The sequence below is a fragment of the Hyperoodon ampullatus genome, assembly GCF_949752795.1.
Source record: "Hyperoodon ampullatus genome assembly, chromosome: 1".
Classification (NCBI taxonomy): domain Eukaryota; kingdom Metazoa; phylum Chordata; class Mammalia; order Artiodactyla; family Ziphiidae; genus Hyperoodon; species Hyperoodon ampullatus.
The window spans coordinates 197018857-197163035 of record NC_136914.1 but is presented as its reverse complement, the minus strand read 5'-3'; the positions used below and the strand labels follow the sequence as shown (position 1 = coordinate 197163035).

General features: G+C 40.8%; 1 protein-coding gene, 1 long non-coding RNA gene and 1 pseudogene across 3 annotated transcripts; 1 reads left to right on the top strand and 2 right to left on the bottom strand.

The window, feature by feature from the left end:
* Positions 1 to 26837: 26837 nt before the first annotated feature.
* ENTPD1 (ectonucleoside triphosphate diphosphohydrolase 1) lies at positions 26838 to 92224 on the bottom strand (the record flags this gene model as incomplete). Its single annotated transcript, XM_079719437.1, has 10 exons — positions 26838 to 27044; positions 29463 to 29600; positions 31424 to 31540; positions 41871 to 42137; positions 43384 to 43623; positions 44302 to 44461; positions 46436 to 46586; positions 49039 to 49156; positions 67318 to 67445; positions 92167 to 92224. The coding sequence occupies 10 exons, from the start codon at positions 92222 to 92224 to the stop codon at positions 26838 to 26840; spliced, it is 1584 nt and encodes a 527-aa protein (XP_079575563.1).
* On the bottom strand, positions 56954 to 60158 carry LOC307052119 (ral guanine nucleotide dissociation stimulator-like 2; annotated as a pseudogene). Its single transcript has one exon. The product of its transcript is annotated as a ral guanine nucleotide dissociation stimulator-like 2 (transcript).
* Positions 92225 to 119629: 27405 nt separating the features above from the next.
* On the top strand, positions 119630 to 120414 carry LOC307063362. The gene is made up of 2 exons (XR_013811242.1): positions 119630 to 119723; positions 120172 to 120414. It is a non-coding gene; the product is annotated as an uncharacterized lncRNA (long non-coding RNA).
* The last annotated feature ends 23765 nt before the right edge of the window (positions 120415 to 144179 follow it).

Below are 144179 nucleotides of genomic sequence, written 5' to 3'. Positions count from 1 at the left end.
GGGTCTGCTATGAGAAGGGCAGTTGTAGCCCTGTATGGTGATGAGGGGGATGAAGTCCCTGAATCCTGAAAATTGGGAACAGAGTACTGTCATACATGATTCTTGCCAAACATTGGGTGAGTTTAAGCTGGGACCTCACTCTCTAATGTAAATATTCAAACTTGATTTATATTTTTAAGCAGTGTTCTATAAACGTACTATCTAGAGTTTAAAATACTGTCTTATGTTCCAAACTACACTCATGCTTCAAGGGGTAACCTTTAGTTCACCTTTGAAATTTACAGTTATCTTGTGTGAGTCTCTGATGAGTTTTTAAGCTTTGATTATATTTTCTAAATGTATATATTAATGACAGAAGAGTATAAACATTATTAATCTTTTCATTTTGAGATTCATTAATTACCTGAGTTTCTTACAGTTTTTATCTTTTAATAGTATAGTCACCAAAACTAATACTGATGTTAACCTTAATAACCAAATAAAGTCCCAGTGTCTTTGGCAGCTCGGCACCGAAACAGTATTATGAAAGTTTCATTTAAGATCCAGAGATCAGTAAATCCTACCCTGCCTCTAGTTTCTGTCATACTTGGTAAACACCCAGAAAACTTCATGTATATCACAGGTTCAGCACCCCAAATTCCCTTAACTGACTGTCTGCAGGAACATAACATCTAAGACTGTTCAATATTAAAAATCCTAAAGTCTAACCTTCTCCTCTCCTTCTTCTTCTCTTCTCCTTCTTCATCTCTCCCTCTCCCTTATTTTTCTATACTTAATCCCTCACCTCATGAAGACCCTGTCTCTTGACTACCATTTTATCATCGGTAGTCTCTGTCAATAGATTAACTTTCTTCCTTGTCTAGCCACATTACTTGGTTTATTATTTATCCACACCAGTGTCTAAACTTTCCTTGCCTTTTGTCTTTCTTCCACTTTTTCCCAGCATACTCTCCACCCTAGTTCAGTTTAGCCATTTGCTTTTTCAACTGATATATATATATATATATATATATATATAAATGTAACTAAATTCTAGTAGTGAAAATCACACAACCAGATTATTGTGGTGATGATATGTCATGGTCTGTAATGTAGCTAGCCATTCTTTCCTTTTCCTACTCACAGCTACTGTTCTTTTATCGTTCCTTAAACTTTCTACCCCACTTTTTTTAAAAAACAAAATTCACATTTTGTTTAGGTTGAAAAAAACTATACAAAATTGATTTTCTTCACCAAAAATTACAGCAATATTTTCTGTGTTCCTAGATAAACCACAAAACACTTATTTTTGTAGGTTTTCTAGGTTTTGCTTGTAAATCAAGATGAGGAAGTAGATACAGTCATGGAAAAGGACAGAAAAAAAAGACAAATCAGTTGTCAGTATCCATGGCCTCTGATCCTGTCTTGACCATGAAACAGAAGTGTTCAACATATACCTGCCGAAAAGCTTATGAAGATGTAGGCTCAATAAAGGAATATAAACAACAACCAGATGTGGAACAACAATGGCAGGCTCTTCCATTCAAACTTTAACTATAACTTGTTACTTTAACTTCACTTGATAAAGACAAAATCTACACTGAAATCCTTGTTTGGCGAGCTCACATGTTTCTCTTACAGTTATTCCATCTAACATTTGTGACACTATTTATACCATCTAAACATAAAACAAGTGCTTGTAGGAGGTCCACTAAGATTTCAAAAGCATCATGCCTGCCTGTCCACTGGAGAATGGCAAATTTCCTTCAGTTCTTTGCCCCTTTCTTCATTGTTCTGAAAGAGGACAGAAATTACATTGTCAAGCTCTAAAAGCAGTTGTGGTGATGGATGGAAAAAAGAACAAACTTCCTCAATTGTTCCTAATGCGACGGATACTCCCATAACAGGCAGTGATTTTGCCAACCACATATTTTAGGCACAGGAAGAGCAGAGTGTGTAGATAGCTTGGGGATATTTCTCTAAAAGTCTAGAAGCAACAACTTTCATTTTGGAAGAAAACCCACTGGACACAATGTAAGCCTGGCCGCAACAGTTCTCCACATTTAATCCCCACTTCTCAGTTATCGTAGTGTGAAATTTCACAGCCAAAATTTCTGCATCAGTTTCATAAGGCAGGAAGCCCACAAATTCCTCTCTCAGGTTGTGAGCTTCGTCAATAAACCTCACCAACACAGGCAGGTACTCTTCCCCTGCTATGTCCACCACATCGTCAGTGATGATGGAAAAGAAGTGAGAGTCTCCCACTTCCCTGAGGGTTTCTTCCCGAATGCAGCTCTCACAGATCTCTAGCATCTGTTTCTGCTATGTTTTCAAACAGAACAATGTGTTAACTGCTGTTGTCTCAAAGCGTTTTCTCAGAACCTCTTCGCCAGAATTGATCCGGCACTCAGGCAGTGCTTGAAAGTTATCAGGAGTAAAGAGACCTTCTGGGATTTCATCAGCTTCATGTCCATCCAGAGGTATGTTCCTTTTTCCCATAAGAATCAAAATTTCAAATGAAGATTTTAAGTATTGTTTTCCTTCTCTTCATGGGTTAAAGGTAAAATGTCTTCATCCTGCTCTTCACCCCCTTCTTCTGCACTGGGGTTCTGAGCATTGCTGTTGTTTATTTCCTTATGTTTTGGTTCCTGTTAAGAGGTTTCACCAATTTTTTTCTGTTTCAGTGTCCTGATTTCATCTTCACTCAATTCTTTTCTTCGTTTTCTGTGTCTACTGTGTGGATTATTCAAATGGCTGGTAAGATCAAATGTTGTTGGTATTGCATTATCTCGAAGAACTGTCCTATAAGGACTCTCCCAATGACTTCACAAGTATCTGCTTCAGTTAATTTTGAGAAATAAAATAACCCAATCATTCTTTAGTTTTCTGATGCCTCTGCAAAATGTATGGTTCTACAGATCATATAAGTCTCAAAGTGTTTGGCACACAATCGATAATATTTAGTTGATCGGATGTTTTCTCTTCTAAGTCTGCTCTCCTACAATTCTCCACCCACTTCTGGCATCTGGCTGGATCCCGCCGGAACGTGAAAAAGGCCAGGTCCGACTGCGTGCTCTTCCACGTGCAGTTGGGGGCCTCGCAGAAGTTCGGCATCGTTATCTGCCCGCCGGCTGGCCCAGCCCTCCCCTCCCCGCCTCCTCAGGGCAGCCAGCACCCCCCACGCTGCCCCGTCGGGGCCGGGAAGGGGAGCCAGCCCTCCTTAGGGCCTGCGTGCCAGGGGGCGGGGCCTCTACCCCACTTTTGACCTTGTACTTTCAGCTGCTGGCTTTGCTTTCTCAGGGGAAGTAGACTCTCAGTCATGAACTGCAGCACTGACTGCCAGGCCAGCTTAACTTCAGCAGATATCCTTCTCTCTCAGATGAAAAGGTACCCTTTTTTTCTACACAGCTGGTCTTACATGTGTCCTAGATTCCATCCATTCTGTCTCCCCTGAGGCCTTGTTTCATCATTTAACCTTTTCTTTTATCTTTAGTATACCCTTTCCCCACTTTCCCGTACCAGCTTCATTTCCCCTTTCCAACAACAACAACAAAACCAGAAATTGGATTTTTTCTGATTGGATTATTTTCTGATTTCTGCTCTCTTTCCTCTCCTTCACAGTCAGACTTGTAGAAAATGGAATCCTCTCCCTACCCCATCACCTATTAACTCCTCCACCCACAATATTCTAGCTTCCATCACCTGTTGTGCTGCCAAGGACTGCACAGCATGCGGGATCTTAGTTCTCCAACCAAGGATCAAACCTGTGCCCCCTGCAGTGGAAGCGCAGTGCCTTAACCACTGGACCACCAGGGAAGTCCCCTGCCAAGGACTTTCTAATTGCCAAAGCCAGTATATCTTGTTAGACCTCTTAAATGCACTTGGCTTTACGGACCACTTCCCAGTCTTGAACTTCTCTTCCTTGGTTTCTTTAACATCAGTTTCTACTGTTCTTCTCCCATCTCTTACACCATTTAAAATTTTCTATACTAATTCTCCTGGGGTCTTGCTCTAATTCCTTTTTCTCGGATTTTTTTAGTTGTTTTCTTCTCTTTGACATATAAATATGTTCAAATTAATCTAAACAAAGCAAAAAACAAAACAGAAAACCAAAACTCCTCCTCTGCTGCCCTTAATTGTTGCTCTACAGGGTTTTGTCCTTGATCCTTTTCTCTTTTCATTTTGTGTTGTTCCCTTGAGTAGTATCATAGCTTCAACTACCATCTGTAGGGTAATGGTTCCCAAATCTATCCTTAGCCCAGATTCTTCACCCAAGCTCTAGATTGCCTGTAACACCCTTAACCCAGTGTCCAAAGCACTCAGTATGTGTGGAGTTCAAAACCAACCTTGCCTCACAAAACTTATTCTCTATATTTCCTATTTTTGAATGAAACCAGTATCAATTCAGTCACCCATGTTAAAACAAAGAGCAACTCTGAAATTACCTTTTTTAAAACATTCCACACACAGCACGTTATTTGATTCTGAATCATAAACAGCTTCCCTTTGAAGCCTGTCTTTGTCCTCATTGCTCTGCTTTAGTAGCCATCATCTCTTGACAGTAGCCTCCTAATTGATTTCCTTGTCTCCAAGCTGCCCTCTTCTGGTTCATTCTTTATACTATCAAATAACATACAAGGGAATCCCCATAAGGTTATTATATTACAAATTGTGTATAAAACATTTTACTGTACTATTTTCATTTTTATTTTTTCATATTGTTTAATGTTTCATTTTATAGATAAACTCATCGGTGTTTGTTGTACTAATGGAATTAACAGAACAGGATAACTTATATGTAGGTATGAATGATATTGGTGCTATATTTTCAAGTCTGTCTTCTTGAGAAGAAAATTTTAAAATTTACCCTTACCTACTCTGTAAAATTGAAATGGTATTTTTATTCAGGTACCTTATTGAAGGCTGGGATCCAAATACAGCAATTCAAGGTATTTTTATAAAGTTCAGCTAAAAGCAAGGACCAATGTTATGAAAATGTCTAGTGTCATGTAAATGAATATGGATGAAAATGTGGATAATAATGCTTTTTTCCTTTTTATTCTGTTATTTGCTTTGCTGTTAGCACCTTTTCAACTTAATACATTTTTAACTAGATTTTTATTTAATTTAGCCATTTACTCAAAAAAAAAAAAAAACCCAAAATAGGAACCTTAAAAATTAAGGTAGTAATGTATTTATATTAAATATTTCTCTGTAAATTTTTAGAATCTCATCACTGCTACCATAATAAATCATTTTTTTTTACATAATCTGTTAGTTGGTTAGAGAAATCAAGGATCTTTTCACATAATCTATCTCATTAATCTTGTTTGATCAACACTAATCCTTCATTGATTATTTTTAGCTTCTGGTGAGGCCCATGGTCATTGAATGTATGGATGTGTATACTTAAAGGATCTCAAAACTCAACCCATGAGAAGGCAAATTTTAAACCCCATTGTGAGTTGTTCAAGGATCTTATTCCTTTAGTAAAGTTCCTTTTTTTTTAAATAAATTTATTTGAAATTTGAAATTTAGTGGTTTTGTTTTCTTTGGATATATACTCTGGAATGGAATTGCTGGATCATATGGTAGTTCTGTTTTTAGTTTTTTGAGGAACCTCTATACTGTTTTCCATAATGGCTGTACCAATTTACATTCCAAACAATGTACTAGGGTTCCCTTTTCTTCACATTCTCACCAACACTTGTTATCTGTGGCCTTTTTGATGATGACCATTCTGACAGGTGTGAGGTGATATCTCATTGTGGTTTTGATTTGCATTTCTCAGTTGATTACTGATGTTGAGCATCTTTTCATGTGCCTGTTGGCCATCTGTATATCTTCTTTGGAAAAATGCCTATTCAGGTGTTCTGCCCATTTTTAAAATCAGGTTGTTTGTTTTTTTGATATTGAGTTGTATGAGCTGTTTATATATTTTGGATATTAACCCCTTATCAGTCATATCATTTGCAAATATTTTCTCCCATTCATTTGGCTGGGTTTTTTTTTAGACAATATTAGGGGTTTTTGTTTTTTAGTTTGGGAGTTTTTTTGTTGTTGTTGTTTTTTAGTGAAACTTTCCTTTTTGTTCTTGTTGCTGGAAAGCAAAGTTCTGACTTTGTGGTCAATTATAATATCTCATCCTGTGTTTTTAATAGTTATCTTTTTGTCATTCTAAATGCTATCTATTCCTCTTTTAAACTCTGTATCAAGTTGGTGTATTTTTATGTTTATGTAGTTCCCTATATGTAGTTCTGTAGTTCCCTATGTAATTATGCAGTTCCCTATAAAACTAAAAATGGATTTAACATCTGACCCAGCAGTTGCAGTCTTGAGCATTTATCCTAGGAAAATGAAAACTTGTGTTTACACAAAAAACTGATATGAATGCTCATAGTGGCTTTATTTATAATAGTTAAAAATTGGAAACAGCCCAAATGTATTTATATTAAATATTTTCTATTATAATCTTTAATAGATCTTAGGAATAATTATATAAAATCAATATATGTTTTTATTATATCTTCTGACATGAAGTCAGTTCAGTAATCCAGCATGTCATCAGCCATATTTTTAAGATTATTTCCTTTATCATATAAATTGTGGTAAAAGTGATCTGGTTATGAAATAGTCCTTTAAATGAAAAGATGTTGTGAAATGTGTTGTTCACCAACTTTCAGAAAAAAAAATATTCTGTTTAATACCAACACACTTTTGTTTGGAAATTTACAAGTTGATAGCTGCAAGAGAGAATTTTGTGCTCATTAGCAGATACAAAGAAGGAAAATTAAAATGTGGCACATCCCAATTTAGGGGACATCACAACAAAATTGTGTCCTGCTGACTTGAATAATGGGAGATTTTGCTAATAACTTAGCATTTATCCTTCACTTACTGTTAGAATACTAAGGACTTATAGCATATTTTCCCCCACAGGCCTGGGAAAAAGTCAAGACTTCTTAATCAGTACCCTCACAGTGATGTATAATCGTTCTCAATGGTGAAAAACTGAAAACATTTCCACTAAGATCAGGAATAAGACAAGGTTGCCCACTCTCACCACTATTATTCAACATAGTTTTGGAAGTTTTAGCCACAGCAATCAGAGAAGAAAAAGAAATAAAGGGAATCCAAATTGGAAAACAAGAAGTAAAACTGTCACTGTTTGCAGATGACATGATACTATACATAGAGAATCCTAAAGATTCTACCAGAAAAGTATTAGAGCTAATCAATGAATTTGGTAAAGTAGCAGGATACATTTTAATGCACATAAATCTCTTGCATCCCTATACACTAATGATGAAAAATCTGAAGGAGAAATTAAGGAAACACTCCCATTTACCATTGCAACAAAAAGAATAAAATACCTAGGAATAAACCTACCTAAGGAGACAAAAGACCTGTATGCAGAAAACCAGAATACACTGATGAAAGAAATTAAAGATGATACAAACAGATGGAGAGATAAACCATGTTCTTGGATTGGAAGAATCAATATATTGAAAATGACTATACTACCCAAAGCAATCTACAGATTCAATGCAATCCCTATCAAACTACCAATGGCATTTTTCACAGAACTAGAACAAAAAAATTCACAATTTGTATGGAAACACAAAAGACCCCAAATAGCCAAAGCAATCTTGAGAAAGAAAAATGGAGCTGAAAGAATCAGGCTCCCTGACCTCAGGCTATACTACAAACTGCAGTAATCAAGACAGTATGGTACTGGCACAAAAACAGAAATATAGATCAGTGGAACAGGATAGAAAAGCCAGAGATAAAACCACGCATATATGGTCACATTTTCTTTGATAAAGGAGGCAAGAATATACAATGGAGAAAAGACAGCCTCTTCAATAAGTGGTGCTTGGAAAACTGGACAGCTACACGCAAGAGAATGAAATTAGAACACTTCCTAACACCATACACAAAAATAAACTGAAAATGGATTAAAGACCTAAATGTAAGGCCAGACACTATAAAACTCTTAGAGGAAAACATAGGCAGAACACGCTATGACATAAATCACAGCAAGATCCTTTGTGACCCACCTCCTAGAGAAATGGAAATAAAAACAAAAACAAATGGGGCCTAGTGAAACTTAAAAGCTTTTGCACAGCAGAGGAAAACATAAGATGAAAAGACAGCCATCAGAATGGGAGAAAATATTTGCAAATGAAGCAACTGACAAAGGATTAATCTCCAAAATATACAAGCAGCTCATGCAGCTCAATGTCAAAGAAACAAACAATCCAATCCAAAAATGGGAAGAAGACCTAAATAGACATTTCTCCAAGGAAGGTATACAGATGGCCAACAAACACATGAAAGGATGCTCAACATCACTAATCATTAGAGAAATGCAAATCAAAACTACAATGAGGTATCACCTCACACTGGTCAGAATGGCCGTCATCCAAAAATCTACAAACAATAAATCTGGAGAGGGTGTGGAGAAAAGGGAACCCTCTTGCACTGTTGGCGGGAATGTAAAATGACACAGCCTCTATGGAGAACAGTATGGAGGTTCCTTAAAAAACTAAAAATAGAGTTACCATATGACCCAGCAATCCCACTACTGGGCACATACCCTGAGAAATCCATAATTCAGAAAGAGTCATGAACCACAATGCTCACTACAGCTCTATTTACAATAGCCAGGACACGGAAGCAACATAAGTGTCCATCAACAGATGAAGATAAAGAAGATGTGGCACATATATACAATGGAATATTACTCAGCCATATAAAGAAACAAAATTGAGTTATTTGTAGTGAGGTGGATGGACCAAGAGTCTGTCATACAGAGTGAAGTAAGTCAGAAAGAGAAAAACAAATATCGTATGCTAACACATAAATATGGAATCTATTAAAAAAAAAGTTCTGAAGAACATAGGGGCAGGACAGGAATAAAGACACAGACGTAGAGAATGGAATTGAGGACACAGGGAGGGGGAAGGGTAAGCTGGGATGAAGTGAGAGAGTGGCATGGACATATATACACTACCAAATGTAAAATAGATAGCTAGTGGGAAGAAGCTGCATAGCACAGGGAGATCAGCTCCGTGCTTTGTGACCATCTAGAGGGGTGGAATAGGGAGGGTGGGAGGGAGATGCAAGAGGGAGGGGATATGGGGATATAGGTATACATATGTCTAACTCACTTTGTTATAAAGCAGAAACTAACAACAATGTAAAGCAATTATACTCCAATAAAGATGCTAAAAAAAAAAAAAAGTGATGTACAGATAGAGGATTATGACCATGTCAAGAGTGGACCTGCCCAGAGGTATAGAGATTTTTATACACACCGGTGTAGTGACAGCACACCAGAAGAGAGACACCATAGAGATTTGGATTTTGGTAACAAAGGACAAGGATCAAGATGTTCATTTTTTGCTAATCACCAGTGTTATGAAGTCTCCCAAGAGGAAATAGATTTCATTAACAGGGTACCTGGAACAAGAAGAAGACCATTTCATGATCACCAACCCTGTTTTTGACTTCCATGAACCGGACATTGAAGATGATTTTGATTTTGTTAGCAAGGTTTGTGACCAAAGGAAATATTCTGTTCAGAACCATCAGGCCTATAGTAACCTTGGGGAACAATATGCAATAAAAAATTTTTATTTTGTTAACAGAAGCTGGAGACAAAAACAAAGACCTTTCCATAACTGTCATGAGGACCCACCTCATGGTGATTTTCAGAACCAGTTAACTGTAAAAGGTTTTAATTACCTCAGTAGAGAGGTGGAGGTGGTTTTCAAAGGCAAAAACCTTTCCACCAGCACTATTCATGATGAAAGGAATTTGGAAGATTTAGATTATACTGATGAAGTATCAAGAGTACACAGTGGGACCTTCTCATGACCATTCCAACAATGATTTCTCAGAGAAAATGCTATTGAAAAAATGTGTTATTAGCGGGCATGGACAAAGACTACCACACTTTCAAACGTTTCAAAAACAAATACACAAATGAGACCTAGAAGGACACATCAAATGGTAAACTGCTTGTGACGATGGATGACTTTGTTTTTTGCTTTTTGTGTCTTTGGTTTCCTATTATGCACATGTTAACTTTTAAGAAATAAATGTTATTTTGAAAACCTTAAAAAAAAAAAAACCAAAACAAATGCAGTTAAGAAATTTTGATTTTAGCAATGGAACTGAACCAAAGCAAATATCTTACTATGACGAGTGATCCACAAGAACAGATGCTATTGTTAGACTTGGACATTGAACAGGAAACATCCTTACAAAGACCAAGATTTTTCAGGACCACCCACTTCCTGATAACATAAATCCTGATTGATATTTAGACAAGTAAATCATTTTGTTTTGTACAATAAGTAATATTACTTGATTCCAACAAAACACTCAGACTTTCAAATTAGAATATTTTTTAAAACATTCAAAAGTGGTATAAATTATCACACAAAACTAAAATTCAGATTCATTCTTGTATAGATTCAGTTACAATCAAGATTTATTTCTGATTGCTATGAATTAAAAATTTACCTTTATTTCTCAGGATTAAAGGAAATATAACAAATTAGATTTAAATGGGTTAATTCTTGACCATGAGCTAGAAGTAAAAGATACCAGAAACAGATTTTTCATAGAAATACAATTTTTTGATAAGGATTTAAAAAAATATTCCTTTCAGATGTGTTACAAAATTATTTTTTAACATATACAACCCAGTAGTCCTTTTTTCTATGATTCAGTAATTTTCATCTGTACCATTAGGCGGGAGCATTGGGAGAGCACTTACCCCAGTGAAATTGATGTGCAAGGCAAGAAGGGGAAAGGTGAAGCATGACATCCTGAAGGGAAAGAACAAGATAAGGAAGAAAGGAAATAAAATGGATAGAATTAAAGAGACAAGACAGGACAAAAGAGCAGTGTGCTGGAATAGAAAATAAGGCCAAAGAAGAGACAGGTTTGAGAAGGGTGATTAGGGGTTCCATAGACAGAAAGTTATATATGCCTTTCCTTCTGGTTTAGAATGTTTTCTCCAGTTATACAACATTATTCTACATATACCTGGATAGATATGAACTCTTGCCCGAACCTAGTATGGGTTATCTTGGTTTTCTTTAGAAACTATCATTTTTCCTCTCATAGCTTTCATACCAACAGCTCATCTATCTTCCTCACTTTCTTCACAGGAACTTTGGCACTGATAAACTTCAGAGACAGAAGTAAGAGGTAAATATTGATTTAACTGTGAAACCATCTTTTTCAAGCCAATCCTTAATTGCTACCATTAGAAAACAAGTGTTTCACGAATTCACAGGTATTCAGGGTTTAGCTACAACCTCTGCAGGTCCTGGCCACGACCTTGTGAAATGACCATCACTTCTTTGTGGTTTGGGGTTGCAAAACCAATTAATCAGTTCCTCTGAGCTTGGGTTTCTAGTGGCTAACAGTTGGTACCAGTTAAGACAGAAATTTAAGTTTCATTTCCTTTATGATACCTTGGCTGTATTCCATGATTATAAGTCTACATCCTAACCCCAGTCCACTGTTTTCAATTGGACAAGATAAAAGACAAGGTTGGTAAATAAAAATCTCTCACTTCCGTTAGGACAACTTCACTGTTACTGACGACGGTCTGGGTTAGGAGGATTATAATATTCAACAGAGGGCATATAAAATAAAAGGCATTTTTTTGGCTTGCTTTTTCTCCCATCCTGTCACTCAGTACAAAATATGGGGTCAGGGTTACAAGCATACTAGGTGAAAGAGTGTAAGTTTCATATAAAAAGATATTCCATACTGATATATATTAAACTATTCAGTAGAAATCATATTGGACTTTTTGTTTCAAATTACCTAGTTTTTCTTATTTCCCTAACTTCTTCAGATACTGGAGACAGGATTAAAATGGCTCAAAGAGGGGGGTCCTTCAAGATGGTGGAGGAGTAAGACATGGAGATCACCTTCCTCCCCACAAATACATTAAAAATACATCTACATGTGGAACAGCTCCTACAGAACACCTACTGAACGCTGGCAGAAGACCTCAGACTTCCCAAAAGGAAAGAAAATCCCCACGTACCTGGGTAGGGTAAAAAAGAAAAGAAAAAACAGGAACAAAAGAATAGGGATGGGACCTGCACCAGTGGGAGGGAGATGTGAAGGAGGAAAAGTTTCCACACACTAGGAAGCCCCTTCACTGGCGGGGATGGGGGATCGGCGGGGGGAAGCTTCAGAGCCACAGAGGAGAGCACAGCAACAGGGGTGCAGAGGGCAAGGCGGAGAGATTCCCACAGAGAGGATCAGTGCCGACCAGCTCTCACCAGCCTGAGAGGCTTGTCTGCTCACCTACCAGGGTGGGTGTGGGCTGGGAGCTGAGGCTCGGGCTTCAGAGGTCAGATCCCAGGGAGAGGACTGGGGTTGGCTGCAGGAAGACAGCCTGAGGGGGCTAGTACGCCACAGCTAGCCGGGATGGAGTCTGGGAAAAAGTCTGGAACTGCCTAAGAAGCAAGAGACCATTGTTTTGGGGTGCACGAGGAGAGGGGATTCCTTCCCCATGTGCCCACAGAAGGCAGAGCACTGCCTAAGTGAGCTGTAGAGATGGCGCGAGCCGCGGCTATCAGCTCAGACCCCAGAGAAGGGAATAAAATGCTAATGCTGCTGCTGCTGCCACCAAGAATCCTGTGTGCAAGCACAGGTCACTATCCACAACACCCCCCCACCCTGGGAGGCTGTGCAGCCGACCACTGCTAGGGTCCCGTGATCCAGGGACAACTTCCCCGGGAGAGCACATGGCATGCCTCAGGCTATTGCAACATCACAGTGGCCTCTGCCACCACAGGCTCACCCTACATTCCAATTATGACTACTGTACCCCTCCCTCTCCCTGGCCTGAGTGAGCAAGAGGCCCTAATCAGCTGCTGTTTTAAACCCCTCCTGTCTGGGTGGGGAACAGATGCCCTCAGGCGACCTATATGCAGAGGTGGGGCCAAATCCAAAGCTGAACCCCAGGAGCTGTGCGAACAAAGAAGAGAAAGGGAAATCTCTCCCAGCAGCCTCAGGAGCAGCGGATTAAAACCCCACAATCAACTTGATGTACCCTGCATCTGTGGAATACCTGAATAGACAGCGAATCATCCCAAAATTGAGGCAGTGGAATTTGGGAGCAACTGTACACTTGGGGTTTGCTGTCTGTGAATGATTTCTGATTTTTATGTTTATCTTAGTTTAGTTTTTAGCACTTGTTATCATTGGTGGATTTGTTTATTGGTTTGGTTGCTCCCTTCTTTTTTTTAATTATTATTTTTTTTAAATAATTTTTTTGTCTTTCTTTTTTTCTCCCTTTTCTTCTGAGCTGTGTGGCTGACAGGATCTCCGTGCTCTGGCATGATGTCAGGCCTGAACCTCTGAGGTGGGAGAGCAGAGTTCAGGACATTGGATCACCAGATACCTCCCAGCCCCATGTAGTATCAGTTGGCGAGAGCTCTCCCAGAGATCTCTGTCCCAACGCTAAGACCCAGCTCCACCCAATGGCCAGCAAGCTCCAGTGCTGGATGCCCCCATGCCAAACAGCTAGCAAGACAGGAACACAAACCCACCCATTAGCAGAGAGGCTGCCTAAAATCATAATAAGGTCACACATACCCCAAAACACACCATCAGATGCAGTCCTGCCCACCAGAAAGACAAGAGCCAGCCTCATCCACCAGAACACAGGCACCAGTCCCCTCCACCAGGAAGCCTACACAACCCACTGAACCAACCTTAGCCACTGGGGACAGACACCAAAAACAAGAGGAACTACAAACCTGCAGCCTGCAAAAAGGAGACCCCAAACACAGTAAGTTAAACAAAATAAGAAGACAGAGAAATATGCAGTAGATGAAGGAGCAAGGTAAAAACCCACCAGACCAAACAAATGAAGAGGAAATAGGCAGTCTACCTGAAAAAGAATTCAGAGTAACGATAGTAAAGATGATCCAAAATCTTGGAAATAGAATGGAGAAAATACAAGAAACGTTTAACAAGGACCTAGAAGAACTAAAGAGCAAACAAACGATGAAAAACACAATAAATGAAATTAAAAACTCTCTAGGAGGAATCAGTAGCAGAATAACTGAGGCAGAAGAACAGATAAGTGACCTGGAACATAAAATAGTGGAAATAACTAACACAGAGCAGAATAAAGAAAAAAGAATGAAAAGAATGGAGGACAGTCTCAGAGACCTCTGGGACAACATTAAATGTACCAATATTTGAATTATAGAGGTCTCAGAAGCAAAAGAGTAAAAGAAAGGGTCTAAGAAAATATTTGAAGAGATGGTTGAAAACTTCCCTAACATGGGAAAAGAAATAGTCAATCAAATTCAGGAAGTGCAGAGAGTCCCATACAGGATAAATCCAAGGAGAAACACACCAAGACACATATTAATCAAACTATCAAAAATTAAATACACAGAAAAAATATTAAAAACAGCAAGGGAAAAGCAACAAATAACATACAAGGGAATCCCCATAAGGTTAACAGCTGATCTTTCAGCAGAAAGTCTGTAAGCCAGAAGGGAGGGGCAGGACATATTTGAAGTGATGAAAGGGAAAAACCTACAAACAAGATTACTCTACCCAGCAAGGATCTCATTCACATTCGACGGAGAAATTAAAACCTTTACAGACAAGCAAAAGGTAACAGAATTCAGCACCACCAAACCAGCTTTACAACAAATGCTAAAGGAACTTCTCTAGGCAGGAAACACAAGAGAAGGAAAAGACCTATAATAACAAACCCAAAACAATTCAGAAAGTGGTAATAGGACCATACATATCAGTAATTACCTTAAATGTAAATGGATTAAATGCCCCAACCAAAAGACATAGACTGGCTGAATGGATGGAAAAATAAGACCTGTATATATGCTGTCTACAAGAGACCCACTTCAGACCTAGAGACACATACAGACTGAAAGTGAGGGGATGGACAAGGATATTCGATGCCAATGGAAATCAAAAGAAAGCTGGAATAGCAATACTCATATCAGACAGAATAGACTTTAAAATAAAGACTATTACAAGAGACAGAGAAGGACACTACATAATGATCATGGGATCAATCCAAGAAGAAGATATAACAATTGTAAATATTTATGTACCCAACATAGGAGTACCTCAATACAAAAGGCAAATGCTAACAGCCATAAAAGGGGAAATCGACAGTAACAAAATCATAGTAGGGGACTTTAACACCCCACTTTCACCAATGGACAGATCATCCAAAATGAAAATAAGGAAACACAAGCTTTAAATGACACATTAGACAAGATGGACTTAATTAATATTTATAGGACATTCCATCCAAAAAAAAACAGAATACACTTTCTTCTCAACTGCTCATGGAATATTCTCCAGTACAGATCATATCTTGGGTCACAGATCAAGCCTTGGGAAATTCAAGAAAATTGAAATCGTATGAAGTATCTTTTCTGACCACCACGCTATGAGACTAGATATAAATTACAAGAAAAAAACTGTAAAAAATACAAATACATGGAGGCTAAACAATATGCTACTAAACAACGAAGAGATCACTGAAAAAAACAAAGAGGAAATCAAAAAATACCTAGAGACAAAAGACAATGAAAACACGATGACCCAAAACCTATGAGATGCAGCAAAAGTAGTTCTAAGAGGGAAGCTTATAGCAATACAATCCTACCTGAAAAAACAAGAAAAATCTCAACTAAACATCCTAACTTTACATCTAAAGCAATTAGAGAAAGAAGAACAAAACAAACCCCCAAAGTTAGCAGAAGAAATCATAAAGATCAAATCAAAAAAAATGAAAAAGAAATGAAGGAAATGATAGCAAAGATCAATAAAACTAAAAGCTGGTTCTTTGAGAAGATAAACAAAATCGATGAACCTTTAGCCAGACTAATGAAGAAAAAAGGGAGAAGACACAAATCAACAGAATTAGAAATGAAAAAGGAGAGGTAACAACTGACACTGCAGACGTACAAAGGATCATGAGAGATTACTACAAGCAACTCTATGCCAATAAAATGGACAACCTGGAAGAAATGGACAAATTCTTAGAAAAACTCAACCTTCCAAGACGGAACAAGGAAGAAAGACAAAATATAAACAGCCAAATCACAAGCACTGAAATTGAAACTGTGATTAAAAATCTTCCAACAAACAAAAGCCCAGGACCAGATGGCTTCACAGGCAAATTCTATCAAACATTTAAAGAAGAGCTAACACCTATCGTTCTCAAACTCTTCCAAAATATAGCAGAGGGAGGAACACTCCCAAACTCATTCTACAAGGCTACCATCACCCTGATACCAAAACCAGACAAAGATGTCACAAAGAAAGAAAACTACAGGTCAATATCACTGATGAACATAGATGCAAAAATCCTCAACAAAATACTAGCAAACAGAATCCCACAGCACATTAAAAGGATCACACACCACGATCAAGTGGGGTTTATCCCAGGAATGCAAGCATTCTTCAATATATGCAAATCAATCAATATGATACACCATATTAACAAATTGAAGGATAAAAAGCATATGATCATCTCAGTAGATGCAGAAAAAGCTTCTGACAAAATTCAACACCCATTTATGAAAAAAACTCTCCAGAAAATGGGCATAGAGGAAACCTACCTCAACATAATAAAGGCCATATATGACAAATCCACAGCCAACATCGTTCTCAAAGGTGAAAAACTGAAAGCATTTCCTCTAAGGTCAGGAACAAGACAAGGCTGCCCACTCTCACAACTGTTATTCAACATAGTTTTGGAAGTTTTAGCCACAGCAATCAGAGAAGGAAAAGAAATAAAAGGAATCCAAATCGGAAAAGAAGAAGTAAAACTGTCACTGTATGGAGATGACATGACACTATACATAGAGAATCCTAAAGATTCTACCAGAAAAGTATTAGAGCTAATCAATGAATTTGGTAAAGTAGCAGGATACAAAATTAATGCACATAAATCTCTTGCATTCCTATACACTAATGATGAAAAATCTGAAGGAGAAATTAAGGAAACACTCCCATTTACCACTGCAACAAAAAGAATAAAATATCTAAGAATAAACCTACCTAAGGAGACAAAAGATCTGTATGCAGAAAACTATAAGACACTGATGAAAGAAATTAAAGACGATACAAATAGATGGAGAGATAGACCATGTTCTTGGATTGGAAGAATCAATATTGTGAAAATGACTATACTACCCAAAGCAATCTACAGATTCCGTGTAATCCCTATCAAACTACCAAGGGCATTTTTCAGAAAACTAGAACAAAAAATTTCACAATTTGTATGGAAACATAAAAGACCCCAAATAGCCAAAGCAATCTTGAGAAAGAAAAATGGAGCTGGAGGAATCAGGCTCCCTGACCTCAGGCTATACTACAAAGCTATAGTAATCAAGACAGTATGGTACTGGCACAAAAACAGAAATATAGAACAATGGAACAGGATAGAAAGCCCAGAGATAAACCCACACACCTATGGTCACCTTATCTTTGATAAAGGAGGCAAGAATACACAAGGGAGAAAAGACAGCCTCTTCAATAATTGGTGCTTGGAAAACTGGACAGCTACATGCAAAAGAATGAAATTAGAACACTTCCTAACACCATACACAAAAATAAAGTCAAAATGGATTAAAGACCTAAATGTAAGGCCAGACACTATCAAACTCTTAGAGGAAAACATAGGCAGAACACTCTATGACATAAATCACAGCAAGATCCTTTTTGACCCACCTCTTGAAAAATGGAAATAAACACAAAAATGAACAAATGGGACCTAATGAAACTTCAAAGCTTTTGCACAGCAAAGGACACCATAAACAAGACAAGAAGACAACCTTCAGAATGGGAGAAAATATTTGCAAACGAAGCAACTGACAAAGGATTAATCTCCAAAATATACAAGCAGTTCATGCAGCTCCATATCTAAAAAACACACAACCCAATCTAAAAGTGGGCAAAAGAAGATATGGCACATATATACAATGGAACATTACTCATCCATAAAAAGAAATGAAATTGCGTTATTTGTAGTGAGGTGTATGGACCTAGAGTCTGTCACACAGAGTGAAGAAAGTCAGAAATAGAAAAATACCATATGCTAATACATTTACATGGAATCTAAAAAAAAAAAAAAATTCTGAAGAACCTAGGGGCAGGACAGGAACAAAGATGCGGACGTAGAGAATGGACTTGAGGACCTGGGGAGGGGAAAGGGTAAGCTGGGATGAAGTCAGACATATATACACTACCAAATGTAAAATAGATAGCTAGTGGGAAGCAGCCGCATAGCACAGGGAGATCAGCTCGGTGCTTTGTGGCCATCTAGAGGGGTGGGATAGGGAGGGTGGGAGAGAGATGCAAGAGGGAGGAGATATGGGGATATATGCATATGTATAGCTAATTCACTTTGTTATAAAGCAGAAACTAACACACCACTGTAAAGCAATTATACTCCAATAAAGATGTTAAAAAAATAAAAGTGGGCAGAAAACCTAAATAGATATTTCTCCAGAGATGATATACAGATTGCCAACAAACACATGAAAGGATGCTCAACATCACTAATCATTAGAGAAATGCAAATCAAAACTACAATGAGCTATCACCTCACACCAGTCAGAATGGCCATCATCAAAAAATCTACAAACAATAAATGCTGGAGAGGGTGTGGAGAAAAGGGAACACTCTTGCACTGTTGGTGGGAATGTAAATTGATACAGCCACTATGGAGAACAGTATGGAGGTTCCTTAAAAAACTAAAAATAGAGTTACCATATGACCCAGCAATCCCACTACCTGGCATATACCCTGAGAAAACCATAATTCAAAAAGAGACATGTACGACAATGTTCATTGCAGCACTGTTTACAATAGCCAGGACATGGAAGCAACCTAATGTCCATTGACAGATGAATGGATAATGAAGATGTGGCACATATATTCAATGGAATATTAGTCATAAAAAGAAACGAAATTATTTGTAGTGAGGTGGATGGACCTATAATCTGCCAAACAGAACGAAGTAATTCACAAAGAGAAAAACTAATACTGTATGCTAACACATATATATGGAATCTAAAAAAAAAAAAAAGGTTCTGATGAACCTAGGGGCAGGACAGGAATAAAGACGCAGATGTAGTGAATGGACTTGAGGACACGGGGAAGGGGAAGGGTAAGCTGGGACGAAGTGAGAGAGTGGCATTGACATATATACACTACCAAATGTAAAAAGATAGCTAGTGGGAAGCAGCTGCATAGCACAGGGAGAACAGCTCGGTGCTTTGTGGCCAATTAGAGGGGTGGAATAGGGAGGTGGGGAGGGAGACACAAGAGCAAGGGGATATGGGGATATATGTATACATATAGCTGATTCACTTTGTTATACAGCAGAAACTAACACAGCATTGTAAAGCAATTATACTCCAATAAAGTTGTTTTTTAAAAAATGGCTGAAAGATATTCTGATTAGGTGGAAAAAACCTAAAGGAAAATTTTAGATAGATTAAAAGAGACCTTGTTTTGAAGGGGGAGAAAAGCCAGATGACAGCAAAGACAGAATTCTTCCTGCCCTCTTCCTTTTAACTTACCCAGCACTGGCAGGCCTAAGTAACACAGCATATTAGCAATCTGGATAAAAAGGGATTGTACCAGGGAGAAAAACAGGCTTCTTTATAGAAACTATTGAATATTTACATTAAAAATGTGCTAGACTTATCCCACAAAGGTATATTTCAGTCGTACTAAGAGAGGTTTTAGGTTTAAACATACATGAAAAGCAAAAATTACAATTTAAAATAGGTGATTCATTAGCCTTCTTCAGCTTCTCAGTGTAAAAGGAATATTTTAGAAGAGACTGTCTATAAGTAACGTAATCCATTGATTTGCTGCTACACCAGAATGATTCTGTTATTCTCTTTAACTTCATAATATAAAAAATAAATAGGCAAGTGTAGCTGTGGTCCTGATTCTTCCTGCAGCTTGAAGAGGGGCCTATAAAATATGTCCCACCTCCTTTCATGCAAGATGCATCCTTCTATTAAGGACCTTAACCCTCTATGTACTTTACCATGTTGCACCATGCAATGATTCTGCCCACCTTCACCATTTGAGTGTTGGTAAAAAAGTATATTTTACTCTTTTCCACGAAGTTTGAATCCTGTTTTATCTCTGATTATAATTAACACTTGTTTCTGCAAGTTTAGCAAAATGATGACAATTGATGAATTCTGTAATGGACACATGGATGTGTATTGTATTATTCTACTTTGTGTTTGAAAATTCTCATAATAAAAAGTTAAAAATAACTTGTTTCTGTTTAGACCTCTCTGTCCAGGTGATAATCGAAGAATATATCCTTCAAATGGATTTAACTGCAGGAGACAAAGCAGATTCACACCATATTCTTCACAGGGACTTCCATCTTCATGCGTATTCCTAAAAGATGGTTCGGTTGACTAATGTAGAGGTAAAAATCCAAGAGGTACGGAATAGCACAAAAAGTCATATTTTTAAGCTACTGATTATAAATATGTATGCCTGTATATTGACGAGCTTTAGAGAGAGCATTATGATTTACCATCAGAAAAAAGTTCAATTGGTATTGAGCAGTTCACTTTACAAACAGCCCATCATTTACCTATCTTTGCCCCTTTTTCATTGTTACTCGGCCAAAAATCATTTCATAATAGAAAACTTAAGTTGTATGTCAACAGGCAACTTGTGTTATTACAAAATGAGCCACCTACATTTTTAAAAACATTTAAGAGTATTTATAAATATAAGGAAACTAACAGTGTGGAGTATATATAATTGTTGCTTTTTCAAAATTAGAAATCTAATTTATTGAGGCTGTACTTTTAGTTACATATGCTAATGAAATGCATTTCTGGCTGTAAACTTTGTATTATGATTCATTTTTTTTCATTTTACAAATAATTCCTGTGTGCATATGGCAAGAGATTGTAGCTTCTACCCAGCTGGCTAGACTACAAAATCACAGTATTTTAAAACCCATCAGAACTCTTTCATCCTTGGTAGAGTGACAGCAAAGGAAAAAGCTATCAGAGACAAAAATAATAAGAAACCAGCAGAAATTTTAAAGAATCTTTAAAGGTTGCATGTAGGCGTGCATTATGGATCACCTTCCAGCTCTTTCTCACAGGGTTCTACCAAGAGCACAGAGGCAGTAACTGAAGGCTAGGGGCAGGGTGAAGAGCTGGGAGAAATCCCTCTGAGGCACACCAGTTCTTCACTTGAGTGCCAGGCAGTGGCTCCCCAAAAGCAGAGGGCAGCACAGACAGAAAACTCCTGAGGCACAGAAAACTGTCAAAGGAAGAAACACTTGGGGATGGTTGTGTAGCAGAGGGAGTAAGCTTTGTAAGTGGCAGTCGAGCTGGCCCACTGTGGAACAGGCTGCCAAATGAAGTATGGCAGTCAGGTAGTAGATGGCCACTTATCTGAGAGCCATTAGAAGGAACTCCATGGAAAGGTAAAGTAATCTAGATCTTTGATACCCAAAGTTTGGTCCCCATACAGCTGTAGTGGCATTACCAGGCAGCTCATTAGAAATGTAGAACACCTCAGCCTCACCCCAGACCTACTGAATCATTTTTTATTAATTAAAATTAAGTAATTTTTACTTCAACAAGACCACTGGGTGAGTCATATACACATTAAATTTTGATAAACATTACCTTTTAAGGTGCATTCTAATCCTTAAAATTCTACTTTAATAATATGTACAATCAATTCCCATGTAGTGAGCTATATTGAAACTAAATGCATGGTCCAGAAGGAAAAGTTCAATGTGGGTAATCAAAGAAGTCTTCATTGAGGAATCAGGAGTTGAGCTGGTCCTTAAAAGCTGGAGGAAGAGGATGGTCATGTCAAGAGATAACATAAATAAGTATACTAATGCAGAAATAGTGGTATGGACCAGCCCACCTGGCAATGGACAGAGCGATTAACTAGGACTGTTACCTTAGTTCCTGCTAAAATACCCGAGCCCAACTTTTCAAAAAAGAGATAGGTCACATATCTTGTCCCCAAGAAGCTTAACCCAAATACTGAATAGAATGGTCTGAATGTTCTAATGGAGGCCCAGGTAAAGGGCTGTGATAGCACAGGGAAGAAGCAGTTTATTCTGACTTAGAGATTTGGAGAAGACTTCACTGAAGAAGGGTCATTTGAGCTAAGCCTTAAACGCAGAGTGGGGCAAAGGTGCTCCAAGTTGAGCAAATAACCTGAACAGCTCTGGGTAAAGAATCAGTCTACCTTTGCTAGAGGGTAAGGAACATCAGAGGGTAAAGTGGGAGAGCTTATAGGCATGGATCAAGGGGCCTGAATGTCTGTTGGAGAGTTTGACCTTATTTCATAGGCAATAGAAAGTCACCAACAGTTTTAGTTGGGGAGCAATGTGATTAAGCCCACTTTTTTTTTTTTTTTTTTTGCGGTACGCGGGCCTCTCACTGTTGTGGCCTCTCCCGTTGCGGAGCACAGGCTCCGGATGCACAGGCTCAGCGGCCATGGCTCACAGGCCCAGCCGCTCCGCGGCACGTGGGATCTTCCCAGACCGGGGCACGAACCCATGTCCCCTGCATCAGCAGGCGGACTCAACCACTGCGCCACCAGGGAAGCCCCAAGCCCACTTTTTATAAAGATTAATCTGGAAGTAATAGTTTGGAGACAAGATCATTGTTCCTGATAGCAGGTCTCTACTGGGGTGATAACAACAAGATTGTAAAGGGGAATCAAAATGAAAAATGCTGCAAAAGCAGAATGGGCAGGTCTTGGCCAGGACAGGCCCCTGTCACTTCAACATCGATAAAGTTGATTCTGATCTTGGTTACTAGAGGCAGTGGTGGCATTAATCCTGACAAAATGCAGGAGGAGGAGCAGGTTTAGGAGGAAGGGCAGAGTTCAGTTTAAGTCATCCTAAATACATACTGTTCCCTATCTGGCTCACATGACTTTCCTCCCCTCTCTTCTTAGAACTTCATTATAAGAAATGATGTTGTTTCTTAGGTGACTGTATCTCACTTCTCATTGACTAATCCATGTTCTCTGCTATTCATCATGCAAAAGGGATATAAAAATAAAAAGTCAACTCAGATGCTGATTAGAGTGGTGCCATCATTATATCATCAATTTAAATTTAGAAATTAAATTACTTAAAATAGAGAAATGCAAAAAGTACAACAATGCTTTTACCACATGCACAGTCCTAAATACCACTTTTGAAAGAGAAGGCTTTTGGAGACATTGCTTCCCCCTTTATTAAAAAATCCATTATACCTGTGATAAAACCAATTATGTATGTTCAGTTGTATTAGGTTCTTATGCAAATAAAAACTTGGGTAGTTAACTATACACTGTCCTAAACATATAAGGAAAATAAATAGATGGACTCTTAGGAAATCTATCATTTTAGAATGTGAGACTAATTTAGGAGCTGCCAGAGCACCCTGATTAAGGCTGTGAAAAAAAGTTGTAATTGATGATGTCACAGAAGAAATGACATTTTTTAAGAAGAATATTCTTTGGCAAGATAAGTAGATTTTAATTTGAAGAAAACGTACTTTATGTTTTAGTTAATGAGACGCTGTGGTAGATTGAATTGTTGTGCCCAAGTTTCACGAATTTCCTGTGTTAGAATTAGTTATTCATGTCCTTTGTCACATGACTCTGCCATTCCTCCCAGTGTTTCTCCAGCTTCCTAATGTTGGGCTTAGTCATATGACTTATTTTGGTCAGTAGAATGTGGATGGAAGTGACAGGGGCCTGTCCTGGCCAAGGCCTGAAGAGGCATCCTATATTTTCTCTCCCTTTCTTGTGCCCCTACCACTCATCGTGGGAACATGGCTCAGGAAGCCACCAGACAAGGAGAGTGGGAGATATATGGAGCAGGTCTGAACCAGACCTACCACCACAAGTAGATATACTAGCTGACTTGCAGACCCATGAACATGAAAAATCAATGTTTATTGTGGTAAGCCACTGAAATTTTGAGGTTATAAGAAATTTTAAAAAATAATAAAACTAGCACAAACTGAAATACCTAGCTAGTACAGGCTAACTATGAGCAACTCATGTTCTAATAAGATAGCAACGATCAGACTCTGAATCAGAGAGGAATGAGACCAATTTCAGTGAAATTCAGCTCATCTTTCAAACTGACAATAAATGAGAATATATTTTAATAGTAATGTTACTATTATATGGTAAACTTTGCTCTGTGAGCTATTAAGAGTCTAATCTTTATTTTAATATTCAAATTTACATTGTGACCATAGAATATAAGCATCCAATTATCTTGTATTATCTTTGAATCCAGATTAAATTTCCCAAAGGTCTTTCATCAGGCATCTTGGCCTGAATAATAGGCATCTGTGTCTTCACAAAAAAGGCAATAAACCTGAGGAGTAATGTGAAATTCTGAGCTGGGATGTTAAAAGCTTGTTAAGAATAATGTTAAACTTCATATATAATAAATAATAGCAAGAATGTTATAGCATCTATAGCTGTTTAAAGAAAATTCCCCCCCTCAAGAGAAAGACAAAGTGTTATTGCCTGTGTCTTTTTAGCTTTGAATGTACTTTTAGACATGTGCTATTCAATATGGTAGCCAGTAGCCACACGTGGCTATTGAGCACTTGAAATGGAGTCCTGATTAGGATGTGCTGTAAGTGTAATATATGCAACAGATTTCAAAAACAATATTAAAAAACAAAAATCTCATTAATAACATATATTAATTACATGTTGAAATGGGTTCTAGGTACCTTCACCATAAGCATCTTTGCCATTGACATCTCTGCCACAAGCACTTCTGCAACAAACATTTTCGTCGAATAACTAATTGGCTGTAAGGCAAATTCCCTGTGAAAGATAAAATAACTGGTTGACAGTTTTTGGTTTGACAGTTCGGTTTCAACTGGTTGAAATATGTTAGCATTTCTTCCAGTTGGCGACATTATTGATGGCTTTATCGAGCTGGCATATGAGAGTGATTTGCCCCAAAAGTTGGTTTCTTATTTTGAAACACATTGCAGTGGAGGAGAAAGAGGCCAAAGTCCTGGAAGGTGCAGAGGTGAACCCACACTTCCCACACAACTTTGGAACATCTATCAATGGACACGTGACAATATGCCAAGAACAAACAACAACCGTGTAGAAGCTTTCAAAACACAACACAAAGCTCAGTTACAAAGATGTCTCTAAGTATTTGGAAACTTACATCGCTCTTTACGAAGGAAGAAATTTTAGCAAAAAAGAAAAAGTACAATGCACAATGAGGAGACAAATCAATGAGCGAAAAAAAAAAAAAGTATAAAATGCTATGAATGAAAGACTTGGAAGACAAGTGCTTAGATACAACCCACAAAATAAAATCAGTTATGTGCACAGTATTGCCATTAATCAACACACACTTTAAATGTACTCAAATATTTTATATTTCACAATAAGTCTTGAATTTTGTTATTCGTTTCATTATGTCCTTTTAATTATCCCTCTTTGATTTTCCATTATTTTATCTTTTATGGCAAAATTGCTTTACAGCCAATTATTTGCAGTGAAATGTTTGTGGCAAAAATGTCTATGGCAAAGATGCTTAAAGCAAAAGTACCTAGAACCGGCAGCAAAACTTGCAGATGTGGTTCCTGGCACATTTTGTTGTGTAAATACCATGACAGCAAAAAAGGCATGCCACTCTGCACTAATGCAACTCTTTCACTAAATTAAACCCTGGGACAGTACGATATGGCACGGCTTTAAAACTCAGTGAGCATTTGTGGTGCAACTGGTTAGCATGCTTGGCTAAATGGAAAGGTTGATGGTTCAAGCCTACCACAGGATGGTCTTATCCCTAGCCAATAATTTCTTAGTGATGAAAATATTCTGGAATTAGATGTTGGTGACAGTTGCACAACATTGTGAACGTACTAAATTTCACTAAATTGTATATGTCATAATGGTGAATTTTAGGTTATATGCGTTTTACTGCAATAAAAACGAAACCCCAATAGATGTGTTGGAGGATGCACTTTCCTGATCTTGTGTTGTAACTGTATTTTTCTTCCTGACATGTGTACACCTACCAGATAATACACCCTGATATTTGAATGCCCATGTATATGTACAGCAGCTTTTAAAATAATCTCTGGTCTGGGTGTCCCACTCTAGCATTTTGGCATCACCCAGGAATATGTGACTTACCCACATCCCTTTTTTGTCTTAGATTAACTGCACATCCCATAAATTCCTTTGTAGGACTCTTTCGCCCTAGCACATACTTGCCTAGACTAGAAAATTGTCCCATGCAAAGGGCAGGCTGGGCACGGGATATGTGTCTGTCTTCTCCAAAGGCATTGGATGGCTTTCTTAATAAATGGGAAACAGGAGAGAGAAAGGGTCTGTAAGGCCACAACTGAATCAGTTCCCAAGTTTCTTCTTTTAGCCAGGGCAACTTCCCAGCACGGGACTCAGGATTCTCAGTTCTTCTGGATAAAGTCAATACTGTTCTTTTATAAAGCAACTATCATGAAAGGAGGCAGGTCTTCAAGAGCTACACAAGCACAGAGTACAAAAGAGAAAGTGGGGGGGGGGGGAGTTTGGAGAGACTCACAAAAGAGACAATGTCTGCCAGGAAGTTCTTGAGGCAGTGGGTGGTAAATACCTCCCATGGAAAGGCTTCAGCAAAAGCCAAGGAAGCTTCATGCTGGTCAAGACTGGCCTTGTACACCACTGTGGAGGAAAGTGCTCCCTGGGCAAGTTTTCTTCTCACTCCAGCCAGCAGATTTCAGCTGTTCCTGCTATACCATGTCTTTCCAGAAATACGAAGGCTTGTGAAAGATAAATATGCCTATTATGACCACTATGACCAGGATCAGGGAGAAGAGGACCATGAGGATGACATATGTGGAGTGGGAGAGAGGTGTGGACAATGGCTCTTCAGATGGGATCATGTTGGTCAGGTTCAGCATGTAGCCCAAAGTCCACCCGACGCTGGTGCTCCGGACCTGCAAACAGTGGGGAAAGTCTGTTGTTTCTGCTCCGAGGATTAAATGAGCTTTCATGCAACCCGATCCATAACACTGAGCAACCAGGAAGTGAGAGCACCACGTTCAATTCTCTAAATGGATTACTTTTATATTCTGAATTGGGAATATGGCTGTGGGGAAAATGGAGCAGAAGCAAGTGATTAAGAAGGAGAGTGTGGGGCCTCACTCCTAAATTCCCCAAATTCAGAAGAGTGTGGGGCCTCACTCCTAAATTCCCCAAATTCAGAAGAGTGTGGGGCCTCACTACTAAATTCCCCAAATTCAGAAGAGTGTGGGGCCTCACTACTAAATTCCCCAAATTCAGAAGAGTGTGGGGCCTCACTACTAAATTCCCCAAATTCAGAAGAGTGTGGGGCCTCACTACTAAATTCCCCAAATTCAGAAGAGTGTGGGGTCTCATTACTAAATTCCCAAAATTCAGAGAGGAATTTGGGGAATGACGGCTCAGTTCTCCTGACTAGAAGAACTTAATTCAAATTAGGCCTTTGGAAATTTGCATTCTTCTTTTGCTGTTTGTGTGAATGTGGGTGGCTGGGGTGGGGAAGGGGGGGTGGATGACAGGAAGCGGGCAAAGAGTGAGAGAATAATGACTGTCCCTGGCCTTGTGCATCAATGTCAGGCCCAGGAATCTCCTCCATATGAAACCAGGACTTCTTTTATGATTCAACTAGGGAAAAATTGGGGAATAATCCCAGCAAATCAGTCTTACTTGACATAAGATGAAAGACCACATATGCATGAGAAAGGATTATTCTTAAATGAAAAAACATTCTCCAACCTTGCCATCTTCCTAGGAATATTTTCAAGTCACCTCAAAATGTATTGAAATACAGGTAGTCTATGAATAACAAAGAACTGTGGAAATGTTTCTATTATGTGAGCTGTATGTCATCATGGTAGGAAAATCATGAAGTATAGATAATCCTAAAAAAGAAAATAAAAACCACCTCTACTTCATCACTCAGAACTTGCTGCTATTATCATTTTGTGACATATCCTACCAGTCCTCTCTGTGCATGTTTTTCACATAAAAAATGGAATTAAATTGTATGTAGAATTATTCACTTAACAATTCCTTGTAAACATCATCCCATGTCTCTTAAGGGATTTCTGCAACATCATCACTGACATGAACTGCCTTATATGTTCATTTTTACTCACTTTGTTCAATTATTTATAAATCCTAGAAATGGAGCAATTGGACAAAATGATGTACATGTTTTAAGGCTCCTAGCACATGTTGCCAAAACAGTCTTCCCAAAGGCTATGCCAGTTTACATTCCAACCAATACCATGTGGAATGCTCCTCTCCCCTAAACCTTTACCAGTACTGGGAATTAATAATTTGTAAAAAGGCCCGTGTCCCTTTATGGGGAATGGAACCGTATCTGACTGCCTGTGTCAAGGAAGCCTCCAAAGTTAGAGGAGTTATCACTTAAGGTTTAGAAACAATGGATCATAGATTGGAGTTCAAAGAATATAAATCACTAGGTAAATTTGACATAGACATATCTCTCAAAGAGACAAACTGTGATGGAATGGAAGGAAGACTGGGATGTTAAAACAAGGAAAAGATTTTAATTAGCAAAGTCAATATTGACAAGAGTGTGATGAAACTAGTATCTTTAAGGCTACTACAGCTCTCTGCTGCCTCAATGCTTTGTTTTACTTGAAGTCACCATATTTAATAAAGGGATAAATTGTTTTTGCCATTAGTGGGTATGGGTTTAAAAGGTAGAGAAACACTGTTTTTGATATTTTTCATCAAGCATGAGTGTGCCCATGAGTCTTGCTGCCGATGTAAATGTTGCGCTATGCCTGGATACCTTCAGGTAATGCTATGGTAATGCAAAGCTATGGGCTTGCTTCTTTAAGGCTCATGCTAAGCCTGGCTTCTAAGCAAAGGCCCCCATTCACAGCCACTCATCTCATTCTTCACAGCGAGCTTTCAGATTGGTCAGTCTTGAAGCTACAACCAACAAGGCCTTCACTCCTTATGACAAACCATGATCATCCCTTCTGGATTCACGAAGGGGCCTTTGAGATGCATGTTGAAGTCAGCACGCAGAATCACTGTGGCTGTTGAAATACTGTTATATTACTTTACTATCTCATGTTTTGTTTTATAAGGGGTTAGTCACTGTTATGTGAGCAGAAAGGTGAGGCTGAGAATGCAAGTAGCCCTCCTTAGATAGGATACCCACAATTGGCTGGTCAACATTATCAGGAGAGCTGGACACAAAATGCCATCTTGGGTTAGAGGTGAAGTGGTAGGACAGGACATCAGGCCAAAATTAAATCAGGTTGACTCCTACCTCTTTTAAGCCCAAAGCTGCTTCAGTCACTACAACCCAACCTCCCCCCAACCTAACAAACCTTGCCCATGAAGTGAATATTCTTCCAGGACTCAGCTGTAAAATGATAGCCATTCAGAAGAAGAGCGAGGATGTAGGTGCCAGAAAAGCAGTATTCACTCAGGTACTTCTCCTTCACTTCACCAAAATACATCTGCAGCTGGAAGTGAAGTGAAGAAAACATCATACTTGTACAACAACAGGCACTTCTCCATAGCCCTCAAGTTCGCGATTAGAGCTGATCAAGAGAGGAAAAAGCCCCAGCTCACATGGGCCTGAGAGTTGGCCCCTGCAGAGAGCTTTGGGAGTGGTGCTGCACTCCTTCAGTGGGTGCAGGGGTTCACAGTTTAGGGTCTGTTAAGTAATCTTTTCCTCCACAGGGTTCTATGAGACATTGATAAGTGTTCTAGGAAAAAAGTAGTTTCTGTGGTCTGATAGGTTCAACAACACTGAATTTTACTACAGTTTGCCATCCCTTGTGAAACTTGAGTTTCACAATCACATTAGCATATTAAAAACTGTGAAAAATCTTGCATGAAAGAAATCTATTAATCTTTGTTTAACCAGAGTTTTCTGTATGCTCTTGACCAAAGTCTTTGGTTTAGAGCCTCTATAAGCATCTTGAGGAAACAGTTTCATAAAAAGCCTTGCCACTCAGTTAGGTCTCTGGACTAGCATCAGCAGCATCCCCTGAGAACTTGTTAATCCTCACCCCTGATCTGCCAGTGCAGAATGTGCTTTTTAATATGATCCCTGTATGATCACATACATAGTAACATTTGACAAACACTGCTCTGGAACCCAGTTTAGGAAGCATTTTGCTCAAGAACCTGAGACGCTCGTCTTTCTCCACAGATCACCACTAGCTGCAAAAAGCCTCCCCTAAATGTTTTGTAAAGTACTGAGGCATATTTGAGCTGCTCTTTCCAAAAGCCCTGAATACCCTTCCTTCATGTTCTAACTCAGACAAAATACTTAGAGAAAATTTCAGATGTCCAGGCTCTTGCACAACCTTCCTTCCTCTGTTGTCAGTGCCCACGAGAACAGCCTTCATTTTTAATTAATTGCATATCTTCAGAATGAAAGCACTGGTCACTTTTGCGATCACTTTTGCAATCTCTCTTAAAATCACTCATTTTAAGTCACTTTTGTCAATTTAAAACAGCTGCTGTTTTGAGCCACTCCTAGGTGATCTGTTCTTTTAAATCAGAGTAGACTCCATATTTTTCTCTCACGTCCCTGGAAACTTTCATCAGGTAGCACTGGATCTTGAATGACTCAGTGCCTCAGACAAGAAAAATTTTGTGCTTCAAATTTATGAATAAGTAGGAGATACCTTGGACCTGTTTGATGAAAAAAGGGTCTTACCACAATGGTGTCTGTGGCAGATTCTGTGAATTGCCTGTCTTCCCTGGGTGTTGGGGGAAGGAGTGGGCGACAATGCGCTCAGCTCCAGGAAGTAGCTCATGATGGATCTAGGGCTCTAAGCCAGTCATAAAATCCTGCATCCTGCTTTCCCAGCCAGTCCTGGCCAATGAGATGTAAGAGAAAAGACTACTAGGAGCTTCTGGGATAGCTTCTGCTTTCCTATAAAAAGGAACAGATGTATCTGGTGCTATTCTTCTTCTGACCTTGAACACAGCTGTGATCCCTGAAGCTACACCTTGCTTCCATGAGGAAACAGGCCTAACAACAACTGAAGAATGGCTGAGATAGTCAAGCTGCCCACCCCATGCCAGCAACTGACTACTTCCGGCCTTTGAATTAGGTGAAAACAATAAGACCTTTTTTGTTTAAGCCATTGTATGCCAAGTTATCAAGGAATGCCAGTGAACTTACTCTTAATAGGGTGCACCATCTAGGCTTCTCTAACATGTGTGCTGGACCTTGGTCACATTACCATGACTTGAAGAGCAGACTCACATCCTCCATGCTGTCAAGGGCAGAGAGCAATGGTAACAGATGCTGTTTCTAGTCACTTACCTCTTCCCAAGGCTGAGAGCAGAACTTTTCCAACGTGTTAATCATCTTTTTATGAGTTGACTGTTCCTCTGATGTAAGGTTTAAAAACTCCATCACATAGTAAAAAGCTGAAAATGCCTGCAAGAGAAAAATGCTGAGTTTGGTGCAGTGTCCAACACAGAGGGACACTGATTCACTCTCCAGAAGGCCTAATGGAAGTTCCTGGAAATCTCTGATGAGTAAATTATGGATCAGGTGATATTCCATCCCCAACAGTTGCTTCCTTCCTGGAAGGGGGTCACTTTGCTGCTGACATGCATTTCTGAGTCATCTGGTAGCTAATTTTCTTGATAATTTTAATGGGAGAGTCAGGGAGAAAGAAAGATGGGGAAAAAAGAAGATAAGAGGAAAAGTTACAAAACTCCCATCTTTAAAAAAAAATGTATTATGTATGAATTTTTAAAAATAAAACCTGGAAAATTCTATACAAAGGTAAATAACAGGAGTGATCTCTGGCAAAATTATAAGGTTTTTTTTTCCTTTTTATTTATGCCCCTTTTTTGCCTATTTTTATAATATACATGTACTGCTTTCTTTAAATAGCCAGTATTTCTTTAACAAATATTTATTGCAGGCCTATCATGAGCTGGGCACAACTTAAAAGTTTTTAAAAATCATCAACATCATACATGAGAACTATGTAAAAAGTTAAATAAACAAAGGAGTAAAAAAGAAAACATTCTAGAGAAATGAAAATAAAAATAAAAATAACCAAATGGGACTTAATCAAACTTAAAAGCTTTTGCACAACACAGGAAACCATAAACAAAACAAAAAGACAACCTATAGACTGGGAAAAAATATTTGCAAATGATGTGACCAACAAGGGATTAATTTCCAAAATATACAAAGAGCTCCTACAGCTTATTAAAAAGACAAAGAACAAAAAACAGCCCAATCAAAAAATGGGTAGAAGACCTAAACAGACATTTCTCCAAAGAAGACATACAGATGGCCGACAGGCACATTAAAGGATGCTCAATATCACTAATTATTAGAGAAATGTAAATCAAAACTAAATGAAGTATCACCTCACACCAGTCAGAATGGCCATCTTACAAAAATCTACAAACAATAAACGCTGGTGAGGGTGTGGAGAAGAGGGAACCCTCCTACACTGTTGGTGGGAATGTAAATTGGTGCAGCCACTATGGAGAACAGTATCGAGGTTCCTTAAAAAAACTAAAAATAGTGTTACTATATGATCCAGCAATCCCACTCCTGGGCATATATCCAGAGAAAACTCTAACTCGAAAAGGTACATACCCCCGAGTGTTCATACCAGCACTATTTACAATAGTCAAGACCTGGAAGCAACCTAAATGTCCATCAACAGATGAATAGATAAAGAATATGTGGTATACATACACAATGGAATACTACTCAGCCATAAAAAGAATGAAATAATGCTGTTTGCAGCAACATGGATGGATCTAGAGATTATCATACTAGATGAAGTAAGTCACAAAGAGAAGACAAATATCATATGATATCACTTATACATGGAATCCAAAAAAGTGATACAAAAGAACTTATTTACAAAACAGAAAGAGACTCAAAGACATAGAAAACAAACTTATGGTTACCAAAAGGGAAAGCTGGGGGAGGGGGAGGGATAAATTAGGAGTTTGGGATTAACATATACACACTACTATATACAAAATAGATAGACCCAGCTCTACCCACCACCAGTCCCTCCCATCAGGAAGCTTGCACAAGCCTCCTAGATAGCCTCATCCACCAGAGGGCAGACAGCAGAAGCAAGAAGAACGACAATCCTGCAGTCTTTGGAACAAAAACCATGGTCACAGAAAGACAGACAAAATGAAAAGGCAAAGGACTATGTACCAGATGAAGGAAAAAGATAAAACCCCAGAAAAACAACTAAATGAAGTGGAGATAGTCAACCTTCCAGAAAAAGAATTCAGAATAACGATAGTGAAGATGATCCAGGACCTTGGAAAAAGAATGGAGGCAAAGACCAAGAAGATGCAAGAAATGTTCAACAAAGACCTAGAAGAATTAAAGAATAAACAAACAGAGACGAACAATACAATAACTGAAATGAAAAATACACTAGAAGGAATCAATACCAGAATAACTGAGGCAGAAGAATGGATAAGTGACCTGGAAGATAGAATGGTGGAATTTACTGCCACAGGACAGAAGAAAGAAAAAAGAATGAAAAGAAATGAAGACAGACTAAGAGACTTCTGCAACAACATTAAACACACCAACATTCGCATTATAGGGGTCCCAGAAGGAGAAGAGAGAGAGAAAGGACCCGAGAAAATATCTGCAGAAATTATAGTTGAAAACTTCCGTAACATGGGAAAGGAAATAACCACCCAAGTCCAGGAAGTGCAGAGTCCCAGGCAGGACAAACCCAAGGAGAAACAGGCTGAGACACATAGTAATTAAATTGACAAGGTTTAAAGACAAAGAAAAATTATTAAAAGCAACAAGGGAAAACGACAAATAACACACAAGGGAACTCCCCTAAGGTTCACAGCTGATGTCTCAGCAGAAACTCTACAAGCCAGAAGGGAGTGGCACAATACATTTAAAATGATGAAAGGGAAGAACCTACAACCAATATTACTCTACCCAGCAAGGATCTCATTCAGATTTGACAGAGAAATCAAAGCTTTAAAAACAAGCAAAAGCTAAGAAAATTCAGCACCACTAAACCAGCTCTATAATGAATGCTAAAGGAACTTCTTTAAGTGGGAAACACAAGACAAGCAAAGGACCTACAAAAAAAAAACCCCAAAACAATTAAGAAAATGGTAATAGGAATATACATATCGTTAATTACCTTAAATGTGAATGGATTAAATGCTCCAACCAAAAGACACAGGCTCGCTGAATGGATACAAAAACAAGACCCATATATTTGCTGTCTACAAGAGACCCACTTCAGACCTAGGGACACATACAGACTGAAAGTGAGGGGATGGACAAAGATATTGCATGCAAATGGAAATCGAAAGATGGAGTAGCAATACTCATATCAGATAAAATGGACTTTAAAATAAAGAATGTTACAAGAGACAAGGAAGGACACTACCTAATGATCAAGGGATCAATCCAAGAGGAAGATATAAAAATTATAAATATATATGCACCCAACATAGGAGCACCTCAATACATAAGGCAAATGCTAACAGCTATAAAAGAGGAAATCGACAGTAACACAATAATAGCGGGGGATTTAACACCCCACTTTCACCAATGGAGAGATCATCCAGATAGAAAATTAATAAGGAAACACAAGCTCTAAAAAACACAATAGACCAGATAGATTTAACTGATATTTATAGGACATTCCATCTGAAAACAGCAGATTACACTTTCTTCTCAAAGGCACATGGAACATTCTCTAGGATAGATCACATCTTGGGTCACAAATCAAGTCTCGGCAAATTTAAGAAAATTGAAATCATATCAAGCATCTTTTCCAACCACAACGCTATGAGACTAGGTATCAATTACAGGGAAAAAAAACATAAAAAACACAAACACATGGAGGCTAAACAATACATTACAAAATAACCAAGAGATCACTGAAGAAATCAAAGAGGAAATCAAAAAATACCTAGAGACAAATGACAACGAAAACACAACAATCCAAAACCTACAGGATGCAGCAAAAGCAGTTCTAAAGGAAAGTTTATAGCAATACAATCCTACCTCAAGAAACAAGAAAAATCTCAAATAAACAATCTAACCTTACACCTAAAGGAACTAGAGAAAGAACAAACAAAACCCAAAGTTAGTAGAAGGAAAGAAATCGTAAACATCAGAGCAGAAATAAATGAAATAGAAGCAAAGAAATAGCAAAGATCAATAAAACTAAAAGCTGGTTCCTGGAAAAGATAAACAAAATTGACAAACCTTTAGCCAGACTCATCAAGGAAAAAGAGGGAGAAGACTCAAATCAATAAAATTAGAAATGAAAAAGGAGAAGTTACAACGGACACCACAGAAATACAAAGCATCTTAAGAGACTACTACAAGCAACTCTATGCCAATAAAATGGACAACCTGGAAGAAATGGACAAATTCTTAGAAAGGTATAACTTTCCAAGACTGAAACAGGAAGAAACAGAAAATAAGAACAGACCAATTACAAGTAATAAATTGAAACTGTGATTAAAAATCTTCCCACAAACAAAAGTCCAGGACCAGATGGCTTCACAGGCAAATTCTATCAAACATTTAGAGAAGAGCTAACACCCATCCTACTCAAACTCTTCGAAAAAATTGCAGAGGAAGGAACGCTCCCAAACTCATTCTATGAGGCCACCATCACCCTGACACCAAGAACAAAGATTCCACAAAAAAAGAAAACTACAGACCAATACCACTCATAAATGTAGATGCAAAAATCCTCAACAAAATACTAGCAAACAGAACCCAACAACACATTTAAAGGATCATACACCATGATCAAGTGGGGTTTATCCCAGAGACACCAAGGATTCTTCAATATATGCAAACCAATCAATGTGATACACCATATTAACAAATTGAAGACGAAAAACCATATGATCATCTCAATAGATGCAGGAAAAGCTTTTGACAAAATTCAACACCCATTTATAAAACGTCTCAGAAAGTGGGCATAGAGGGAACCTACCTCAACATAATAAGGCCATATATGACAAACCCACAGCAAACATCATTCTCAATGGTGAAAAACTGAAAGCATTTCCTCTAAGATCAGGAACAAGACAAGGATGTCCACTCTCACCACTATTATTCAACATAGTCTTGGAACTCCTAGCCATGGCAATAGGAGAAGAAAATGAAATAAAGGGAATACAAATTGGAAAAGAAGAAGTAAAACTGTCACTGTATGCAGATGACATGATACTATACATAGAGAATCCTAAAGATGCCACCAGAAAACTACTAGAGCTAAGCAATGAGTTTGGTAAATCTGCAGAATACAAAATTAAAGCACAGAAATCTCTTGCATTCCTATATACTAACAAGGAAAGATCATAAAGAGAAATTCAGGAAACAATCCCATTCACCATTGCAACAAAAAGAATAAAATACCTAGGAATAAACCTACCTAAGAAGGTAAAAGACCTGTACTCAGGGAACTATAGGACACTGATGAAAGAAATCAAAGATGACACAAACAGATGGAGAGATAGACCATGTTCTTGGATTGGAAGAATCAATATTGTGAAAATGACTATACTACCCAAAGCAATCTACAGATTCAATGCAATCCCTATCAAAGTACCAATGGCATTTTTTACAGAACTAGAACAAAAAGTCTTAAAATTTGTATGGAGACACAAAAGACCCCGAATAGCCAAAGCAATCTTGAGGGAAAAAAATGGAGCTGAAGGAATCAGACTCCCTGACTTTAGACTATACTACAAAGCTACAGTAATCACAACAATATGGTACTGGCACAAAAACAGAAATATAGATCAATGGAACAGGATAGAAAGCCCAGAAGTAAACCCACACACATACGGTCAACTCATCTCTGACAAAGGAGGCAAGAATATACAATGGAGAAAAGACAGACTCTTCAATAAGTGATGCTGGGAAAACTGGACAGCTACATGTAAAAGAATGAAATTAGAACACTTCCTAACACCATACACAAAAATAAACTCAAAATGGATTAAAGACCTAAATGTAAGACCAGACACTATAAAACTCTTAGAGGAAAACAAAGGAAGAACACTCTTTGACATAAATCACAGCAAGATCTTTTTTGACCCACCTCCTAGAATAATGGAAATAAAAACAAAAATAAACAATTGGGATCTAATGAAACTTAAAAACTATTGCACAGCAAAGGAAACTATCAACAAGATGAAAAGACAACCCTCAGAATGGGAGAAAATATTTGCAAATGAAGCAACTGACAAAGGATTAACCTCCAAAATATACAAGCAGCTCATGCAGCTCAATATCAAAAAGCAAACAACCCAATCAAAAAATGGGCAGAAGACCTAAATAGACATTTCTCCAAAGAAGACATACAGATGGCCAAGAGGCACATGGAAAGCTGCTCAATATCACTAGTCATTAGAGAAATGCAAATCAAAACTACAATGAGGTATCACCTCACACTGGTCAGAATGGGCATCGTCAGAAAATCTACAAACAACAAATGCTGGAGAGGGTGTGGAGAAAAGGTAACCCTCTTGCACTGTTGGTGGGAATGTAAATTGATACAGCCACTATGGAGAACAGTATGGAGGTTCCTTAAAAAACTAAAAATAGAATTACCATATGACCCAGCAATACCACTACTGGGCATATACCCAGAGAAAACCATAATTCAAAAAGACACATGCACCCCAGTGTTCATTGCAGCACTATTTACAATAGCCAGGTCATGGAAGCAACCTAAATGCTCATCGACAGACGAATGGATAAAGAAGTTGTGGTACATATATACAATGGAATATTACTCAGCCATAAAAAGGAATGAAATTGGGTCATTTGTAGAGATGTGGATGGACCTAGAGACTGTCACACAGAGTGAAATAAGTCAGAAAGAGAAAAACAAATATCGTATATTAACGCATATATGTGGAATCTAGAAAAAATGGTACAGATGAACTGGTTTGCAAGGCAGAAATAGAGACACAGATGTACAGACCAAACGTATGGACACCAAGGGGGGAAAGCAGGGTTGGGGGTATGGGGGTGGTGGTGGGATGAACTGGGAGATTGGGATTGACCTATATACAACTAATACGTATAAACTAGATAACTAATAAGAACCTGCTGTATAAAAAAATAAAATAAAATTCAAAAAAAAATTAAAAAATCCATTCATCTGTCAACATCCATCAGTAGAACTTTAGGTTGTATCCACACGTTGGCCACTGAGAATAGTGCTGTAATGGTCATTAGTGTGCTAATATCACTTCCAGATCCTGATTTCAATTCTTTTGGATAAACACCCAAAAGTAGGATCACTTGATCATATGATAAATATATTTTTAATTTTTTGAGGAACCTCCATACTGTTTTACATACTGGCTGCACCCACACTATACAAGCGTTCTTTTTTCTCCACATCTTCATCACACTTGTCTTTGGCCTTTTTTTTTTTTTTGCGGTACGCGGGTCTCTCACTGTTGTGGCCTCTCCTGTTGCGGAGCACAGGCTCCGGACGCACAGGCTCAGCGGCCATGGCTCACGGGCCCAGCCTCGCCGCGGCATGTGGGATCTTCCCGGACTGGGGCATGAACCCACGTCCCCTGAATCGGCAGGCGGACTCTCAACCACTGCGCCACCAGGGAAGCCCCTGGCTTTTTTGATAATAGCCATCCTAACAGGTATGAGGTGATACCTCACTGTGGTTTTGATTTTCATTACCCAGATTATTAGTGATGTTGAGCACCTTTAATATACCTGTTAGCCATTTGTATGTTGTCTTTGGAGAAGTGTCTATTCAACTCTCTAGCCCATTTTTTAACTGGGTTATTGTTTTTCTTGCTATTGAGTTGTTGGAGTTCCTTATGTATTTTGGAAATCAACCTCTTATCTGATACATGGTTTTCAAATATTTTCTCCCATTTTGTAGGTTGCCTTTTCACTCTGCTGATTGTTTCCTTTGCTGTGCAAAAACTTTTTAGTCTGATGTAGTCCCAGTTGTCTATTTTTGCTTTTGGTGCCTGAGCTTTTGCTGTCATATCTGTGAAGTCATTGCTAAGACCAATGTCATGAACCTTTTCACTTACGTTTTCTTGGAATTTTATAGTTTCAGGTCTTGTGTTCAAGTCTTCAATCCATTTTGAGTTGATTTTTGTGGATGGTCTAATCATATATTTCATTCTTTTGCATGTGGATATACACAGTTTTCCCAATACCATTTATTGAAGAGACTGTCCTTTCCCCATTGTGTATTCTTGGCACCCTTGTCAAAGATCAGTTGATCATATATGTGTGGATTTTTTTCTGGACTCTATTTTGTTCCATTGGTCTATATGTCTGTCTTTATGCCAGTACCATACTGTTTTAATTATACTAATTTTAATTAAATGTAATGTAATATATTTTAAAATCAGCAAGTGTGACACCTCTAGCTTTGTTGTTCTTTCTCAAGACTGTTTTGGCTATTTAGGGTCTTTTGTAATTGCAAATGAATTTTATAATTTTTTCTTCTATTTCAGCAAAAAACACCACTGGGATTTTGATGGGGATTGCATTGAATTTGTAGATCACTTTTGGTATAATAGTATGGGCATTTTAACAATGTTAAGCCTTTCATGAACAGAGGATGTCTTTCCATTGTGTCTTCTTTAATTTCCTTCATCAGTGTTTTGTGGTTTTCAGTGTACAAGTCTTTCTCTGAGGGACTAAGTGACCAAACAGAAAAGCTACCAGGAGGAGCTCCTCCATGCTTTTCCAACTCTGTATCCCTACCTTGATTGGGGGAGGCACATTCAAAGGCAAGAAATTCCACCCCCAACCCCAAACCCCCAACCCTGCGAAGTCAGAAGCGTTTGTCAAGCTTGAAGGTGAGAACTGGGCCATGTTCTCCCAGGAGGCAAAGGTTTCAAAAAAGTTAAAAGGTCAACACAAAATAATATATTCTTTTTCCTTCAGATGTACTGCAATACTTCCTAGCAATGTCTGGAATGGAAAGGGCCCTTGGCTGTTCCCAGCATTCCTGGCCACCTTCCTCCCTTCTGTGGCACCCTCCTTTCTCTTCCAGCAGCTAGATCCAAGGCAAGGGACTTGGCTCAAAAAAGTCCAGGATGGGCAGCCAGTGCCAGTTCAGCTATAGGGCATCCAGGTGAGAGTCTAGTTTGTTCTGAATTTGGGGTTGGAGCCAACAAATGACCAAGTATTACTCTGCCATCATTGTGCAGTCATGTATTTCCCTCAGGAAACTGGAGGGGCAGGGAAACTGCAGTCTGGGCCATGGTTAAGGTAAGCCAGGATCCTTGATTCTACCCACTGCTGTTTTCCAGAGACCAAGGGAATGAAGAGCTCCATATAGTTCACAAATGGCAAAGCCAGAATTTAAGCCAGATATGATTACTACAGGGCCTGTGCTCTCTCCAGGAAGTTCTTTCTGTGACATTGGGTTGGGCCAGGAGACCTTGGGAGAAACTCTTCTGCTGGGGTTTGAGAGGGGAGTAGAATCTCCTTCCTTACATGTGGATCTATTTTTCTGAAAAAGGGAGAAAGAGTGTGAAGGTAGACAAAAGCTCACTGTTTCTTTGAATGATATCTTAAAGTGATTAAGTGAGATAATAGATCTGTTAGTCAATAATTGGAACTCAGTTGATGGTAGCTAACTTAGCAGTATACTAATAAACAATGATTACTATCATTCTTGGTCTCCAAGACCGAAATATGACATTTGAATAATGACTAGATCAAGGGGCACCTCTTCTATTTCTGCTCAAATATTTTATCTTATTCTGGAAAATCAGGAAAAGAAGGGATTTGGAGTCAGGATTCAAATGGTCCCCCAACGCTTCAAAATGTAATGAAAATGATGCTATTTTCTTGTTTCCTTGGGACTCCCTGAGTTTCTACTTCCTAAGTGTCTTTATAGAGGAAAATCCTTATCCAAGACATCTAACTGCTGCTTCTCCTTCTTCTGACATCTGAGAAGCCACCTGTGGCAGATCCTAATGGGTGCCTACCCAACAGCCAGCTCCCATCTCCTGGATTACAGATTCCTGATTATACCTAGTAGAGGAAAGCAGTTTGCTCAGGAAGACTCCCCAGTTTCAGGGGATGAACAATGATTAGTCTAAACCATCATGGTAACCCATTCCCCTTTATCACAGATGGGTTCAGAGGTGTGCATTTTTTCTTTTCTTTTTTGCGGTATGCGGGCCTCTCACTGTTGTGGCCTCTCCCATTGCAGAGTACAGGCTCCGGACACACAGGCTCAGTGGCCATGGCTCACGGGCCCAGCTGCTCTGCGGCATGTGGGATCCTCCCGGACCGGGGCACGAACCCGTGTCCCCTGCATCAGCAGGCAGACTCTCAACCACTGCGCCACCAGGGAAGCCCCAGAGGTGTGCATTTTACCAAATTCTGGCCAATGGCATCTGAAAAGATGTTTGTTGGCAATTCTGCAAAGTTGGAGAGAGATGTATGTGAGATAAACTTCCTTCTTTCCTATGCTGGCTTTGCATGTGAAGACATAATACTTAGTTAGAGCAATAGCTGCCGTCGTAGCACCACAATAAGGCCAAGAAAATAACTGAAAAGCTGAACCCACGGCCTGACATAATTAAGCTAAAGAACTAACCCTGAATTATCTACCTCAAGGCTTATTACCATGTGAGAGAAAAATAAATCCTATTCTTTAAACCCTTTGTAGGCACATGTTCTGTAATTTGCAACCAAAAACCATTGTAACAAATGCATCATCATGTCACAAACTTACCCCGAAATTCCCTTGGAGGGGTGGCAAGAAAATCCCATTGAAGGAACAGCTGGAGTAAGAGCAGTAACTGGTGTTAAAGAGTTGAAGGATGCTTCGCCGGCATTGTCGATAGTTTCCAGTGCCACGGATTTCAACTTCAGGGAATGGAAGAAATGGAAAAGTCTCCTCAAATCTCCTTGTGCAGGGAGCCTCATAAATGTCACTCATGTTCATTTTCCTCCGGTATCCAGAGTGAAAGCATGGGTCACGGATGGTTCCATTTGTACCCTGAATAGAAAAATCACTTGAAGGCATCATGTGCAAATGCTTTGAGTACAAAAGCACCAGTCTGACTTCAATAATGTGTAGCAATTGAAAAACAGCCAGGCACTCAGCCCTGGCATCAATATGCCCCTGCTCTGCCTTTTTTACCCTTGGGTAACAGTCGTATTTGTATAACAGGCACCAGAAGTGGTATCAGATGTAAATGAACTTTCGCTATTCACAGAAAGCTAATGTAGTTGAAGCTGGGCCCAGAAATTCCATTAGTTTAGAATGGCCCCTAGTGCTTAGTACTAATCGCGTAGGTCAGAAGCAGATCCACAAGGAAAACTCTCAAGGCTCTCAAAATTCCGAGCCTAGGGTAGTTCTCTGGGGGTCTGCCTATATCCCTGGCCCTACCTCCAAGCCAAAAAGCAAAAGCTTCAAGAGCTGGAAGTGCCTCAGATCATTTAAGGCAGGAGTATCAAAATGAATTTCAACCCACAACCCAGTATGTTCAAGAGAAGTAAAGGGGCAGCTGTGGATGAGAGGCTTAGTGGAAACTTAGGGCTCACTAGGCATCTCTCAGCAGCCCCTCCTCCCATGGCAGTCATCTTATTGATAGTGTTTCTGAGAACCAGAGAGCGAGCTTTGGAGGAAAGCAGAGAACTGGTTGTCCTTTCAGTAGAGACAGGGGACAGTTGGATTTGACATCCTTGCTCTGTGTTTGTCAGGATGTGCTGGTACTTGCATGATTTTGAGTATGTTTAACTTTTCTCGCCTTCAAAATGCAAAAAGTGTCTGGGGACAAGATTTGAAGTGTTGATCCATAAACTCTGCATTTTCCCTGAAGTTTTTTTCTCCTCCTCTCCAGGTTGTTTCTAATAGCCTTGTTTTCTGCAGTTCGTAGGAAATGGAGATTGAAAAGTGGGAAAGAGCTTAAAAACTGTGCGTGCGCGCACACGCACACACATACACACACTACTGTAGCATGTACTTTTCATTGTCAGCCCCACAGGGGTGAGAAATTATTTCCAAAGAAAGGATTTGAGTCATGTCCTTGGAGACAGTGCAGTAAACAAACATAGGAGGTGGTGTCTGGATGGGACAATTCACAGGGCTTGAACAGATGTAGTTAGATATCCTGTCTGAAAAGGTTTGGAAAGTACAGTAACCAACTTCAGACCAGTTACTGAAATAGAAAGAGAAAACAAGGACACGGGGGCTGGTGGCCCAGTTGTGAGGAGGGTGGTCTGGATTCAGTTACACTTGCCTGAAGGTCCTTGGACAGTTTCTGCAAGAGGGCTTGATCCTTCCCATAGCACAAGAAGCTGTGTGTGTATACACCGTAGTTCTTGCCATAGAGGCGAAAGTGCAGAGTGTTGTTAGGAGACTCAGTCGTTTCGTTTCGAGGCACAAAAGTGATTTGTGTAGAGGCTCCCCCAAGGTCTAAAGCTCCATAGGTTTCCTGAGTATTGCCTTCACTTGGTTTCAGGTTAAACCACCCCAATTTCTGAAAGACAGTACAGTCACCAGTGGTAGAAGGATCTGGACATCCCCCTTTTCATGCTATTTCTTGGACTCAGGGACTTCCTAAGGCAAAGGAGCAGGAGGATAAGGGTGAAACAAAGCTCACCAGAGGTTCCTGAGTCTGCATCAGATCAACAGCAAGAAAACAGGGGCTTCAAAGACATAGCTCAGACTGCAGCAACATAGGAGCAGTTTACAAACACGAGATCTGGGGCCAGAAAGACTCAAGTTCAAATCCCTACTCATTGGCTTATTAGCCATGTGACCTTGGGCAGAATAATTGTCTCCTCTAGGCCTCGATTTGAGGCTCTAAAATGAGAGAACAACTCATATGGTTATTCTGAAGATTAAGTCAAACAGTACATGAAAAGTGCTTTGCATAGCACAAGACACATGGCACTAGGCAAATATTAGCTATCTTTATTTTTAATGATAGATTAAAAAAATTTTTTTCTGCATCTCTGTATATGGCTTCCTTATTCTCCAATAGTAAGAGTTCTTGTGAGAGAATTATACCTCTGTTGACCCCTGCAAATGTGAGGGTAAATTAATTTGTTCATTTATCCATCATTCATTCTGTCTAGTGATCCAAGTACTGCCTGAGATATCAATGGCATTGACCCACAGGGAGCCACCTCCATGGATGCTGTGAGACAATCACCTGAGTGAATCTGCCCAGCAGATAGTTGATAGTAATCCAGCCATAGGCACCTTCCTCTTGGCCAGTGATGATTCTGGCACCCTGGAAGTCAAAGGGGTAGCTGCTGATGCTCTTTGCCACCGCAGCCAGGATCTTGTCTGCCAACCGTTCATTTTCCATCCTGCACAAAGAGCTGAGGTTACTGGTTTTGTCTGAATAACTAGGACTACCCGTTGCAGCCAGAGCTTCCAGCCAGTTCCCCTAGGAAGTGAAGCATAAACTCACTGCAATAAATAGAAGGATGGAGATCCCCACACATGGCTGTCTGAGAAGCCCTCCTTTGGGGAGAAGTATAACTACTCTTTTGGCCCCTCTTCTCCAAATCCAGATCCTTTCAATCCCTACATAGGTTGGTCCTCTTAAAATACCATTTTCGTTGTTGTTCCCTGGCTCCAAGAAATTATCAGAGTAATTTTAATTGCTGTGGTGGTGGTAGCTGGATATCGTCTGATCACCAAGCCTAGAGCTGATGTGTGCTACATTAGCCATTGCCGGTGGCTTCAAGCTGCTTACGTAGCCTCAAGGCTCTGCTTGAAGTTTTTAATTAGGGCTCTAGTAGACACCAAGTGGAAAACGTCCTGGGACAGATACCCAACCTCAGCTGGTGCCAGAGTGGGGTAAAAAAATCTTTCTCATATTTTGCCTTGGTTTTTGGGTCTGAGACCTTGAGATCTAAAGAAGAAATCTTCCAGGGTTGTCACAATGAAGATGGAATACAATTGCTTCCGAGATCTAGGCAATATAATACTGAGAGTCTCTGGGTCAGAAAATGCTGCCTTCCAACTGGCATTAGACCCCAGTAAGCTCTCATTTGAATGGCTTCCTTACCCTATCAACTGGCCTCCTTATCCCTAGTTTTCCTCTCCTCCAATCCACCTCTCTATCATGTTGTGTAACATCCTTTAACAGCTTCCCATTGTTTCCCAGACAAACTCCAAACTCCCTAGCATGGCCCACAAGGCACTTTGTGATCTGAATCTTGCCTTCTCAGAATCCCACTCAGAATCCTGGCTCTACCACTTGCCAGGTGTGTGACCTTTGGTGACTTACTTAACATCTGTACACCACAGCTTCCTTAATCTGGTTAATAATAGTTAATAATACCTGTTACTTCATAGAGTTACAGTGATTTAAATTAAAGCACAGTGCTAAGAACATAGTAAGGGCCCAACAAATACAAGCTGCTACCATTACCATTGTCATTATTAGTATTAACTCTATGTACCCTACGTTCTATCTATGCAGAACTATCTATACTCCTCTGAACATGCCCTGGTCTCTCACATATCACTCCTTTGCACATCTGTTAGAACACAAGATCCAGGAAAGCAGGGACTTATGCCTGACACATAACAGGTGCCAAATAAACATAGGTTATGGAACGCATGATGTCTGCTCTGCCTGTAATGCCCTTCCCCCTCCCCCCACAAGTCCTTCATGATTTGGCTCATGTATCCCCTCCTCTGGTGAGTCTTCTTGACCTCCTCCCATTCTTGGCAGGGACAAGTATGCTCCCATAGCAGCTCTGAGCACTCTTCTATCAAAGAATTGGTCGCCTTGTATCAAAACTCTGATCTTGGAAGATGAGTCACCTACTTCCATGTCCTGGGACAGAGCAGGCAGTCAATACAAACTGAATGAATGAATGAAAAAACAAATGAACAAATAATGCCCACAGATACTAAGTGGTGACCAGTAAAGATGTGCTAATTGTGATGATTTGTGTCTCCGGATGTCTGCGAATCTCCTCTGGCCTTCCTCCTCCCAGATGTGGAACTGCTAAATCTGTAGCCCCAAATCCCAGAGTATAAAGGCTCAATCTTCCTCTTTTTGTGCCATCACTCCCTTGAATTCCCTGTGGGGAGATGAGCAAGAGGCCTTTTTTTTTTTTTTACATACTTAAACTCCCATCATTATGCAAGCTAAGAGTTTGGGAATTTTACCCACTTACTAAGATTTTCTTTCTTAGGTGTGGACATTTAGCATGTCTAGAATTGGGGTGTTAGAGAAGTGTGGCATTCGCCCATAACTCAGAGGCTCTAGCAACTGCCAAACCTATCTCCCTGCAGCTCTCAGTCCGTACAGGCTGCTATACCTGAGCAACCGCATGCCTGCCGTGGCTCCCAAGTAAACAGGTGTCTCTGTGTGCTGGGATGTTGGAATCACTTTCCTGGCTCTTTCCATGCATTCAGTCAGATAAATGTCTATTTCACTTAATTTTTGAGCAAATTCTGAGATTCCAGGACCTAGAGAAAAATGTAGAAGCAGATGAAAATTGTTTTTAAAAGTAAAGGACATATCTTCACATTATTAGAGAAAATACTGATGTTTTCTGAGAAAATGCAAGGAGACAATTTCTTTTTGTGATATCTGTTAAGTTTTTGTACTTAGAGGGTAACTCACTGAATCTAGCCTCGGTAGGATTTATTTTCAGGCCTCAAGCCCGGTCTGTCTGCTGTTTGGTAATCTTGCCACTGGATGGCGCAATTTTCACATTCAATTGCATGCATAACCTTCCTAAAACCAGGCTCTCTCAGAGTTAAACGGGGATCTTATAGATAACTACTCTATATAGCTGCTTTATTACGTTTCTTCCACAAAGTTGTAATTAACAACACTAATTCCTGGAAGATGGGAAAGGCAAAAGATAACAGTTAGAACAAAAATTAAAATATGTACCAGGCACATGGGCTTTTACTGAAAAGACAGGAACAGCTACTAACTAACCCTAAAATTTCTGAAGTAATGTTTCTTCCTTTGTTAGAAGAAACAGGCATAGAACCCATGTCTCCTCAACAGTTTTTCCACTCTGATACCCTGTCTGCCTAGTAAAACTGTCCAGTTTTAGAGCCATTTTAACTGCTGCTGTGGAGAGGATTAGAGAGCCAAGATGCTTTACGCTTTTTGAAGTTAACAGTTAACAATTTTGGCTCACTTTAAGCTAAACATCTACATTTTCAGTGCTTTATAGTGAGGATTTGCTTTAACAATAAGTAACCATATATCTGATCCATATCATTCACCAAATTTTAAATAGCCTGTTTTCTTAACTGTAATGAGAAAATCAGCTCCAAGTTTTCAGCTAAGTGTTTTGACTCAAAAAGCCTGGCCTTCAATAACTGGTAGCTTTCAACTCACCTTTCTATTTAAATATTTGATTAGAGAACTCCATCTTTTGAGAAGGGAAAATTACTACATTTATTAGGCCAAACACGCATGGGGATATGTGTCTCAGGAGACAGCTGCTAGGTTAACACCACAACAACACGTGGAAGAAGAAATGGAAGGCAGTGAATTATTAAATAGAAGTCAATAAAATGAGGGATTTGGATTTTAAGAAATGCTTGAAATACTACCTCAGAACTGATGGGGCCAGATTCTGAGGACATCAGGCTACTGGGTAGAACGACTTGCTCTCTTGGAAACGTATCCTATCTACAGCTTTCTTGATAAACTATGAAAATTAGTGGACCCCACAGGCCACCAAACTAAAAGTCAATTATCTTCTGGGGCCTAGGTTACTTGTCTGACCAAAACTAAACAGTGAGTCCCTGGCTCAAAAGGTCAAGAGAGATGAAGGTCAGAAAGGTGACGGCGCGGGTGGGAGTGTTGGGTGGGAGGGAGAGGGAAGAGCTGCTGTCCGCAACTCTAACTTGTCTTGTGACCTTAAAAGGAAACTAACTAGGAAAAGACTCAATATGCAATGCGGTGACTCAGAGTAGCAGGAAGCCTGCAGTGCAACTTGGAGGTCCAGATTCTTGCCCTGGTTCTGTTCCTCCTTGCCAGTCACTAGTCTTTCAGGTTTTTGCTTCCTTTTCTATAAAACAAGACTTCAGTGATCCACAAGGTCCTTTTCGCAGCCCTAAGGGTCTATGATTTGCCTGCCTATACAGAAGCTAAAGGCTTTTGAAAATTCCTTCCAAGCCATAGATTAGAGGACAAAGATTAAGAGCAGCAATCCTCTGGATCCACCAGCCTCAACATCACCTGGGCGCTTGTTAGAAGTGCAAATTCTCAGACCTCATCCCAGACCTACTGAACCAGAAACTCAGGGGCGAGAGCGAGCACCTGTGCTTTAACACACCCTCCAGGTGGTTTGACGCAGGTTCAAAATTGAGAACCACTGGCTAACACATGGGTTTAAAGTTGGGCAGATCTTTGCACAGCAAAGGAAACCACTGACAAAACGAAAAGACAACCTACTGAATAGGAGAAAATATTTGCTAATCATATGACCAATTAGGGTTTAGTTAAATTTGGGCAGATTTCAGTTCGAGCCCCAGTTCCATCACTTACTAGCTCAAGTAACCTTAAACAAGTGCCATAACTTCTTTCAACCTCAGTGCCCTCATTTTTTAAAAAATGGGAATAATAATACATTCCTTAAAGGGAGATTGTGAGGATGAAATAACACATTTTCAGTACTAAGTGCATGGCACATAGAATTGTTCTGTTGATGGGAGTTACTATTACCCAATTATTTGAAAGTTTATCTTTCAAGGGCTTCATCATTAAGGACTGATTTCAGTACCGTTTTCATAATGATAATAAAATAACAATTATTTATAAAATAGCAACAATAGCAGCTCCGCTGCGTTCTCACTTGACTTCCCTTTTTCTCGCATGGTTGTTTCACTTCCCACATGCCTCTCATGCTCTCATGCCCACTGTCTCCCGGTCCCTTTTTCTTCATCTTACCTTTTACCTTGCACTCTTCTATCTGAGTCACCACCCCTGTGTCATTCTCCTTTTCTGCTGGCCACTTATAGATGTACAAATTCGTGTGAGAAGAGCCCGCATCCAGCACAATCCCGAACTAAGGGCAAAACAAACCAAGAACTTATCAGCATTACATCATTCTTCTCCATATTCAGCTTGCAACAGAAAGGCGACAAAGACATGGGTTTTCAAAAACACAGATGAGAAAGTATTTTAATTCATAGTGGGGGTAGGTTGGGGTGGAGTGAGTCCCTGGAGTCGTTCTGATCATAAGATCTACCAGGACACCAATCCCTCTAGAACTATGGCTCTCAGTGCTGGTTGCACATTAGAAATATCCAGGCCTCAGCCAAGGTAGGGCCCAAGCACCCATATTATTAGAAGCTTCTTAGGTGATTCTAAATTGCAGCCAAGATTCAGAACCATATACTGAAGTAGCCGAGACAATATAGAGGGAGTAGAAAGCCATCAATCTAGCAGTTCCCAAACGTGTATGCACATTGGAATCATATTAGAATCATCTGAAGAGCTTCAAAGGCTACTGATGCCGATGTCTGACCCCCAGATTTGTGATTTAACTGGCCTGGTATGTGGCCTGTACTCTGGAAAAGAGACATGGAAAATACTAAGTGTGCTTGTTTATAATTACAAATATAACTATAAATTGTATTCAATAAATTTTAAAAGATTTGTACTTTAACGTCATGCTTTTGGCTCTTAAGCATAGAAGGCAATGAAAGGAAGAATAAAGTAAGAAAGAAGGTGGAGGAGGAAAGGTAAAAAGACAATATGAGAAAGAACTAGGTGGTCAGAAGAGAAAGGAGAAGAACAAAGTCACCACATCACATTTCATGAGGGCATGACATGCACCAGCCAAGTGTTGTGAGGAGTATTTTATAAGAATTATCTGACTTAACTGCTAGGCCAGTACTCTAAGGTCCATACTGTTTTCATCCCCGCTATACAGATGAGAAACTAAAGTACAAAGAGGTTAAGTAATTTAATCAAGACACAACGTGATCAGGTGACAGAGCCTGGTTTTCGATCAGAGGCAGCCCTTTCAGTGGGGCACCAATTTGAAAACTGTTGTCTGGACCTTGCACCTCTGTTCCTCTGTAAAAGGAGCACAAGGTCTTGGGTCTGACTCTGATCCAAATCCAGGCTCCGTCACCTAATCACCTTGCCCGAAGCAAGCATGCGGGCCCTTTTCTTTACAGGGGCATAATGCTGATTACCACAAGGAAGCCCCGCTGTGCAGAAGGAGGCAGAGAATACTGCAGATGTTATGGAAGGTCAAGGATGCTCACACAGCAGCACAGTGATACTCCCTGGGGTGAAATGGAAGAAAACGTGACACCTCAACAAGCTCTACGTTTAGTTATCCGCAGTGGTCCAGGGAGTTGAATTCCAATTCTTGTCTTCTTTTCTCCCTGGAGTTTTTAGGTTCTTCCCAGGTGATAAGACAATATGAGGGGATAGATGTACAACACCTGCTGACTTAAGCATTATCAAGTGGCAGATGGCACTGTGAGGGCCACAGCTCAGATGAGCAACAAGGAAGGAAGCTGCACAGACTCCTCAGCAACTAGGCTTCCATAGAGATCAAACCAAGAACCGGCTTAGGCGGTGACCTCTGTGAGCAGACAGGGGTCTAAACTGAGGTCTGGGGCCTTTGAACCCGTGGGAAACCTCTCAGGGTGGAGCAAAAGCCTCAGGGGTTACATGGCAGAAAATCCTGCTGTTCCCTAGCAGGGTCCCTGAATTCTTCCCGTCAGAAGATGTTCTAACCACAGAAGTATATGATAAAAGATAGCAAGGCAGCAGCAGCAAGCAGCCTTTATCTGGAATCAGGGTGTTCTATTCCGTCTACTATGTTGACATGAAAGATCCTCTTCCAGTAGAGCACAGGAACCAGCCTTGCTCCTATCAGCCTGTTTCTCTAAGGCCTTACGCAGTGAGGTGGTTGAGAAAGGAAAACTTTTACTACATTTCGTTTGGCAAGTGCTTGAGAAGGGTGGGTAGCGCATTAACACGGGAATTGAGGGCACTTCCTGCTGTATATAGCAGCCTGGAATGCTAACCTGTTGAACTGGAACAAATGGTTTTTGTCTTCCAAATGAATTGCAGAATCAAAATTTGGCATCGCTTGCTGCCTTTAGGGAAAGATAAAGCTTGATGGTCTGAAAATTCTCTGTTTGAACATTCAGGGAGTTTGTCTTTCATTGTCACAAAACTACAAGCATATTCACTTGTTTTTCATAGCTGGCCCATTTTAGAGCTAGAAGTTCATTTCATCCAATCCTCTTATTTTATAGTAGAAAACTGGGTCCAGAGCAGTTTGACTTGCTGAATGGGTAGTAAAGATAGTTATATCTCACCTGATCCATCTAGAGCCCCAGGAGCCACCAGCTTTTGCTCTCTTTCCCCACATAAGCATTTTCCAAAGCATGTTCCAGAGAGCACTAAGCCTACAAGGACCTGAGTGAAGAAAGTTTCCCAGATATCTGGGGAATGCTGCATGCTCTCTCCCCATCCTGGGCTCACGAACCCACTAGGTAATGACTGCTTCAGAGAAGTCTGACAGTGGAGAAACCCGCTTAACCTAGTTTAAACCAGCATCCCCAAGACTCAGGGACAACAGAATTCTGTTTTAAATTAAAATTCCATCCTATAGAAATGTTTTGTGAAATGCTGTGCCTTGTCATGCTATTACTCGTACCCAATGTTTCTCTGTAGCTCATATTTAAAACATTTCTAAAAGCCCCTATAAGTATGTCCTTCACATCAAAGAAAAATCAAAGATTTGAGTAGTGAGGAAGAGATCTGACATCTCCTTAATATTATTATTTCAATATGACTTTCTCTTTTAAGAGTACTATAATTTTACTAAGTAACATCTAGAAAATGAAAGGAAAACGAAAAAAAAGACATTTAAGATTTCACCAACTAGCCTCAATGTTCATTTACAGCGCTATTTACAATAGTCATGTCATGGAAGCAACCTAAATGTCCATCGACAAAAGAATGGATAAGGAAGATGTGGTACATATATACAATGGAATATTACTCAGCCATAAAAAGGAATGAAATTGGGTCATTTGTAGAGACGTGGATGAACCTGTCATACAGATTGAAGTAAGTCAGAAAGAGAAAAACCAATGTCATATATTAACACATATACGTGGAATTTTAAAAATTGGTACAGATGAACCAATTTGCAAGGCAGAAATAGAGACACAGATGTAGAGAACAAACGTATGGACACCGAAAGGGAAAGGGTGGGATGAATTGGGAGACTGGGATTGACATATACACACTAATATGTATAAAACAGATAACTAATGGGAACCTGCTGTATAGCACAAGGAACTCCACTGTACAGTAGAAACTCACATAACATTGTAAAACAACTATACCCCGATAAAAAAAATAAAATTAAGGAAAAAAAAGATTTCACCAACTAGACATCACTGTTCTTTTTATTTATTTCCTTCTGGTCTTTTTTAATGTATGGCAATTTTTATATAGTTGCAATCATACTGTGTATAAACTTCATCTTAAGCTAGTTTTTTATCATACATATGATTTTATCAACCATAACTGATCTTCATGAGCTATGCTGAGTGAACAGAATCAGTGGTCTAGAAAGAGGGTCAACAGAAATGACCTTGCTTGGTTCATGAGACACCAGTGTGCCTTGGTGAAGATCTGGAGATGTGGGTAGCAACAGAGTCCGAGCTCACGGAGACTGGAGGCCATGTGGAAGTGGGGCAGATCCTGTCTTTGGATGGAAATAATTCTACCTGTGCAAATGTCACAGGTCCAGGCTTCTGAGTAAGTCTCCTTCAATGTGAAAAGAAAGAGAAAATTGGAACAGTAGATGATGTACTTCTACTCCTGACTCAGCAGAAGTGGGATGTTCAACCCTCTCCTCATTCAGAAAACACACACCCTCACACCAGCGTACTCTCAGTTCCCCACTGGCCACGAGGTTACTGTTCCAGAGACTTTGCCCAGAAAGCCCTTCACCTGAGATCCCAGCCTTCCCTGACCTTCTCAGATCTGAGTCTACCCTTCTAATCCATGTCTCAGACAACCTGTATTTTCCCTCTAAAGACAGCACTTGCCACAATGTGTAATTACATATTTATGTGGCTATCTGATTAACGTCTGTCTTCCCTATTAGATCCTAAGCTATATTGGGGCAGGTCTGTGTTGCATACTATGGTATATCCAGCATCCACAATGGTAGATCCTATTATATGTTAGGTACAAAGAAGGAATTCAACAGACAACTGTAGCTCAAAACACATGAATGAATAAGGGGAGTTAGAACTATATAGTCCCTAAACTCCTTCCAGTCCTAAAAGATGTTAATATACACAGTCTAATATAAAGGAGTGCCATGGAGCTGAATTCCACCCCATCTCCACAACAAAAACCCCAGAAGCCAAGTAACATGGGCAACGGTGTGAATTAACTTCTTTTGGTCTCTTCAGACATACTGGTCCTTTAGAATCTTTCTTATAAGTCCCTGTAGCTTTTTTATTATTTTTTTAATCAAATTTATACACATCAGTGTATACACGTCAATCTCAATCGCCCAATTCATCACACCACCATCCCCACCCACCCGTGGCGGCTCTCCCCCCTTGGTGTCCATGCGTTTGTTCTCTACTTCTGTGTCTCAACTTCTGCCCTGCAAACCAGTTCATCTGTACCACTTTTCTAGGATCCACATACATGCGTTAATATACGATAGTTGTTTTGCTCTTTCTGACTTACTTCACTCTCTATGACAATCTCTAGATCCATCCACGTCTCAACAAATGACCCAATTTCGTGCCTTCTTATGGCTGAGTAGTATTCCATTGTATATATGTACCACACCTTCTTTATCTATTCATCTGTCAATGGGCATTTAGGTTGCTTCCATGACCTGGCTATTGTAAATAGTGCTGCAATGAACATTGGGGTGCATACGTCTTTTTGAATTATGGTTTTCTGTGGGTATATGGCCAGTAGTGGGATTGCTGGATCATATGGTAATTCTATTTTTAGCTTTTTAAGGAACCTCCATACTGTTCTCCATAGTGGCTGTATCAATTTACATTCCCACCAACAGTGAAAGAGGGTTACCCTTTCTCCACACCCTCTCCAGCATTTGTTGTTTGTAAATTTTCTGATGAAAATCAGAAATTCTAACTGGTGTGAGGTGATAACTCATTGTAGTTTTGATTTGCATTTCTCTAGTAATTAGTGATGTTGAGTAGCTTTTCATGTGCTTCTTGGCCATCTGTATGTCTTCTTTGGAGAAATGTCTATTTAGGTCTTCTGCCCATTTTTGGATTGGGTTGTTTGTTTCTTTAATATGGAGCTGCATGAGCTGTTTATGTTTTGGAGATTAATCCTTTGTCTGTTGATTCGTTTGCAAATATTTTGTCTCATTCTGAGGGTTGTCTTTCCGTCTCTTTATGGTTTCCTTTGCTGTGCAAAACCTTTGAAGTTTCATTAGGTCCCATTTGTTCATTTTTGGTTTTATTTCCATTACTCTAGGAGGTGGATCAAAAAGATCTTGCTGTGATTTATGTCAAAGAGTGTTCCTTCCTATGTTTTCCTCTAAGAGTTTTATACTGTCCAGTCTTACATTTAGGTCTGGAATCCATTTTGAATTTATTTTTGTGTATGGTGTTAGGGAGTGTTCTAATTTCATTCTTTTACATGTAGCTGTCCAGTTTTCCCAGCACGACTTATTGAAGAGACTGTCTTTTCTCCATTGTATATCCTTGCCTCCTTTGTCATAGATTAGTTGACCATAGGTGCGTGGGTTTACCTCTGGGCTTTCTATCTTGTTCCATTGATCTATGTTTCTGTTTTTGTGCCAGTACCATATTGTCTTGATTACTGTAGCTTTGTAGTATAGTCTGAAGTCAGGGAGTCTGATTCCTCCAGCTCCGTTTTTTTCCCTCAAGACTGCTTTAGCTATTCGGGGTCTATATTGTCTCCATACAAATTTTAAGATTTTTTGTTCTAGTTCCAGAAAAAATGCCATTGGCAATTTGATAGGGATTGCATTGAATCTGTAGATTGCTTTGGGTAGTATAGTCATTTTCACAATATTGATTCTTCCAACCCAAGAACATGGTCTATCTCTCCATCTGTTGGTATCATCTTTAATTTCTTTCATCAGTGTCTTATAGTTTTCTGCATACAGGTCTTTTGTCTCCTTAGGTAGGTTTATTCCTAGGTATTTTATTCATTTTGTTTCAATGGTAAAAAAGAGTGTTTCCTTAATTTCTCTTTCAGATTTTTCATCATTAGTGTATAGGAATGCAAGAGATTCTGTGCATTAATTTTGTATCCTGCAACTTTACCAAATTCATTGATTAGCTCTAGTAGTTTTCTGGTGGTATATTTAGGATTCTCTATGTATAGTATCATGTCATCTGCAAACAGTGACAGTTTTACTTCTTCTTTTTCAATTTATATTCCTTTTATTTCTTTTTCTTCTCTAATTGCCATGGCTAGGACTTCCAAAACTGTGTTGAATAATAGTGGTGAGAGTGGACATCCTTGCCTTGTTCCTGATCTTAGAGGAAACACCATTGAGAATAATGTTTGTGGTGGGTTTGTCGTATATGGCCTTTATTACGTTGAAGTAGGTTCCCTCTATGCCCACTCTCTGGAGAGTTTTTATAAACAGATATTGAATTTTGTCAGAAGCTTTTTCTGCATCTATTGAGATGATCATATGGTTTTTCTTCTTCAATTTGTTAATATGGTGTATCACATTGATTGTTTTGCATATATTGAAGAATCCCTGCATCCCTGGGATAAATCCCACATGATCATGGTGTATGATCCTTTTAATGTGTTGTTGGATTCTGTTTGCTAGTATTTTGTTGAGGATTTTTGCATGTATATTCATCAGTGATATTGGTTTCTAATTTTCTTTTTTTGTAGTATTTTTGCCTGGTTTTGGTATCAGGGTGATGGTGGCCTCATAGAATTAGTTTGGGAGTGTTCCTTCCTCTGCAATTTTTTGGAGTTTGAGAAGGCTGGGTGTTAGCTCTTCTCTAAATGTTTGATAGAATTCACCTGTGAAGCCATCTGGTCCTGGACTTTTGTTTGTGGGAAGATTTTTAATCACAGTTTCAATTTCATTACTTGTGATTGATCTGTTCACATTTTCTATTTCTTCCTGGTTCAGTCTTGGAAGGTTACACCTTTCTAAGAATTTGTCCATTTCTTCCATATTTTCCATTATATTGGCATAGAGTTGCTTGTAGCAGTCTCTTAGGATGCTTTGTATTTCTGCAGTGTCTGTTGTAAGTTCTCCTTTTTCATTTCTAATTTTATTGATTTGAGTCCTCTCCCTCTTTTTCTTGATGAGTCTGGCTAATGGTTTACCAATTTTGTTTATCTTCTCAAAGAACCAGATTTTAGTTTTATTGATCTTTGCTATTGTTTTCTTTGTTTCTATTTCATTTATTTCTGCTCTGACCTTTATGATTTCTTTCCTTCTGCTAACTTTGGGTTTTGTTTGTTCTTCTTTTTCTAGTTCCTTTAGGTGTAAGGTTAGATTGTTTATTTGAGACTTTTCTTGTTTCTTGAGGTAGGCTTGTATAGCTATAAACTTCCCTCTTAGAACTGCTTTTGCTGCATCCCATAGGTTTTGGATCGTCGTGTTTTTATTGTCATTTTTCTCTAGGTATTTTTTGATTTCCTCTTTGATTTCTTCAGTGATCTCTTGGTTATTTAGTAATGTATGATTTAGCCTCCATGTGTTTGTGTTTTTTTACATTTTTTCCCTGTAATTGATTTCTGATCTCATAGCATTGTGGTCAGAAAAGATGCTGGCTATGATTTCAATTTTCTTAAATTTACTGAGGCTTGATTTGTGACCCAAGATGTGATCTATCCTGGAGAACGTTCCGTGCGCACCTGAGAAGAAAGTGTAATCTGATGTTTTTGGATGGAATGTCCTATAAATATCAATTAGATCTATCTGGTCTATTGTGTCATTTAAAGCTTCTGTTTCCTTATTTATTTTCATTTTGGATGATCTGTCCATTGGTGTAAGTGAGGTGTTAAAGTCCCCCACTATTATTGTGTTACTGTCGATTTCCTCTTTTATAGCTGTTAGCAGTTGCCTTATATATTGAGGTGTTCCTATGTTGGGTGCATATATATTTTTAATTGTTATATCTTCTTCTTGGATTGATCCCTTGATCATTATGTAGTGCCCTTCCTTGTCTCTTGTAACATTTTTTTTTTTTTTTTTTTTTTTAGAGTTCAGGTAGTGTTTTGGTTTATTAGTGTTGTCACAGTGACAGGAACACCCAGAGTAGGCAGAGGAACTCCTACTAGAACCTTTTTCTTACCATTCCCTTCCCCTGGGGCTCAGAGCCTCTAGGCTTTTCCTTTCCCCCTACTTCCAGGGCTTTCCTTCCCCCTACTTCCAGGCCTTTCCTTGGCCCTTAGCATGCTAGGATGTGGACAGGAATCAGAAATGGATCCTTTTCCCAGCACTAGCTGTGTGCTGCATTCATGGAAAGTGGGAAGCTATACACAGGTATCCGTCTTGGGTACCAAGATTACCAGTTCCCATAGTGCTGGATCTCGGTTGTCTGGTAAACCAGTGGCACTTCACTGCCCCAGGGTGGTTGGCCATCCTTCTGGATTTTTTCCCAGTGCGGCAACTGCCACCATTCAGGATGGCTCCCTACATCTGGCACGGCCACCATGAGTTCTAGGAGCCAACAGGGCGTCCTCCTCAGAACAGTGCTCGGGCAATCTTCCTCCCTGTGGCCTTGATCTTGGGAAAAGAACCCCCTCCTCCCTCACTTGGGGGAGTTCCCGAGGCAGAAGGGCCACTGGCGCGGCCCAGTGTAGCAGTGGAGGGCCGTCGCCACTGCCGCAGGAGGAAACTGAGTGAAGCTCCACCCATAGTGTAGAAGACGTTAGCCGAGCGGGGGATGGTCAGCTCTCACTCCTCTGGGAGCAGCTGCAATAGCTCATACTCTGAAGCCACCGCAAAATCATGATTGTTTTTCTTAAGAACATGACTGATGACACTTGGAGCCTTGTACTGGCTTGTCACCAAGATGCTCTTGTAGACACTGCCATCTTCCCCCAGCTCCATCTGGACTTGGATCATGCGGCAATCAGAGGCGCCCTGACCCAGGCCCCCCTCCCCCATATCCAGCCCCCCTGGAGGCCCCTTCTGCACCCCCACTGAGCGGGGAGCCACAGGAGGCTGAGCGGCAGTGACCTCGAGAAGGCCTCGGGGAGGAAGCTGGGGGAGAGAGGTGGCTGGGGTCAGCGGGACTCTGCAGGGCTGGAGTGCTTTCCAGGGCAGAGTCCAGAGATGAGACAGACGGTCACTTCATGTGCTGAGCCAGCTGGGTCAGCAGTGGAGCAGGGGTTCCAGGCACCTCCTCTGCCCCCACACTGGGCCAGTCCCAGGAAACAAGGGGTGTGGGACCTCCAACAGAACCCAGCACCTCTGTCCACTGCAAGATGACCAGCGTTGGTCAAAGCACCCGCGGGGCAGGAGGGTCATTGGTACTGGATGGCTCCACCTCACAGGGCACTTGATGGCTCTGGGCCTCTGTCAGTGGCTGGAGCCCCTGTAGCCACCGCTGGATATCAGGGTCAGGTTGGAGGTCATAGACACGACATTTGTTCTGGAGCTGCCTCAGCTCAGAAAGGACAGCAAACTCCTTCCTCCGCTTGTCAAAATCGATGTATCCGTTCTCCAGCTCATCCTTGGAGGCTGTGTCCAGCATCACGAGGTCCTTCAAGAAGGTGCCAAGGTATGGGACCACACCCCCACCCCGGGGACTTCTTGGAATTTGGCTCCAGAGAAGGCTGCAACTTCACCTCCTGCAGGAGGAGCTCCCGGCTCTGGGAATAATTATCCTCCTCGGAGAAAATCTGGCAGAGGCTGGAAAAGACTGAGGCTGTCCCTGACTGCTTCCCCCAAGGCTGCCCGAAGCCTGTAGATGGGGCTGGATTGCAGGGCCAACACCACAGCATACACTAAAGAGAAGTTTTGGAGCAGATGGCACTCCTCTGCCACACGGATCCACTTCTCCAGCATCCGGGCCCTCTGGGGTGGACGGAGTGGCCATATGGTTACCTCCTCAGGCCCCTCTCCGGTTGAGGTAGCCCCCAAGGACAGAGCTGACCACTGCCCCTGCCACCTTGTTGAACTGTATGACAGTAGCCTGGACAGATGGGAAGAGGTGGGAATGTCCTGGCCAGTCTCTGTGACCCCACAGGCCCCCAGGCACTGAGAGGGGACCAGATTGAGAAATAGGTCCGCATCTAGCAGGGTCAGCTGTTCGGCCAAGTGGTCAGTGAGGAACACCAAGACATCCGTGGGGTCAGCAGGGGGATCGCCGGGGAGGGCCGGGGCTTAGGAAGTTCGGGGGTCTGGGGGTCCACCCAGGACCAGAGGTTGCGGATGAGGTCAGCGCCGCCCCCCCAACACCCTCCCCTGCTACATACCCTCTCTGAAGCAAGAAGCTCTCAAGCCATTCAACCTGACCCTTGACCTCAGAGCAAAAATCCTCAGGGTGAGAGGCCAGCCAGGTTGACAGTACAGAGATGGCTACCCCTTTTGTCCTCTCTAGCTCATCAGTAGGATGAGATTCAAGGGCTTCCAGCCTGTCAGCCATAAGCCCTAGCAGGGCAGGTGTGGAGGTAAAGGCCCGGTGAGTAGCCAGGAAGGCTGCCGTGAAGGTCATGTCAGTCCCTGATGTCCGGGCGTCCAGCAGGTGTCTGACCAGGGCTTCCAGAGTGCCAGCTCGGAGCCTCCAGGAGGAATGCAGGGGAGGCCTCAGGGCCAAGAGATCAACAGGCCGATACTGGCAACTTGTGACAGTAAAGGTGACACCATCCTCCTCCTCATCCCAGACAGACACAGGGGCCTCGTCATCTTCCTCCTCCTCCTCCTCCTCCTCCTGCCCCCCGCCCACACCACGGCCACCTGCGCCCCCACCCTCTTTGGGGTCTTGACTCCGGAAGCTGCTCAGCACGACTCCCCCGGGGGGGCTCATGTCCCAAAACAGCCGCAGGGGCCGCGGGAGCATGGCCGAGTGAAGGAATCAGTGGGGTTGGGCCATGGGGGTGCCTGCTCAGGAGGGGTGGGGGCAGCGCGGGTCCCGGGCCGCTGTTCCCGTAGGTCTCCGGCCCCTGATCCTCTTGTAACATTCTTTATTTTAAAGTCTATTTTATCTGATATGAGTATTGCTACTCCAGCTTTCTTTTGATTTCCATTTGCATGGAATATCTTTTTCCATCCCCTCTCTTTCAGTCTGTATGTGTCCCTAGGCCTGAAGTGGGTCTCTTGTAGACAGCATATATATGGATCTTGTTTTTGTATCCATTCAGCAAGCCTGTATCTTTTGGTTGGAGCATTTAATCCATTCACGTTTAAGGTAATTATCGATATGTATGTTCCTATGACCATTTTCTTAACTGTTTTGGGTTTGTTTTTGTAGGTCCTTTTCTTCTCTTGTGTTTCCCACTTAGAGAAGGTCCTTTAGCATTTGTTGTAGAGCTGGTTTGGTGGTGCTGAACTCTCTTAGCTTTTGCTTGTCTGTAAAGCTTTTGATTTCTGAATTGAATCTGAATGAGATCCTTGCCGGGTAGAGTAATCTTGGTTGTAGGTTCTTCCCTTTCATCACTTTAAGTATATCATGCCACTCCCTTCTGGCTTGTAGAGTTTCTGGTGAGAAATCAGCTGTTAACCTTATGGGAGTTTCCTTGTATGTTATTTGTCGTTTTTCCCTTGCTGCTTTCAATAATTTTTCTTTGTCTTTAATTTTTGCCAGTTTGATTACTATGTGTCTCAGCGTGTTTCTCCTTAGGTTTATCCTGTATGGGACTCGCTGTGCTTCCTGGACTTGGGTGGTTATTTCCTTTCCCATGTCAGGGAAGTTTTCAACTATAATCTCTTCAAATATTTTCTCTGGTCCTTTCTCTCTTCTTCTTCTGGGACACCTATAATGCAAATGTTGTTGCGCTTAATGTTGTCTCAGAGGTCTCTTAGGCTGTCTTCATTTCTTTTCATTTTTTTTTCCTTATTCTGTTCCACAGCAGTGAATTCCACCATTCTGTCTTCCAGGTCACGTATCCGTTCTTCTGCCTCAGTTATTCTGCTATTGATTCCTTCTAGTGTAGTTTTCATTTCAGTTATTGTATTGTTCATCTCTGTTTGTTCTTTAATTCTTCTAGGTCTTTGTTAAACATTTCTTGCATCTTCTCGATCTTTGTCTCCATTCTTTTTCCGAGGTCCTGGATCATCTTCACTATCATTATTCTGAATTCTTTTTCTGGAAGGTTGCCTATCTCCACTTCATTTAGTTGTTTTTCTGGGGTTTTATCTTGTTCCTTCATCTGGTACATAGCCCTCTGCCTTTTCATCTTGTCTATCTTTCTGTGAATGTGGTTTTTGTTCCACAGGCTGCAGGATTGTAGTTCTTCTTGCTTCTGCTGCCTACCCTCTGGTGTCCCTGTAGCTTTAACAGCAACTTCGGCAACCTCATCAGTCTGCCTCAGTTAGCCCTTTTGAACAAACAAAGCTTGTCCTTTTGAATGTGACTTTAGTACTCTATAAACAAATCAGGTCTCCATTAGCTACAGTGATGCTGGCAGGGCCTGGAAATAGAGACCATTTTCCTCCTTTCTTTTTTCTTCAGTTGGAATTTCTAGACCTTTAATATAAACTTCAATTTTGTTGTTGTTTGTTGTTTTTATTTTTTTAATTGTGGTAAAATACACTGAATATAAAATTGACCGTTTTTACTATTTTTAAGTGTACAGTGTGGCATTAAGTACTTTCAAATTGTTGTGTAACCATCACCACCACTCATCTCCAGGTGTTGTTTTTTAAAATCCAGTGGAGTAAAAATAATATATTTTCCAAGAGTATTTGAGGTTGAAAATTGAGGTAAATTCTTCCAAATTCTCCATAAAAAGATAAAATCACAAGCGCTCATCTAAGAACAGCACTTCAGTTCCCGGTGACAAAAGCAGATGCCTGGGGACAGGCCACTTTCCCTTAGCAGCAGTTGGAAATCCTGGGAGTACCCAGCTCAGTGACCACAACACACCAACAGCTAAGGGCCTTTCCTAGAACTTATCTCCCCCAAAGCAGTGTTGACAGCTGGTCTCCACTGAGGGCTTCTGATGTGCTGGGCACTCTGGTAAGTGAGTCAGTAGTATGATATTATTCCATTTAATCCTCACAACCATCCTCCAAGTAGGTACTATCTCCATGTAACACATAAGGAAACAGGTGTAGAGAGAATACACTTGCCCAAAGTCTCAGAGCTGGCAAATGGCAGATCTGGGATTGAAATCAAAGCTGTCTCATCTCTGGCCAGCATTCCACAGAAGTGGCAGCTTTTAATTAAGGCGTGTGGTTTGGGACTGGATCAGTTTGGTGCCTTCGAGAGAAACCTGCGGGGTTCTGTGTGTGCCAGAATGTGCAATGTTTGTGCTAAAGGAATATCTGACAACTCACTAACTGCCAGTGTTCAGTGACAAACCAGCAATTAAGGAAGTGGTAAACCAAGCAGACCTCAACTCTACCTCCCCACCAAGTCCACCAGGACAAAGGCACTTGCCCAGAGGACACAGGTGCAGCTCATGATTCTTCAGTTCATTAAGCCCTATGTTTGTTTGTTTCTGCAATGTGGTCATTGCGTATCTACTTGGCAGTAGTTCCCAGACTTCAGTGTCATGAGAACAGCCCAGGACGCCTGTTACCTGTGTAGATTCCCAGGTTCTACAACCTGGAGGTTTGAATTGGGTATGCTCTGGGAGTGAGAACGAGGAGTCAGCACCCACAGGGGAGCCTGAGGCAGAGGCTGACAGATTCTGTTGCCAGGCTAGTCCTTCTTCACACGCTCTTCACAGCCAAGGAGGGAGCAGTTTTACCTGTTCAAGATGCTCACTCTACTCACTGAGTCAGCGAACTTCTATGAGGCAGCCACCCAAGTCAGAGGCTGTGCTGTCGTAATTTAACATTTATTTTGTGACTATTTGGTTAATGATTATCTCTTCCACTAGACTATAACCTTCATGAGGGTCAGGACTTTGCCAGTCTTGCTCACTGCAGTATCCCTAGGGCCTAAAGTAGAGTAGACGGTCAATGACTATTTATTAAATGAATAAATTGAGTGAAAGAGTATTAAAACATAGGCAAAGACAAATGAAACCCAATTCTTGTCCTCAATATGCTTACAACCTGGGTAGCTGGGCAAGTAGAGTCATCAGTACAACAGACTTCCTGTGTTTTGCCAGATGTGGCCCAGGCATGAGGCCACCACCTCCCCAGCAAGGCTGAACCCAGACTGGACCAGGCAGGAAGACAACAAGCCTGGATCTTCAGGACTGGAGGGCCGAGCAGAACTGGGCTAGAAGAGGGCAAGTCAGATGGGAAGGGGCAGGGAAAAGGTAAGTGGCGATTTGTCACCGTACAGATAGGCTACAAAGATGATAATGATAATACATGAGCTACCAACCACTGAGTATCTGCAATGGGCCAGCATCCTATTCCATACTTCACACTGCATTTACTTTATCCCACTTCATTCCTACAGTAATTTATGAGATATCAATTATCAGTTCTGTCTTACAAATGGAAAAACTGGGGCTCAGAGAAGCTATGTCCTGTGACTATAAGAGCAGGGCTGAGGTTTAAACCCAGGCAGTGTGAATCCATGGCCCATGTTGTGTCACACTCTGAGCAGACAGAATAATTATCCCTGCAATAAGACAGGGATGAAGAATCAGAGGCAGTGGGTAGAGAGACAGCTGAAAGTCTTTCCATAGAGGGGCTTATGGCCACCACCCTCTTTAAACAGAAGCATGCAGAGGTTGTTCTCAACATTACATCCCAACGTGTTCCATCTTTATCCTAAAAGGTCCTCTAAGGAATCTAATCACTAAGATCTGGTCAACCTAAGTGTCTCTCACATTATCTCCTTAATGCCTTAATTCCACAGACAATGCCTTAGTTCCAGGCTCAACTGCCTTGTCTACACAATGTCAGGAACATCCTAACTGGTCTCTCCTCCTCTAATCTGCTCTCCAGCCAAGAGGAATCTTGGAAACACAATCTGGGCATAACCTCCCTGTTTGAAACCTTCAAAGCAGTGGTTGGCAAGCATGACTGCTCATTAGAATCACCTGGGAAGCTTTTAAAATATACCAGTGCCTGGGCTTCACCCCAAAGATTCTGATTTAATTGACCCAGAGTAGGGCCCAGATATGAGTATTTTTTAAAAGCTTCCCAGGTGCTTTTAATATGGAGCCAATCTTGAGCACTACTAGAGTTGAATGGATGAGACGTCCACTCCTGAGCTAGGCAAACTAAGCTCAGACTAAAGTCTCCTCTCCCACCATTCCTTCCTGCCCCATATTTAATATTCCAGCCATACTGAACTGCTGGTGATTCCCCAAGATCACTTGCTATTTTAAGCTGCCACTCTGTAACACATGGTATGGTCTTTGTAAAGAACATGTCCTACCTCACCTCCTGGGAAACTCCTTAGTGTTCCTTATTAGACCCAAGGCTGCCGCCTCCATGAAGTCTTCATATGACCAGGCACAATTGGTGACTCCTTCCTCTGGGCTGCCATAGCACTGCACCTACCTCTGTATTAATATGTCTCTATTGTTCTGAAACTATTTGTACAAACGACTCTCTCCCCCCACAAAAAGCAATAGGTATAGTGATGCTTCAGATACCTCTTGTGGCCACTTCACATGTCTTTGACCAATCTTCTTACTCCAGCTCTACCTGTACCTTCTCATCTCTCTATTTCTTCTCAGGGTCTTCTCTCCTACCACCTAGTAGGTCACCTGTGGTACCCACATAGCCCTTCTGACACATGTGCAAAACTGGAAGTGCCAGGGAGTTAACAACCTCTGGGACGACCCTTGACCAACAGGGGATGAGAACCAGGAGATAAATCCCTAGGGTAGATCATTCTGAAGTGTTTTCTCCACGGCTCTTCAGAGGGTCCTAGTGGGATCAAGCCAGTGACATTGCTATAAAGATTCACTTCAGATGCCAAAGACCTTGCTCCGTTTTCCCAGGCAAACACAATAACACAGAATCCCGGCAGTCTTGAAGACAACCATCATGAATGACGGAAGGTCATCCACGACCACGAGCATTCACCGAGAACACAGAGCCTAAGTCTGTCGTGGATTTTGCCTCCTAGGCAGTCTCCCTCTCCAGTGATGCAATAATGAACATATAAAAAGTTCAAATCAAGAAGGCAATCATGTACTTTTGGAGCTGGTAAACAAATAGCAAAACCAAGATGTCATGAGCCTTCAGTTATGAGTGAAGTTTTGCCAGGAGAGCCAACATCACTCAATATTAAAAGGCAAGAGACCATTGACAATGAGATAATATCAGCCTTCTGTGCTGACAAAGGAACTGCTGTGCACAGCCCCACTGGGTTGAATCTGTGTGGCAAACGGATGCCAATGTAATCCAGGCCTCTGCTATATAGCAAATGGTTTGGGTGGTTGGCAATAGTTTCAGAGGCCTGGCATATGCATCCATTTTTCCAGGCTCACAGTTTGGGATTTTCAAATGCAAAAAAATATATACTTCTGTATATGTATTCCAGGGCCTCTGTAGTCAAGTTAACTTCTGAATATGTCACTGCCCACATGTACATATGCATTCATTAGCATATTGGTCTCTTGGCCCTTGAAGATTTATTTATTATAATTCAAATGAAAGTTTAACATTGGTGTATTTGCAATACAAATTTAAACTTACCATGTGTTTCTAAATTAATGGATTAAATAAAATGATGGCCATATTACAAGGTATTAGTGAGCTATCCATGTCTCTGAAATTCTACTTTGATGAATTTGAAAGGAAGCAGAAATAAATCACAGCAGAGTTAATGACCCTAATTATTTTTAATGATACTAACTAGCTCCTCAAATGTGGAAATTTCACAAGAAGTCTGTCCATCCATGAATTAATTTCAAATTACTATATTTGATACATGTATGTGTTCTCTGGGGTCTTTTTAAAATTGATTTTAAAATTGATTTGTTTAATATTTTGGAGATGAGGAACAAGTCTTCTCCACAATCTTTGTCTCCCAAAGTGCTTTATACAGAGCTGTCTAATAAATTTTATAACTTTGGTGATAGTGATAATAACAGAGTAAGGGGACTTCCCTTGTGGCACAGTGGTTAAGAATCCACCTGCCAACACAGGGAACATGGGTTTGAGCCCCAGTCCTGGAAGATCCCACATTCTTGTTGTTTTTTTTTTGTTTGTTTTTGTTTTTTTGTTTTTTGCGGTACGTGGGCCTCTCATTGTTGTGGCCTCTCCCGTTGCAGAGCACAGGCTCCGGACGCGCAGGCTCAGCGGCCATGGCTCACGGGCCCAGCCACTCCGCGGCATGTGGGATCTTCCCAGACTGGGGCAAGAACCCATGTCCCCTGCATCGGCAGGCAGACTCTCAACCACTGTGCCACCAGGGAAGCCCCGGAATATCCCACATTCTGTGGAGCAACTAAGCCCGTGTGCCACAACTACTGAGCCTGTCCTCTAGAACCCGCGTGCCACAACTACTGAGCCTGAGTGCCACAACTACTGAAGCCCACGCGCCTAGAGCCCATGCTCCGCAACAAGAGAAGCCACCACTATGAGAAGCCTGCACACCGCAACTAAGAGTAGCCCCCGCTCACCGCAACTAGAGAAAGCCTGAGCGCAGCAATGAAGACCCAACACAGCCAAAAAATAAATAAATAAAATAATAATGGAGTAAAAAGAACAAAGAATGCAGTGTTCAATAAACAAAGAGTTCACTGTTTCCACAATGAAACAGTGAGTAAGAAGCAGAGATAGCACTAGATTGTAGAATACCAGCACAGTATATCACAGATCTGGATGTGGTGAATAAAGCATTTGTCTCTATTAGAATATTGATTTAATCAATTTGCTGAACAATCAAAGACAATCATCTTCCCACCACTAATTGATTCAAGGCATTCTTTCCTTCAGAATGAGCATCCGCTGCCATTTTACTTGCCTAGTTCCACGGAGACTGAATTGCTCCTGGGCTTCCAGAACCGCAACTCCTACTGTATGCTCTGATTTACCATAACCTCACTTTCCCTCCGCCCCACTCAGGGCCCCTCAAACACACTTGCGTGCACACACACACACACACACACACACTCAGGGGTTTGAGTTACCTTAACATTTTCTGGCAGTGGTTTGTTCTGGGTCAGTCCCAGAGCGAGCAGTGCTACCACAGCGATGACAGAGGAGAAGCCAAGGATGCCCAGTATGTTTTTAGAGCAAAATATCTTCACTGCAGACTCTAAAAACAAAAGAAGAATAGAAAATATCAACAAGAAATCAATAGACATTGATTTTCTTCCCCTTTCTATATGGCCTTGTGCTGGCTTTCTGGAGACAGCAAAGATAGATAAAAGCTGATCTTTATCCATGAGGCACTTGCAAAGTAATTGGGAAATAATACAAGAACAAAAGGATTTGTCTGTACTGTGATGAGGGCCAAAACTGAGTTAGTGGCTATGGTAAGGAGAATGGGCAGAATTAGATCAGTGATCAGATATGGGATGAAAAGGAAAAATCCCAAAGTGGCAGTTTGTTTAATAGGTCATGTAGGTCTATCAAGGTTCAAGTAACAAAGAAAGCAAGGATAGCCCTCCTCATTTTCAAAATCTACCGGAAAATGAGTATGATATTAAAAAGTATTCAGAGTATACCATCGAACATCGTAGTCCCTCTACTTCATGACATTTCCTGGCTTGACACATTCCTTCACTTCAACCACACTTATATGTTAAGTAATTGGTAACAGCGTAGGGGCTATGGAGTTTTGAACATTTCATCATTCACATTATCTTGTCTATCCTGTTCATACTCTTACCATCATGGGGCATAAAAAAGTTCCAGAAGGAGAATTCTACAGAAGGCAAATTTACTTTGATCAGGATAAATAGAGCTTACAGCAGAGGTGAACAGGAAATGGAATGGTTACACCATTCCCTCCATTCTCATCCTTCCTCTCTCAGCTTCCCAAGCTATCCCCAAGCCTTTTTCTTAGGCTTTGGGGAAGAAGGATAGGATCAAGTAATAAAAAAGCATGTGGAAATGAGATGGGTTCTCCAAAATAGTTTTCACTTCTCTAAGGACAGGGCAAGGGATTAAAGCAACTGAAAGAGGAACCTGTGTCCCCTCCTCCCCGTTCTCTCTTTCTCAGCAGCTATGGTTGCACCAACACAAGAGCTCCCCTTCAAGCTTGTGAGCACAGGTTGGACTTAATCCAAAGGACTGGAACTGCCTGGGTCTCCAGTCTGCATCCATCTCTAGAATCTTGGACCAGTTTGTACTCATCAGACCGAACAGTACAAAACTTAGGAGAAAAAGTTTTACCAACACCATTATCTATTCCTTCCAAACAAGGGAATCATAAATGAAATATACAGCACTTCCCCCCTTCTCGCTTCCCAAAAGAACCTCAGTTTTGTTCAGATGCCTGCCACTCCCCCAAGCAGCCCATACAGCTCCTAGAAAGGGGCTGACTGTTCTGCATAATCTCATTCCCTGTCCAGTGATTGGTTCAACAGTGGGCATATACTCCCAAAATGGCCTGTGTGACCCTGGAGGAAGTCTGCTGGGGCAAGCCTAGGAAAAGAAAGGAAGCATTCTCTCTTCTTCCTCAGATACTGTCCAGTCAAGGATGGCTGAGCAGAGAGATGGAAAGAACTTGAGTTCTTAAAGCATTTTGAGTTGCTAAAACAGCTAACCCTGATCTGATCCTCCCATGAGACTTACGCTTTGATCCAATTAGAGTCATGATTTAAAGACCTTGAAGCCAAAACATCCTGGTGTGGGAGAAACGTCCTTTTTGCTGCCAGGGCTCTGGAATCTGGAAAAGAGCCCCCTAAGTACTACCTACCTACCTGAGTACTACCTACCTCACTTCCCAAAGCCGTGATATTGACAAACACAGCTTACAACAGCACGTTTTAGACGAAAAATTACATATCTAATACCCAAGGGTTGCACACTGCAGCAATGTTTCTACTATAATAGAACTTTGAATGCTTTACTCCTTCAAAATGTCCAAAAGGTCTACCTATTCGTTTCCGTAAATATAACAATTTTGATTATATCATTTTCCTTCCATCCATTCAGGCACTAATCTTAGTAGCCAATGAAAATGACCAACAAGGTCCCTGATCTTTGGAGTTCACATCTAGTTGGGGAGATAGATGAACCAGAAAAGAAGTATGCAAATAAGTGACTTCAGGTCATGAAAAGTGTTGAGGAGAAATTAAAACCAAGGAATGTTACAGAGTGACTTGCAGCAGAGTTGGGGTGGGGAGATTAGACTGAGGGTCAGGAAGTGCTCTCTGAGAAGGTGATGTTTGAGCTTAGACCTGGATGATGAGAAAACAACAGCTACGAGAAGGAGAAAGAACTTTCCAGGGAGAGGAATTATCAACTGCAAAAGCCCTGAGGTGGGAAATAGATTGATGTGACTCTAGTAGTTTCTTCCTTTTCTTAATGAGAATATTTACTAACTCATTATTATCACTGAACAGTTGAAAGTGTACTTTTCCAGGGAACCCTCCTATACTGTTGGTGGGAATGTAAGTTGGTGCAGTCACTATGGAAAACAGTACAGAGGCTCCTCAGAAAACTAAAAATAGAGCTGCCATATGATCCAGCAATCCCACTGCTGGCATATAACCCGACAAAACTAAAACTATAATTCAAAAAGATACATCAATCAAGACAGTATGGTACTGGCACAAAAACAGAAATATAGATCAATGGAACAGGAGAGAAAACCCAGAAGTAAACCTACACACATATGGTCACCTTATCTTTGACAAAGGAGGCAAGAATATACAATGGAGAAAAGACAGCCTCTTCAATAAGTGGTGCTGGGAAAGCTGGACAGTTACATGTAAAAGAATGAAATTAGAACACTTCCTAACACCATACACAAAAATAAACTCAAGATGGATTAAAGACCTAAATGTAAGGCCAGACACTATAAAACTCTTAGAGGAAAACATAGGCAGAAAACTCTATGACATAAATCACAGCAAGATCCTTTTTGACCCACCTCTTTGAGTAATGGAAATAAAAACAAAAATAAACAAATGGGACCTAATGAAACTTAAAAGCTTTTGCACAGCAAAGGAAACCATAAACAAGATGAAAAGACAACGCTCTGAATGGGAGAAAATACTTGCAAAGGAAGCAATTGGCAAAGGATTAATCTCCAAAATATACAAGCAGCTCATGCAGCTCAATATCAAAAAAACAAACAACCCAATCCAAAAATGGGCGGAAGACCTAAATAGACATTTCTCCAAAGAAGACATACAGATGGCCAACAAACACATGAAAAGATGCTCAACATCACTAATCATTAGAGAAATGCAAATCAAAACCACAATGAGCTATCACCTCACACCAGCCAGAATGGCCATCATCAAAAAATCTAGAAATAATAAGTGCTGGAGAGGGTGTGGAGAAAAGGGAACCCTCCTGCACTGTTGGTTGGAATGCGAATTGATATAGCCACTATGGAGAACAGTATGGAGATTCCTTAGAAAACTAAAAATAGAACTACCATATGACCCAGCAATCCCACTACTGGGAATATACCCTGAAAAAACCATAATTCAAAAAGATACATGTACCACGATGTTCACTGCAGCACTATTTACAATAGCCAGGACATGGAAACAACCTAAATGTCCATCGACAGATGAATGGATAAAGAAGATGTGGCACATATATACAATGGAATATTTCTCAGCCATAAAAAGGAACGAAATTGAGTTACGTGTAGTGAGGTAGATGGACCTAGAGTCTGTCACACAGAGTGAAGTAAGTCAGAAAGAGAAAAACAAATACTGTATGCTAACTCATATATATGGAATCTAGAAATATGGTACTGATGAACCTAGTGGCAGGGCAGGAATAAAGATGCAGATGTTGAGAACGGACTTGAGGACACAGCGAGGGAAGAGGAGGCTGGGATGAAGTGAGAGAGTAGCACTGACATATATACACTACCAAATGTAAAATAGATAGCTAGTGGGAAGCTGTTGCATAGCACAGGGAGATCAGCTCGATACTTTGCAGATGACCTAGAGGGGTGGGATAGGGAGGGTGAAAGGGAGGCTCAAGAGGGAGGGGATATGGGGATATATGTATGCATGTAGCTGATTCACTTTGTTGTACAGCAGAAACTAAAACACTGTAAAGCAATTATACTCCAATAAAGATTTAAAAAAAAAAGACACATGCACCCCTATGTTCATAGCAGCACTACTCACAATAGCCAAAACATGGAAACAACCTAAATGTCCATCAACAGATGAATGGATAAAGAAGATGTGGTGTATATATACAATGGAGTACTACCCAGCCATAAAAAAGAACAAAATAATGCCATTTGCAGCAACATGGATGCAACTAGAGATTATCATACTAAGTGAAGTAAGTCAGAAAGAGAAAGACAGATACCATATGATATCGCTTATATGTGGAATCTAAAATATGGCACAAATGAACTTATCTACAAAACATAAACAGACTCCCAGACATAGAGAACAAACTTGTGGTTGCCAAGGGGGGGTGGGGAGGAGGAGGATGGACTGGGAGTTTGGGGTTAGTAGATGCAAACTATTACATTTCGAATGGATAAACAACAAGGTCCTACTGTATAGCACAGGGATCTATATCCAATCTCCTTAGATAAACCATATTGGAAAAGAATAAAAAAAAGAACGTATATATGTGTGTATAACTGAGTCACTGTGCTGTACAGCAGAAATTAACACAACACTGTAAATCAACTATACTTCAGTAAAAAAATAGAGAATAAAAATAAGGAAGTATACTTTTCCACATTTGCCCAGTTTTTGCAATGATATCCATATTATTAGAATATATTCAAGGCTTTCATCATATTTGTCTTATTAAAGATATGATAAGGAAAAGAACTTAGATCAGAGAAGAAGTTTAGGAATTTTTCATACACAATTTTCAAAAGCTGTATTATCAAAAAAATAATGGCTAAGTTTGTTTTTCATGTGACTGACTAGATTACCCAGAGAGGAATAATTAAAATACTGTGTTTTCTATGAACCATGGCAGGTAATTTTCAAAAGCCCTTATCACATGGAGGAAGCCAGACTCTTCTTAGGAAGTGGTAGCAGACGCGGGGGTCCAGGTGGACATATCTAGGATGTATTCATAAAAGGGAACCACTTCAGTAACTGCCCTCTCTTCCCAGGCCCCAGAGCTCTTTCAAATGCCATGACTGCTACAGTCAAGTTCTGTTATAGAAAATTCACAATGACTGTATTTCCCCCTGAAAAGCCATTCATTTCCCTTGTGGATAACAGAAACTTGACTTGTATCATACAACATGAAACAGTATTTCAAAAAACAATTTCAAGGAAAATTTTTACCGAAAATATCTAACAGCAAAGTGTTGTATTTGTTTTCCTTTGAATTGTCTCACTATCCTGGAGAATTCAAGACTGCCACTTCCCTCCCATTCTCCTCCTTTATATGACAAATGAGAAAGCTTTTCTGTTTGAGGTGAGAGCCAGGTAGAAGTGTCAGCTCTTCACTTGACAGAGACAAAAGTGAAGGAAACCAAGCTCTGAGAAAACACAGACTGATTTCAAGCCAATTAGCTATGTCAGAGGCAAAAAAAAAAAAAAAAAACTGATTCTTTTTCATTCTTACAGAAACAGCCATCGTGACATCCACAGTTGGCATCCTATTAATGATTAAAATTATTAAAATCTGTCCTTAGTCAAAATTCTGCTATACAGAGAAATCCCAGCATCTCTACTTCATGATACCAAAGATGTATTATCCTAAAATTTTACTCCATTAATAAAAAGATTTGGGGTGTTGACAGACGTGGTGGGTTTTTGGCAAAAACAACAAAAGTTTTGCTCTGCAGATTCAGTGAGACTCACTAGATTCAAATCACTTCCAACTTCTGATGGGTCACATCCGGACCAAGCTTGGCTTGTCATATAGAGAACAAAGCAGCCAATACAGACAAGCACTGGAGAGTAAACATCAGTGCAGTGCTGTGGTCCTTCCTGTGTTTACACAGCCCAGTGATGGAAGAATCATCACTGAAGCTCAGGGGACTGGTCCTAATCTGGCTTTGCCATTTCCCCAACTCCTAGATTCTCTGCCCCCTTTCTGCCATCTTCCTTCCTCTCCATCACGGGGGAGTTCTTGGTGATGCACATTTAGATTGTTCTCCCACTCAAGGGCTTTAAGATCCTTTCCCAGGTATTTCATTCCAGGGCCCTTAAACCCAACCTCTTCTATGGTGATATCCACCCCCCTGTTCCAGTCACCCCCACCTCTTCTACAACAGCCCTTTCTGGTATTTCCCTAATTCCCTTTCCTATCAGAATCCATCCTTCATGCGGCTGCAGAATTCCTCCATAATTAACATTCCCAGGGTTCTCCCTAATTAAGAATTTAATGTAGCTTCCTTCTGCTTGCCAGATGAAAGCCTCACTGGTCTACTTGGACCCGTCAGTCCTTCAGAAATTTAAGTCCTTCCCATCTCCCCATTCCAAAAAGCAGATGTGTGTGCCCGAGATCATAATTCCTGACATTATGACCACTAGACTGTAAGTTCCTTAAGTGAAGAGACTTTTTTTCTGGCTCATTCATTGCTATATCCCTAGTTGAACGCATAAATGAATTCTGGATTCTGACATTTGTCAACATGAGATTTCCTTCCGTTGGAATTCTATTCCTCTCTTTCTCCAACAAATCTTTTTCCTTGTCACCTTCAAAATCAAGCTCCCCTCCGTATGCTTCAAAGCTCAATTGTTCCAGTAGTCCTCTCTTCATGTGCTACCTCTAGATATTTAATGGATTGGCCTATTTCAGTTTGGGAGTTCTATAGTTGTTGTTCCATTCATTGTTCAACTAGTCAATAATTATTTATTGAATGCATTATACTATTCACTAGACCTGCCCTAGGCTCTGAGCTACAGTAGTGAACAAATCAAATAAACACCCCCATCCTCATGGTGCTTAGATGTTAGTCTGAAAGAAAAGATAATAAGCAAGATAAGTAAAATTTATAGTATGTTACATAATTATAAGTGCTAAGGAGAGAGAAAAAGCAGGTGAAGAGGCAGGATAGGGTAATTAGGAAAGACCTGAGATGGTGATATTAAAAGTGATAGGAATAAAGAGAAAGCAAGCATACCACTTGGGCAATAGAATTTAAGGTAACTGGAACTGCATGTGCAAAGGACCTGGGGTGGAACAGTGCCTGGCCATAAGGCCAGTGTGGCTGGATGAGTGATGAAGGGGAAAATAGTAAGAGGTGGTCAGGGGTGGGGTCAACTGGGTGCCTTGCTTGTGGGACCTTGCAGGTTCTGGGCTTTGTCTTTCTTTAAGTGATCCGACTTCCTTCTAATCGTTTGTATAATTTACACTCAGCACCATAGGGGTAAACAAGGAACCACCAGGAACCTTTGAAATACCTGGACAGGAAGGGTGTGGTCTTTTAGGCGGCGCACCCCTGTCTCTTGTGATGAGGTGCTGAGGCACCCCCATGAAGTCAGGTCATAGGACAGCCACACAGTCAAGCGTGGACAGAGCATGGCTCTGCTTGTGCCAGACCAGAGCTGAGAAGACGCATCCAGGAGGAGCAAGTACCATATCATGACAGCTCTTCTCTATACCTTCTGGGCTTCTTGGTGACCCAGGACTGGTGAATCTTTGCTGAGAGAGCACCATTATGAGGGGTCGCCAAGCCAACAGTCACCAGGATCCATCAGTAGAAAGCCAAACTCCACAGACTTCTGAAGGGTGGCTCAAGCTAGAGCAGAGTCCAAACAACCTTGTCTTTGCTCACGCTCTCTAAGCCTCCAATTCCTTGCATGCAAAATGGGAGTCACAATAGTACAGAATTCATAGGGTTGCTAGGTAAGAGTCAGTGAGCTAACAATTTACATAACAACCTACAAAAGAGCCCTCACTGTATTCAGGTTCTGCTCACAGCACTTTAAACACAGCAACTGATTTAACCTTCACAACACTCCTGTGAGGTAGTACTATTATCATCACCTGTATCAGTTTCCTAGGGCTGCCACAACAAATTACCACAAACATGGTGACTTAAAACAATAGAATTTTACTCTCTCACAATTCCGGAGGCCAGAAGTCTAGCATCAAGGTGTCAACAGGGCCAAAGGCTCTGGAGAGATTCTTTTCTTGCCTTGTCCAGCTTCTGGTAGCTCCCGGCATTCCTTGGTTTATGGCTGCATCACTCCAATATCTGCCTCTGTCTGCACATGGCCTTTTTCCCTGTCTCTGTGTGTATCAAATTTCCCTCTCCTTTCTCTTATGAGGACACCAGTCATTAGATTTAGGGCCCATCCTAAAGCCAGAACGATCTCAAGATCCTTAATTACATTTGCAAAGACTTTACTTCCAAATAAGGTCACAAATTACAGGTACTATTATTATCCTCATTATTGTCACTTTACAGGTGAGGAAACTGAGTCAGAGAGAGGTTAAGAAGATTGCCCAAACTTACACTGATGTAAATGTTGGGATCAGGAATTAAAGTCAGGCATTCTGGATCCAGAGGCCAGGCTTTTAGCCACCACCCTACCCTATACCACATGACTAAGGCTTAGTACAGTGCCTGTTGTGTGGTACTAGCGCTGTACATAGAAGCCAATCTCATGATTCAGAAGTGAAAAGTGACTGACTTTGAGGATTTGGCTGAAGGGGCTGTCTGGACTGTTGTCACTGATGACACCAGACAATGTTATATTTTTAAAATATGAAGTCTTAGAGAACAAACTGGAGGGCACAGTGGGGGAAGGGGAAGTTGGGACGAAGTGAGAGAGTAGCACTGACATATACACACTACCAAATGTAAAATGGATGGCTAGCGGGAAGCTGCTGCATAGCACAGGGAGATCAGCTCGATGCTTTGTGACCACCTAGAGGGGTGGGATAGGGAGGGTGAAAGGGAGGCTCAAGAGGGAGGGGATATGGGAACATATGTACACATATAACTGATTCACTTTGTTGTACAGCAGAAACTAACACAATATTGTAAAGCATTTATACTCTAATAAAGATGTGAAAAAATAAAATAAAATATGAAGTCTCTCGGTCCCTGATGGTCAGAAGCTAGCAGCTAAGAGGCAGAGGCTGGGATTACTGTTCCTAGGGAGGCTAAGGGACTTGCTCAAAGTCACACAGCTTGCAACTGACAGAGCAGTGACTGGATCCAAGTCTCTCAACTCCACTCCACTGCCTCAAGCACTGCCCTGCATTAGAGATGCATAGAAATTACTCAGCTTCATTCCTTCTCAGGTGACACAATGCAAAAGAACTCACCCAAAGTTCTGTTCAAATAGAAAGATCTTACATTTCACACATACCTCCCCCCATATTTTCCCAAGTAATAAATCCAGAGTCAAGTTTGAGGATAAAGCAGTTTAATTTGGTGGGGTTTTTTTCCTGCCTGCTTTTAAGTACAATGTCAATAAATAGACAAATACTAAAAATGTACTTCAAGGCCTCAATGATGACCAGTTAGTTAAAGGGTGAAAAGTAAAGGAGAGGGAGGGAAAACAAGATAGACACAGGCTTGGGAGAAGGAGCCAGAGAATAAGAGGGGAAGGGATAGGTGGGGGTGGGAATAGAAAGAGAGGTAGAGAGACAGGTTATTGAGTAAATACCCATGTCCTGTTCCACTGATCTCCTGAACCCAAGACTTCAGAGAAATTTACTTGCTTTTACTTATGATCTTTTGTTTCTGCTCTTTGAGATGTTAATTAGCTGGTTAGTCTCAGTTCACAGCTCTTTAGTTAGAAAAGGAGTGTATTTATCCTAACAAAGTAGACTGGCTGATCCTGAGTGGGCACCTCAGAGGTTCAGCTTTGGGTGGGAAGAGGCCATTTAGTGACCCGGGGCAGTGGAACCGGGGTGGGAGTGCACAACAAGCTCTTCCTGCAAATCAGACTCTGCCAACCCCACACTCTCCATCCCACCATTCTTTTTGCTGTGGGCTGTGCTCTTCTCAGATTAGCAGCAAGTAACTGACTTGGCACTGATGTGCCTGACTCTAAAAACGTTAATGACTGCAAAAATCAAATGCCAACAGAGGATCTGGGTGTGGGAAATAAGGAAGCAAAGGAATCCCCTTCCCTCTCTCTCCTTCTCCTCACTTCCTCCCACCATTTCGTCTCCCTCCTCACCCACACCCCTTCTGGCCTTTCCTGAATTCTTTTACCCAAGACTGCATGGAGCACAATAGGTCTTTGCGGACATCGTGGAATCCCCTACTCAAGTATAGGGTTGGCAAGGAGGAGGGTTGTTTCCGGCAGAGTGATATCATTGAGACTGCAGACAGGAATACCCTGTGTCCCAGCCAACAAGTGTTAACAATCTCCTGTATTGATGGTCTCTGCAATAAACACATTGCTTCTGCTAAACAAATCATCTTCCACATCTGAAATTGAAGAATTGTGCCCTAGGGATTCTATCTTTTCTCAAAGCAGCTGTGTTTGTCAACAAGCCTTGGGTATGTGTTGCTGGTGAGAAAGACTGAGAAAATCTGTGCTGGCCAAATATCACTAGTGTGGGGGTCGGAGTGGGGATGGGGTGAACTGATTCACCCACATTGCCCAGCCTTACAGCCCTCTGTTTTCTACATCTCACATTTGTAAGTTATCTTATTTCTACCTTCTCATTTTTGTACCTACGAGGTACAAAAGTCAGAAGCAACATAAAAATATTTCTGCAGCAAAATATGCCATAAGCAAAGTAAAAAATAACAAACTGAGGAAAATGTTTGCAACGACTATGAAATAGTTGGTTTCCTTAGTATACACAGAGTCATTAAAAATCATTAAGAAAATGATCAACCCATCTAGTAGAAAAATGGGCAAAGAACATAACTAGGCAACTTAAAGAAAAAGAAATATTTTCAACATATTAGAAGTATTCTAATTACCCTAACTTAAAGAAATGTAGTCAATGAAAATTGACATACCTTTTATTACTTAGAATAGTGAAGTTTTTTTAAAGTTTGATAAATATATAATGTTATTACATACTCATTAGAATGGCAAAAAAAACCTGACAATACCAAATGTTGGCAAGGATGCAGAGCTACTGAAACTCTCATACACTGCTGCTGGGGATGCAAAATGGCTCAGCTACTTTGGAAAGGGTTTGGTAGTTTCTTATGAAGTTAAACATATACTTACCATATGACCAGGCAATCCTACTCTTAGGTATTTACCCAAAAAGAATGAAGACATGTCTACACAAAAACCTGTACCTAAATATTTCTAACAGCTTTATTCATCACCAAAAACTCAAAACAACCCAAGTGCTCATCAACTAGTGAATGTACTCAAATTGTGATACAATGGAATTCTATTCAGCAACAAACAGGGCATAAACTACTCATAAATGCAACAACATGGATGAATCTCAAAAGCATTATGCTAAGTGAAAGAAGCCAGACTCAAAAGACTATGTGTGATTTCATTTATATGATATTCTGAAAAAGGCAAAACTAAGGACAGGAATCAGATCAATACGCAGTTTCAGGAACTGAGGATTGACTACAAAGGTCCACAAGGGAACTTTCTGAGATGATGGAAACATTCTGTATCTTGATTGTGGTGGTAGTTACAAGACTACACACATCTGTTAAAATTCACAGAACTGTACACCTAAAAAGGGTGAATTTTATTGAAAATTTGATAAAGAAACGTATACCAACAAAAATATGGGGAAACAGGCACTTCTTGCATGTTCATGGGAGTAAAAATCCACACAGCCTCTTTGGTGGGGGGCAATTTTGCAATATCTATCAAAGAGCAAAGCATATATATCCTTTGACCCAAGAATTCTACTTCTAGGAATTTAACCTGCTGGTAATACTTATCAATGTATGAAAAGATGCATGTATAGGAATGTTCAATGTAGCATTATTTGTAATTGCAATAATATAAGTTACTAAAGGTCCATTAATTGAGATCTGAATATATAAATTCTAGTACAGTTATGCATAATACTATTCAGGCATGGAAAAGATTGAGATCTATGAATGTTGATGCAAATGGTCTTCAAAACATTTTATATCGTGAAAAGCAAGATGTGGAACAATGTGAACAGTATGTTCCCACTGGGTAAAGGCATAGACATCTCTGAAAAGTTATAGATTCACTAGGAGGACTCACAGGACTCAGCATATAGTCATAACTCATGACTAAGATTTATTACAGTCAAAGAATATGAAGAAAAATCAACAAAGAGAAAAGAAGTATGAGACAAAGTCTAGGGGAAACCAGGTGCAAGCTTCCAAGGGTCTTCTCCCAGTGGAGACCACAGGACACATTTAATTCTCCAGCAATGAGTTGTGATAACACATGTGAAATGTTGTCTATCAGAGAAGCTCACCAGAGCACAGGGCCTTCACTGGGGGCCAGTCACACAGGCACCTACCATCCAGCATACACCAAGATTCCAGACTCCAGAGCTTCCCTGGTGGCGCAGTGGTTGAGAGTCCGCCTGCCGATGCAGGGGACACAGGTTCATGCCCCGGTCCGGAAAGATCCCACATGCCGCGGAGCGGCTAGGCCCGTGAGCCATGGCCGCTGAGCCTGCGCGTCCGGAGCCTGTGTTCCTCAACGGGAAAGGCCACAACAGTGAGAGGCCCGTGTACCGCAAAAAAAAAAAAAAAAAAGATTCCAGACTCCAGATGGAAAGCAGATGCCCAACACAAACCTCACTACCTGCATAAACAGTCCAGGCACAGCAAGCCATTTCCTTAATTCTCAGAATGGTGAGAACCCTCCCCAAATCCAAGCTCCCAGACACCAGCCAAAGGCCAACCCTGTAGGCAGGTCCCCCCAAGGATAGAGTCCCAGGCCTGCATGTTAATGCCCTTTTGCATTGAGCAATTCATAAACTATTTTACCGTGTGACCTTCCTCACTCCCTCCCTTCTTCTTTCCCCTCCCTTCTTTCTCCTCCTTCTTCTCCCCCTTCCCTCTCTTCCTTCCTTCCTTAATTCTCTGAGCAATTAAAAATTCTTAATAAAAATTCCTGAAAACCCAAAGGCTCTGAGTTGAAGAGAAAGAATCTACAGAGGGTTTCCAGTTTGGATTAAAGTGACAAAGATGCTAGGAACCTGGAAGGTGGGCATAGGGTAAATGGGAAGAGATGCGTTGGTGGTTTGATGTCAACTTTGCTGATCCTCTGCCCACTCTACCACTGTGCCAGCCACTCACCCACTTAATTAGTCCAAGCATCCGTCTCTGGGTCCCCACTCATTCAGTCTTCCCAGATCAGTGTCATCTCTTTTGTATTCTTTAGTGCAAAATCGTCAGGTCTCATTTGGCCAGGCTTTGGGTGGATTAAAAGCTTTATTCGAAGGGAAATTTGGCACCTCTGCTGTTATGTATCAATACAAGAGGGAACAGCTCTCTGAATAAGATATGATCAAGTTTCTAAATGTCCATGGTAACTCTGTCACAGATCATCTGGTATCTAAGCAGCTCTCTTCAACAATCAACACAGAGTATCTGCACTTTAGATGCTTATGTGAGAACTCAATCTTAAATTGTTTAGTATCTAGTTCCTGTCAAGGATGTGACAGATACAACTGATACTTGGGAGGGGCAATCTGAGAGTACCCTAGATTTTTTAAAGCCTATTTTCTGTACTCATTTAGTGAGGTGGAAAGCAGGAGGGGTTAAAGAAAGGTTCCTGGACCTTGGAGAAAGTGTCTTCCTTAGAGAAAGACTAATAAGATCAACCCATAACAGATAAGGGCAGCTCCTACCAAAATCGCCCACAATTAAAAAAAAAAAAGTATGTTCAATCTTGTGACTTGAGTATTTCCTCGAATCCAGAATGCAACTAAGAAAGTGATGTCCTACTCAATTTTGTATACTGAATGAAGAAAGATGTGTGAATATGGTGAGGCAAGGTCATCTGCATGGAGTGAAAAGGCAACTAAAAGAACTGGTCAATGCAGTGTGCCTCTAGCACAGCCTTGGGAGAGAAGGTGCCTTGGCTCGTGGTCACTCCCCTGAAAGTTCTTTCTCCATAGTGATGTAGGATGACTCCTCAAAGTTAATCAAACTAACCCCCTACTATGATTTCATGTTCAAGTTATCTTGCCATGATTTTTCTACAAGGTGAAAAGTGAGCTAATCATTGTTAAACAATAGGGGGTATTATGTCACATATAGATACCTCATATGCATGTTTGGTTTCATGGAATTCTCATTTTCTTTATTCCACAAAGTGAAATAGATTGTCTCTCCCTATGAGACGCAGGCTGCCTGTAGAATACTGATGCGATGCGGAGACCACAGGAGCCACATGTACAGCACAGTCTATGCACTTCTTGCTCACCCCCAGGCGGGCTGCTTTCTTATTTGCTCAGACTCACAGAGGTAGGAGGGGTTCAGCCAGACAAGGAAGCACACTTTAGGGGGTCAAAGCAAACAAGAGGGATCCCATATACTCTCCCTTCTTTGGAATTATAATAATGTTCTTAGTGGAGGGGAAAGTGTCTCCACCTCAGCAAAAGCTCAGGATACCACACAAGGATACTGTACAAGGAACCATACCTTATGGTCCTTGGAAATGGTGGCTAAAATAGTTGAAATTCTTCATAAAAATTCGTACACACCCAAAGACTCTGAGGAATGCAAGAGATGAAGAGGAAAATTTTACTCCACCTTCCAGGAAAGTCTTTGTTGCCTAGAACTGACCTCTGAGAATGCTGCATTGGTAGACCGTCTTCAGGCATGGGATAGCTAAATCAGATAACAAAGACGCTCCTGGGCCCACCACCACCAAGGCTCTTAGGACAGGGTGGAGAAAGGCCACTCCCCCTTTTCTCAGAGCTTTATGCAGCTCAGGGACGTTCATTCCATTTCTCTTGCCTTCGGCTCTCTGCCTCCAGCCTCCCAGTGAGCTGATACGGGCCGCACCAGTTCTTAAGATTTGACTTCCTCTGACTTGTTCTGTTTTCCTCCTTGCACTCTGTGCATTCCTAAATTCCACCTTCCCACAACCCACTCACTCCCTGATCCACCACACCTGGCTTCTGTCCCACCATTCTACTAATGCCACTCACACAAATATCCGATGGATGATTTTCCATTTCCTATAGAAATTGACACTGTTTACTACATAAATTCTCTTTTCTTGGCTCCCATGACACCAGACTCTTCGAATAGTCCTCTTACTTCTCTGACCCTTACTTTGCTGGCACCTTTTTCTCACCATACTCTTTAAACAGGGATGTTCCACAGTGTTCCATCTTGGAAACTTAGCTCATGTCGCTTCATACACATACGACCAACTGAACGGTGATGGCTCCCTAAACTTTATTGGGATGACCCCCTGATCTGTATCTCCGGTACAGGACTTTATCTTGAGCTCCAAATCTATAATTCTAGTCACCTACTGAACATACCTGCTTTGATGTTCTACAGCCAAAATCACCATGTCTAAAACTAAACTTTCTTTCCCACTCCAATTGTTCTGTATAATCTGCTCAGTGAAGGTCAGCACCATGCCCCCAGTCTCCCCAGACTCTCCCTTCTCCCTCCAAGCAAACTTCCTCCGAGGTTTTACTGATTCTACCCACTAAATATCTCCCAAATCTTTTCATTTATCTATTTCTTGCCTGGACTTCTACAATAGCTTCTGTAGAGGCCTCCCCACATCTAGGCTCTTCCCCTTTAATCTGTCCTCTACTTTGAAGCTACCATGATCATCCTAAAAATGCAAACCTGATTATATGACCCCACCAATGTGAACTTCTTCAGTGATTCCCATGTGTCTCCAAATAAAAGTTAAACTCTTTAACCACAATTTTAAGGCCAAGTCCCCACACAATTCAGGTGTAGTTCAAGGTGGTAGTCTCTAAATTGGCCCTTCTTTTTCATATCTTCATGTCTTGTACAATGTTCCTGCCTTTTTTTTCTGCCTGAAGCTCTCTTCTTTATCTTTTTGTACCTTATGAAGAAATTGAAGCTGAGGATAATCAGTTTATGTGTCACCACTTCCAGAAAGTCTTCCTGAAAGCCTCTTTCCCCTCCTCTAATGATGGATTAAATACCCTCCTTTGCATCTGTCTCATAGCTTCCCTCCCACAATGCTATAATGGCCTTTAACCTGTGTCAGTCTCCTCTATGAGACTGAGCACCTTGAGAACACAGTATACCTTTTTAGGTCTCCAGAAGCCAGCAAAGGGTCTGGTCTGTGTCAGTATTCCATATGTCAGTTGAATAAATGAATGGGTAAGATTGATTTGAATTTTTAGTACACAATGTTTTCCCTCAAGAAAAGGGGAGATTTATTTGATTATTCCAAATGTGTTTTAACTTCTCAACTCTATGGTTCTGACTATTTTTAGTGAGCTGCCAGGCAACTCGACTTCAGTTTGCATGTATTGTAGGAAGCAAGAGGGCAGATGTTTAGGCAGTAAATCCCAAATCTGGATCCCAGAGCTTAGTCATAAACTCCATGGAATACTTTCTCGCTGAATTACCAAGAATAATAGACTCAGATGATAAGTGTATAATGGAAAGAACTACACATTTAGCCGGTCCTTTCTAAGCAAGCATGGTTAACTACATTGTCTCTGACAGTGAGTCATTCTAAGAGAAGCAGTATGATTAGGTAATAATGCATCTATTTCCTTGTTTTTGATTATTATAACTATCCTGTAGGATGGACACTCACCCCTGCCTCTTAACTAGCTGTGTGACTTGGGAAAGTTACTTAGCCTTTTTAAATTTCATTTTCTAGACTGAAATTTTAAAAACATCCATCACTTAATTTGGGAAGCTGATGTGAAGATGCAGTGAGCTCTGTATGAAAAGAAGGATTAGAGTGATTCCAACCAGCCCCATGGCCTCGGTTAGTACTGTCCATATGTGGGAAATACACTAACTTATATTTAGCCCAGACATATGTATTCCTGACCTTTCAGCTGCCTCCTTGACCTTTCACCTTGGATAACTCACAGGCACCTCAAACCTTTTCTGCCCAAACAGAATTCATGCTTTCCCCTTCTCCCCAAACCTGTTCCTCCCCCAGCTCTCCACAGTTCAATGCCCAGAGCTCAGTGAGCATCTCTACTACTCATCCAGTTGTGACCCAAGAAAAATGGCATCATCCTCCATTCCTTCCTCACCCTTGTCCTTCACATCCAAGGAGCCCGCTCATTCAGCAAATGTTACTGAGCCAAATGTTACTGTGTCAAGTCCTGGGGTTCTACCTCCCAAAGATTCTGACGCCCACACGCCCCCCCATCACCCTGCCACCTTCTTGGTCCAGCCACCACCACCTCCCACAGCAGGCTCCTAACTGGTCTCCCTGCATCCACTCTTGCCTCTCGACAATTTGTTTGCCACACTGCAGCCGCAGTGACCTTTTCAAAGTCTCCATATGATCACATCACCCACTAGTTACTTAAAACCCTTCATAGCTTCCCATTACTTTAGAATAAAGACCACAATTCTTCATGTAACCCATAGGTCCTACTTGTCCTGCCCCTTCTTGGGTTTCCAGCCTCCCTTATCACCACCCTTCCCTCACTCTTTGCCTCCTTTCAGCCCTCACTTCACCTTTCTTCCCCTGCCACCGGGCCCCCGCACAATTTTTTAACTCTGCCTAGAACATTCTCCTCCCACTCTCTTTGCTTAGCTATGTTCTGCTCAGCCTTCAGATTCCAGGTGCAAGTCCTTCCTCAAGGATGCCTCAGAGACCCCTTCCATGAACCCCACACTAGCTGGCACTCCTCACAGCACTCTAAATTTTTCCTCATATCACTTAAGGCTACTGTAATTAATTAGCTACCTGCTTAAGTCTTTCACCTCGTCAGTCATTCTCAAGTCTAGCTGCACATTAGAGTCACTGGAGAACTTTGTGAAAATACGAAACCCCGAGTCCCATCCCAGACTAATTAAGTCAGAATCACTGAGGTGAAGCCTGGGCATTGTTAATTTTTAATGGCTTCCTGGTGCAACTAATATGTAGCCAAGGTTGAGAACCACTGCTTTGGAGGGCAAGGACCAAGTCTGCTTATCCACAACTTTATCCCTAGTGCCAAGCACACAGCAGTGTCTGCACACAGTAGGCATTCAATAAATGGTAACTGTAGTTATGATGATTATTGTTGTTGTTATGGTCAATATGGTTATGATTAAGATCGTAACTTTTTCACACTTCTGGCATCTATGATTCTTTACCACAAAACTCCAATTAGGTAGCAGCCAAATCATGTTTTTAAAATTCAGCAAGTTTCTATTTTCCTGTCAACATAGAGCTTCAATTAAGGACTGACCAGACCTACTAGACAAAATATTTTCACAAGCTACGTCTCCAAGGTGAAACAAAATACAGCATATTAAAAGAAAACCTCAATTCATATCTTATAATTCCTTCCTATGTAGGTATGTATTAGTAACTATAGTCATTTGAATAGGAACTTTCTAGTTTTGTAACGACGAGTGTATTGGCCACTGCCTTGTCATTCTGATTCCACTTGGTTTTGCTCTTCTCTATTAGTAGTTTTTCTCTCCTCCCACATGACCTATTTTACTAAGCAAATGTCAACTCCACTCCCCACCCTGGCTCAGGGGTTACAGCCGAAGTTTCTTCAGCTTGCAGTTTTCCTGCTCAGCCCTGTGTCAGAGGGCAGGCTCTGTACAACTTCTAGAGAACCTTCTAAAGTCATAGTTTCTATAGTCCTATAGTCCAGTTCTCAACCATAAACCTGCTCAGAATCACCAGGAAGGTTTATTAAAACAAAAACTGCTGGACCCCATCCTCAGAGTTTCTGATTCAGTATGTCTGGGGTGAGGCCAGAGAATGTGCACTTCTAACAAGTTTCTAGGTAATGCTGCGGATGCTGGTCCAGGGACCACACTTTGAAAACCACTGCTACCTCCCACTTAATGGCTGATATTTTAAAAAATAGAGAAGACAAGTTATGAGAGCTTTTAGGGGTACAGTGGGTGAAGACTGTATCCAGTTTATTCTTTATATTTAAGGCACAACCATGGGACTTTTCCCCATGATTTCAGAGGGGTTTTCTCTGTGCTATTTTTGTAAACAACTCAACACATCCCACCCATACGTCTCTTTTTATAAGAGACTGTGAAGGTACGTGGGGCAGCACACCTCCAGTCTGTTCCCAACAGGCAATTCCCTCAGCTACCTCCAGGCTCCTTTTTAAAGGCAGCTCTGGTTCACAATCCCTGAAGCCAGTCAGCCTTGTGAAGCTGACTTTAGGATTGTTTAACACAGTGGTGGAGGGGGGTTGAAATAGCAGAAAGGGAATTCCTAAGCAGCTCCTCAAAGAAGCAAGCTTCAAAATCACTCTAGGAGGTTTCATCAGGGGTTGGCGGGGAGAGGTGGAGTAAGGGATTCCAAGGTATACCAAAGAAAGCTACTGAGCCCAACGCCAGCACCCTGGCAAGATGGCAGGCAAGCAAGCAAGTAAGACACTGTCACTGGAAAAAACAGCTAGAGTGCACGTGAATTTTATCCTTAGCAACTGCTAAGCATATCATGAAAGACTTTGTTATACATCTTTCTCATACTGAAGTACTTACCAGTAAAATTACCTAATATGTGGGATTTGCTGTAAAAAATTCCGATACCAACAACAAAAAGGCTTGGTGGAAGGGAGAGTAACAGAGGAAACAAAAATCTCAGAACATGTATTGATAAATGTTGAAGATGGGTAATGGGTATGTAGAGGTTTATTATACTATATACTACTCTCTTTGTTTTTGTTTGAAATTTTCTATAACCAAAAAATTTTGTGACCCTCTTGCTGAAATAAAGTACACTATTTCTATAAATTTGAGAGACCACCAAAATCTATTAACTCTAAGAACTTCCTGCACATCTTCCCCATAATTACCCCATATCAAATTGGGGTAATTTGATATAACTTGACTTAGTAAAACTATGTCAGTTTCAAGTGATTGGGGACTGTTTTTGTCCTAGGTGTTAATAAATCTTTCATGTTTATTTTAAGGATTTGCCAAGAATCAACCTCATGTGGAGTTTCCTGAATCCATCCTCTCCCATATTTTATGATTTAGATTACTAACTCTGAGAAGTTAAAGAACATCATCTCTGTAATGTTCTTTAAACTTATTTAGAAGAGTCAGGGGCTCTCTTAATAACTTCCCATCTGTTTCAATGACTTCTTAATGATACATGTTTTAGTTTGAATTGATTGAACTGAATTTTTCTAGATTGAAGCAAAACAGAAGTTCAGAGGTTCCAGTTCCTTTGTAAAATCCATTATCATTGTGCACCTCCCTTCCTGTTCATGTTCTTGCACTGAACCATAACCAAAATAACATTTTTTTGTTATCTTTAGCATTTTTTCCTGCATGCCTCATCTCCAAATGATACTTAGCCCTAGTGATACTACTTTTAAAAGAATTCTCCTAGCTTCTAAACATTTTCTCAATTACTTACCATTTTTTCTCTATTGTACAAATACCTGGGGAAATGTTTTTTATTTTATAAAAGTTATGGTCATCATAGAAATTTTTAGAAAATAGAGAAATATATAATATAAAAGAAAAAACTCCCCCATAATTTCTGAGCTCCTTATCAAACTCCCTCAGGTCAAATGAGTGTTTTCAATGCCTTTCACTTTTCTTATCCATTAAGATTACTTGTGATTACAAAAGCACATTTCTCATTTAGTTAGTTATTTCATTTTTAGACTCTTAACTTTTTTGAGCCATATTCTTTAGCAAATCTGGCCATGATATCTCACCCATCATCTTTCTGATTTTTTTAAAAAATCTGCCTTCTTAAAAATTGAAGCCATGTGCCTGATTGCCTTATGTTTCTCTTCTTCAGGATTATTAATGCCTAAATGAACTACTCATTTCTCCTACATTCTAACCATATCTTTCTTTTGTATCAGAATTAAATCAAGGAAGAAGAGCACTAATATCTTCCTCTAACTTGCAAGGAAAATCAAGAATTTTTCACACTTTGTATTTTTTGGAAAATTATATTTCCAATAAATGTCTACGTAAAGTTATAGTGCTTCAGAATTTCATACAGGATTGTGGTGGGGGATAGTGGAGGACAGGGTTGCCAACATCTCTTGTGACCTTCTTCAGGCCAGGCACTATAGTAGGCAATTCACATAACTTTTTTTCACTTAATAATCTTAAAGGTCCTGAATGTTAAGTACTGTTTTAGCCCCTGTTTTACAGATAAGAAGAATGCAAATGAAATAGGTTAAGCAACTTCTGCAAGACAAGGTGGTAGAATATCTTTGAAATACTGTACTAATAATTTGCATATCCAGTGTACCAAGTCCTCCCTTAGTTGAAATACTCCACTGATGGTCTATTTTGCTTCTGTCCTTGCTTTGTAATTTGTAAGAAAAACACTTCATCCAAAGCCTCCACTTGACTGGGGTGGCTTATCTTATTCTCATACAACAATGTCCTTTTCACTCTCCTTTGTATTCTTACCCAAAGCCCTTCACAGAGCTGCCAATCTCATGCTTCTTTGTATTTTGATATAGACAAACACTATCTTTAACATTCGCTCCCCATCCTAAAACATCTATGTCTTTAAATAAGAATAGACTTTGTGGCCCTTAATGAATTAGGAGGTCCATCCTTCTAACCTCTTTGTAACATATAGAGCTTCATGTTTATGTAGAGTAGAAGCAGCATGTCTATTTCAAGAGGTTACACTTTGATTTGGAAAAAAAAAAAGAAAAAAAAGAAGATAGTCAAAATAAAACTTGGAATACTAGACTGATCAAATTTCCCTAAAAGTTGTATCATGAATCATAGATTTAGTCTTTTTTCTCTCTCAGCTCTTTTCCTGGAAATTAATACAGTTTATTATGCTTGACATTGGAAGATGCAAAGTCCATAACCCAGCACATTTCTATGGTTCATTCTAACGGTGGTCACTCACCTAAATCAAAAAACAAAAGCAAAACAAAAGCTAGAGGTTACTGGATCTGGGATCTTGAGTAAACACACATTCTCACCCTTTGTTTTCTCAACTGTAAAATGAGGATTAATGGTAATACCTACTTGACAAGGTTGTTAGGATGATTAAATTTAATTGAATAATGTGTAAGAAACTGCCAAATGAACTGTAAATTAAATGATTGTGATGATTCGTATGATGATGATTATAGTCCACAATGCCATAACTTCATCTGTAATCTACATATAAAATCAAATATGCAAATATGCAATACCCGAGTAACCAGGGGCTTTTTACATCTGTAAATGGGGTTGAAACTTTTTTTAATTTCCCCAAATTCCAAGGTTCCTCTTTTTCTCATGATAGAAAAGTCTAGGGTGAATGAGAAGATTCCTGTCACTTTAGCATTTGCTGATACTTTTCCTCCCAGGATTTGGTGCTTTTAGGAGCCAGTTTTGCTGCTGACAATGGGCATGGGGAGCCAGAATCTAGGGCTGACCTTGGCTTGGTGGGTGTCAGTCCTGAGTTGCCCTCTCCCTTGGGTAGCAACATCAGCCTCACGTTCTAGAATCAGGATTCGCAAAGAAGCGGGATGCAGTAGGGAGGTTAGGGAACCCACACATTCTTCCTCTCCTGCTGATCCTACCCCTTTCCCCAGGTTTAGCTTTCAGGTTCTTTTCAGGGCAATATGGAGGGCCTTGTGCTCTAAGTACCCTCTACGTTCCGCTGCTTCTCACTCAACTAACTTCCAATTTGGAGGAGTTAAAGAAGAAACAGTCTGGTGACCTTAAAAGTAGAAGGGAGTTGTGTTGTCCTTCACACCTTAGAGTGAATTGTTGAGATGGACTGTGTTCCCCAAACCTGGCTGTGGCAAAGCTGAACAGAAAGAATAGGAGTTTGGAAGTAGTATAGACAGCGGAGGGGCAAATCACCCCTTGGGATGGTTTAGGAGCAAAGGGCTTTAGGCAGCTCCCAGGCACTGGGCAGCAGGGTGGGAGGACATAAGGGATCAGGAGTAGAAGAGTGGCTCAGAAATGAGGCCCTCAGTTAACACATCTATTACTTCACCAGCACCCAGTTTTGCCCAGTACCTACCCTTTCTCCTTCCCACCTCCTCAGGTGGAAAGAGCAGGACTCTAGACCAGAAAAGCTCCCGTGATCTTCACAGTCATGTTCATCATCATTTGTTATGTGCTTGCTGGGTACCAGGCACTGTGCTAAGCACTTTACATGCATTATTCACGAAATCCTCCAACACTGTAGATATCATTAGCCCACTTTGCGCTTGAGGAAACTGGGGGGTCAGAGAGTCTAGTAATGTGCTCACGGTCACACAGACACTGAGTGCAGAGCTGGAATTTGAACACAAGCCTGTCTGAGTCTGGGAAATCTATGCTCTTAATCACCAGGAGGAACTGATAATCATTTAACTCTTTTCTCTTCTATCCCTGCCACTCCCACCTACCACCTACCCACTTCCTTCAGCCAAGTGGAGCCAGTTTACATAGCCATCCTCTGAGAAAAGTTGCAACAGATGGTTTCTGTCTCATAAGTTGCTAGGTTGGGTTTTGTGACTAACCTTCCAGTCCTGTGACCTTATGATCTTGGCCACAGAAGACTGTTCCAGCAACTGCTGCTTGAGCCAAAGTGTGGGCTGGGCTTGCATGATCTCATTTAATATTTATAGCAAAGCTATAAACTAAGTACTAATATTAATCCCATTGTACAGGTGGGAAAACTGATACTCAGAGAAGTTAAGTTACCAACCTGAGGTCATATAGCTAGTAAGAGGCAGAACTAGGATTGGAAGTCAGTTCATCTGAATGCTTGAATACCCTGCTCTACCTTCTTTTGGGGGGAAGATCAATGGAGTTGGCCTGGAACAAGAGACCCTCCTGAAATCAATTAGTGACAACAGAGGGGAGTTGTCCAGCCATGGCAGCAGATGCTGCAGAACAGAGAACAGAATCAGAGAAGAGTGGAGTTTTTGCCACGCAAGAATGATCAGAGGGGGAGACTTCCACAGTAGCTGTCGATTCACATGAGCTGGAACTACAACCACAACAAAGGGGCCCCCATTCCAGCTGATATGCAGTAATAGAACCTGTTACTTGTGTTTCCTAACTTCTCCGTATGGGCCTGTCAACTCCTATAACCTCAGGTAAAAGAACCCAGTCCTGGGCTTCCCTGGTGGTGCAGTGGTTAAGAATATGCCTGCCAATGCAGGAGACACGGGTTCAAGCCCTGGTCCGGGAAGATCCCACATGCCGCGAAGCAACTAAGCCCATGCGCCACAACTACTGAGCCTGCGCTCTAGAGCCCATGAGCCACAACTACTGAAGCCCGCGCACCTTACAGCCCGTGCTCTGCAACAAGAGAAGCCACCAAAATGAGAAGCCTGCACACCTCAACGAAAAGTAGCCCCCGCTTGCCGCAACTAGAGAAAGACCGTGCACAGCAACGAAGACCCAACGCAGCCATAAATAAATAAATAAATCTATTAAAAAATGGTAAACTAATTAAAAAAAAAAAAAAGAACCCAGTCCATGTCATCTGTGCCTGACACATACACACTCCCTTAGGCTTAAACCCCCTGCAACACACCCCATCCTAATCTGGCCTGATGGAATGGAGTGGGGAGAGCCTTGGAGCCTTGCAGATCCTGATGCTTGAATTCTAACCACAGCCCAGCCTCCAGCTTTACTTCCTCTCCCAACAAGTAACTCTCTCCCCTCCTTCCTCATTGTCTGCCAGCTCCAGGAGAAGGACATTGAGGCCTAGGGCTGCTTTCCAACAGGCCCTCAGTATTCTGGGTGTACATCAACTGTTTCCTGGGGGAACAGCAAGTCAGATGCAGTGTGCAACTCAGAAGGCCATACAAGTATTGGTCTCCAGAATTTCCACTTCCTGGGTCTACCAGGGTCTTGGGGTGGCTGGGGAGTAAAGCCAGAATCTTTTTCCAGGCCTTCACACCTGCAGTTAGCCCATGAGACTCTCTACATGAGACATCAGAGTGCACAGCAGTCCCCATGTCTCTGAGGTTGGCCAGAGTGAAGAGTTGCTGGGGAGAGTCAGTGTGGGAAATGGTGGCAACAAACCATGTAATACGTTTTTAGTGCTCCCATAAAGTCTGGGTACTCTAAGGAACTTGTATTCATGAGCAGCTGGTGCTGTATCTTCAGATGTCACGCATGATGGGCTGTTCCAAGAAAGATCCAGGAATACAAAAAGCAGGATTTCTTGGCTTCAGTGTCTCTTCCCTTTGATACTCTGTCTTATGGACAATTTGGCAAATAGTCAAATTGCTATCCTGATCTTTCCTACAAAAAACAAAAAAACAAAACTGAAGAAGAAAATCACCTGGGTATTAAAGCATCCCACCATATTCTGCCCTCAGGAAGGCAGTATACAGTAATCAGAAACAGACAAAAAGAAAAAAAATTTGACTAGGAACCTGTATTTTTTACATAGATCTTCTACTTCCTTCCACCCTCTTCTAGGGCCTCCTGCTGTTCTATTTCTTGATAACCAAATTGTCCCATCTCCAAATCTGTTCCTCCTTTCCATAATCAGTAATATCTAGAAACTGAGTTCCCAAGGCAACCACAAATATTTGCTATCCTTTCTGTTATGTGACTTGCCCTAAAAATAAACTCAGATATTTTTCCTACCATCAAAATGCCAGGAAGAATGTAAATGGATATTGGGTTTTTTATGCAGACCTATGAAATAGAGAAGGCACAGTGCTACTTAGGCAAAATTTCTAGGAATACTGTGTAAGTCCTAAAATAGAAGATATTTATAAAAATTCGGCATGTTAGAAGATTATTCCATGTATAAAATGGAACAAGCAAAGGAAGGCTTGGGGAAAAAGGATTAGAATAAGCAGATACACATAAGTTACATACACCCAAGTAAGTAGAATTTGTTTTCCTTTTTAGAAAGGGAGTAGCAAAGAGAAGAGTGCACATTTGCTCTGAGGTCTAGTCAAGGTTTAGCCTCTTTACTTTGAAATGCCCCCTTGATGTGCCAGCCAAGGACCCCCCAAGACCTCCATTTGAAACTGACAGTACTTGAAGCCAATTCACAAACAAGATTTGCTTTCTGTTCTCATGTGACTCCGGGGTGGCTGACCCTTCAGGAATCATGGATAAAGTCTCCATTTAAGGCTCCAACGTGGTAATGACCCCACTACGCAAATCATTGTGAATTAGGGAGCTTCCAAATTAAATGAGGTTCAGCAAATGGCAGTGTCACAAGAGCAATAGTGACAGTCATAAAACTTTACATTTTGATGGTCTCAACAACAGTTTGCAAACACATTTATGTCCACTCTCTTTTCTGATCCTCAGAAAAACTCTCTAGGACACAGAGGATACATATACACACATATATAAATCCCGTTTTCAGGTATGTAAAAGCTGAGGCTAAAAAGCAAGGGAACTTGTCCAATCTGTATGTGGCTGGGTGTATAAGGCTTCCACATCCAGCCCCGTGTCCTTTTATCTTAGATGTTCTCTATGTCTCCACCTCGCCATTCCCACTATCATCCAAGAATCCTAAAACCAATAGGATTTGTGATACAGAGGACCGGAATTTTAAAAAGCATCCTTAGAGCTTTCAGGGAATCAATTCAGAAATAGATAAAACAATAGAAAGACTGTGGAGAAACAAACAAACAGTAAGTGTTCAGATGAATTAATGCAGGATGAAGTCAGTAAGGCAACAGGGAAATTCTCTCTCTCTTCCTCCTTCACACCCTCCCTGCTCATGACTGTCTGTTCTAAGACCCAGGACTTCCCCAAATGGCCCTATAATAACCCTTTTCTCCAATATTGGACAGTCCCTTAAAGTCCTCTGGCTAAACTTCCTGAGTGACCAGGAGCAAGTTTCCAATTTTTTCTTGGAACTACCATATTAGTACCAGTCACATTCATGTCCCTACCCCCTTCAGCACATGTTCCTTATATAACGTGGCCTCTGGATCCTTCCCCTTTCTGGACACATCCACCCACCCAGTTTATCAACATCTCACTTTCAATGTGATGCACAAAGGAAATGTACCACCCATAAAGTGATTTTCAGTTCTTCACTCAATAAATCAACCATAAAGTTGGGGGCAAAAAGGGCTGTTGTAGGAGTAAATGAGGTAGTGAAAGTCAAGCACTTAATAGGGGCTGGCACAACCTAAGTCCTTTATAGATGGCTGCAAATCAGTGCCTTCATGGCACTATCTCTGCAGTATTAGCTACACACGTCAGAGCAGTGAGTTTTGATGAAGACATTAAGAAGCCGGAGGGAAGAAGGTCCAAAGAAGAGAAAGAAGCTCCTACTCACTGAACTTCCATCAGCAATTTGTCCCTCTCTGTTTGCCCCTGCCCAGCTTTGCCCTCCTCTGGTAAAGATATAATTGGTTTTCATCCTGAGGAGCAACCCCACCTAAGTCCTGGAATATATGAGGAACTTTTTCACCTTAGCGGGAGAGCATCTGAAAAACCACGATTGCTCCCATGCCTGGGGTCAAGTGTCCTGGAAGGACTCTAACCTCCCCTTTGGGAGAATCTGGAAAAACTTCTTTAGCTAAATCCATCCCAAAGTGTATACCAGTCTGTCTGGCTACCTTTCATTTCCACTCCAGGACTAGAGTCTGGCCATATATGTTAACCAAATTGGTAGGGGGCTAACTCCCTCTACTGGTTTCAGTCCACTCCTTTCAAGTAGGATTTAAATTCAGTTTCTGATGTCCCCCTGGTGCTCACGCAGACCGATCTCCCTACCTGACGATTTGGCTACAGACCAAGAATGTACTCCCCAGATGCCCCTGGAGCTGGACCCCACACCTCAGATCAAAACCCTTAAATATGGCCATGGCCTGGATCAAACATGAGTTTATTCCTCTCCCTTGGACATGATGATCTGAACTAACCAGGGCAACTTCCTTTCACTCTCTCCCATCTGCAGAGCTGCAGGCATATCTCATGTCTACGGATATCCCATTTAGAACACTGACAGCAAGGAAAAAAAGTACAAAGAGCAGACATATGAGCTCATAGAGCAAAGCAGTCTATTTAGGATTTAGTATAGGGGCAAATAAGTCTAAAAATACTAATAGACCTAAAAACTTTAATAGTCATTACTGTTTTATAATTTCATCCATTCATTCATCCATTAATTATGCACGCATTCATATACTCATGTGTGCATTGATATGAATCATATTTGATTGCCTGGAATGTGCTTGGTACTGGATATATAAATATGAATAAGACTTAATCACTGCTCATAAAGAACCATAAAAATTAATACTCAGAATGTCAATGTCATCACCTTGACCTATCAAATACATTTTTTTTAATGTTTCGTGTGCTCTCCTAAAGAAAAAGGAAAGATGCATTATACCTTAGTAAATTAGATAATTCCATTCAACAATATCAGCTATAATTAGCACAAAGTGTAATGGGTGAGCTTCATTTCTTTAGGTAACAACACTATCAGCCTTGAGTCTGGCATTTCTAGGTCTGCATCTCACCTTTGGCCCTCCTAGTTATACGAGGCATTGCCCTCACTTCCTCACTTCTAATACGGGAATAACAGTAGTTCTCACCTCTTAAGATTACTATAAAGGTCCAGTGAGGTAATGTGTACAAAACGTTCAACATGGTGCCTGGAACAACCCTGTTCATGTTGTGCTTTCCTTTTCAAATATGCATATTATAGTTTTTATTTATGCACTTTATGTTAACAAGATCTTTCCATTTTTCAATATTACCTTAGCACCTCCGTTTCGGGTTAATACTATCCAAGGTCAAGTGCAACTGGCCTGGAAAAGGAAATCCTAAGAGGTTAAAACAGTAACTAACAGAGAGTCCCCCACCCCCAACCCTTCACTAGACACTTCCATCCCCAACACCCTCCCTGTCCCTTACGCGAACCAAGCCTCTTCACGATGCAGGGCCTTGGCATATGCCGTTTCCTTTTCCTGCTGTATGTCCCCTTGCCACATCCTCCCCCAGTTTCTGCCTTCTCATTTCTTAGATCTTAACTTTACCTCACTTAATCGTACCTAACTTTTGTTGGGTGCCTGCTGTCCTCCTGACACTGTAATGAGTGCTTTCATGGGCTTTCTTATTCAGTCCTGGCAACAAACCCTGAGCCTCTACCCTCACAGAGGCTTTCTCACAATAATCAGGTGACCTGTGGAGACAGGACTCAGATGCAGACTCTGTGCCCCACCTCCCTGCCCCTACCCACCTGTACCCCCTCACCTCCCTGACCCCACCTCCCTACACCCCCACCTGCCTGCATCTCTCACCTCCCTGAATCCCCACCTTCCCCTCACCCCTCACCTCCCTGCATCCCCATCTCCCTGCATCTCCCACCTCCCCACACCCAACAAAAAAAAACCCCATAACACTAATCAAAAGCAGCCCAGAAATTAAAATTTGTGAGAAACTTATCAAAACTATCACCTACTAGGAAAAGATGCACATGAAACTTCCCAGGCTAAAACTAAACCAATGGCAGGACACAAACAAACGTATGGACACCAAGCAGGGAAAGTGGCAGGGGAGGGGGGTGGTGGGATGAACTGGGAGATTGGGATTGACATATACATGCTAATATGTATAAAACGGATAACTATAAGAACCTGTTGTATAAAAAAATTTTTTTAATTGCTATAAATAAATAAATATAAATAAAATGAGACTATCCCATTCAAGGCTCAGTGTTTCAAAGCACATCGGAGTCTGCATTAAGTTACAGATACTACACTTAAAGTGAGACCTCAATAGCTAGAAGCTGATCCAAAGCCTTACAAAATGTTAGCCAACTGGAGCTTGACAAAACAGTGAAATACCGTAGGAGAGACCAGGCCTCTTCAGGCTTGGGAATGGCAGACACAGAGGAGGCATGACAGTATCCTTTCAAATATCTAAGGGACTATCCTATGGAGGGGGATTTAGATTTGGTCCATATCTCTATGGCCCAGAGGACAGAACTAGTGCTAATGTCAGAGGAAAAATGCGGGGAAGGAAAAATGTTTCAATTAAACATTAGAACGATCAGATCTTTCTAACAGAGCTGTCTAATATAGTAAGACAACTGTCTCTGGGTATTGTGGGGAGGTAAAATATAGGAGGGTAAGAAGAAACTTTAAAGATTCAGTAGAGGGCTTCCCTGGTGGTGCAGTGGTTGAGAGTCCGCCTGCCGATGCAGGGGACACGGGTTCGTGTCCCGGTCCGGGAGGATCCCGCATGCCGTGGAGCGGCTGGGCCCGTGAGCCATGGCCGCTGGGCCTGCGTGTCCGGAGCCTGTGCTCCACAACGGGAGAGGCCACAGCAGTGGGAGGCCCGCATACCGCAAAAAAAAAAAAAAAAAAAAAGATTCAGTAGAGAATCCAACTTGATGGAGAAGCTGGACTGTGGATGTGGCTGGTCCATGATGACTTTTTCAGGCTTCCATGGTAAGAAAAAGAAAACAATGATATACTCTCTAAGACCCATTAACTATAAAATGAGGATAATAATAATATCAACCAGATAGAATTGTGTGAAGATAATAATAATATGTAAAAAAAGTCTTCAACATGAAAGACAGAAATGAAAACAAACAACAACAACAAAAAGAGGAAACAGAAGAAAGCTTCAATTTCTAGCCTCAGAGAAATAAGAAAATATTACATCTATGAGACCAAAAGTGTGTACAGTTTTGTTTAAAGAGATCAGAAAATAAAAACAAGCTTTTACAAATTTAAACTATAATAACTGAAATAAGAAATTTTAACAAATGGTTCAAAGATAAAGTTGAGGAAATATCCTAGAAGGTAGAGCCAACTGTCAAAGAGTAAAGAGAGAAAACAAATGAAATGAAAATTATTACCACAAGAGAGACATCTGACTAATAGGCCTTCTAGAAAGAGAGAACAGAGAAAATCGTGGGCAGGAAATTATTAAAGAAATCATATGAGAAAATTTCCCAGAACTGAAAGATCTGAGTTGCCAGACGGGAGGGGCTGAATGCCTAACACAATGGATGAAAAACACACACCAAAGTACATCAGCATAAATTTTAGTATGTAAGGGATAAAAAAAAATCCTAAATGCTTCCTGGAAACAGAGGGTGGGGTGGGAGGAACAAGTGATATAAAAATAAGTGGGAATAAGAATAGCATTGAACTTCAAAATTCTCACACACAAAGGCCTCAACATTTTTCCTACAATGCACCTTTTCTCAGGAAGTTACTGAAGGGTATGCTCCACCCAAATGAGGTAGTGAACCTAGAGAGAGGAAGAGATATAATACAAACTGAGAATCAACACAGGAGAGAGGTCAAGGGAAGCCCAGCAAGACAACTATGCAGCTGGCCAGGAGAGCAGCCAGCTTAGACTAGAACAGGACAACAGATTCAGAAAGGAGGTTTTAAAAAAGGACAGACAGGGGGACTTCCCTGGTGGTGCAGTGGTTGAGAATCTGCCTGCCAATGCAGGGGACACGGGCTCAAGCCCTGCTCCGGTAAGATACCATGGGCCATGGAGCAACTAAGCCCATGGGCCACAACTACTGAGCCTGCACTCTAGAGCCCACGTGCCGCAACTACTGAGCCCAGGTGCCACAACTACTGAGCCTGCATGCTGCAACTGCTGAAGCCTGCTGGCCTAGAGCCCGTGCTCCACAACAAGAGAAGTCACCACAATGAACCTGTGCACCACAACGAACAGTAGCCCCCGCTCGCCACAACTAGAGAAAGCCCGCACACAGCAACGAAGACCCAACACAGCCAAAAATAATAAATAAATGGATTTGCCTGAAAAAATAAATTAAATAAATAAAAATAATAAATAAATTTTTTAAAGAAAGGACAGACAGGAAAAGAAGGGGGACAAAAGGAAAAGATTACTATGTAGGAAATTATATCAAAGGGTTTGTAAAAAAAATTATTATTAGAGACATAGATGAAGAAATGAGACCTTATTAACATCAGCAAAAATGAAAAGTTGTACAGGAAAGGAAATCTAAAGCACAAACAATACTTACCTAGACATGCTAAGGTAAATATTGGATACTGATTTAACCAAAAATTGTGATATCACTATATAGAGGTGGTATGGAGAGGACAACCCTGGGGGAATGTAAGAAAGCAAAGTACTCAGCTACCACAATAGAAAGCAACAGATAACATCTAAATTAGCAGAGGAAGCACAAATGGCAAAAGAAATCCTAAAAAGATTTAAAGGGCTACTCTGGAGAATAGAGTTTAAGGGTGAGGGGAGGGTAGAAAGTGATGGGATGAGTGACTGCAGTTCTTTGCTATGATTATTACACTTGACTTTTAATGATATGCATGTATTACTTTGGTAAAAATTGATATTGACTTTTTAAAAAGAAAAATCCTGCCAGTCCATCAAATTTAAAAATTCCTGGGCTTCCCTGGTGGTGCAGTGGTTGAGAATCTGCCTGCCAATGCAGGGGACACGGGTTCCAGCCCTGGTCTGGGAAGATCCCACATGCCGCAGAGCAACTGGTCCCGTGAGTCACAACTACTGAGCCTGCGCGTCTGGAGCCTGTGCTCCGCAACAAGAGAGGCCGCGATAGTGAGAGGCCCGCGCACCGCGATGAAGAGTGGTCCCTGTTCGCCGCAACTAGAAAGCCCTCGCACAGAAACGAAGACCCAACACAGCCAAAAATAAATAAATTTATTTTTAAAAAAAAATTCCTGTAGCCACTGAACTAGGCGGTTATCAAGACCTGTTCTGCTTTGAGACTTATTTGATTTCCTCATGTCCTCTAGTGGAGCTATTGTTCTGTGCTGGGAAATTTCATTTACAAGGCAGGCAAAGGAGCATTGTTGCCAATCTTACTATACCCATATGTTAAGAGTTTAACAGTTTTCAGTTTTGTAAATACATGTTCTTTTTAAATCCAATATAATTTCCTCATTTCACTTTCATTCTTATTTTCACCTGCTTCTGCTATTTGAAATTCATGAGTATTTCTTACCTGCTTAATTTTTTACTAGTCAATTAGTTACTTTTCATTTAACATTAAAAGTTTTCCATGACAGTTTTATGATTGCAAAATATTATATGCTTACTGTTAAAAATTTGGAAAATACAGAAAAGTATAAAAGAGGAAAATAAAATTCACTCTTTTGATCACCCATAAATAGTCCTTTTAATATTTCACTATATATCTTGCCAGTCTTCCTCCTGTGTATATTTCATGTCTACATTTATTAAATATTTTAACAAAATGGGTCTTGATTGTTCAACTTTATAACTTGCTTTTCTCCCAACAGTGCTTTTTATCTCTTGTCCTTTGAAATTCTTTCACAACATCATTTAATTATTTGGTTGTTTCACCTAGACATATACATTACTTCAGGTTATTTCTAGTTGTTCACCATTACAAACAATGCTCTAATAAATATCCGTGAAGGCACATTTATGCACACATCCAGGCTGCTTTACTTAGGGTGAGTTTTCATAGTAGATGTTCTGGGTCAGAGTGTACACATTTTTAAGGCTTTGAATAATTATAGCCACATTTCCCTCAAAAAAGTTTACCCATTGCCAACAATCTCGCCAACAATTTGGGCCACCTCTTCAACAACAATGGACATTTTAAAAAACAAAAACAAAAAACTTTGCCTTTTGAAAGGTGAGAAACACAGCCCTGGTTGGGTGTTCAGGGGTCAGTGGCAGACCTCCTGGAATCTATCTTGGGGATATTCTGAGATGTGTAACTGGTATGTTTTCTACAGCATATTTTTGACATCTAGGATCATTTTACATATTAGGATGAATCATAAGAAATTGCCAATACTTGACAATTTTTGACTGTACAAAACTGTCAGTTTCAAAAGCTTCAACCTAATAAATATATTTGTAAATTGGGGATGGTCTTATAGGCTAAGAATTGGCCAAGTCGCCATTGCCTTTTAAAAGTTTCTCAGTTATGGAAGAGCCACCAGTACAACTTGCTCCAACGTGTAGGCCTTGCTGTGTTTCTGCCAACTGGTTGGATGGGTTGGGGTGAGTCAAAGTGAACCACGACTGGGGTAGGAGGGGGACTCAATCACTGGAGTCCAGTGAAAGGTGGCCTTCCTATAGAGAAGCACTACTGTGAAGCAGGGTTTTAGAAAGAAAGTATATAAACAGTAAGGGCAAAAAGAAGTCAGAGAAACCTCAGGAACACTTCATGTGTATGAGGAAATGTCTAGTGGGTATGGCTCTTGACTAATAAAGAAATATTTATCACCCTAAAGGGGAAAGGTATCTGAGGAGCACCATCGTCTCTCATGAAAAAAGGTGTCTCTAACTGTTCAGAGTTCATGCCCACAGATGAATTAGAGGACTAGTTTGGCATGAGTGGGAGCCACACAGTTTGCAGGAAAAAATTATATGTCATCAAGGTCTAAGGGGTCCTGCAGGACATCAATAACAAGAAGCTGAAATGTAACAGGAAGCATGGTGTCAAGGAAAAGGGTCTCTCAAAAGACAGGGAGCTGGACTCCAAAACACACTCAGCCACTGACCAGCTGAGTAACTTGGGTATATTCCTGCCTAACTCAGGACTTCAGTGTTTCTGTCACTCAGATACTGCTGTAATTTGGAGAACAATTTAGAAATTCTACTTTTAGGAATTTATCCTAAAGAAATCTTCAAAGACATGCACTGAGATTGATCCACAACAGTTTTTATAATAGTAAAATATTTTGAAATTTCCTAAATATTCCATAAAAGGTAATTGTTAAATAAGTACATGGTATATGTTCAAATGATGGAATGCTATATGCAGTCATTAAAAATCATACAGTAAAAGCCATTTGATTGTCATGACAAATTATGAAGTAAAATAAAAGATTGCAATCAGTATGAATAACATGGCTCCAAATTTTAAAAAAATAAATAATAATAATAAAAAGTAGGAGAAAGAAGAGAACAAGAGAAGGACATGACAAAGAGGTATGAACAGTGAGCTTACAGAGAATTTTTATTTTCTTACTTGTTCTTTATGTATCCCAAATTTCCTGTAATAGACTTGCATTATTTGTGTAATTTTAAAAGACAGCAATGTAATTAATTCTATTTTAATGAAGAGACTTGAGAATACTCAAGTCCCTTCCAGTGCTAACATTCACTGAGTCTTTTTAAAATGCCAAATGCAGAAATATCTAGACCATGTTTGAATTGTGATTTCCTACTCCTACCCTGCCCTTATCCTCTCTTAAAGTGTAAAGTCCTCCAAATCACTGGATTTTGCAAACAGATATACCACATGAAACCATAAGGCAGTTCTGGAAAGTGTAACAGTGACTAGGAGCCTGGGGTTTGGGCTATCTTCACAGTCTGAATCCTGGAGTGAGCTCACTGAGAAAGACACATTTGTAAAAGAATACACTTCCTAGCCCTGTAGGGCCTCTGGCTTTTCTTTCAGAGAAAATGTCTGCAATCTGGATGGTCTATCAGCACCAGGGGTTATATGCCTTCCTATAAAAGTTTCCATTCCTAAAAATCTTTACAGAGAACTGATGCTAGAGACTGTAAATAGGATACACAAGACAGAAACAGGCTATTTCTAGCTAAAGTGAACATTTGCTGTACTGTCTGCCAAGAATCCATTTCCCCTTCTTCTGGTACTAGGACTCTGAATTTCCTTTGAGGAACCATGCCTCCCTCACACTCAACCATGTTCTTCAGGTACCACTGATTCCTCTTTAGTTCAGGGAGGGAGAAGGGGGAGAGGAGAAGCAATAGGATGAACTCCAGTGAGAATTTTGCTCCCAGCACTCCACCAAACGGGCTCTTACCAAGATCACCATGGACCTCCACTGTGCTAAATGCAATGGTCAATTCTCAGTTTCACCTTATTTGACCCATGAGCAGCATTAGATCCAGCCAACCACTTCCTCCTCTTAACACACTTTCTTTACTTGGATCTCAGGACAACATACTCTCCTAGTTTATCCCCCTCCTCCCACCCCAACACACACACACACACACACACACACACACACACACACACACACACACACACTCTTTCTCAGTCTTACTGGATGATTTCTCCTCTTGTCCCCAACCATTAAATTTGTAGCATCCCAAGGCTCAGTCCTTGGAATTTCTTTTCTATATACATTCACTCCTTTGGTGCTCTCATCCAGTCTCGTTGCATTTAAATCCAGTCTCACTGAGTTTAAACACCACCTAATGACCCAAATTTGTATCTCCAGCACAGTCTTCTCCCCTGAACTCCAGACTTACATATTCATCAGCTTAATTCAAAATCTCCATGTCAAGTAGGCACTTCTTTTCTTTTTCTTTTTTTCTGGGGGGGGGCCACGCTGCACAGCATGCAGGATCTTAGTTCCCTGACCAGGGATCGAACCTGCGCCCCCTGCAGTAGAAGCGGGGATTCTTAACCACTGGACCACCAGGGAAATCCCCAAACAGGCATTTCTTATCAAAGGCATCTCAAACTTAAAACATCCAAAACTGAGACCCTGAGCTTCCCACTCAGACATGTTCCTCCTACAGTCTTTCCATTTCAGCTCAAGGCCACTCCATCCTTCTAGTTTTTGGAAGGCCCAAAACCTTAGAAACAAATTTCCTTCTCTCTTTGTTTTCCATCCAGATCCAGTCAGAAAATACTATTGGCTCTGCCTTCAAAATCCAATCACTTCTTGGGAGAGTTCCCAAGAGGGTAGAGTAGGAAGCTTATATCTTCTCATGGGCACACCAAAATTACAACTATTTACAGAGCAACTATTGATGAGAAAGACCAGAACCTACCAGAAAAGACATAAAGAAGGAACTACAATGAGATGGGCAGGAGGGGCAGAGGCACAGTACAGTCAAGACCCATATCCCCAGGTGGGTGACCCCCCAAAGGAAAGAATAATTACAATTGCAGAGGTTCTCCCCAAAAAGCAAGGGTCTGAGCCCCACATGGGGCACCTCAGCCCTAGGGTCCTGCACAAGGAAGTCGAGCCCCCAGAACGTTTGGCTTTGAAGGCCAATGGGGCTTACTTTTGGGAGACCCAGAGAGCTATGGAAATGGAGACTCCACTCTTAAAGGGCTCACACAAAATCTCACATGCCCCGGGACCCAGGGCAGAAGCAGTCATTTGAAAGGAACCTGGCTCAGACCCACCTGATGATCTTGGAGAGTCTCCCAGAGAGGCAGGAGGCAACTGGAGCTCACCCTGGGGGCACAGGCACTGGCAGCAGACATTTTTTGGAGCTCGTTCTGCTGTGTGGACACAGGTGCTAGCAAGCTCCATTTTGGAATCCTCCTTCTACCTTATTAGTCTTGGGACCTAGCCCCAGCCTCGCTCACCAGCCAGTAAGCACCAGTACTGGGATGCCTCGGGCCAAGCAACTAGCCAGGCCGGGACACAGCCCCACCCACAGCAAGCAGGCTGCCTTAAGATCCCCTGAGCCCAGAGCCATCCCCGGACACAGCCCTGTTCAGCAGAGGGCCCAGAACCTAGCCTCACACACCAGTGTGCAGGTACCAGCTCCAGGACACCCTGGGCCCTGGCCCCACCCACCAGCAGGCAGACACCAGCCCCAGGACAACCGCAGCCTTGCATCCTGCCATGGTAGGACCCAGCCCACCACCAGCAGGTAGGCACCAACCCCAGGACCCACTGGGCCCCAGCTCTGCCCACCAGCAGATCAACACCAGCTCTGAGGCAAGTTGAGCCACTCAGCCAGCCACACTGAGATGGGGCCTCACTTACCAGCAGGCCAACACAAACTCCAGTACATCACAGATCCTGCAGCCAGCTGTGCCAGGAACTGGCCCCACCCACCAGCAGTCCAACACCTGCTCTTGGACCCCTGGGCTCTGGAGCCAGAGACTCTAGGACCTGGCTCTGCCCACCAGTGGGCCAGCACCAGCCCTGGGACTCCCTGAGATCCAGCCCCACCCACCAGCAGGCTGACACCAGCTTCAGGACCCCCAGGGCCCTGTAGCCAGAGACCTTGAGACATGGGTCCACCCACCAGTGGGCCAACATTATCCCTGGGGTCCCCTGGGCTCTAGCCCCACCCACCATCAGGTCAACACCAGCTCTGAGATACCTTGGATTACTCAGCCAGCTGCCCCAGGTTCAGCCCCACTCACCAGCAGGCCAGCACCAGCTTTAGGACATCCCAGAACCCACAGCTAGCCATGTCAAGAACAAGCTCCACCCACCACCAGGCCTACACTAGATCAGGGAACCCTGACGCCACAACCACCACCCCAGAACCTGGCTCTGTCCACCAGTGAGCCAGTGCTAGCCTTGAGACCCCTGGGGTTCTTCAGGCAGCTGCCCCGTGACCCAACCCCACCAACCAGCAGCTAGCAGCCCCCACACAAGGCAGGATCTGGCAACCAACCAGACTGGGGGCCAGCCACACTACCAGACAATCCACAGCAGTCAGCCTGCCGCAACAGAAGGACTCAGGCCACATAGGGGCATCCCTAGAGCATATAGCTTTGGTGACCAGAGGGGAGTGTGCTGCTGGGACTCATAGGACATCTGCTACAAAAGGTCACTTCTCTAAGGTTGGGAAATATAACCAACCTGCCAGAAACATAGAAATAAAAACAGCAACTTAGGCAAAATGAGGTGACAGAGGAACAGGTTCCAAAGGAAGAAACAAGATAAAATCCCAGAAGAAAAACTAAGTGAAGTGGAGATAGGCAATCTATCCAATAAAGAATTCAAGGTAATGATTATGAAGATCAAAGAACTCAGGAGAAGAATGGATGAACAGAGTGAGAAGTTAGAAGTTTTTAACAAAGAGAAAATAAAAATAAGAACCAAACATAGATGAAGAATACAATAACTGAAACGAAAAATACGCTACAAGGAATCAACAACAGACTAAATGATATAGAGGAATGGATCAGCGAACCAGAAGACAGAGTAGAGGAAATCACTGATGCTGAACAGAAAAAGGAATAAAAAGAAATGAGGAAAGTTTAAGAGGCCTCTAAGATTATATCAAGCATAATCAGCTGACTTTTCAGCAGAAACTCTGCAGGCCAGAAAAGAGTGGCACAATATATTGAAAGTAATGAAAGGGAAAAACCTACAACCAAGAATACTCTACTCAGCAAGGCTTTCACTCAGATTTAATGGAGAGATCAAAAGTTTCATAGACAAGCAAAAACTAAAAGAGTTCAGCACCACCAAACCAGTTTTACAAGAAATGTTAAAGGGACTTCTCTAAGACAAAAGAAAAAGCCACAACTAAAAACATGAAAATTACAAAAGGAAAAAGCTCATCAGTGAAAGCAAATATACAGTAAAGGTAGTAAGTCAACCACATACAAAGCTAGTAGAAAAGTTAAAAGACAAAAGTGGTAAAATCATCTATATCTGCACTAAGCAGTTAAGGGATACACAAAACAGAACTATGTAAAATATGTTGTCAAAAATAGTAATCATGCTCAACATTGTTAATCATCAGAGAAATGCAAATCAAAACCACAACAAGATACTACCTCACACCTGTTAGAATGGCTATCATCAAAAAGAACACAACTGGGCTTCCCTGGTGGCACAGTGGTTGAGAGTCCGCCTGCTGATGCAGGGGACACGGGTTCGTGCCCCGGTCCGGGAAGATCCCACATGCTGCAGAGTGGCTAGGCCCGTGAGCCATGGCCGCTGAGCCTGCACGTCCGGAGCCTGTGCTCCGCAACGGGAGAGGCCGCAACAGTGAGAGGCCTGTGTACTGCAAAAAAAAAAAAAAAAAAAAAAAAAAAAAAGAACACAACTAACAAATGGTGGTGAGAATGTGGAGAAAAGGAACCCTTGTACAGTGTTGTTGGGAATATAAGTTGGTGCAACCACTACAGAACAGTATGAAGGTTCCTCAAAAAACTAAAAATAGAACTACCATATGATCCAGCAATTCCACTCCTGTGTATATATCCAAAGAAAACAAAATCACAAATTCAAGAAAAAGATACATGCACTCCCATTGGTCACAGCAGCATTATTTACAACAGCCAAGATATGGAAGCAACCTAAGTGTCCATCAACAGATGAATGGATAAAGAACATGTGGTATATATATACAATGGAATACTACTCAGCCATAAAAAAGAATGAAATTTTGCCATTTGTAACAACATAGATGGGTATTATGCTTAGTGAAATAAGTCAGACAGAGAAAGACAAATACTGTATGTTATCATTTATATGTGGAATCTAAAAAATAAAACAAATGCATGAATGTAACAAAACAGAAACAGACTAACAGACATAGAGAAAAAACTAGTGGTTACCAGTGGGGAGAGGGAAGGGGGAGGAGCAAGATAGGGGCAGGGCATTAAGAGATACAAACTACTACGTATAAAATAAATAAGCTACAAGGATATATTATACAGCATAGGGAATATAGCCCATATTTTATAATAACTTTATTTATTTTATTTTTTATTTTTTTTTTATTTTTTGTGGTACGCGGGCCCCTCACTGTTGTGGCCTCTCCCGTTGCGGAGCACAGGCTCCAGACGCACAGGCTCAGCGGCCATGGCTCACGGGCCTAGCTGCTCCGTGGCATGTGGGATCTTCCCGGACCAGGGCACAAACCCGTGTCCCCTGCATCGGCAGGCGGACTCTCAACCACTGCGCCATCAGGGAAGCCCTATAATAACTTTAAATAGAGTATAATCTATAAAAATTTTGAATCACTGTGCTATATACTCAAAAGTAATATAATATTGTAAATCAACTCTACCTCAAATTTTAAAAATCCAATCACTTCTCACAACTTCTACTGCTACCACCTAGGACTAGACACAATCATTTCTCACTGGTATTACTGCAGTAGTCTCCCAACTGATCTCTCTCTTCTACCCTTGCCCCCTTTCAGTCTATTCTCCACATAGTAGCCACAGGGAGCCTATCAAAACGTAAATTGAATCCAGTCACTACTCTGCTCAAAACCCACAGCGGTTTCCCATTTCACTATAAGGAAAGCCAAAGGTTAACAATGGCCTGCAAGACCCTAGACAGTCTGTTCAGTTCAAATCCACCTCTCAGCTCTCACCTCCTGCATTTTTTTCCCTTTTTTTTGGCCACACTACTTGTGGGATCTTATTTCCTGACCAGGAATCGAACCCACATCCCCTGCATTTGAAGCACGGAGCCTTAACCACTGGACCGCCAGGGAAGTCCCTCAGCTCTCACCTCCTTGTCACCTCTCTTCAAGTCAGCCACACTGGCTTCTTTGCTCTTCCTTAAACACTTAATTTCTCTGCAGGACTTTGTATTTGCTGGCCTCTCCACCTGGAACATTCTTCCCAGAGAGAGCCACATGCTGGACTTCTTTACCTCTTTAAGGTCTTTCTTCCCAATCACCTTCTATTTTACCACCCTATGTAAAATTGTAACCTCCCAATACTTCTCAACCCCCTTTCCTGCTTTGATTTTTTCTTAGTACTTATCACTAACATACCATACATCTTACTTTTTTTTTTTTTGCGCTAATTATCTGTCTGCCCTCACCCCACCCCTCCACCCAGAACATAAACCCTGTGAAGTTAAGGATTTTGTTTTGCTTTCCACTGTATCCTCAGTGCCTAGAACAGTGCTTGACAGATACTCTTTGCTCAATAAATATTTGTTAATGAATGAGTCCATCTCCCTTCCATTGGCTCTTTTTTTTTTTTTTTTTTTTTTTTTTTGGCTGCACCATGTAGCTTGCAGGATCTTAAGTTTCCTGACCAGGGATTGAACCTGGGTCTGGCAGTGAAAGCACGGAGTCCTAAACCACTGAACTGCCAGGGAATCCTCCCTGTTGGCTCTTATCCTTCAAACATCATCAAGTCCACTCTAGTCTGCAACAGTCTTCCCTTGATCCAACTCATCCCTCACGTCAGCTCTCTCTTTGCCTCCACCACCTCACTTCTTGAGTTATCTAATAAGCTCAATGTTCCTACTTTCATAACTTCTGCTGTTTAACCTCTTAATATTCTACTAAGTCTGTTTTCACCAAAGATATCTATAGGCTCCAAATTCTCAAACCCAATCACCACATCTCTTCCACTGTAAAATGCACCATTAGAGTTTTAAGGGGTTTTGCTGGAGGGATTAAGGGTCTGTGGGTAGGAAATATTATAAAGTGCATCCCAATTCCCAAAAACATTACACTGTGGGGCAGGGGTAGAGGGCAGGGGTGGGAGGTGCTAGAAGAATAGAAAATACGATACCTCTTCTCATTCTCCTTCTTGTCTAATCTGCAGTTTGGGTACTTCTTCTAGAAACTCTGGTCTCAAAACACACTCTCCCTTGGCTACTGGGTTCACACTCTCCTTGGCTTTCTCTTACCTTTTTAGGTTTTCTTTCTGAATCTCTCTTCTTAAGGCATTTCTTTTCCCATCCCTTTATTGTTGGTGTTTCCTTGGGTTCCATTCTTCATCTCTTCTGTTTTCATTCCCTATACTTTCTTTTCTTTCTTTTTTTTTTTAGTATAATTGTTGTTTTATTTTTTATTTTTTAACATCTTTATTGGAGTATAATTGCTTTACAATGTTGTGTTAGTTTCTGCTGTATAACAATCATCCCCTATACTTTCCAGGGTGACTCATACTTTAAATGCTCATATTTTCAACTATTGACTCCACGCTCCAACTCTAACTCCCATTATCTCTTGATTTTGGCCAGACCTCTCCAAGCTCTATATCACATTTCCAGCAACCAACAGAATATCTCTGCCTTGATATCTTATAAACATCTCATATTTAGCGTGTGCCAGGATAAACTTATTATCTCCCTCCTCCCCTGCCAAATCCACTCTCCCTCCCTCATTCCCAGTCTTATTCATAAATATTAATCCAATCATCTAAAGCTAAACTTGAGAATAAATCTTAACATCTCCTTCTCCTTCCCTCCCAACAAACCACCTAGACCTCTATCTCAAATTCTACCTCATAAATATTGTTTAAATCCACCTTTTCTCATCCATCCCTCTCCCCCACCCACCCACCCACCATCAATGCCTTAGTGCAGGTCCCCATCAACTCTCACCTACTGTACTATTGCAAAGGCCCAATACTAGTCTCTTCCCATTGCTCACCAACTTCTTGGTTCATTCCTGCCCGAGTGATCTCACAGAGCCAAGTCTTATGACCACTAAGTATGATGACCGCATAAGTGAAAATACTTTGCCACACTCTCCCACATTCTTGTGAAAATCTATATCTGTATCCTAAAAGAAATGATATTTTTTCCTCAAATGAAACGTCAGTGCATTAGCATTAAGAAATGACCCTAACGGCCAGCATCACCTCTTCTGAGATAAGGCAGCATGACCAGGGGCAAGCAAGCAGAGGCCTCAGCTGGCCCACCTAACACTCATTAACTTGGGATCCACAAAAGCACACTGTGGGAGAAGAGAAGCATGGCGTGACGGGAGGGGCACAGGGAACTCTTCGGGAAGTCCCGGGTTTGTTGTTTTGTCTTGCTTTGTTTTGCTTGTTTGTGTGTTTATTTTTGCCTCTGTGAACTGATAACCTCACTCTACCATGAGTATAAAGAGACTTAGAACTGATCTCCAACAAAAGACATTACTTGGGCAAGGTGCTAAGCAGTGGAGCAGGAGCTCATTCCGCAGTTTAATGAAGGTTTGCTCTCGGTGGGAAAGGGGCAAAGGCAAGAAAATGGGCCCAGAGAAGGGTCCTTCCTGAATGCCTTTATGCCTCTGGGCAAAAATACTGACAGAATCCTGAGAGCCCTAGCCTCTCTATCCTCTGAAACATGACTCTATGGCAACAGGACTGTTGCCTTCTTTCCTGGATCTGAGTGAGCGTTTTGGGTAGAGGACTGAGATGTCTTCCCACACATAGAAGGGGATATTGCATTTGGTGATTGCATTATTCTAGGATCCAAACGGAATCTAGGGGAGCCAAGGGTAGACCATGAATTCTCCATCTCTAACACTGAACTGGGATGAATCTCCCCTAGTGCTTCCTTAAATTCTTTTTAGAATAAGATGAAAAACACATAACATTCATTTGTGCACCCCTACAGAAGGTATCTCTTTTCTTTCAAGGATAAGGCCTTAGATTAAATACATTTTGCAATAAGTAGAAAGAATGGTAGAGGAAAAGCTTGCTTCCAAAATAGATATGATGCAGGAAAGAGAGGGAAATCTTACTTTATTTATTTTTTGGTTATATACAAGAGGATGTTGGTCTCAGAAGAGAACAGATTAGGATAAAAGATTTCATGGAAACCAAAAATACTGTAGCTGAATGAAAGTTTATACTAGAAATAATTAAGGAAAACTGAATCAGTGATGTAGAGAATATTAGGAAAATATTGTCAGAATACAAAGGAAAATAAAGAAAGGAAAGGAAAGAAGGAAGGAAGAAAGGAGAGAGAGAGGGAAAGAAAGAGAGAGAGAGAGAGAGAGGGAGGGAGGGAGGGAAGAAAGGGAGATATAAATGGATGGAGTAAGTTCAGAGATAAGATATCCAAATAATAGGTCCCTGAAGAAGAAAAGCAAACAGACAGAGTAGGAGCACTGATTAAAGTTATGAAAAAAGAAATCTTTCTTGCCCCTAAAGAAGTCCTGAATTTGGAAATCAAAAGGGTTTACCATATTCTAAGCAAAATCAATGAAAGGAAGTCTATACTCAGTTGTGTCACTGTGAAAATGTCAGGAATAGAGAACAGAAAAATGTTCAGGCTGAAAAAGTGTCCTCAAAGTACTTCACAGCACCAAACTTCTCAAGACAATGGGGGAATATTTCCAATTACTTAAGGGGGATAAGCTATCAGTATTTAGACAAGTTGTCACTCTCTTACCACATTGATGCCCTTTCTAAAAAATTACTTTCATATGCACCAGATCATTTTGACAGGAACAAAAATTAAGAACTCAAAAATGGGGAAAGTCATAGTGAGAAAAGAACTATATTAAAGTTAATTAAATTCATGCTAATGGGTACAGGGTTTCCTCTTGTGGTGATAAAATGTTCTAAAATTGATTGTAGTGATGGCTGCACGATTCTGTGACTATGTTTAAAAACAATGAATTGTAAACTTTAAGCAGGTTAATTATATGGTATGTGAATTATATCTCGAAATAATAGTAAGATCAACAACTATGGGTTCAAATCTCAACCTCAGCACTTACCAATTGAGAGACTTTAGGTAGGTCACTTAACTACTCATTCCTTGGTTTCTCATTTGTAAGACAGGGACAGTATCAACTTCAAACAGTTGTTTGAGAACTGAGTTAACATCTGTAAGTTGACTGGAACAACACGTGGCTCAATACACACTACAGACCTGTAGATTAACTAACTAAACCATCACCACTTCCATGTATTAAACACTTACTCTGTTAGTTTCCTACAGCTGCCATAACAAATTACCACAAACCCATTGGCTTAAAACAATACACATTGGGCCTCCCTGGTGGCGCAGTGGTTGAGAGTCCGCCTGCCGATGCAGGGGATACGGGTTCGTGCCCCGGTCTGGGAGGATCCCATATGCCGCGGAGCGGCTGGGCCCGTGAGCCATGGCTGCTGAGCCTGCGCATCCGGAGCCTGTGCTCCGCAACGGGAGAGGCCACAACAGTGAGAGGCCCGCGTACCACAAAAAAAAAAAAAAAAAAACAATACACATTTACTCTTACAGTTCTGAAGTTCCAAAGTCTGAAATCAATTTCACTGGACTGAAATCAAGGTGTGGGCAGGGCTACTCTTCCTTTTCCATCTGCTTGATGGCATTCCATGCATTCCGCATTCCGCATTCCTTGGCTTGTGGACCTCTCCTCCATATTCAAAGCCAGTAGCACAGCATCTTGCTACAGTGGTTGCATTGCCTTCTTCTGTGTCAGGTCTCCCTCCTTCTCCCTCTTGTAAGACCATCTGTGATTATCCAGGATCTCCCCAGTTTAAATTTCTTAATTTAATCACATCTGCAAAGACTCTTTCCGTATAAGGTAACATTCATAAATTCTGGGGATTCAGAGCTGTAATCTTTGCAGCCTACCACTGTTACTATATCAACCAAGAAAGAAGAAAAAGAAAATAAATCTATGAAAAAGCCCTAATGGTTATTTGTAAGTACACCAAAATAAAGCAATAAAAAAGAAGACATTAAGCAAAAGATGGTATCACGAACATTTCACACAGCTTAAATTAGAAAATATGAGTACTGCACTATTACTTTCTATTTACCAACCTTTGTTCACTGGAAAATTTTCGAGTCCTCCCTACCCTGCCTTTTCAGTTCAGTGCCTAAAAAGTTATTTTGCTGATGACACACTGCTTCAGGTGTCTTTTGTGCATATGTCTGAGGCTTTATCTACTTGAGCAATACTGTTTCAATTTTATAGTTCAGAGATTCTGACCCTCGCCTCCTATATCCTGCCAACCAGACCCACCTCCTGGCTCTGGTCTCCTGGGGCCTGCCATGATTATTTGGGAGGGAAAGACTTGGTAATTTTCACTCACACCATACTACAATACTTCCTAAAGTTATGTAGCCATACAAGGCTCAGCTGCCTAAGATGCTGAGAACTTTATCTCATCTTCTTTCATCTTCCTCAAGACTTTATTGACTTACTCCTTCTCTGCATCTACTTTACTTCCTTTTATAGTCCCAACTCTCTATCACTGCCCCCCACCCTTTTCTAATAAGCCACAATAAAAAGTTATTGACAGCTCATTCTTTTTCCTGGAATGAAAATTCTCATAGGTAACAATAAAAGTATACAAAAGTAAATGCAGATGTACTATAATTTCACATAGGAGAATATTATGGTTGAGGAGGGATTACCATATAATTGAAATGACTGGATAGATTTACAAATATCCAATTTTGTATCTTAAAAACAGAATATATCTTATTCACAAGTGTTCACATTTATAAAAATTCACTACATGCTTAGGTACAAAGAAACCTCAGAAATATTAAAGCCATATTCTCTAATCATTGTGAAATAAAATGAAAAATTAATAAAAATTAATGCGTTAAACAAAAATGACAATTACTTGGAACTTTCAAAAAATTATCCTGGGTTAAAGAGACAATAAATGTAATATCAAACTTTTTTGAAAATATAACACCACAGATAAAAATGTATTGGATCTATTCATAGCTGTAAGTCTCTGTATAAAAACACTAAGGTTTTGGAAAAACTGTTGCAAATATAGTAGAAAAACCTGAATATCTTTATTTTATCAAGAACTCACATAAATTAATTTAAAACATAAAATCCAATAAGTAATAAACAGGCAACGGATGTAAACAGTATACAAAAGAAGAAGCACATTATGTGAAAAATGTCAAATTCACCAGTAATTAAACAAACTAAAACAACATAAAAGTGGACACGATTATTTAAAGAAAAAAACAAAACAAAACACCTAAGTTGTCAGGGATGCAGCAAAACAGGAACTCCCTGTGGGAGCATGAAGGGTCCATCCTTTGGTAAAGCAACTTGTTAATAGTAATCAAGAACTTTAAAAAACATTTACAAATTTTAATCCAGTAATTCTACTTCTGGGATTCTATCCTCAGCATGCAACCCTACATATGGAAAAACTTCACTCACAGAGATGTTTATTGGAAATGGGAACAACCTAAATGTTCAATAACAGGGACACTGTTAAAAAAAAACTATGTGACTATAAAAATTATGCTAACAAAGACTATGCTATAAGGTGGAAAATACTTGTGCTTCACTGCTACACTAAAAGTCAGGCTTTAAAACTGTATGTATAGCCTAACAATCACAATGTCACCTCGTAATTTTTCAAGGTTGTAGTCAAGTAAGTGCTAAAAAAGAGAAACAACCCAGGCATAGAAAAAGGAACTACAAGGAAATACACCAAAATATTGTCATGAGCGATTGTTTTTCTTTCTCCTCTAATCCATATTTCATGTCTTCTTTAGCGACTATATGCCATATTACTTACATCTTCATGGACAGAAAGAAATTGTCCACATCCTCCTTATGGATCAGAAGGAAACATCTTTTTACGTAGGGCATGTACTGCCATTGATCCTGGGTCTCTAAATTCATTTTGATACTCTAGCACAAAAACTGTGGGATGGATGTATGTTAGGCAAACTCCCTCTTGCCTTCTCTACTCCAACGACTTCTTTTTTCCTTATGATTCCCTCAATTTTCCAAACCTAAAGAAATCCCATCAGTCCTCTCTGCATTCACTATCCTCCTTTGCGTCTGGGATCATTCTCACCTCACTTCTGCAGTGCAGACAGTGCCCCCTGGCACGCTGCTCCCAGTCTCAGAGTCCTGAATCCTTGCTAGCCCCAGCTCTAGGGCACTCTAAACACCCAGCAAAGGGTTCTGGGGCAACCAAATGTTCTGTTCCAGTACTTCTCAGGTTGGAGGCAGGGAATGAAGGCAGCATAAGGAATCTTGGAGCCATAGAGAAAAGGCGGGAGATGTTTAGGAAATCCAACACAGGGCCTTTATGTGCAATTACAGATTGTATGTGATAAAGATTCAGATTTGTTTCTTGTATGGCAAAATTCTAGGACATATGTTTACTGAAAGAACAAAGGAATGCATGAATTAGGTTTCCCATCATCCTGCAATGACATAACTGATCAGTGACTCAAAGTGGTAGCTTCAGAGGAGGGGGCGGGGGGGGAGCACTGGGGAAGGGAGGGCTTGGTTGTTTGGTACCAAAATAAGCCCTGACACTATGGCATGCAATGACACTATGACATGGCTAGTCGAAGTGTGGCCTATGTAGGGGCAGCATTACTATAACCTGGGAGCTTGTTAGAAATGCACAGTCTCAGACCCCACTCCAGAGTTGTGGGATCAGAATCTGCATTTTAACAAGATCCCCAATGATGCACGTGCATATCGAAGTTTAAGAAATACTGCCTCAGAACACACACACACATTCACCAAGACAAAGGCAGTGCCTCTGCTCATCTGCACTTCCATCAAACCTTCAAGAGGTTTGATGATTCTTTACCACAAGGGCTGCCCTCAACTTTGGCCTCCCTCCAAACTTTTTCAGGGAATGGAGCTCACAAGGAACAGACCCTATGGGATGTGCCCCAGTCCTCACCTTCACTCTGCATAGGCAGGTGGAATATTAAACATTAATGCCCTTCGGCACAACCACTGGTTATGGAGTGCAGAAGCAACCATAAAGACAACACAAGGGAGAAAATACTCTTAAAATATGGTTTAGCCAAGTAAAAGCAAGGCCAATCACCGCCATTTGTAAAAACTGTTTACCACATGTGCCCAATGACCATGCAAGACAATCATGATTAAAGAAATCATTTAGGGGCTTCCCTGGTGGCACAGTGGTTGAGAGTCCGCCTGCCGATGCAGGGGGCATGGGCTCGTGCCCCGGTTCGGAAAGATCCCACATGCCGCGAAGCGGCTGGGCCTGTGAGCCATGGCCCCTGAGCCTGCGCGTCCGGAGCCTGTGCTCCGCAACGGGAGAGGCCACAACAGTGAGAGGCCCGCGTACTGCCGAAAAAAAAAAGAAATCATTTAATATGCACCTGTTGACTTTGTAAAGGTTTATTAGATTACAGGACTGGTAATCCCAAACTCATAATCAAGGCTAAACTTTGGACTTCTGCCTGCAAATCTCCAGGATGAACATGTAAATAGGTTCCCTACTTGGAACCTGGAAAAAAGTGAAAAAAGCTTTTTATTCTTAAATCTAGGCTGCAGTTTTGGTAAAAGAGAGAGAAAGGTCTTTAAGCACTGCTGGGATTTGGAAGGGCTTATTGTGGGCACCAGACTCTACTCATCTTTCTAGGTCCAACTGAAGCGTTCCATCCTTTGAGAAGTTTTCCCCAAAATCATCAATCCCTGTTCTGTTTCTCATGGGATTTTCCTTAAACTTCTATTATGGCTCTTAGGGAGGTAGGAGAACTTATCTATTAGGAACCCATGCTTTGCAGCCTAACTAGATTGGTCTAAATTCCCCCCTTTGCCTATTACTATCTGGATGACGTTGGCCAAGTAACTTCCCTCCACAGCTGTAAGATGCAGAAATCTCTATCATAGGTTTTTTTGGGAAGATGACATGAGACAATGCCAGATGTATGTATAAAAATTACAGTGCCTTGCACATAATAAAAAACCAATGTTAGCTATGATTATTAGCACTTCACAGAGTCTGGCTTCAATTAGAGTTGGTTGTATATATGTCTGCCTCCTCACTAGACTGTGAGCAAACTGTTTATATCCCACACATCTGGCATATGGACTTACAAATGGAAGACACAATAATATTTGTCAAACGGGTTTGAAGGTATGCCAAGAAAAGGAAAGGGAGGGTGCTGGAAACAAATTTAATGTACTTTATGATTTTATCCAGGGCCAACCTCTGTGGTGTTTGTTTTTCTTCCATTACCAGAGTATGTTGTCTCAGACTATGAGGTTGGTCGCTATAAAATGGGGCTGGTGGGACACTATTTCTGGAACCAGATGATCTGTTCAAAGATAGTGAAGTTGTGCTATGAGGCATCTGAAATCTCCAGTTTGGTTCTCAGCTGAAAGGGGACTGTGGGCTGAAGTTCAGCCAGAGCTGGACGGGCCAAACGGGGTGCCCTAGCATAGGGTCACATCAGCTCTGAAGGTCACCCACCTAGAAGAGATGCATTTTGTTTTTCAGTATATTCACTTAGAGGAGTGTCTTTACATATTGCACAAAAGAGCTGTTTGTACCAGCAGGACTCCACTGCAAACTCAAAGGTCCCCTTTTAAACCAGCCTACTGACGCTTGGATGAATATCAACTAAGATAATATTACTTAGCTTACTAAATATTTATTGAGTGCCCATTATGTGTTAAACACTGTGCTAGACACTGCAGATCCAAAGGTAAATAAAGAAATTATAGTCAGGGGAAGGTTGGGAAGCGATGCAGAAGGCAGGAGTGTGGACAAGTATGACAAGTGCCACCTTAGGTGTAAGTGGTGAGGTATTGCAGAAACATCCAATATAAGGCTACTATAAGGCTCAAAGGGCTGGAGAAGGCTTAAAGGAGGGACTAACAATCAAGATGAGGCTTGAAGGAGTGATTGCAACAGCTAACATTTATTAAGCACATATTATATACATCAGGCCCTGTTCTGAGAACCCTGCATGAATCCCTCATTTAGTCCTTACAACAACCTTGTGAGGTAGATAACATTATTCTCTTCCTTTTACAGATGAGGACACTGAGGCTCACAGGAAAGGGTGGAGCTGGGATTCAAACTCGAGCAGCTTGGTTCCAGACTAAAGGAGGACGAGAGGGCCAAATCAGCCTTCAAGGCAGAGGCAAGTGTCTTGAAACAATCTGGAAGGGAGGAAAGAAGTTCCCCAAGTCCCTTGAGGAACTGAAAGTGTCTGGGGGTGGGGACAGAAGTTCAGAGATGACTCAGCTCGATCTGCAGGTTAGAAGGGAAACCAGAGGCAGGGGATTTCTAGTCTGCTTTGGACTTCTGAAAACTAGCTGTGTGATTCCTGCCATCTAACCCCTCCTGGCTTCAGTCTCTCCCTTTTGTAAAAGGCAATAATAACAATACCTGGGCCCTACCACAGAGAATGGCCACGGGCACCAAATGGGAAAAATGCATGTAAACTTGATAGCAAAGAACAAATTCCTTCCCAGACTTGAGATTTCACCAGTATCATTTCCCCTGTAGCTTCAAAGATTTGCAAACCCAAATCAACAACGTCGGAACAGTAACAAGAGACTCTGAAGTGGAGCAACAGGGTAGGGAAATAGACCCTCGGACCCTGCGTCCGTCACCTGCATTCAAATTCACCACTTACTGTGTGATCCCAAGGTAAGCTACTCTCTCACTACCTCAACTCCATCATCTGGGGAATGGGGATGATCATGATAGCACTCACCTTATAAGTTGCTGTGAGGAATAAGTAACACGTGTAATACGCTTAGAACAGCTCCCAGCACAGAGTAAAGACGAAAACTTTAACAGCTATCATTACTGTCATTACTAAGAACTCTGTTGACTACTCATCCCATTCCTCCACGTTCTATGTGATAAAAACAGGTGGGGATATTAGAGACCAGAGCTGATGAAGGTTTGCAACCCTACACAACCACAATGCTGCAGACATTCTTCCTGGCTCCCACGGGCTGGCAAGCAGCTGGCTCTCTGTCCTGGCAGAAAATGCCCAAAAGAGGTAAAAGACAGAGACCACACACCATCTGCACAAACCAGGCTGCTCTCGCAGTTTTTAGACAAAATCTAAATATAGTCCATCCGATAAGCCTTGCTTTTTTAAGATAAAACTGTTCTTCGTACCTATACCCCTTCCCTCCCTCCCCACACCCATGCACACTCCCCCACACCTCCCAAGAAAAGTTTAGTCTTTTGCAAGACATACTCTCGGGTCCTGTTGTGACAGGCTCTTGCCACATTAACTTCTCTGTCTAATTCCAGGCAGAGAAGCCTTTGCTAATTTCACAACAGGAAAGCACACAGGAAATTCGAGAACAAGGCAAATCTACACACAGAGCCCAGCATCTTCAAGCAAACTCACTGAGGTACTGACCCGAAGCAAGACGACTCTGGACTGTAAATGAGGCAGCTGCCTCCTAAACTGCGAGGGGACGGAAGAAGCCTTTTGCCTCTAAAAAAACCAGATCTGAATACCAATTGCTAATGAATATTCATGAGCTGCTCCAGCTTGCTCAGGAGCCACCCTTGACTCTAACCCCGGAGCTTGGCTTCCTAAAATGTTTCCCAAAGTTTTTTCTCTGCCTCCTCTCAGAAGGAGAGGGTGGGAAAGTGTATTTAGGGCTTTTTTGCCTCTTGCTCTTTCAAGTACTTGCTTTTGGTCCGGGCTTTTGGTTTTCTTTTTTCCTTTTTTTTTTTTTTTTTTTTTGTTTGTTTGTTCTTAAGGATTCAGATCAAATCAATTTTGCTCTTACCCCTTCTATCTTCCATAATTGGCAGCTTTTGTTTTCTTCCTCTTTGCTCTTTATTTTTCAGCCTCTGCTTGCTGTGGTCGGTCTCAGTGAGAGAGGTACTCAAGGAACAGAGATATAACAGACCCTCGGGCTCGTGGGAGGGGCTAAATTAGCCTGCCCCGTTTCGGAAGGAACCTCAAACCCTATGTCTTTTTCATTGAAAGGACAGACTGGCCGAGAAGTCCAACAGCTCATTCCCCTAAAGTTTCCCCGGGTTGCATTTTTTTGTATCTTGAAACAATGTATGTTCAGATATCTCTCTTCAGCTCTTTCCCTCTCCCTTTGTTACAGAAATCCATTTTTCCCCTTGAAAAGTATATCTTGGCTGCAAGCCAAAAAAAAAAGCTATTTACTTTTTGCAATTTTGAAGCAAGATAACAAGAAACTTGTTACCTTTATTCTGCTCTGCAGTAGTTATTTCCACTATTTTATCTTCCAGGTCACTTATCCGTTCTTCTGCCTCAGTTATTCTGCTATTGATCCCTTCTAGAGTATTTTTAATCTCATTTATTGCGTTGTTCATCATTGCTTGTTTTATCTTTAGTTCTTCTAGGTCCTTGTTAAATGTTTCTTGCATTTTCTCTATTCTATTTCCAAGATTTGGGATCATCTTTACTATCATTATTCTAAATTCTTTTTCAGGTAGACTGCCTATTTCCTCTTCATTTGTTAGGTCTGGTGGGTTTTTATCTTGCTCCTTCATCTGCTGTGTGTTTTTCTGTCTTCTCATTTTGCTTCTCTTACTGTGTTTGAGGTCTCCTTTTTGCAGGCTGCAGGTTCGTAGTTCCCGTTGTTTTTGGTGTCTGTCCCCAGTGGCTAAGGTTGGTTCAGTGGGTTGTGTAGGCTTCCTGGTGGAGGGGACTAGTGCCTGTGTTCTGGTGGATGAGGCTGGATCTTGTCTTTCTGGCGGGCAGCTCCACGTCTGGTGGTGTGTTTTGGGGTGTCGTGGCCTTATTATGATTGTAGGCAGCCTCTCTGCTAATAGATGGGGTTGTGTTCCTGTCTTGCTAGTTGTTTGGCATAGGGTGTCCAGCACTGTAGCTTGCTGGTCATTGAGTGAAGCTGGGTCTTGGCATTGAGGTGGAGATCTCTGGGAGATTTTCGCCGTTTGATATTACGTGGAGCTGGGAGGTCTCTTGTGGACCAGTGTCCTGAAGTTGGCTCTCCCACCTCGGAGGCACAGCACTGACTCCTGGCTGGAGCACCAAGAGCCTTTCATCCACACGGTTGCAACCTTGCCCGCCGACCATGCTCACCCAGTGCACCCGCAGAGTCTGGCGCCGGGTAGGGGGCAGGCTTCAGGGACCCTTCCTCGCTCCCGGCCTCTCTCCCGCGGCGTCCTCTCCGGGGCTGCTGCCGCTCCCTCTTCCTCTGGGCTCCTGTTGCTCAGCGGGCGCCTGCCACTACCCGCCGCTGGCACCCAGCCCCAGCCGGCCGAGCCCGCGGAATTGGAAACCAGCAACAATGTAGATCTTTTAGGATGTGTTTGATCTTAAAGGACTACCTGCTAGTGTTGGAGGGTCTCCTGCAGAGGTGGGGGGTGGCTGTGGCTCACCGTGGGGACAAGGACACTGGCCAAGAAACTTGTTACCTTGATACCCACCAGAAAAACTGTGGGACCCAAGAACCGTTCTTCCAGCCCCATAAATCCGATCACTTCTGGTCCCCTGATGAGCAATCCCTTTTAGAGGCTCATTACACCAGAAGAGCAACGGGTCACCCTAGCGAAAGACGCTGTGGCAAGAGAAAGCGTGGTATCGGTCAGAAGGCAGGGTGGGACGGCAGGGGAGGCTGCTCGCTGGGAACAGCTGTCTAGCTATACTGATGCAAGTTGTCTACCTTTTCCAAACCTTGACCTCCTACCTCTGAAGTCTTATGAGTAAGAATTGCCACACCCAGGCTTTGCCAACATGACCCAAATGCAGATGAGAAACTGACCAAAACATTTTAAAACTGTGTATATGGGCTTCCCTGGTGGCGCAGTGGTTGAGAATCTGCCTGCTGGTGCAGGGGACACGGGTTCGAGCCCTGGTCTGGGAAGATCCCACATGCTGCAGAGCAACTGGGCCCGTGGGCCACAACTACTGAGCCTGTGCTCCGCAACAAGAGAGGCCGCGATGGTGAGAGGCCCACGCAACACGATGAAGAGTGGCCCCCACTTGCCACAACTAGAGAAAGCCCTCGCACAGAAACGAAGACCCAACACAGCAAAAATAAATAAAAGTAAATTAATAAACTCCTACCCCCAACATCTGCTTTAAAAAAAAAGAAAAAAAAAACTGTGTATATTAAGTTATTTTGAAATCAGGACAACAGCCAACCCTCAGAGAGGAAGGTAAGTTCCCAAGTTCCAAGGCTGCCTGTCTGGGCAGCTTCCCCTTCCACAAGGCTGTCACAAACCTTAGCATTTTAGATTTGAAAGAGACCTCAGACATCTAGTCTAAGCAAGGATAGAGGCATGGAGATGTTAAGCTACAAGTTCATGTTCACATTGAGAGCAGGGAGCTGGTTGCTACCACGCTCTCCAGCACTTAATATAGTTTCTCCCACGGTGTAGGCTCTCAGTAAATTTTTGATAAATGGTTGAGTTAATAAACAGCAGCAAAGCAGAACATAAATCTGATTTCACTGATTGCTAGTTCATGCACTTTCTACACTGTTTCTTCAGCATGAGAGGTGGTATCTAAAGCCAATTGTACCATAAGACATTTTTCTTCCAAATATACCATAAGCCATTAAATTTGTAACCAATAAAGATTGTTTTTGACTCCATATATAACATATATTCTCCATTATACTTTTAATCATACTTCAATAAAGGCAGGGGCTTTTTTTAGTTTAGGTGTCTCTGTTATCTGCACAGTGCTCAGCAGCATAGCATGTACTCAATAAATGTTGGTGCTGGACTGCCCTGGTGGTCCAGTGGTTAAGACTCTGTGCTTCCACTGCAGGGGGCACGGATTCGATCCCTGGTCAGGGAACTAAGATCCCACAAGCCACATGGTGCGCCCCCCAAAAATAAATAAATAAAAATTTTGGTGCTTTAATAAATCTGGGTCTGTACACTACTCTTTCTTCACCTTACTAAAGGTTTCAGATTTAGAGCATCTGCCATTTATAATAAAAACTAATTATACTAAATGAAAATCCAGTGGATGCCTTCTCCAGAGCCAGTTTAGACTCCATTTCTAATAATATTGGTTTGATATTTGTCCTATTGTGGTAAAAAAAAATTTTACTCCTTTTTTATTTAATTAATTTTTATTGGAGTATAGTTGCTTTACCATATGTGTTTACAATATGTATTTTGTGTTAGTTTCTACTGTACAGCAAAGTGAATCAGCTATACATGTACATATATCCCCTCTTTTTTGGATTTCCTTCCCATTTAGGTCACCACAGAGCAGTGAGTAGAGGTCCCTGAGCTATATAGTACATTCTCATTAGTTATCTATTTTATACATAGTATCAATAGTGTATCTATGTCAGGACTTCCCAGGGGTAGAAGGTAATAATTTAGTGAAGACCTGGGGGAAATGAGCTGTGTGGTTATTTATGTCCTTTTGATATTATTTAAATGGTTCTTACTCATGGTTGGTTTCAAGGCTAAAAGGAGACTGTAAAAGGATGGGGTTTTATCACTGATAGGGATGTCAGAGGCATGATAAATCATACTTCAAGAAACATGTTAAATGTTGTATGGCAATTAACAAATCTAATCTCAGGAATTCATAGATTTTTTTTCCACCAGGAACACACCCAAACCCTATCTCCTTACACCTGCTATAAACTAAGATACTAAGTCAGTACTCTTTGGTATTTGGTGTATGAATACTCAACAAACAAAATTTGCCAGCACCTTTTGAAAATCATATCAAATTTTCTTGACACTGTTTGACATTGTACTTTGACAATCTATCAGCACCACATGCACATCTTATCAAAAAAATTGTTTAGATGAACTCAATCATGTTTGTAGTTCTCTACCATCAGTAATAACCTCTGCCCCCACTCCACCTGCCTGCTTACAGGTATTTAGGGATGATAAAAACTCCTGTGAGGGATAGGAAATAGGGCATGGGGTGGATATAAAAGTACTCTGAGAGTATTTAGAATGCACACTGGTTCAGAAAATGCCCCTTCCCTTCTTTTAGGAGAGGAGTAGGAAAGGCACTGTCTCTCAGAGCAGAGCCATGATTCTCAACCCTACCTGCACATTATATATATACGTAATCACTGCAGGTGCTTTAAAAATGCTAATGCCCATCCCCACCCTCAGAAATTGGAATTTGGTCTGGGGTTCAGGTAAGGATTTCTCATAAAAGAGCTCAGGTGATTTTAATGTGCTGCCAGGGTTTTAGAGTTAAGGAGATCTAGGTTTGAATCTTCACTGTGTAAAATTAGACAAGTTAGTGAGCCTCTTTGAACCTCAGTTTATCTGTGAAATAAAGATTTTAAAAAAAAATCTACTTCATAGAGTCATTGTAGGGAAAAGGGGGAAATAAATGTGTAAGAAATCCCAACAGAGACCCTAGCACATAGTTGGCACTCAACAAGTTTGAGTTCCTTTCCTCTTCACTTATATGCTAGGTATATGGTTCAGATTAAATAAAACATTGTCTTCTCTTCTTGTGTCCCTTACTTTCTCCCCCTCCAATATCTTCCACTTATTTTTCAGACCTTCTCCCCCTCCCATATCTTCCATTTATTTTTCAGAAGTAACCCCAGGGCAACTGAAGGGAATGAGAACAGAAGTCTCTTCCCTCCTACAGCACATAGTACCTCTCCACCTCCCTTCCCTAAATTTAATGTGATCCTACATATTCAACAGCAACTGTGGGGCTAGGGACATGCTGAGAGAGGGGATTGGGGAGTGAAGTATGACCAAGGGTCACCCATGCCTTTGCTGTTCCAGGATAAGCAAGTGGCCTTGGTAGTCAGGAAGGAATGCCCTGAACTTTTGAGTTAGGGGAAACCCATGAATGTTGCAGATTGGCCAGCTCTTCCAAAGTGGAAGCATGTGACCAAACAGTTGCACCAGAAGAAGGCACGCTTAGAGCACATAGCACAGCAAAGTCAAGCACAGCAGACACTCAGTAAGGAGTGTGCAGAATTGAAATAAAGGTCCCGAACTGCAGGTAAATGCCTAACCTGATCCCAGTACTTGATAAAGTCTGTGTTGTGTAAGGCATCATCTTGGTTTACGTCAAGTATTTCACAACTGATTCATAACCACTCTTATCTGAGCTACAACTACCCCTTATTTCCCCTGCATTAGCTGAAATCTCTTGCGTTTTCTGTTGAAACATCCCCTTTACCTCCTTCATCCTCCTACCCCCACTTCAAGTGCCCTGATTCCTCTGAATGTCTCAGAGGTTTGCAGACATAATGAGTGAAGTGTCCCTTCATTAAAAAATGATAAAATTGTATTGTTACTCAAGAGGCAGGCCCCAAATCCATGAGTTTCAGGTATAATAACTGATAACAGCTATAACATCTTTAAGGTCAAAGACATTCATTTCCAAAGAAAGTACTCACTATCTATGAAAGTCCAATCGATTTATAAAAGCCCCAACTATTTAAAAAATTTTTTTAATTTTAACATATTTTTTAAATGTTAAATTTAAATAGAGATGGTAAACAGATCAGTGGCTGCCTGAGATTCACTGGGGTGGAGGGAGGTCTGAATAGGTGAAGCTCAGGGGACTTTTTAGAGTGTGAAACTATTCAATATGATACTGCAATGCCAATGTAAACATGACGATATTCATAACCTATAGAAATTTAAAGGACAAAAATAAACCTTAATGTATACAGTTTTTAAAAAAATCATCCATGAGGTTAAGGGATCCCTGAATGGAATGTTGATTGTGACAAAAGAATCTAACTGTATTACGAATGTATGAAAGAGCCTCATTGAAGGGAGTAGGGGAAAGGGTACTGACCTGAGTCACTTTGGAAATGAGTAAAGTTTGTAAGACTAAAGGCAAAAGGAACTATACAAAAACATATTACTCTACTTGATGAAGCTGTTTCCCATGGGAATACAGGTTCATAATTCTGAGACCACTACATATGTATACTGGAATTGGACAATTATGTAAATACATGACAGTAGCAGTCAGGGTTCTCACTGTTGGAGCGGAAGGTTACAGACAGGCAAGGGTAAGTGGCTAATTATAACAATCTATCACACTAATTTAAGATGTTAACAGGGGAAGCTGGGCATGGAGTATATGAGAACTTTCTGTACTATCTTTACAACTTTTCTGTAAATCAAAAACTGTTCTAAAATTAAAAGTATATTTTTAAAATTATGTTGTTAAGCATTGTATAGGTGTTTAAATGCACCTGTTGTACCAAAACCCCTTGCTGAAGGACATCTTTACTAAAGTAACTGCTAAAAGGACATGGTTTTGCAAAAGCATTTGTTACACATGATTTCTTGTTCAAACAGAATTCATTGTCTCTACATCCAGCAAAGCAAAGTTAACTCAGGCTGTGGGCCAAGACATGGAAACAGCCTTGTTATATAGACTCAGTGTGATACTGGTAGTACTCAAATATTTTCATCCATGACACACAATATTCCCATTGGTCTAAAAGAAAAAAAGCCTCTAAGTTGATTCCCCACTAGCTCAAAAAGTTTCCAAATAAGTGTCTCTGGAGAGAAGTCAGAAACTCTGGGGCCAAGGGAGGGCAGGAAGGAGAACTGACTGCTGGTTCCAGAACTTGAAAAAAATAATAATAAAGGAAGGGAAATGCCTACGCTTCTTCAGATGGCCACCGTCATATGGGAACATTGCCAGAGAACTTAAAGTAGCTCCGAGAAGGATAAAAGTTGGAGTTAAGAAAAACTCATCATATTTAACTGATCCTAAGTGCCCGACTGCATATGCTAAGCAATCAAGATTACAAAGGGCATAAATCTCTGTCTTCTAATTCAGGACATTTCTGGTCCTAGGAGGCAGGGGAAATTCTTAAAGAACACATGGCTTCTAGAATCTTATGCTCAAGACCTTAACAGGGTGGCTCATACACCCAGTTTCTGAAGACAATAATAGCCCATAATAACAGGCCAGTCTGTAGCAAGAAGCTCCCATGTTGCTGTTAATGCCTCTGCCTCTGCAGAGACCTGCCGGGGGTGACAAACCCTGGAGACAAGGCCAAAGTCAGGCACCCTGCACTCCTTTACATTAGGCCCTTCATCCATTCAGGACCATCAAAGCCTGAAGAAATAAGAGAGTGGGAAAAGATAATAGTGATTTTCTGACTTTTGAGATTATTACTTAGCCTAGACAGTTATCCCAGCTCATACTTCAAGGTCTAGTTCAAACCTTAAATCTTTAAAGCCTTCCAGCTCCTTCAAATTCTGAGAGCATAATTCTTCTCGCAAAGTGACAAGTAGCTTGGCACTTGCTTAATGCCTTGCATTGCTAGCTTCAAGTGTGATTCATCTCATATACACAACGTAGAGTCTGACTGCAAATTCTTTTTCTCTCCTCCCCAACCACATCTTCCATATTCCACAGCACCCAGTCCAGGGTTTTGCATATGTGCTTAAATTTTAGGGGGAAAAGTTAGCTAGAACCTTTTAATAGATGAACCTTTCTCAAGTAAATCTCCTTCTCAGCATATGAATTGGTCACACAAATCTCTCCCAACTCCGAAATTTTCTGATCTAGTCCAAAGTATGTAACAATTCCTATTGTTTTCTTAAATTTATTACTCAGCATATGACAGGCAATCTTCCACTGCTGAATTGTAATCTTTAAAAGGTTTCAAAAGCCAACTGGGAGTCAAGAATTAAATTAAAATTCACCTGCATTAGGCACTGTTACAAACAGCTCATCTGAGTTGGCGATCAGATGAAAAGACACCTTCCACACAACACTAAGCATGCACGTGCACAAAGACAAACACAGCATAACTTACAGTTCTGCCTGGAAACAGACTGATTTCTTTTGACATTAATTGCAAGACACACACAATTTCAAAACATTAAAATCTGTTTTTATCACGTGTTTTAGAATTAAGGATATACAGACTACATATAGAAAATGTCTGTAAGCCTACCCACACAACTGTTCACCTTAATTTCCAGGAAAAATAGAAATTACATAGGGTTCCCTGCTCCAAAGCCTCTGCAATGGCAAAGAGAAAGCTGCCGGATGAGAAAGGTGTCTGTGGGAGGGACAGATGCGGGAACACAAGGATCTGCACTTTGTGTGTCAACAATGCCTTGCAGACAAGACAATGTTTTTTCTGCTGCCATAATCCAGAGGATGGACAACATGGATTTTACAGGACATACTCAAGTGTGACATGCAACTAGAGGAAAGTAGAAGGAATTACCAGGATATAATACTTCATTAATATTTGACTAAAATATAAATATTTACCACATGTACAATTATGTTACTGTGCTTTGAAAAGGGAGTAACTTAGAAGAGAATCAGTGAGGAAAAGAATACTTTCCCCTTCTCTGCTTAACTGCCCTCCATTTCCTTCTTCTGCCTAGCCAGAAAAGCCCTGTGAAAGAGACTGCAGTGCTCCCAAACAGCAAACAGTATGCTATGATTTATTACAGCTGTGCTACATCCCTTAGCCTCCCATACAGCCAGCACTTGTCATATTCTGTTTTTGTTTTGGTTATTTATGCATGGAGCAGATTCAATCTTAAACCACCACATTTAGGTATCCAAGAAATTCTGCTATGTTTATTTTCTTTATATCAACTTAAACCCATCTCAATTCCCTCTGAGCTGCCAAGAAAATCAGTCACAATCATTACTGGAGTCCCCTTACCTCCATGGTTTACACCATAATCTAGGAGAAGCGCATGTATCAGAAAATAGGGGAAGGACTCCTGATCTCTCATTTACTTTGATCCCTTTTGATATTCTCACTGCCCAGCCTTGAAATGTGACAGGCTTTCTGTTCCAGTGCTGAATGGGGATGGAGGAGGACTGGCGAGGGAGCTTTGCCTCTGATGGAAGCGCTGGCCATCCTACTGACCAGGACACAACCACAGAACAATCAAGGGTGCCCAGTACCCATGGCCCACCAACCTCCACCCCCTTCCCAGTGCTCCAGAATTTCCACTCTTCCCTGACCCTCAAAGGTAGCCCTTTATTTCTTCCTGAATACTCTATTGATTCAGAGCACCTTGTGCAATTTCAATAACAAGCTAGGGTAGGATTGGAGACCCACAATAACTAACACCTTAACAGAGTATCCTGTCTCTTACACTGGTGTTATCATTCCTTCCCACCCCAAGCTTCCCTTCAGTCCTCACTACACTCTCCATCACTACTAGACTTGGAGCTCTGGAGGGAAAGGGCAGTTTACTACTCATTTTATATCCTCTAAAATACCTAACATGGGGATTCTCAACCACTGCACACAAGAAGTCAACTCCCCCCTCCCCAGTAAAAATTTAGTCCCTCCAAATTTTTACTGATTTTTTTTTTTTTTTTGCGGTACGCGGACCTCTCACTGTTGTGGCCTCTCCCGTTGTGGGGCACAGGCTCTGGATGCGCAGGCTCAGCAGCCGTGGCTCATGGGCTCAGCCGCTCTGCGGCATGTGGGATCTTCCCGGACCGGGGCACGAACCCGTGTCCCCTGCATCGGCAGGCGGACTCTCAACCACTGCGCCACCAGGGAAGCCCCTTTACTGATGTTTTAAAAAAAACTTTTTGCTACAGTTGAGTATAAATATTGTCACAGCAATGCCTGAGGCATGAAATGAAGCACATCAGGCAGCTGAGTGTAGAGCAGCTTTGCTGTAACTAAGCAGTATGAGGTTAGCATATCACCAGATAGGGCTACAGAGGAATTCCACGAGCTCTGCCTCCAAAAGAGCACAGCCGGGCAGAATCAGCTCTTCTCCCACAGCAGCTATCCTGAAGAGCAGCCCATAGATAACCCTGATACCTTTATTGACATTATGGTGGCGATTGCATTATAATCATTGCTGGCCTGATTTGTGTTGCTGTCAACCATTTCATGATCCCACAGTATGTCTCCAAAAATTCTAAAATTTGAAGTGTTCCTCTGAAGAGACTGCTAGATGTTCACTCCTCTTATTCTCATTTTCTTCCGATCTAAAAGAATATCCATTGTTTAGCCACCCGGCATAAAGACTACATTGCCCAGCCTATTTCGCAGCTGTGTGTACAAGAGCAGTGAATCACTCTGGGCTAGCAACAATGGGTATCCATGACTACACTTGACCTGAAGGGGCAGGGAGAGGAAGGAAGAGGTTCCTGGAACCCACAGAGTAAGCTGTGGCTACAGAAGATAGTCGTCTGACAAGAACTGTGGCTTCTGCATTGGGTTGGGGTCCCCCAGAAGTAATTCTCAAAGGTAGAATTTCAGCACAAGTAGTTTATTTAGAAGCAATTCCAAGAGGCACTGGAAGCGGGTGGGTAAGTGAGACAGGGGAGGGAAGGAGGCCAACACAGCGTGCACTGATCAGCAGATCACCACTGAGTGCAAATGGGGCTCAGCCTCGATAGGGACCTCTAGGAGATGGTGAAGAACAAGGCTCAGAGTTGTCCCAACCTGGGGGAGAGGACATGGGGGTGTTTACCCACCAATTCCCATACATCATTGGTTAAGGGCTGCTCCCTGGGGATATCAACTGTCCAGCACCTTTGCCCTGCGCATGAGGTAGGCATGCTTCCATGGCCAGAAAAAGCCCTCAGGCAGAGAGTGGGGGGTGGTCACACAGGAAGGAGCCACCACTGTACATCAGGCATGGTGAGGGCTGAGGGTACCTGGGCGGGGGACCTATGGCATCTGCTACACCTTCAGTTAAGGACTGTAGCCACTGCCACTCTGGCCCAGCAGGGACGGGGCAGAGGAATAAATACCTGACCTCCAATCTCCTGCTGAACCTGATCAGAAGCCCCTTGATTCAGTTCACTCTGAACAACCTCCCACAGCACAGAGCAGGGTGGAAGAGGATCAACAGTGGACTGTGGAGCAAGCAGAGAATATCCAGCACATCTGCCTCCCACTGTTTCCAAATATCTATATTTAAAATCTAGGACAGGGACTTCCCTGGTGGTCCAGTGGCTAAGACTCTGTGCTCCCAATGCAGGGGGCCGGGGTTTGATCCCTGGTCAGGGAACTAGATCCCACATGACACAACTAAGACACGGTGCAACCAAATAAATAAATATATAAAATATTTTTTAAAAAAATAAAATAAAATCTAGGATAGCACTCTTTGACTATAGAAATATTGTGATACATTTATATCTTCGCTAAAACTAAAGAAACCTGTGACTGGAAAGGACCTTGGAAAACATCTCAGTGAGTCCAAGCAGTAGAGAGAGCACTAAGAAAATGAGAGGAGACTTAAGTTTTAGTTCTGGATCTAATAATTACAAATGATGCCACTTCGGGCAAGTCATTTAGTACTTCGGGCTGTTTCCCCACCCTTATAATAGGGCAAGGTCCTACTGACATAACAAAGATATTATGAAAATCAAAACAATATAAAATACCCTGTAATTAAAAGGGTTATACAGTGAGGTGTTAGTATACCCTCACTGTTCCAGACAGATGAGAAATAATACCACTTTTAAACACATTTAGGAAGGAAATGCCACTATTTTGTTTAACTATGATTTTTTCAATTAGGAAGATATTTACATATCTACCACCACAAAAAATTTTTAATGAGACAAGGCAAAAATAATTAACATGTATTTACTTACAATTATTTTCTGAGGACTAATCCCCCACCAAAAAAATCTACATTCAATTAATTACATCAGTTTCTAATGAATAGGCATAGTCATTTTTCTCTAGTTATTTCCTTTTATTGTTGACATTGTGTTTTACCCTTTTAACCACTTCTTCTTTTATCCTTGTGTGTTCAACATTTCTGATGATCCAGTAATCATGCCCAAGATCACAATTCTATGTCTTTTCTCTTCTCACTTCCCTTTTAATGTAGAAAATAAGGCTAATGATGGAGGCACCATCAGATTATAGTAAGAAATACTAGGTAGAACATCTTCTAGGTGCAATCACCAATCCAAGGAGTGAATAAAGTTACAATTATTGTTCCTAAATGAAGATGTCAGAGTTGCTGCCTTGTTACAAATCAGGAATCAAGATAACATTAACCCAGAGAAATTCATGAAACAAAAGGCAGTGTTTCCTGTGGTCTTATCACACTGTTACTGCCTTAAGATCCCAACCAGTGTAGTAACTCATTTGGCTGGCCTAAAGTTTTCACGATGGAACTCTGGGGGAGGGGAGATTGTTTTTAAATGTACCACCACTAGGAAAATAAGCATTTGATAGTTCTTACCCATCTACAAGGTAGAGGAAGGTGGAGACAAAGTCATTAAGGAAACAAAATAAGACATTTCATAAGAATGAACAATTTTTTTAAAAGAGTGAACATAAAGATATCATTCTTTTTGCTGACTCTATTGTTTCAAGTCTTTGTGGTGGGTAGGAACAGGAAGACTTTAAAGCAGAGGGAAGGAAAAGGCTTTGCCCTTTTCCTTAAAGTAAGTTAACTCTATTTTAGTTAGCTTTCTGGCTGTTATCTCTTTGCTTCACATCAATAACACTGCAATACCCCATTATCACACCATCTTGAGGAAACAGAAACTGCCCTCCTGAACTTTGGCAAGAAGCATAACAGACATAGCAGCTCAGGACTGACCACTCCAGGAAAGTTTTTGCATAGACCCTCCTCCCAGTAAGGTTAAAGGAAACTACTTAAAAAAAAATTCTCTATGAAATGATAAGCCATTTTCCATGTAGGTAATTTTCATTGTCCATATTTACGTTTCTCTGAATATAATTGTTAGAAACTCCATTTAAAATGCTAGAATGTCTGATATGTGCTTTAAAAAAAAGAGGGGGGAAGTAGGGAAGAGGGAGGGAGAGAGAGATGACGGGGAGAATATTGGAGAAGAAAATTCAAGTAAGATGAAATATATTCAGTGGTTAGCTAGCCTTAATAAGCTATTATTTTTATATTCCTAAACTTGCTAAAGATTATTCCAATTTGTAATACCTAAAACAACAAACTTATATTAGGATTTAAAAAAAGTTTTTGATGGAAGGGATATTCAAGTAATTTAATTTACAAAGAATTTTAAGTGAATACTCTGATATTTACACAACTTTCATTCCAAATGTGGAAACTCTATAGATTGGTTTGGGTTTCGGCATCAGATTGCTAGGAATAATCAAACAGATAGATATTATGTGGGTGTTACTTTTAGGGTGCTGTTAAGAGAGCCTCAATCAAAATTTAAATACCTCTACCACCTGCCTGCTGAGATTTTAGACCTTTGTTAACTGTGGACAAATTCACTCCACAATTAGTTGTAAATAGCCATGAGAAAAGTAACAACAGATACCATTTCTAGGTTTAAAAAAGAAGAAAATGCATGTACTTAAATGAATTATAAATATTGATATTGATATGAATTGTAAATATTGATCTGACCAATAAATGGGAAAGAGGGGATAGAGAGATTATGCTCTCCCCAGAACACATTTTGAGTTCTTCTATGGCTGATTGACTAGTGAGAGAGTTCTTTCCCAGTGAAATGGGTATTAATTAAAATAAATCTTCATGATTGTAAAGTATGAACTGCATACATATTATCTGCAGGAAATTCCTAGACAACTTCCAAACAGGAGGTAGAGATCTTGAGGTCATCTCTAGACTGAATTCTGACCACAGTACTCAGATACGGAGAAGAAATTCTAGAGAATAAATACAAATAGAAGTCTTACATTTTGGAGGTTGTCTAGATTCACTGATACAAGAGTTTTGCTTGATTAAATGAGTCCTTTTTCCCCTCAAATAAGAAAATTCAATGTACCAAAGCTACGACTCACCTCTAAAGGTCAGCAAACATTGTGAGTACCAAGTGTGATCACAACCCCTGATGTTAGATCTCCATGTTATGGGACAAATTGGCATCCTATCAACTTCTGAACCTAAGCTGGGGCATAATTTACTGTGGAAACACTGTTGAAGGAACTTCATGTTCTTGGAAGCTCCCTGGATTATAAACTCTGAACTAGAGCTAGCAGTGAGTGTGACTAGACAAAGTTTGAAAGTTCATGCTCCCAGAGAAGTGGTAATGCCTTCAAACCCAGGCAAGGGGCCCCAGCCCTAGTCCTGCACCTTAGAGGGACCCATAAACCAGAAAACCATAAATGATGAATTTGGTAAAAATCACACTGGTACTTCTGTCACTCAGGACCCAGTGCTCAGTGATGACACTGGGCAATTCACAATCCAACACATCTGCTGCTGTGATTCACACCATTTTGGCACTGGAGAAACACTCTGCTACACTACCCTGTGTCCCTGAAAGACAACAATGTTCAAATGAAGAATTGAGGACTGTGGCACTGCTGATATCAGAGATGGACAATGCTTCAGAGTATGAGGAGCATTTGAGTTGGAGAAATAACTAGGTAAGAAAAAAAATTAGCTCATCATATCTTTTTTTCAAATATCATGACCACAATAGATTTTTGAATAGCAAAATATTTGTCATAGAGCAGAGTGTTCATTTTCTTGAACTCTCTACATCCAATATTTACAATTTAGCACAGTTTTTACAACAGTTGCACATGGTATCTGAGGAAAAATTTACAATATTAAACAATTTAATAACATCCTAAATCGGTATATATGTAAGTCTAGATAAAACATATATTAAACACAACACCTATTCTTCACATTGATAGCTACAATTATGAATAGGTTTAGGTTTATAGAAAAAATTTATAATAATTCAATTTCAAAAAACAGTTAAAACTTTCAATTATATTTAAATAAATTTAACTTAAATTTTGATAGTCATTATTTTTATGTTTTGCCTTTGAACTTAGCAGATAATATTGAATATATTTGAAGAAAAATAATTTCTTTCTTTGTTTGTTTTGCTTTTGGTTTTTTATGTTTATTTATTTATTTTTTTATTAGTCATCCATTTTATACACATCAGTGTATACATGTCATTCCCAATCTCCCAATTCATCACACCACCACCGCCACCCACCACTGCCTTCCCACCTTGGTGTCCATATGTTTTTTCTCTACTTCTGTGTCTCAATTTCTGCTCTGCAAACCAGTTCATCTGTACCATTTTCTAGGTTCCACATATGTGCGTTAATATACGATACTTGTTTTTCTCCTTCTGACTTACTTCACTCTGTATGACAGTCTCTAGATGCATCCACGTCTCTACAAATGACCCAATTTCATTCCATTTTATGGCTGAGTAATATTACATTGTATATATGTACCACATCTTCTTTATCCATTCGTCTGTCGATGGGCATTTAGGTTGCTTCCATGTCCTGGCCATTGTAAATAGTGCTGCAGTGAACACTGGGGTGCATGTGTCTTTTTGAATTATGGTTTTCTCTGGGTATATGTCCAGTAGCGGGATTGCTGGGTCATATGGTAATTCTAGTTTTAGTTCTTTAAGGATCCTCCATACTTTTCTCCATAGTGGCTGTATCAATTTACACCCTCCAGCATTTTCTCCACACCCTCTCCAGCACTTGTTGCTTGTAGATTTTCTGATGATGCCCATTCTAACTGGTGTGAAGTGATATCTCATTGTAGTTTTGATTTGCATTTCTCTAATAATTAGTGATGTTGAGCAGCTTTTCATGTGCTTCTGGGCCATTGGTATGTCTTCTTTGGAGAAATGTCTATTTAGGTTTTCTGCCCATTTTTGGATTGGGTTGTTTTTTTTTTTTTAATATTAAGCTGCATGAGCTGATTATATATTTTGGATATTAATCCTTTGTCCAATGATTCCTTTGCAAATATTTTCTCCCATTCTGAGCGTTGTCTTTTCATCTTGTTTATGGTTTCCTTTGCTGTGCAAAAGCTTTTAAGTTTCATTAGGTCCCATTTGTTTATTTTTCTTTTTATTTCCATTTCTCTAGGAGGTGGGTCAAAAAAGAATCTTGCTGTGATTTATGTCATAGAGTGTTCTGCCTATGTTTTCCTCTAAGAGTTTTATAGTGTCTGGCCTTACATTTAGCTCTCTAATCCATTTTGAGTTTATTTTTGTGTATGGTGTCAGGGAGTGTTCTAATTTCACTATTTTCTGTTTAGCTGTCCAGTTTTCCCAGCACCACTTATTGAAGAGACTGTCTTTTCTCCCTTGTATATGCTTGTCTCCTTTATCAAAGATAAGGTGACCATATGTGCATGGATTTATTTCTGGGCTTTCTATCCTGTTCTATTGACCTATATTTCTGTTTTCGTGCCAGTACCATACTGTCTCAATTACTGTAGCTTTGTAGTATAGTCCGAAGTCAGGGAGCCTGAATCCTCCAGCTCCGTTTTTCTTTCTCAAGATTGCTTTGGCTGTTCATGGTCTTTTGTGTTTCCATACAAATTGTGAAATTTTTTGTTCTAGTTCTGTGAAAAATGCCACTGGTAGTTTGATAAGGACTGCATTGAATCTGTAGATTACTTTGGCTAGTATAGTCATTTTCGCAATGTTGATTCTTCCAATATAAGAGCACAGTATATCTCTCCATCTGTTTGTATCATCTTTAATTTCTTTCATCAGTGTCTTATAGTTTTCTGCATACAGGTCTTTTGTCTCCCTAGGTAGGTTTATTCCTAGGTATTGTATTCTTTTGGTTGCAATGGTAAATGGGAGTGTTTCCTTAATTTCTCTTTCAGATTTTTCATTATTGGTGTATAGGGATGCAAGAGATTTCTGTGCATTAATTTTGTATCCTGCAACTTTACCAAATTCATTGATTAGCTCTAGTAGTTTTCTGGTGGCATTTAGGATTCTCTATGTATAGTATCATGTCATCTGCAAACAGTGACAGTTTTACTTTTTCTTTTCCAATTTGTATTCCTTTTATTTCTTTTTCCTCTCTGATTGTCATGGCTAGGACTTTCAAAACTATGTTGAATAAGAGTGGTGAGAGTTGACATCCTTGTCTTCTTCCTGATCTTAGTGGAAATACTTTCACCATTGAGAATGATGTTTGCTGTGGGTTTGTCATATATGGCCTTTATTATGTTGAGGTAGGTTCCCTCTATGCCCACTTTCTGGAGAGTTTTTATCATAAATGGGTGTTGAATTTTGTCAAAAGCTCTTTCTGCATCTATTGAGATGATCATATGGTTTTTATTCTTCAGTTTGTTAATATGGTGTATCACATTGATTGATTTGTGTATACTGAAGAATCCGTGCATCTCTGGGATAAATCCCACTTGATCATGGTGTATGATCCTTTTAATGTGTTGTTGGATTCTGTTTGCTAGTATTTTGTTGAGAATTTTTGCATCTATATTCATCAGTGATATTGGTCTGTAATTTTCTTTTTTTGTATTATCTTTGTCTGGTTTTGGTATCAGGGTGATGGTGGCCTCATAGAATTAGTTTGGGAGTGTTCCTTCCTCTGCAATTTTTTGGAGTTTGAGAAGGATTCGTGTTAGCTCTTCTCTAAATGTTTGATAGAATTCACCTGTGAAGCCATCTGGTCCTGGACTTTTGTTTGTGGGAAGATTTTTAATCACAGTTTCAATTTCATTACTTGTGATTGGTCTGTTCATATCTTCTACTTCTTCCTCATTCAGTCTTGGAAGGTTATACCTTTCTATGAATTTGTCCATTTCTTCCAGGTTGTCCATCTGATTGGCATAGAGTTGCTTGTAGCAGTCTCTTAGGATGCTTTGTATTTCTGCGGTGTCTGTTGTAACTTCTCCATTTTCATTTCTAATTTTATTGATTTGAGTCCTCTCCCTCTTTTTCTTGATGAGTCTGGCTAATGGTTTATCAATTTTGTTTATCTTCTCAAAGAACCAGATTTTAGTTTTATTGATCTTTGCTACTGCTTTCTTTGTTTCTATATCATTTATTTCTGCTCTGATCTTTATGATTTCTTTCCTTCTGCTAACTTTGGGTTTTGTTTGTCCTTCTTTCTGTAGTTCCTTTAGGTGTAAGGTTAGATTGTTTATTTGAGATTTTTCTTGTTTCTTAAGGTAGGCTTGTATAGCTATAAACGTCCCTCTTAGAACGGCTTTTGCTGCATCCCATAGGTTTTGGATCGTCGTGTTTTCATTGTCATTTGTCTCTAGGTATTTTTTGATTTCCTCTTTGATTTCTTCAGTGATCTCTTGGATATTTAGTAATGTATGATTTAGCCTCTATGTGTTTGTGTTTTTTACATTTTTTCCCCTGTAACTGATTTCTAATCTCATAGCATTGTGGTCAGAAAAGATGCTTGATATGATTTCAATTTTCTTAAATTTACTGAGGCTTGATTTGTGACCCAAGGTGTGATCTATCCTAGAGAACGTTCCGTGCCCACTTGAGAAGAAAGTGCAATCTGCTGTTTTTGGATGGAATGTCCTATAAATATCAATTAAATCTATCTGGTCTATTGTGTCATTTAAAGTTTGTGTTTCCTTATTAATTTTCTGTTTGGATGATCTGTCCATTGGTGTAAGTGAGGTGTTAAAGTCCCCCACTATTACTGTGTTACTGTCAATTTCCTCTTTTATAGCTGTTAGCAGTTGCCTTATGTATTGAGGTGCTCCTATGTTGGGTGCATATATATTTATAATTGTTATATCTTCTTCTTGGATTGATCCCTTGATCATTACATAGTGTCCTTCCTTGTCTCTTGTAACATTCCTTATTTTAGAGTCTATTTTATCTGATATGAGTGTTGCTACTCCAGCTTTCTTTTGATTTCCATTTGCATGGAATATCTTTTTCCATCCCTTCACTTTCAGTCTGTATGTGTCCCTAGGCCTGAAGTGGGTCTCTTGTAGACAGCATATATATGGGTCTTGTTTTTTGTTTGTTTGGTTGGTTGGTTTTGGTTTTCTTGCGGTACGCAGTCCTCTCATTGCTGTCGCCTCTCCCATTGCAGAGCACAGGCTCCGGACGCGCAGGCTCAGCGGCCATGGCTCACGGGCCCAGCTGCTCCGCGGCATGGGGGATCCTCCCGGACTGGGGCACGAACCCGTGTCCCCTGCATCGGCAGGCAGACCCTCAACCACTGTGCCACCAGGGAAGACCTGGGTCTTGTTTTTGTATCCATTCACAAAGACATTTTGTGTCTTTTGGTTGGAGCATTTAATCCATTCATGTTTAAGGTAATCATCAATATATATGTTCCTATGACCTTTTTCTTAATTGTTTTGGATTTGTTTTTGTAGGTCCTTTTCTAGAAGATAAATAATTTCTTGAAGACATTGTTTGTAAACTTTTTTACATTTACTTTAATTTAAACTTTCTGTATAAAAGATATTCACAGTTTGTATACATTTTGTGGCAGTTTAAAAAACTGGCCTCAATTTTTTTACACACCTCCCATAGAGAGTTCAGGGGGGTTGTCCATATAGTACTCTGAGTAATCTTGAAACTTCTTCAGCCAATGAAGTAAAGTAGAAGTGACACTATATGGCTCTTAAGTCTATATCAAAAAGGCCATTCAGGTTCTGCCTTGTTCACTAGAACACTCACTCCTGAAGCCCTGAGCCACCATTTAAAAAGTCCAACTATCCTGAGGCTGCCATACTGTGAGGAAGCCTTAACCACAAAGAGAGACCACATAATAGGCATTCCAGTTAATAGGCCCAACTAAACCCAGTCTTCAAGTATCCCCAGCCCAGGCACCAGACATGTGAGTGAAGAAACCTACAGATGACTCTGGACCCTGTCTAGTAAAGTCTCCCCCAGCTCTTCAAGTCTTGCCAGCAGAGACCCCAGACATCATGAACCAAAGATAAGCCATCTCTGCTATACCCTGCCCAAATTCCTGACCCAGAGAATCCATAATGACAATAAAGTAGTTGTCACTTTATGCCACAAAATTTTGGTACGGTTTGTTATGCACAAATAGATAACTAGAATGTTTTGACTACAGTTACATTTTATTTTTTAACTTAGATTACTGAAGATGATTATTAGTTAAACTAGTGATAGAAATTGTAAAAGTGGAGGGAAGGAAAAAATGTTTAAGAGACAAAAGCAGAAAGAAGGACTTGCAGTTTTGGCAGCATGAGGGATTCAGCAATGCCTCTCTGTAATAAAACAGATAAATGCTTCAAGGAAGAATGAGTAGATATATTTTTCCATATTCTTGCCAGTTAAGTACAATTGAAAACTCTGGACACTGTATATAAAAAAATAAGAAGATTCTAAAAGATGGAGAGAAAAAGGCAGATTGGCTAGTGACCTAGAGACCCTAGAAAAGACACAGTGATGAGTTCTCTAGGATTTATTTTTGCCTTATACATCCCAGACTTGGAGGAAGCTGGCTCTCACTCCCACCCAGCAGTAACAAGCAGTGTTGCTCCCTTGGGTATCAATGGGGACTGAGTGGGGAACCAGGACTTTCATTGCCACCTGGCAGTAATGGGGCAGCACATCCCTTCCACAGTAGTGTCAGAGGAAGCTGGCTAAAAGAGAAGTAAATTAAGATACAGAGCCCCATAACATAATAACCAAAATGTCCAAGTTTTGACCAAAAATCCACCATACATATAACCTAAGATCACAAACTGAATGACAAAAGATAATCAATAGACACCAACACAGAGATTCTAGTTTAACTCTAGTTTAAATTCTACCTTAGTTTCTAGTAAAAATTCTAATTTAAATATGTAAATATATTTAAATTAATCATGTGAATCAGTCTTTGAGAGTTCTAATTATTATGAAAGTATGGGTAAGCTGTTAAAATATGTTACGGTTTCCTTTACAAAATTATTTCTCTTTCATATGAAAGAAGTCCCGAGGTAGGAAGTCCTGTGCAGGCACAAAGTTTTTATGGGTGTCAGGGATCCGGGTTTCTTCCATTTTGCTGCTTGGCTTTACTTACGTGTCTTCCCACGTTCCAAAATGACTGCTCAAGCTCCAGCCATTTCACTCAAAATTTAAGCAGCAGGATAGAGAAGGGAGGAAAAGGGGGAACAGCCTTCATTTCTCAAGAGATTTCCCTGAAGTCCCATCAGTTCATTAATGTATATCTCTTTGGTCAGAACTATATGCAAAACTGCAACTTGCTGCAATGTAGTCATCTTTCGGCTACATTGTGCTCAGTAGAAAATTGGGGCTCTGTTCATTTGAGAGAAAGGAGAATGGGTATGTGGTCAGCAATTAGCAGTCTACTCGAGATTCAGAATGGAGAAAAGGTGGGACTATAGACAGTCTCCAAAGGATGAAATGAGGAAGAAAAGTAAAAAAAGAAAAGAATGGAAAAGAAAAGGAATAGATACCCCTCCTACATTAAGGAGAAGGATAACATCATAAGTGAGTTTCTATTTAGGAATGGTAGGCAGTGTCTAATTAGTATAATACTTACTATTAATACTAACAGCTAAAGAAATTTTTTAATGGTTTCAAAGTGAAAATATATTTCTTCCTTTTATAATGTATTCTTTGTTTATTAATCTCTTAATAAGCAAGGAAATTAATTCCTCCAGAGTTACTAAACTTTTGTTTTCTGTTAAACATATAGGCACCATTTATTTGATTTACTTGGATAAATGCTTGTGAACCACTGTTTAAATTACACAGTTATTGGACTTCCCTGGTGGCACAGTGGTTAAGAATCCACCTGCCAATGCAGGGCACATGGGTTCAAGCCCTGGTCCGGGAAGATCCCACATGCCACAGAGCAACTAAGCCCGTGTGCCACAACTACTGAGCCTGCACTCTAGAGCCCACGAACCACAACTACTGAGCCTGTGTGCCACAACTACTGAAGCCCACACGCCTAGAGCCTGAGCTCCACAACAAGAGAAGCCACCGCAATGAGAAGCCTGTGTACCGCCATGAACAGTAGTCCCCACTCGCTGCAACTAGAGAAAGCCCATGTGCAGCAACGAAGACCCAATGCAGCCAAAAAGATTAAAAAAATTTAAAAATAAATAAATTACATAGTTATTTTAATTGTGGTTATTATAAAAACTAATGATGGTTAAAAATGCATTCTGGGGAGAGAGAGTGGGGGGTGGGGTGGGAATGGTTATGAAAGAACAACAGGAAGGAACTTTGTGGTGATGGAACTGCTTTGAATCTTTACTGTGGTGGTGGATGCATGAAACCACATGTGATAAAACTGCATAGAACCTAATATACACGCACGCACGTGTAAAAGTAAAACTGGGAAGATGTGAAGAAAATGGGCGGATTGTATGAATGCCAATATTCTGGTTGTGTGTACCACAGTTTTGAAAGTTGTTATCTTTAGGGGGTACACAGTATCTCCTTGTATTATATCCTACAACTTCATGTGAATATACACTTATCACAAACTTTAAAATTTAATTAAAAAAATATCTGTTGATGAAAATGATTCAATGCATATTCATTGCTTATTTTCTTAAGGAAAAAAATTGAGAAACTTGCCTTTTTATTCTCTTAATGGCGTAATTTTATTAAGAGAAGTTCTCAACTTTAATGGTAAACTATTTATCAATCTCTTTATGATCAGTGATTTTTCTGTCCAGTTTAAGAAATATTTGCCTTCCCCAGATCATAAGGATGTTCTCTCATGTTATCTTCTAGTAACGTTGTTGTTTTACCTAAGTCTACAATCTATGTGAAATTGATGTTTGGGTATACATAGCTAGGAGTCAAGACACACTGTGGTCTTATGAATATCCAACTGACCCAGCATAATTTATTGATAAGCTCACACTTCCTCACTGCACTGCAGTATCACTTTTGTCATAAATCAAAAGACTATATATGTGTCGGTTTGTTTCTGGCCTCTGTTCTTTTTTATTGGTCTATTTGTCTATCTTAGAGCCAAAGCTGTACCATTTAATCCTAATAATGAGTTTATCTCAATAATAAGAGGTGATATATGGTAGGTATAGGCCCTCCAACTTTGTTCTTCTTCAAGACTCTCTTGGCTATTCTTGGCCTTTTGCAATTACATATACAGTTTACCCTTGAACAACGAGGGAGTTGGGAGTGCCAACCCGTACCCAGTCGAAAATCCACAGATCATCTAGTAACTTAGTATTTACTATCGAAAAAAATCTACATGGGCTTCCCTGGTGGCGCAGTGGTTAAGAGTCTGCCTGCTGATGCAGGGGACACGGGTTCGTGCCCCGGTCCGCGAAGATCCCACATGCCGCAGAGCGGCTAGGCCCGTGAGCCATGGCCGCTGAGCCTGCGCGTCTGGAGCCTGTGCTCCGCAATGGGAAAGGCCACAACAGAGAGAGGCGCGGTATCGCAAAAAAAAAAAAAAAAAAAAATCTACATGTAAGGGGACCCGCACAGCTCAAAGCCATGTTATTCAATGGTCAACTGTAAATTTGAAATCAGCTTGCCAATTTTTACCACAAAATGTCAGTTTTTACTGGGACTGCACTGAATCTATACATCAATTTGGAAGAAGTACTATGTTTTCATTAAAAGTCTTCCTAGCCTGAATTTGGTGCAGCCCTCCATTTACTTAGGTTTTCTTTAATTCCTCTCAGAAATAGTATATAGTTTGATATGAAGAGATCTTGCACTATTTTAGATTTATTCATAGGTATTTAATTTTTTATATTATTATAAATTTTATCACCTAAAATTTTTTATTTTCTAATTTATTATTGCTATAATATAGGAATACAATTGAGTTTTATATACTGACCCTGTATTTATCCTTTCCATTGCTCTTAATTTATTCCTGCATTTCTGTGCTTCCATCTGGGATCATTTTTCCTTTAGCCTGAATAACTCCCTTTAACAATTCTTTGTGTGGGTCTGTAACAAAAAAGTTTTTTTTCTCAATTTTAATTTTCTAAACACATTTGTATCTTCATTTTGAAGTCTATTTTGCTGGGTACAGATTTCTAGGTTAACTTCTTTTAAAACATTATTCCACTTTTCATGGATTTCCTTATTTCTGTTAAGAAGTCAGGTGTGAGTCTTATTATTGCTCTTTTGAAAGTAATATGTCCTTTTTAAACTATATTTTTGGTAGATTTGTAGAGGAGGGAATGTTGGGTGTGCAGCTTGA